Here is a 101047-nt window from a genome sequence, read left to right as displayed (position 1 = left end):
AATTCCTTCTTAACTGGAAACATTAAATGAAATATATTGAATGAGATAAACTAAAGAGTATTTCCAACTTCTTTTCCCTCAAGTACCATTTCCACCTGAATGGATTTAAATTCTGTGAGGACAAAGACTACGGAGAGGGAATATTTCATAAGCTGGCAGAAAGTGGCCTTCTGAGATACACTCCAGTCCCTCTTATCCCAGTCCCTTTTAGAGAGACAGAGAGAGGTGGCTACTGGTTTGAGAGGCATTGGGATTTTTTCAATTGATTGAACAGAACAAAAATATAATTGTGTTGCTTCAAATCCCATAAAAATGGTTAGAGATAGGGAATTATTTCATGAAAAGAAATGGACTTAGAATCAGAAATCCTAGATATCAGTTCTATCTTCGTCACTTAGACTTTAGAGCTTAGGCCAGTAACTTAGTCCCACTGAAGCACTAGTTTCCTGCTTTATGATCAGAAATGATGATACTAATAATATTGATGTCAGGGTCACCACATAAGCCAGTGCTAGTGTGTCTGTGACAGAATTCTATACACTGTGAAATGCAGTACACATACTTATTATTAGAGCTCCTTAAGGACTGACATTTCATGACCATCACCGTAACCTATCTTACGGAAGAGTCACTGTAGAACACCTGTCGAGACTCAAGTCAAGTGACTCAAAATGTATTTTGAAAGCCAATTCAACTAACTTGCCTGATAAGTATCCAGTGTATTACAGCAGTGTAATAATGATTTCCCTTTTTAGGGAACTGCTGTGCACCAGGTGCATTGTTTCCTAACAATCTTCAATGTAAGTATCATTATCTCCATTTTACAGGTAAGAAAATAATTTAGAGAGATCAGCAAATTTGTCCAAGGGCACAAGCAATGGCATTGTAGAATGAGGATTCAAACTCACAGATTTTCCCCAAAAGCCCATACCCTTTCTTCTCTACCATGCTGTAAATTATTATGCCTTTGTCCTTTGCCCAGATGTCTCTATGCCTCACGAACCATTCTCTCTGGTTTTTCTTCTCCCTCTGTCAAAATCCTACCTACCTTTCAATAACCAATTTAATTAATTACATCTTGATGAAGACGTCCCCCAGGTCCCCAAGCCCATTAACATCTTTCCACCTCCAGATTCCTGCAACACTTTTCTACCCACTATCCTTCATTGAACATATTTTTGAGTGCCTATTGTGTGCAAGGCATTGTTCTAGACACTGGGGATATATCAGACGATGAAACAGACAAATCTTAATCTTGTGGAGCTTAGATCATAGTGGCGGCAGAAAACATTATAAAATAATATAACAAAGTAATTATACTGTATATTAGAAAATAATGAGTGCTATGGGAAAAAAGTGAAGCCAGGACAGGGAGAATGAGAGTGCAGGGCAGAGATGGGTGTGTTACGATTTTAATTAGAGTGGTCAGGACAGGCCTCATTGAGAAAGTGACTTTTGGGTACAGACTTCAAATAGTCAAAAGAGTGAGTCATTTGTAATGCTGGCTGGGGGAGGAAGGTGGGAAGGGGTGGGGAGAAAGGCTGGGCCCAGGCTGGCCTATTGACTGATACTTCTTTACTGCTTGCATAGATGCCTGCTCTCTTCAACTAAATGGCGAGCTTTCTGAAATCAGGAAGATTTGCTAAGTTTTTTGTGTTCCCTTTAGTGTTTTATGTGATATTTTGCAACCAGTAGATGCTCAACAAACAATTGGTAATTATTGACTTATTGAATACAGCACATCAGAGATATAATATCTTTGTATTTAGAATAATTTTGAAGCATTAATGGCAAATCCCCCATTCATTCCTACCCCAGTATACATATTTCCTTTTTAGAGTTCCCTGCTTTTTCAGAGGTAACCATGGAGTGATATAATGAGAGAACACTGCCCCCTTCCGGGAGGATAGTGCTAGTGGCTTTTGACTCTAAATCATTCTTTGCTCTCTTACATAGTTAGATACTCGTAACAATACTATATATAACTCATTACTAGCTACTCAATTAACCACAACTGTTTAGATTAGCATTTTGATACAATTTTGTTGTTGTTACTTAAGGACCATTTAATAAAATGAAATGTTGCAGGAAAAAAGAGATAATTAGGGAATGAATTAGTTATTCCCTCAGTAAATAAACACAAAATACCTAGAGGAGTGGACTGTATGGCAATGCCTCAGAAAACCATTTGGGCTGATTTCTTTCACAATAGAAGGGGAAATTCAACCTCAATGAAACTTGGTTAAATAACTGTAACAGGACAATGCCAGAGATGAAGTCTTCCCCTACAATAGTATGAGGAAGTGGAAAGAAAGGGCCAAGGGACTCTATTCCTCACCAATTAGTGCTATGTCTGGTGTGAACAGATGCAGCATAGACTTGTGGACAGAGCCGGGGCTGACTTATTGGCTGCATGACCTTAGGTATGCTATTTAAATTCTCTGAGCTTCTGTTTCCTTTCCTGTAAAATAGGGTTAATCATACCTGTTTTGCCAGGTTATGAGATTTTAAAGCATACTTCACATAAAGTGTCTGGTGTGTAGTAGGTTTTCTTTTTTAAAACTTTTTTATTTTTAATTATTATGTGTATATAATAGTTGTGTATCTTTCTAAGGGACCTGTGATGTTTTGATACAATCATACCATGTGAATTAATCAAATCATAGTAATTGGGGTATCCATCACTTCAGGCATTTATCATTTCTTTGTGTTAGGAACATTCCTATTCCACTCTTTTAGTTATTTTAAAGTGTACCATAACTTGTTGTTACAGTCACTTAGTTGTGCTACAAATATTGTTCATTCCAACTAACTAAATTTTTGTACCCATTAACCATCACTACTTTATCCCCCACTCCCGGCTACCCTTCTCAGCCTCTGGTAACCATCATTCTACTCTTTGTCTCCATGAGATCAATTGTTTTCAATATTTAGCTCCCACATATAAGTGAGAACATGAGAGATTTGTCTTTTTGTGCTTGGCTTATTTCATGTAACACAATGTTCTCCAGTTCCATCCATGTTGTTATAAATGGTAGGATTTCATTCTTTTTGTGGCTATATAATATTCCATTGTGTATATGTACTATGGTTTCTTTATCCATTAATTCATTGATGGACACTTAGGTTGATTCCAAATCTTGGCGATTGTGAATAGTACAGCAGTAAACATAGGCATGTAGCCATCTTTTCCGTATACTGATTTCCCCTCCTTTGGATATGTACCCAGCAGTGGGATTGCTGGGTCATATGGTAGTTCTATTTTTAGTTTTTTGAGGAACTTCCATATTGTTCTCCATAGTGGTTGCACTAAATTACATTCCCACCAACAGCGTACGTACAAGGGTTCTCTTTTCTCTACATCCCCACCAGCATTCGTTATCTCCTGACTTTGTGATAAAAGTCATTTTAACTAGGATGAGATGATATCTTATTGTAGTTTTGATTTGCATTTCTCTGATGACTAGTGATGTTGAGCACTTTTTCATATACCTGTTGGCCATTTGTGTGTCTTGTTTTAAGAAATGTCTATTCAGATCCTTTGCCCATTTTTAAATCAGATTATGAGATTTTTTTCCTATTGAGTTGTTGGAACTCCTTATATAGTCTAGATATTAATCTCTTGTCAGATGGGTAGTTTGAAAATATTTTCTCCCGTTCTGTGGATTATTTATTCACTTCATTGATTGTTTCCTTTGCTGTGCAGAAGCATTTTAGCTTGATGTGATCCAATTTGTCCAATTTTGTTTTGGTTGCCTGTGCCTTGGGGGCATTACTCAAGAAGTCCTCACCCAGACCAATGTCTCCAGTGAGTCTGAGCCCCAATTGCCCAGGTGATAATCTACTGGTTAATGTACCTGAAATAGTTTCCACCCCTTTTCCATCCCCTTCTGGTGCTTCCTTGAATCATTTCTCAAATAAACTCCTTGTACTCAAATGCTTGTTTATGGGTCTGCTTCTAGGGGAATCTAACTAAAACAGTGGCCAGTTAGATACTGGGATAAACAAAGGAGTTGAGAATGGCTATAAAATTTTTATTACAGATGATAGGTTATTTTGAGGTGTCATTAATTATAAATATAAGGGAAAACATACATGTTTTATAGTAAGATGTTAGATAATTGAAACTGAAGTGCCTGTTGGACGTAAGTGAAAGACAGCAAAAATCTCTAAATTATGCTTTTTCTTTGACCTAGCAATTCCATTCTGGGAATTTACTGCAAGGAAATGATAAATAATATGTGCTATGACATAGGCCACAAGCTGTTCATAATGCTGAAAAATCAGTAAGAGTTTAAATATCTAATCATAAAGAATAATTAGGGTATGTCTAAAAATACTAAGTAGTCATTACAACTAATGTCGTAGATTAATATTAATATGGAAAGTTGCTCATGAGATAATTTTCAGTGAAAAAAATCAAGTTAGCAAAATCATTAGGGTTGCATTTTTGGCTGTCTTAGCTGGAATATAAACAAGGGTAGTGTGGGCTATCCATTGTTCACACCTCTCTCTAACCTCCACCCCACCCACACCCCAGTATGTTTGCAGTAATTGATACACATTGTGGCTTTTGTTTCTAGCTGAGGAAAGAAGAGCTATAATTGGTAGAAGAGGTGAGGAGGAGAGTGGAGGGATATAGTTAGTGTAGTAAGGAATCTGTATTGTGCCTGACTTCTCATACTAGTTTGAGCTCCTGGGCTTTGTGAATTAGAGCTGGAAAGGATGGAAGTGTTTTGTTTTGTTTTTTTCTCATAAGAATGCAATTCTGTAATTCTGGGCAAGGGAGTAGGGTCAAAAGCCCAGAACAGTTCAGAGAAGAACTATGAGATTTGGTGCATATGCAGAGATAACTCCTATCAAAGTCTGGCATAAAGCTGGAGAGGATGCAATTCTCCCCACCTGTGTAGTGGAGGCTGCTTGCTGTTTCCCAATATCTCGTCATCCCTTATTTCTTATTAATACCATTTTACCTCGGCACTGGGCAGACCAGACTGTTTCCCGGATCCCCTTGCAGCTAGGTATGGCTTTGTAACCAGATGGAAGGAGTATATGATGGCAGAAACTAGCACAGCCATCTTGAAATAACAGATGCAAGACAGGCTCCGATGATGGCAGAGTCACAAGATAAAAGGAGCCTGGGACTCCGTCACAAGGCAGAGGTGCCAGCAATACCATCTCTATAATGAACACAAATCATTTATATCTAAAACTGAGCATAGTATGGAGTAATTTCTAACTAGTGTTTAAATCCACAGAGCCCAGCACAGTGCCTGGGCAGTAAACTTCCAAGAAATGTAGAATTAAGCTTATTCACACTGTATAGAGTTATCACAAGGCAAGAATCAGACCTCAGACTTTTCGTGCTCGATCTTGAAGACGATGTTTTTCAGTGCTTTTAAACCTATCAGCTCTTCTGAAAACCTAAAATCTCACCCACCATACCACCAATTCTAATTTGTTCTACCAGGGAGGTATGCTTCCTATCTGAGGAAATAGAAGATACTGTGTTTTCTACGTATTGCCAGTTAGTTTAGTTGCGTAGAGCAAGATGTCCCATTCCTTACAGGCCTTTAATTTGAGCGGGGAGATTATAAAGCAGCAAAGTTCAAAGGCTTTGGTCTAAGGGCTGCAGTTCTCTCTCCCTTGAGAGACCTTGGGGGTAGTGTTAATTGGGCCTCATCCAAAAACTGGAAATACTACTGACACTTCACTTGGTTGTCGTAGGGATGAAGTGAGACAATGCGGAAAGTGCCGAGGAATGCCTAGAACAACCAAGAGCTTATTGAACTTGTTACGGTTTACTTTCTGTAGCATGTATTAAGCAAACGATAATTTTGTTTATTTCGTCTTCCAAGTATAAGATTACATTGTATTTCAGGGCATTTTGACCGCACCCCCTAAAATGATCCCTCCGCGCCCCCCGCCCAACCGCTGCCGCAAAGCATTACGCCCCTTACGACAGCGCACGACACCGCTCCTGACAAGAACGAAGGCACCGCGCAAGCCAATCGCGCTGCTGCCGGGCGATGACGTCAGCGGCTTTTGTGCATGCGCAGGGCGGGGAGACCTTGGAAAAGTGGAGTCGCTTAGCGGAGGTGAAAGCATCGGAGGAAGGGAAAATGCAGGGCTGGAGTCGTGTGTACTGCTCCTTGGCCAAGGTGAGGGCCGCGTGTGAGTGAGTGGGCTCGTGCTGAGCCAGAGGCACGGAGGGGCCCGCTCAGTGGGTTCGGGACGCGGCCTAACTCTGGTTGGAGTGGGAGAGGCCGGGGTGCCTGTCCGGGACGACTCCCGGCCCCGCGTCTGCGCCGTCTCAGCCCGGGCCTCGCCTCAGGGGTAACGTCTCGGCTCGTTCTCCGGCGGCAGCAGCCGGGCGGCGGGCCTGGGCCCAGGCTGTGGGGAGGCCACGCCAGTTGTGCGACGGCCGGCAGCCGCGCACACCGCACCTCCAAACCTGGGCCTCCACCTTGGTGGAGGAAATGTAAGCCCCCGGCCCGTGTCCCGTATGGTTTGGCTTTTCATACCTTCTGCCTTTTTCTTATCCTAATCCTGACCCCTAAGTGGCCTGATTTTCTGCAGTGGGCAGGTGCCACTTCTTGAATGGCACAGACCTAGTCAACCCAACAGAAAGCTCTAGGAATTCCCCTAAGGTGCTGTCAGTGTTTGCAGCTTTAAATTAGTGTCCATTGCCATCTCTCAGGTTCTCCTGGAGTTTGTATTTTTAATTGCAGCGGTTGTCAAGACAATTTTCCCTTTTTATCTACCTACCAGCTATGGCCAAACCACATGTATGTGGGACCTTGGCTGGATACTATGTTGGTGGAGACCTTAAATATAATAACATAGCGATCAAGCCCCTTTGTTTCCAAGATGAGAAGCATATGTTCCCCAAAATTAATGTCACATGCCAGAAGTCCATGCTTTTAAGGAGAGGAAGAGCTGGGACTAAAACTCAGCACTGACAATCTGCTGCTCTTTGGTCTACTGTCCTGCCCTCGGGTGCAAGAGTTGCTTTGGAATAAAGACTGTTACTACATCAGTGTAGATTTTGTCACTGCAGCCTAACTGCTTGGCTGGGATAGGAAGAGGAGACACTTGCTTTGTTTCTTTGTACCTCACTGTTTTAAGGAATTGGTAGCCGTCAGCATATAGAGATTGTGGAGATTATGGTGTAATTTCTGAAACTGTAGTAGCTCCAGAACATTTCTGTATTACTTAGTGCATTTTCCTAAGTTACCTTGTCTAATTTTCTGTTTCTAGTTGATGACTTAGGAACATCTTTCTAGGTAAATATGGACTGTATATACATGGTAGATTAGAGTCGGGAAACAGTAATTACAAGTAAAAGTATTATCATACTGTAGGTTATTCAAGTACTTAAGTTATAACTTTCAGAACTTTATGACATTAAAATGATCCCTGGCACTAAAAATCAGCCACACTTACTGAAAATTTAATAAAACTTAATACCACTGAATGAATTTTTAAATTAGGTTAAATACGAGGTGGTTTGAATATTCATAATAAAAAGATGGGTGTGGCAAGCTGAGACTGAAAAGTTGAAATGATTGTTACTGTCCTGGAGGACAAATTGACATGTGACCTCTATGGCAATGAAAGATATATTAATAATCAGTGTTTGATACATTTGCTCAAAATTGTTACCTTTTCATCAACTTTCAGTAGTTCTGTGTTTTCAATTCATATCTTACATAATAGGAACCTTTTCTTTCTTTCTAGAGGGGCCATTTCAATCGAATATCTCATGGCCTACAGGGACTTTCTGCAGTGCCTCTGAGAAGTTATGCAGATCAGTCAAGTAAGTAATTGGTAAATTCTCATCACTTCAGCTGACAGTTCCTTTCTATTTCAATGTAAAAGCAGGTGAATTTAGAATAACTTATGATAATCTTAGAATTCATTTGTTCATATATTTAATCATTTAAATGTTACCACCTAGTGTGTTCCAGGTGGTGAATAAAGCAAAGCCCTGCTCTTATGCAACTTGTGGTCTGGTGATATAAGACAAGCAATAAATATTTTGGGAAGTAATTGAAAGTTAAAGCAGGTAACAGGGAGGAAGAGAGACAATTTTAGATAGGATGTCAGGAAAGGCCTTTTTGAGGAGATGGTGTCTGAGCAGGGGCCTGGGTGAAGTGAGGGAGTAAGAAGGTTATTTCAGGCCAAGGGAAATAATGGTGAGAAAAGTCTGAGGTAGGAGTTCGCTTGTGAAGTTTAAGGAATAGCAAGAAGGCTGGTTTGGCTGGAGCAGAGACCCTTAGAATGTAAAATCAGAGAGGTAGGCAGGGGACAGATTATGAAGTGCTTTGTAAGCCAAGCATTTTACTGCAGTGTGGTGGGAAACCACTGAAGGGTTTTGAGCAAGGCAGCAATTTCATATGTTTACATTTTAAAAAGTTAATTTTGTCCACTGGGTAAGTTTGTGTTGGTTGTTGTAACACTGTTTAGAATGAATGGTGAGTTGTCTTTTTTGACATTGTGAATGAAAATCTTGATGAATTTATCAAAAAGCACATTTTAAAGAGCAGCAGGGTGTACCTACCCTAAAAGGAAGCTACATATCATGGAATTTTCCTCTTTATACTTTTTTATATTTTTGAAGTTTCTATAAAGGATACGCATTTTAATTTTTAAGTATTTAAAACGGGAAGTTAATGGGCTTATACTGAAATATTTTGATCTCTTAGTATGAAGGATATTGATTATTTGAAATTAGCTATTTTGACATTTACTGGACTCACCTAGATAGATTATAAGTAAAATCAGATGTCTTAAAACTTCATTGTAGAAATCATTAGGTGGGAGAATTGTGTCCATTAGTCTCCTTGCATTCTGTGAAATAATTGAATCCTGTATCCTTGGCTGTTAACAAATCATTATTATTTTGGATATTTTATTCTTAGAGGAAGGAAAGACAGAGGGAGGATTCCAGTCACCAGTGACCACAGTGGCTGAGTAATTTATTCTAGCTTTGAACAGGTCAAGAAAGCTAAGCTAGGGAGCTGTGAAATCTACATATGGATTAGGAATGGTCACAGAATTCTTTCCTAAGGAATTATGTTGTTATCTGAAAAGGATAAGGATCACTCGGTTTATAGATTAAATCTTTTATTGTAATTCTTTTTCTTTCTCTGTAGACTATAAGAACCAGGGCTATGTCATTTATATATATATCCCAAGAGCTTAGAGTAGTATGTTAATGTGAAATGTGTGCTGTCGGTATTTATTTCTAGGTAGATGGAACAGACTGTACATAGGTAGACCAAAATAATTCTGTGCATGTAAGCTAACACTAATTCACCGTTACTGAAGCTGAGACTGCATGGTATCGGTGCGTAAACAGAATGTAGTGGGAGTTGAGGCTGGAGAAATAGTTACTTGAACAAGAGACAGGGAAACCAGTAAAGAGCAAGAGAATAATAACTGAGTTGGGTTTTAGCTGGGGTAGCAGTGTGTAGGGTGTAATGGAGGATGAGAATGAGACTGGAGGCTACAGTACTAAAGTTGGGAGGCGGATCTGAGAAGGGAGTAACACTTACTGAGTATGCACCTGGCACCTTCTTAGGGTCTTGACATACATTCTCTCTGATTCTTATGACCATAGGCTGTAGGTATCATCCTTACTATTAACCCTATGTTACCTCAAAGCCCAGAGAGATCAAGTAATTTGCCCAAAAATTTAGGGGTGGTAGAGTTCATATTTGAACCTTGGTTTGTTTACTTCAGATCCTTTCTTATTTTACTGTATTTCTCCTTTATGGACTAGGAGGTTGTAGGGTTGTGATCAGAAAGTGGAGTATTAGAATTCAAGATTTCAGAGGCTGAGCAGTTTTGGGCAATAACAAGTGTGGGGTGTGACTGTGGGAGGAGGTTACTGAAGTGGATCTTAAATCAGCCTCCCTTACGCTCCAACAGAACGTCCACAAATAAACTTTACCAAATAGCTCTTATACTCATTTTAGTGAATTTGGTAATTAATGATTACTGCTTTATATTATCTCTTTTCCTGTTTCTTTTTTCTTTTTAAAATAGTCTTGTTTTTATCTTCATTTTGACACGTGCTTGTTTGCTATCACTATATTGTAAGGTTATTGAAGATACTGATACTTTCCATATAGGTAAGGCATTTATAAGTAAGGCATTTATAAGTAATTTGATTTCTTTCCGATAGTGAAACAGCTTCTTGTCATTTTAGTTGAAGTTCTTGATTAGCTTGGAGATTATGGGATCATCTGAGTGTTTTAGAAGGCGATAGAACGTAATAGTATAGAAGCATAAGTTTCAGAATCTAAAGGACCTGCCTGGTTTGAATCCTGGATAGCTCACTTACTAGTTGTGCAATCTTGTGCAAGGTATTTAGTTGTTTTCAGTTTTTTCTTCCTCTTGTAAATGGTAATAATAACTGTCATAGAGATGTAATGAAGCTTCAATAAGACAACATGTATTAATATAAAGCATTTAGCTAACTGACTGACACATAGCAAATTACCCAAATGGTAGGTGTTATTACAGACTGACTTCTCAAGATACATCTTGTAATTTATTGATAATTACAATTGATTTGTAACTTAGGACCTTTATTTCAGCTGTAGCCTTGATAATTGATGCCTCATTTTCCTCATAATGATATAAGTAACATTTGTAGGGTAATTTGCAAAGCACTTTTTCCTGCTTTTTCTCTTTCAGTTAAGTTTAATAACATTAATTGCCATGTTTAAGTCAATCACCTCTCATTGTACCTGAGTATTTTAGAAGTATCAACCTGATAGCTTTTGCTGATACTTACTGCCAAGATTGCTATCCAGTTGTCATTTGTCATTTTTGCTGACTTAGTCATCTTTCTCTTGTGTTATCAGTTTCTATATTCTTTCAGTTTTTCTTTTTCGCTTTTAAGGACTGATGCTAATTTTGTAAAAATTTCTGAGTACTCCTTAAATTGAGTACTAAATGTATGTCATTCAACTAGTTTTCTGTATTCTGATTTTTTAACTTTATTTATGGAACCCAGCCTGTGAAATGCTTCTTGACAAGGAGAAGGTGAATTAGAATCATGTGTTGTAAAGGTTCATTGGCATGCATCCCCTGGTACAGGTGAGAACTAGATGATTTGTTTTTCTGAGGTTTATTATGAAAAGTTGTAAACATTTAGAAAAGTTGTAAGAATTTTATAGTGAACACCCATAGATTCTTCCATTAACATTTTTCTCTACTTAACATTAACACGTATCTGTCAATCCATTTATCTATCCATCAATCCATCTTATTTTTGGATACATTGCAATACTGGCTTGTTTTTGAAAGTTTGTCATTGGCTTGCACCCTCCCGTACGTATTCTCAGCTGACAAATCTTTAGGTAAAGACTCTGCTTTTTTCTCTTCATTTTTGTGCTTCTTAGTGCTTTCTTGGTGTTGTGATGCACCGTTACATCTAGCTTCTTCAGTGAGAGGTGAACTGTTTTTGATATTTTCTATAGTTTTTAAAAAACTACCTAAGATTATGTAGTCAATTGAGAAGTAAAACCCAAGTTTTTTGGCTATTGTTTTTTATCATTTGTTTACTTCTCCTGGTTCTTTTCCAAACTAAATTTCTTTTTCATTTTTGTATTGTGGATTACTATATGTGTTGTTACATATCAGTAATTAAAAATATATACTCAAAAAATACATATACTTAACATCTAAAATATTTAATTTAGTCATTAAAAAGATTTTGAAGAATTATAGCAATAATGTATAAATTATGAATATATAATGTGCTCATATAAAGAGAAAAGAATATAAAATTTTATATGGCAAAATTTGAATTTTATGAAAACTTTCATAGAAGAAAGCTTAAGAGGACCCACAAACATAGTTTTGTCTGGCTTGTAAGGCAATGTGGATGCTTTTTGGTTTTGGGTTTTTTTTTTTTTGCTTTTCTGTGTTCAATTTTTTTTTCAGTAAACCTGTATTTTTTAATCAGAAAAGATATTAAAAATTCAGCAAAGAAACCTGTTTTGTAGCTTGTATTTACATTACTGTGAAATTAAAAATTAGAACCCATTTAAGTAATATTGTGTAATCATCATTTGGTTCCAGATTTGAAAATAGAAATACATTTTATTATGTACTTAATTCTGAACATAAATCAGTGAACTGAGCAGGTGGCCAGAAAGTGCAAGTGGGATCAAAAAAATTGAAGCAATAATTTTTTCATGTATTGGAGTGGCTATATATTTTTTCGTGTATTGAGTAATCCCAATTATCTGATATAACCAAGAAGAATCCAGTACTTTCATTTATTCAGTAGGAAAGATTCTTAGATTTTGTGGATAATTGGGTTGAATAACTTCTTAATTATCTGCCAACATAGAGGTACTGTGCTTCTGTTCAGGCTAGCAAAGGTTTTTTGAATGATAGCACTCTAATCTTCTAGAGGTGTGTTTTTGCAGGGAGGGGATGATACAGATTAAAGTTGTCATCTTTGTAGGTCAGAATATAGCTGGTATATATTGAATACTTCCTATGTATGTTATAGGTACTATGCTAAAGTATTTATGTATATTATTTCGTTGTGTGTTAGTACACTGAGGTTTTGTTTGTAGTCTTTATTTTGCAGGTGCGGAAATGAAGATGCAGCAGGTTAAATTACTCACCCACCTAAGGTCACATAGCTAGTAATTATAAAGCTTAAGCTTTCTGGGATTTTAGTTTATGATGGTTAAAATTGAGGAATGGAATAGTATCGAATGATGGAAAGACCACTAAAAGTAGAATCAAAAAGCTAACCTTTGTCTCTGCCACCCACTTGCCACCTTGGACAAGTTAATTGACCTCTCTGAAACTCTTGTTTCTTCTTTGAAATGTCTTGTTTATGTCATCCTTACTTTCCTCATAAGAAGTTCTTTGAGTCAAATATGATAATATTTGTAAATATGCATTAATGAACTGTTAAATGCTAGACCAGTTGGAGTTGTAAGGACAGTGGAAGGGGAGAAGGGAGACTGTCTCCTAACTCAAAAGTCACTATTACTGTATTTGAAATTGAATTGAAGAGACTGGGGGGTAATTGGATTTATTTGTACATTTGTATTACAGTTATTATATTCCTAAGCCTGCTGATGAAAGTTAATTTTCAATTTTTTATCTTTATCTTTGTATGATAAATATCCAGAATAATTAATTGAATGTTCTGGTTAGCCTGTTATCTTAAATCATGTAATATTTATTAATATGCAAATAAAGTTTGAAACATTTATCATGTATTATATGGAAACTAATTTTTTTCTGATATTTCAGAAGTTAAAGACCTGAAAGAGGTAATTTGTCTTAAATTTATTGGAAGTACTAAGGCATTATACAAAATTATATTACTTAATTTTAACATTTGTCATTGAAGGCAGTATTATCATTCCTGTGTTATAAAAAGATTAAGTCACTTGGCCAAGGCCACACAACAGATAAGTGGCAGTGCTGAGATATGAAGTCTGGTATATCAGATTCCAAAGCTCAGGCTCTTTCCTTCATACAGACTTGTCTTCCAGTGTCACTAAATCCCTGTCAGTTATCATTAAATAAAACTACAGAATTTAGCAAGGTCAGTGGATATAAGGTTAATATTACACAACTCAGTTGTATTTGCATATGCCATAGGCAATAATAGAAAATGAAATTTTAAAATTTGTGCCATTTTCAGTAGCATTAAAGAACATCAAGTACCTGGGAATAAAATATTACTGTATAGAAATGCTGGTTATTTGTACTTTCTTGGAAGTGTAAGTATTACGTTGTTTGCTTTTCCAAAGAGCTACTTTTAGTAAATTTTAAGCAATTTACTATTTTATATCAATTTGCTTTTATTGTAGTTGATGCTGATGTAACAGTTATAGGTTCTGGTCCTGGAGGATATGTTGCTGCTATTAAAGCTGCCCAGTTAGGCTTCAAGGTAAGGTTTAAACTTTAAGTGTTGATACATTCTCATTTGGGAAGGGTTGATCATATTCACAAAATACTTTACAGGTGAAAACATGGTAAATAATTTCTTAACTCGCTAAATTATTGGTAAGCCTGAGACCAGTGAAGATCAGGTTAATTTGGTTATAGTATTCACATGGAATGGAAAGTGAAGTCCATGGTTTTTCCCCTGCTCCCAGTACTTTTTATTATATTTTAGCTTGTAATCACACTTTGGAAGATACAGTGATAGAACTAAAAACATATATTTAGTAATGTTAAGCAAACAGAAATATCTTTTAGAATATACTTTTGGCCTGAAAGAATTTAGTGTTATTCAAATGATAAATTATAAAGGACTGTGTATTTTAGACTCTGTAAAACACAGCTTGAGTAGCTTGTTTTGTAGGAAAATTAAGACATAACATTTGAAATTTTAGTGAGCTGAAACATTGTAGGTTATATATAGTTAAATGATATTTTCTTTGGTTGTAGACAGTCTGCATTGAGAAAAATGAAACACTTGGTGGAACATGCTTGAATGTTGGTTGTATTCCATCTAAGGTGAGCATATGTTTGGTACAGTGCAGAGATTTTTTTGTTGTTGTTGTTAGCTACTAACTAGAAGGGTGGATTGAGACTAGATTAGATTAGCACAGTTATTAAAAAATAACCCAAGGATGATAAAAAACTACACTTTTCTTTCATAAAACTTTTATAAAATAGTGCTGTCACCAGTCTGCCACACGTTCTTGAAATAGCTTCTTTGTTTCAGAATGCCTAGCCTATCCATTCAAATAGACTCTGATGTTCCATTTTTCTCTTTATCTTTCCTTTACCAATGAAACAGATAGTAGTAAATTTGTCTTTTAGGTGCTTTATGTATGATATAAACATGACTGCCTTTTTCACCTGCCACCCTGAAGTGTGTGTACTTATTTCTTTGCTTTTAAAGAAAGCAAAGATGTTTTATTTTCATTCTTGTTTGTTGAGTGTTTTTTTACATCATTATTATTTGTCTTTGATTAATTACATAAGAGAAACTGAATTGCTGTAGTCCTATGTACTATTCCATGTAAGAATGAAATTTTTTTAACTTCTTTTTAAAATTTGTATTGTAAATTGACAAAATCATAGTTGTTTATGGAGTACAAAGTGATGTTATATGATTTATGAATACAGTGTGGGATAATTAAGACAAGCTAATTAACATATCCATCACTTCACTAATAGTTTTTTGTAGTGATAACATTTGAAAGAGAATGTCTTCAGAAGCACTTTTTCATTGTTTGCAGTCTGTTTATGAATATTTGATAATTTCATCTTTTTATTTCCTTTAGGCTTTATTGAATAACTCTCATTATTACCATATGGCCCATGGAAAAGATTTTGCATCTAGAGGAATTGAAAGTGAGTATACTTTTCATACTTATCGATATTACTAGACTGCTTGACTTGACTCTTCTGGCTAAAGACTTACATGTGTCTAATGTGTATAATAGATGTTTAGTGAGGGAAGAATAAGATAAAGAATCTTGAAAATGTAGAGATTTACTTAAGAAAGAAGGCTTAAATCCAGATTGCTACCATGATATATTCTTTTCCTTTGCCCACTTTTGCCTGAAATCTGGATTTGTGTTTATACGAAGAGTTAATTGTTGTTTCTCTGAAACCTGAAGATTTCTGGGGAGGCTGGATTGCTGAGTGCTATGGACAGATAAAGAAAAAGGAAGGAGGAAAGGCATACCTAAGCTGCTGATAGTGGAAAGGGGAAAGGAGAGAAAGAGTGAAGCACAGTGGAAAAGGAAGAGGACGTTTCATAATATTTGAATTTGGTTTGTCTTGTCTCCTGGCCATATTATTTTGGGCTGTTTTCATCTTTTCTCTCCAGATATTGTTGACAGATACTTCCGGAGGGTTAGGACCCATGCATACCTTGGGGTGTTACTTTTCGTTCATTTGTTTCTTTATAGTAATAGGTTTCTGAAAGGGGCTATATGTAGGCAATCCAGAGTATAGAGGTGATGTATATGCACTAAAGAAAATGAAAAGTGGAATGATATAGGGAAAGAAGAGATAGGGTAGTCAAGAGACCTGTATTGTAGGCAAGGGTTTCTGTCTAGCTCTGTGACCTTGGGTAAATTTCCTCAGAGTCTGTGTTTCCTTATCTCTGAGATATTTGTTGATTGTTGTATGAGCTGATTTCTAAGATATCCTTCTTACTTCTGAAGTTCTATTGAGTTGAGCATTTTTATTTTATATTGTTGCTTGAGAGTTCTCTTCTGAGTTAAATGAGCAATTAAAACCCAGTTGATTAAATTAAACTTTTAATATTAAGCTCCTGTATTTGGAATTTTCAGATGTGTATTTTGTAATTAGTTTTTGTTTCATGAAATTTAGCATTTTTCTTTAATTAAAATTTCAGATGACATTTTACTTTGCCATTTCTACTTGTTGCAGTGGGATATAATATTTTATTTTAGATTGCATTTTTACTCAATGGGGACATTTTACAGTGTATGATAGGTTCCATTATTATGATATGATGATGGCCTTTTGTCAGCTGTGATTATTATCAGTTATTAAATTTTAAAATTTTACTACTATCTTTTACATAGTTTTGTAAGCATTAGGCTGAAAATTTCCAGACCATGGTTAATGAAAAATACTACACATTGCTTCAAGAATTTAGCTAAGAACTAAAAATGTATTTAACAAATTACAGTGTCTGAAGTTCGCTTAAATTTAGAGAAGATGATGGAGCAGAAGAGTACTGCAGTAAAAGCTTTAACTGGTGGAATTGCCCACTTATTCAAACAGAATAAGGTCAGTGCTTAATGTTCAGATTTCTGCTTTATTTTGTATACATACTAAACATTGCATGATGCTAATAGTGTGATGATATTTGAACTTGGTTACTGGGTGAGGGGGGATATTTATTTAATTTAATACAGTTTGCTAACCTGAAATAGATTTCTCTGACAGAACAAATTTTTTGCTGTTCCATATGTAACATTACTAAGTAGGGAAGTATGTTGTTTTAGATAAATTATTTTCAGAATATTTTTATTTAATGTTTATCAAAAAATTATTTTAAACTTTGTGAATTTATAAACATTTTATAAAGGTTGTTCACGTCAATGGATATGGAAAGATAACTGGCAAAAATCAGGTCACTGCTACGAAAGCCGATGGCAGCACTCAGGTTATTGATACAAAGAACATTCTCATAGCTACAGGTTCAGAAGTTACTCCTTTTCCTGGAATCACGGTATTTATGCTTTATGATTTACAGCTGTGTTACAACCTTCCTTTAAAAGTACATTTGGTAAATTACTTTATGCTATTTATGAACTTTGAGAGATTTGTGACTGAGGTACTGTGTGTATATATATATATATATATATATATATTTTTTTTTTTTTTTTTTTCCCCCTGAGATACTATATTTTGACAGGTGTTCAACTGTCTTAAGTTACCTATCTTTATTCTGTGGTGATTTTGACCAGATACAGAACACTTTATATTATAAAGATATATTTGAATTCAGCATGAAATGAAAATTGACCACTTTGTTTTGGAATACTGAATGATAAAATTTAAAGTTAGCATTTTTAATGGGATTTGATGAAATTGGATATATGGATAGAAGTTATAGATAACCTCAAAACAAATAAGTGACTTAGTATTTTTAGTGATTTTGCTGAATGAGATCAGTTTACAGATATAGTTGTCTATCTGTATCTGTGGAGGATTGGTTCCAGTCCCCCTCAGATTCCAAAATTCGCAGATACTCAAGTCCCTTACATAAAATGACATAGTATTTGCATATGACCCACACACTTCCTCCTGTATACTTTAACATCTCTAGGTTACTTATAATACCCAATACAATGTAAATAGTTGTTAATACTGTATTGTTTAGGGCATAATGACCCCCAAAAAGGACTGTACATGTTCAGTACAGATGCAACCATCCATTTTTTTTCCCAAATATTTTTGATCCGTTTGGTTGAATCTGCAAATTTGGAGCCCATGGATTTGGAGGGTCGACTATACTAGGTTTTTCCAAATAATTTTGATTGTATCTTTTGTTTTTCTTATTATAGATTGATGAAGATACAATAGTGTCATCTACAGGTGCTTTATCTTTAAAAAAAGTTCCAGAAAAGATGGTTGTTATTGGTGCAGGTGTAATAGGTGTAGAATTGGTAAGTGATGTCTTTATGTTACCTCCATGGAGTTGAAAGGGACTTAAATGTCCCTTTCATAATATGCATAATATCAGAGGCTTCCATGTTGAGTTTTGCTTAAACACTTCTAGCAATGAAGAGTTTACTATTTTTAAAAAGACAACCTCTTTAGGTAATTGTCAGTCATTATAATGTTTTCCCTTATTTTATAGTCTGCTTCCCTGTATCTTTCATCTTTCCTGTTTCCTAGAATTGGCTGAATTGATTTTTAATCTGATAGCCATTCAGATATTTGAATATAGCTGTCATTCTGACCAAATTGCATTCCAGATAAAGACCATACTCTTTACCATGATGTACGTTATCTGGCTCTTCTCTTCTTCACCCTCATCTCAATGCTGCTTTGGTTTTAGAAATGTCAAACTATTTACAGCTTTCTGAGCACTATGCTGTTTTATACCCTCTGCCTGCCTTGTTCTCCCTTCTTGTCCACCTGGCAGCTTTCCACATATTTCCAGTGACATTTTCTCTCCATTTTAGATATCCTTTCTCAGAGTCAGTTACCTTATAATCACCAAGAATTGCTCTACTTCTGAAATCATAACATCAGACATTTTATTCTCTAACCATACCTTCTTTTCCTCTCTTACTTAGTTATTTCTAGTATACTTATGCGCTCTTTAACTTTACTGGGTCTTCTAGTCCATAGATCTCTATGCTTTTTTTGCCATCTGCCCTTTCCTGTCTTGACTGCTTTTCTGATCAGCTTAGATTCTGTAGTCCATCATTTTAACCACTTTCTTACAGGTGTCCTTGAGTTATGTGCCTTGCTGTTTTGTCATATCTGCTTGGCACAACTCTCGTCCTGTTTGAATGCAGCAGTCTGCCTTTTTTATGCTATTCTCAGGCTATTGGCCATACGTGGAGAAAAACACACCTGCAGATTGGTGCCTGTATAAATTCTTGGTCACAACCTCAACAGGAACCTTTGGCTTTCTGACAATCCATTATTTCCTTACCTGGAACACTGTCCTGGTCTCTGCAATGGCTGTTTCCTTTCCTACTCTTCTCAAACCTCTGCCTACACTGTCTTTCTCTGCCTGTAGATGACTTTGTCTCCTAAATATCAAGTAAAAAAGAAACCATCAGATGAGAACTGTCTCCTTTTGATGCCCCAGATTTGAAAATTTTTAGCTATTGTTACACTTATTCTTTGTTTTGATCTTCCCTCTGTTACTGTTGGAATGCTGTTTTCCCTAAGGCTAATCCCTTCACCTCTGCTTGGTAGCACACCATCTTTTGCCTTCTTGAAGACTTATTTTGTGATTTTTATTCTTTCTTGTATTTTTCAGTCTTTAAACTCTTTTCTACTTCTGCTTTCTTCTCATTTACAATTAAATATGCCTTTAGGTATGTACCTGTATATCATATATACATGCTCAGATGCATTTGCACTCAGTGACACAGGCTTGTGTACACATAAATAAGCCTTCTCTTGATCCTGTGTTCTTCTTCAGTTACTAATTTCCCTTTTACTTTTCCTTCACAACCCAGCTTCTTGAAAGAGTTGTCCAGGCTCTATTTCATCAGCTTCCACTCACTTCTCAGTCCATGGCTTCTTGTGTCAATAAATTTCTCCAACAAGGACATGAATGGATTTATTGCTCAATCCAGTTTTCTTCACTGCTTTATTTGGCAGCAGTCAGCATTGCTGATTTTCTTCTTTGAAACTCTTTCCCTAGCTTCTCTGATTCCATATGCTGCTGGTTTTACATTTATCCTTTGGGCTGAATTCTCTGTCATCTATGCAAGTTCTCCTTTTCTTAGCTTTCCCTTTAATTGTTAGTATTACTCTAGATTCTGTCTCAGGGTTCTATCCTGGACGCTTTTTGTCTCTCCACAGAATATTCTCTTCACTGCCACCTCAGTTACCCAAGAACTCAAAAATATCTGCAGTCTGATTCTTTCTGCTTGCCTCTGGACTGTTATATCTAAATGCCTACCAGCATCTCTACTTGTGTGTCTCACAGGCATTGTATTCAGTAAATGTATAACTTACCCTTTCTGTCCCCATTCTACCTCTCCCACACCCAAATAAACAAAACCAAACCTGTTTCTCTTCCTACATTTCCCACCTCAATGAGTGGTACTGCCATCATCGAATGAATTTGCATTTTAGAATCAACCACATTTAAATTTGAATTATAGCTCTGCCTCTTGTTGGTTTTATGTCTTTCTTAAATTAATGAGCCTCTCTGGACTACCTGATTTGTCATTAAAAATGGGGATAAGAATAACCAACTTACATGATTATTACTCAGATTTAATAAGGTAATACATTTAAAGCACTTAATGTGGTGCCTGGCATCTAATAAGCTCTAAATAAGTGGTAGATACTACTGGAGTTTTCCTATCTCTAAAGATTTTGAAATCAGTTTTCCTAAAGAATAGGTCATTTGTCTATGCTCATCATTTCCTACTTTGAATTATAGACTCCAGGGTGATGCTTCCTATCATTTCCACACTGCTGTCATTTCTTACTATTCCAATTTAGGTTCAGAGAGTGTGTTTTTTTTTTTTAAACAGCTTTATTGAGATATAATTCACATATATATTCACCCACTTAAAGTTTACAATTCAGTGGTTTTAAGTATATTCATAGAATTGTGCAGCTGCCACCACTGTCTGAATCTAGAACATGTTCATTACCCTAGAAAGAAACCCAGTGCCCATGAGCGATCATTCTTCATTTCTCCCTTCCCCAAGCCCGTGAAAACCACTAATCATTCTGTGTCTATGAATTTGCCTATTCTGGACATTTCATATAAATGGACTTATACAATATTATTTTGTGCCTGGCTTCTTTCACTTAGCATAATGTTCTTAAGATTCATTTAAGCTGTAGCATGTATCTATACTTCATTTCTTTATATGGTCAAATAATATCCCATTCTATGGATATAGCACATTTTGTTTATCCATTTGTCAGTTGATGGACATTTGACTGTTACGAATATTTGTGTACAAATTTTTGTGTGGACATCCGTTTTCATTTCTCTTGGGTATATACCTAGGAGGGTAATTGTTGGTTCATGTGGTAATTCTGTATTTAACTTTTTGAGGAACACTGTTTTCCACAGTGGCTGCAACATTTTTACAATCCGTTCAGCAGTTTAAGTGTCAGTTGTTCCACTTCCTCACTGGTACTTGGTATTACCGGTTTTTTTTTAAAATTTGAGCTATTCTAATGGGTGTGTAGTAGTTTCTCATTGTGGTTTTTTTTCTATTTTAATTTTTTTGATACATAATACATATGCATATTTTTTCACTACATATGATAGTTTGATACATTCATATAATTAAATCAAGATAATTGAGGTATCCATCACCTGAAACATTTATCCTTTCTTTATACTAGGAACATTTGGATTGTTTTCTTTTAGCTACTTTGAGATATACAATCTATCAATGTTAACTGTAGTCACCCTCTTGATCCATCAATCACCAGGCCTTATTTCTTCTATCTAACTGCATATTTGTACCCCTTAAGCAACCTCTCTTCATTTCTCCCTCTCCCCTACCCTTCTCAGTCTCTGGTGACCAACAGTCTGTTCTCTATCTTCATGAGATCCACCACTTTTTTTAGCTCTCATGTAAGATTGAGAACCTGTAGTATTTGACTTTTTGTGCTTGGCTTATTTCACATAACATAATGACCTCCGTTTACATCTATGTTGCTGCAAATGACAGGATTTCATTCTTTTTTATGGCTGAATAACATTCCATTGGGTATATATGCCACGTTTTCTTTAGCTGTTAATCCATTCATTGGTGGGCACTTAGGTTGATTCCATATTTTGGCTATTGTGAATACTGCTGCAGTAAACATGAGAGTGCAGATATCTCTTTGATGTATTGATTTTGTTTCTTTTGGATATATACCCAATAGTGGAATTGCTGGATCATATGGTAGTTCTAGTTTTAGTTTTTTTGAGGAACCTCTATACTGTTTTTCAGAGTGGCTGTACTAATTTACATTCCCACCAACAGTGTACAAGGGTTCTCCTTTCTCCACATCCTCACCAGCATCCATTATTGCCCGTCTTTTGGATAAAAGCCATTCTTACTGGGGTGAAATGAGACCTTATTGTGATTTTGATTTGCATTTCTCTGGTGATTAGTAATGTTGAATATTTTTTCAACATTGGCTATTTGTATGTTATCTTTTGTGAAATGTCTCCAGGCCTTTTGCCTATTTTTAAATTGGATTATTTCTTTTTGTTTTTGCTGTTGAGTTATTTGATCTCTTCATATATTCTGGTTATTAATCCTTTGTCAGATGGATAGTTTGCAGATATTTTCTCCCATTCTGTGGGTTATCTCTTCACTTTGTTGATTGTTTCCTTTGCTGTGCAGAAGCTTTTTAGCTTGATGTAATCCCATGTGTTTATTTTTGCTTTTGTTGCCTGTGCTTTTGAGGTCTTACACAAAAATCTTTGCCCAGACCAATGTCATGGAGCATTTCCCAACGTTTTCTTCTAGTAGTTTCATGGTTTAGATTTAAGGCTTTAATCCATTTTGATTTGATTTTTGTATATGGTGAAAGATAAGGGTCTAGTTTCATTCTTCTGTGTATGGTTATCCAGTTTTCCCAGCCACCATTTATTGAAGAGACTGCCTCTTCCTCATTGTGTATTTCTCAAAAATGAGTTGGCTGAAAATGCATCGGTTTATATCTGGGATTTCTATTCTGTTCCATTGATCTCCATGTGTCTGTTTTTATGCCAGTATCATGTTGGTTTGGTTACTATATCTTTGTAGTGTATTTTGAAGTCAGGTAATGCGATGCCTCCAGTTTTGTTCTTTTTGCTCAGTATTGCTTTGGCTAATCAAGTATTTGGGGTCTTTTGTGGCTCCATACAAATTTTAGGATTCTTTTTCTATTTCTATGAAGAATGTCATTGATATTGAAAGGTATACATTGAATCTGTAAATTGCTTTGGGTAGCATTGTCATTTTAACAATATTCTTCTAATTGATGAACATGGAATATTTGTGTCCTCTTCAATTTCTTTCATCAGTGTTTTATAGATTTCCTTGTATAGATCTTTCACATCTTTGGTTAAATTGATTCCTAGGTATTTTATATTCTTTGTAGCTACTGTCGATGGTATTGTTTTCTTGATTGGTTTTTCAGATTGTGTTCCCTGTTAAGAGTATATAAATGCTACTGATTTTTGTATGTTGATTTTTGTATCCTGCAACTTACTGAATTTGTTTATCAGTTCTAACAGTTTTTTTTGGTAGAGTCTTTAGGTTTTTCTAAATATAAGATAATGTCATCTGTGTACAAGGCTAATTTGACTTCTTCCTTTCCAATTTTGATGGCCTTGATTTCTTTCTCTTGCCTAATTGTTCTGGCCAGGACTTTCCATATTATGTTGAATAAAAATGGTGAAAGTGAGCATTCTTGTCTTATTCCAGATTTTAGAGGAAAGACTTTCAGTTGTTCCCTCTTCAGTATGATATTGGCTGTGAGTTTGTCATATATGGCCTTTATTATCTTGATATGTTCCTTCTATACACCATTTATTGAGAGTTTTTATCATAAAGGGTTGTTAAATTTTATCAAATGCTTTTCAGCATCTATTGAAATGGTCATGTAATTTTTTTTTTTTCTTGGTTCTGTTAATGTGATATATCACATTTATTGATTTGTGTGTGTTGAACCCTCCTTGAATTCCTGGAATGAATCCCACTTGATTATGGTGAATTGATCTTTTTAATGTGTTGTTGAATTGGGTTCATGTGATTTTAATTTACATTTCTCTAGTGACTTACAGTGTCGAGCATCTTTTTATGTACTTGTCATCTCTATATCTTCTTTGGTGAAATGTCTATTCAAATATTTTGTCCATTTTTTCATTTGGTTTGTTTTTTCATCGTTGAGTTAGGAGAGTTCTTTATATATTCTGAATATAAATCCTGTATCAGATAAATGTTTTATAGATTTTTTTTCCGAGTCTGTGGTTTCTGTTTTCTTGTTCTTAATATTATCTTTCTAAGACTTAATTTTGATGAAGTTCAATTTATTATTTTTTTAATGGATTATGCTTTTGGTGTTGTGTCTAAGAAATCTTTGCTTAACTTGAGGATTCTCTCCTAGGTTTTGTTCTAAAAATTTTATAGGTCCAGATCCATTCTGAGTTAACTTTCATGTGTATGTGTCTATATATATGTGTATATATGTATATATTGACAGAATTAGATTTTTAGTATCACTGTATTGCATCTAGTTAACTCAGTCCTCATCCCAAAAATTCATGAAATTTTTAAAATGAATGCATATACCGAATTTAGTTGGGAATGTAAAATTATAGTTCATTTGAATTACCAGATGATTTTAATATAAATTCTTGGAAAGGATGTGTTCATAGTTTTTTATATTTTACATAGTGCTATGAAGTTTTTAATCTTGCCTGTTACATATAGTTTCATGTATAATTGTTTAGAAGTTATGCTAATTGTTAAAATATTGTTAAACTAGTATTCAGTTTAAATTATAATTTGAATGAAAAAAATAAACATTTCTCCTTTGTTGAGAAAATACAATATGAAGTCAGTTTATTCTGCAAACATCAGTGATTAGTAGCAATAAGAGCCTATGTTCCTTCCCTTCAGGACCTTTGCACTTGCTGTTCCCCTCTGCCTAGAACACCCTTCCCCCAGCTATCTGTATATAGTTCATTCCCTCACTCTTTGAAGCCTTTTGTCACCGACAGTGAGGCCTTCCCCAACTGTGCTATTTAAAATTACGATCCCTCTCCCTTCAGTAGTAGTCGTGGTTCTACTTCCCATTTTATTTTTCTCATAGCACTTTACTGTCTCCTGACATGAATTTTACTTGTCGATCTCCTTTACCAGAATATAAGGTCCCTGATGGTGGAGATTTTTGTTTTGTTGACTAATGTATGCCTAGCAGCTAAAATGTTCCCTGACATTTAGTAGGAGCTCCATAAATGTTGAATGAACTGATAAATATATGAAGTTATAGATATTTACCAGAGTGTTAATTTTAAACCTCAGAGCTTCTAACAGAGACATATTAGCAAAAGAAATATTTTATAATTATTTTAGATGATTTACTAAACATTTGCTATAGAAACTTTTATGATTATTGGATTTTTTTGATTACTGTTATTTTCAGGGTTCAGTTTGGCAAAGACTTGGTGCAGATGTGACAGCAGTTGAATTTTTGGGTCATGTAGGTGGAGTTGGAATTGACATGGAGATAGCTAAAAGCTTTCAACGTATCCTTCAAAAACAGGGGTTTAAATTTAAATTGAATACAAAGGTTACTGGTGCTACCAAGAATTCAGATGGAAAAATTGATGTTTCGTAAGTATGCTACATTTGTTTTTGATAGGATATCATCCTTGTCTGTGTGTTTCTTTAAGAAAAACACTCAATTCAAAATCATATTAGCAAATACAGGGTTTTTTGTAACTTAAGACCATTTTATTACTTAACATAACTTAGTGTTGCTTACCAGATTATTGCATTAGTGTGTTGAAATTCTGATTAAGTTGCTAAGATGATTAATCCAATGTTCTGATTATTGTATCTTTTCAGAGTATACAATCAGAAAATTTTCAACTCCCAACATTGAGTAAAATTAATTCAATATTTTTAGACAGATATGTGGAAAATCAATGGTCATAATAATTAGATTGCTTACTATGTATCTGGCACTCTACTTATTAAATACTTACGTTATTTAATGAAATAACTTGCCTAAGATCACACAGGTAATGAATGGCAGAGTCAGTACTTGAACTTGGATTTTTGTGACTCTAAGACCTGTGTTCTTAGCTACTGCATTTATACTGTTTGTTTTTGTGAGATTTTAATGATAGACTTCTAGAGGATGTGTACATTTTTTCATTGCCTGACACTTATGTTTATATTTTTAATCAAATAATGAACTTACGTTGTTAGAAATGTCATCAACACTTGAGAAATCTCTAGTCTTAAATTTCTAAGTCCATCAGCTAGATGCTTATATAGATTTATGTTTAACAGTTATACACTGTTCATTGTCTAGTATTGAAGCTGCGTCTGGTGGTAAAGCTGAAGTTATCACTTGTGATGTACTCTTGGTTTGCATTGGCCGACGACCCTTTACTCAGAATTTGGGACTAGAAGAACTTGGAATTGAACTAGATCCCAGAGGTAGAATTCCAGTCAATACCAGATTCCAAACTAAAATTCCAAAGTAAGTTGGATGATTATCTGTATTTTTAATAATTTTAAAATTTATTTAAAAGTATTTTGAAAAATAAGACTTTTGCTTATAAAATAGATTTGGGAAAGAATAGTAAACTTACAAGATACAAAATCAAAAATAATTGTATTTTTTATTACTCAGATTAGAAGCTGAATTCACAGATTTTCAAAGAGCTGCATTTGATTTGTTTTTGGGTGACTTATTGACTAGACACTTAAACACGTTTGTTACCATGATGTAACTGAAGATAAATGTGATTTCAGAAGTTCACTGTGTTTCTTTTGATCTCTGTGGTGGTAGTATCTATGCCATTGGTGATGTAGTTGCTGGTCCAATGCTGGCTCACAAAGCAGAAGATGAAGGCATTATCTGTGTTGAAGGAATGGCTGGTGGTGCTGTGCACATTGACTACAACTGTGTGCCATCAGTGATTTACACACACCCTGAAGTTGCTTGGGTTGGCAAATCAGAAGAGCAGTTGAAAGAAGAGGTAATCCTGAATGTGGGTGGCTTTACTCCAATGTGTGAATTCAGCTAATGACACTGATGGTTGAGAAAAAGCATTTTATCATTGCATCTGTATATTTTAACAACTATAAAACATTGTAGTTTATGTATTTTTCCTTTGTTAGCATCATAAAGAGATCGTTCACTTAGATTTACCAGCAATAATGGGAGGAGAAGTTGCCTGTATTCAAAAACTGATAATTCCAGAGCTTTTATATTTGGCTTTGACATATAACCAGATGGACAGAAACTTGTATTTGCTTACGTTTATATACAAAATATGTTTCATTAACCAGCCTTTTGGTCTTTCCTTCTATATGCTGTGTGGACAATTGCCATCTTGGGATTTATTTTCTGAACAAATGGTAGATGATTTCACCAATGAGAATGAACTTTTTCAGCATTTATGTAGGTTTTCTTTTTCTCTGTTCCACAGGGTATTGAGTACAAAGTTGGGAAATTCCCATTTGCTGCTAACAGCAGAGCTAAGACAAATGCTGACACAGATGGCATGGTGAAGATTCTTGGGCAGAAATCAACAGACAGAGTACTAGGAGCACATATTCTTGGACCAGTGAGTATTGTAAAACCAGAGAAATTCCATTAAGATTTCTAGAAAACATTGCTATCTATTAATTTTAAACCACCTGCTGTTTTCATTCTGAGATTACTAATTACCAGCAAAATTTTGAATATGGCCTCTCTGCATCATTTCTAGCAGGGTACCAGCAGACTCTCACAGTCTCGTCCATCAATATCATCTACTTTCTATACTGCAGCCAAAATTATCTCTTAAACACATTGATTGCCACACTACAAAAAAATTTTTTTCCTTGGCCATGGTGTTTTATTACAAAAATAAAATAAAAACTTAGAAAACAAAACAATCCTTTCTAATTTAATGAAAAATTTGTTTTTTGTTTTCTGTGTGTGAGTTGTATGCAACTTGAAAATTAGTTCATGCGGCTCCTAAGGTAAAGAGATGTGTGACATATGCTTCATGAGGCCCCAGGCTCAAAACTAGTATGTGTTAAATACAACTCATATGGCAGTCAATGTGTTAAAACACACACCAAACCATGTCCCTTCTTCAGATCATCCAGTGCTGTTTTTCAGCTTCAGTTGGTTACATACAAGGCTTCCCTGAATCTATTCCTGCCTACCTTTCTGACCTCATCGCTTTCTGCTCTCCCCTTTTGCTTATTAATACCATGCTACATAGGCCTTCTCTCATTTTCATAAGAGGAGAGGCTTGTTCGCATTTTAAGGCTGTTGTGGTTGTAGTACCCTATGCTTAGAATGCTCTGCCTCGATGGCTTTGAATGGCAGGCTCCTTACTGTTCAGGTCTCATTTACCTCCTAAGGGAAGCCTTTTTTACCACTGAGCCTAAAGTGTATCCTCCCTCTACATCTTTTGTATCTGATGTGACAGTGAGAATAAAATATTTGAGTGCTTACTATGTCACTTTTCCTAAGTACATATATTAACTATATTTTTATAACAGCTTTGCGAGATAAGAGCTGCTATTATTTTTGAGGTGAAGAACCTGAATGAAGCACACAGCCACTGAGTGGCTGAGGTAGTAATTGGTAGATAAGAGTCCAGGCCATCTGGCTCCAGAGCCCAAGCTCATCTGTGTCACCTTTTCCTGACTGGAAGACTTTTTCTTGACTTTTCCTCCACTGCTGTAACAACAAAGATTTGAGGCAATTTTAAGATCTAAAAAGACTGCTCTTTTAACTGTTGCTATCCTATTAGTGTGGTGGTGTTTTTGCCATGGAAGCAAAATTACTTCTTGGCTTGTTATTTTAAAGGGTGCTGGAGAAATGGTAAATGAAGCTGCTCTTGCTTTGGAATATGGAGCATCCTGTGAAGATATAGCTAGAGTCTGTCATGCACATCCGGTAATTATTAACAACATACAGAATTAACAGCTGTCTAAATTTTCTTGTGACCTACAATTAATTGGCTTTTAATTCTAAATTTATTCCTTTGCAGACCTTATCAGAAGCGTTTAGAGAAGCAAACCTGGCTGCATCATTTGGCAAACCAATCAACTTTTAAATTAGAAGACTATATATATTTTTTCTGAAATTTCCTGGGAGCTATCTTGTAAAGGTCACGTTTCTGGACAGGGTATGCTCACCGCTCCAGGAATTCCTAGGACTGAAATATGAATCTTTTTTGGAAGGTATTTAATAGGTTTAGACAGAATAGATAATCTCCTATCTATATTTTACATAAACTTAATATTTTTTTCAGTGCATTAATTAATATGCAGGACAGAAAGCTACTTATAGTAGCATCCTGGAAGATCTTCATCAGCCCATATTTTCATGCTGTTTATGAAAGGCTCAGCATCACTGAATTTGTTAAGCTGCTTTTATCAATGATACAGAAAAGTTAAATTTGCTTGTACATGGATGGAGCTGGAGTATGGTATGTGAAGAGTTGTGTTTGAAACAAGGTGACCAAGATGTTTTTAATTTGGTTTTCATATTTGAAACAAGTCGGTCATTTCAGTAAGATTCAAATATGTATAAACCTCACTGATGTAAATAAAAATGGTCTCTCACTCTTTTTATGTAACCCCTAAATTCTTACAGTTTATGGATAGAATTTGTGTTTAAGAGGTTTTTAAGGTTCTGTTGAGGTCTACAGGTCTGAAGGATAGTTATGCAGTAACCCAAATGGAGAGAGTCTGTCTATAAAACTCAATATATTAAGTGGAGACTCAAACGTATTACAATAGGGAATGAAGATATTGAAATAAATGTCTTAAATATTCATTTACTGGTTGAGTACATGTTGAATGGTCATAGTTTTTTTTTATGACTACCTCTAGTGTGTATTCTTATTTTTTATTGCTTTTATAGGCCTGAATGTATCTTCTTATCACATTGTATGACAATGTTAAGGCATTTAAAAGGTCATTAACCCTTTCATCTGTGTTTGAGATACCTGCTAAATGTTTAGGCATATACTTGTGGAGAAATACTCATAAGGAAGTCTTTAATTGTTTCTTTTCCTATGTGGATTTCTTTGGCTGGGCAAATGACTAGTTCTTTAATGAGTGCCATAAAATTGTGTTTATTGATAAATGTCTCAAGAAATGGCCATTTTAAAGGTTTAAGTAACAAATTTACTAAGTACTAAATAGGCTTTTGCATATTATAACTAAATTTAAGGATCATTTCAGATTCATTACGTAGTTCTCAAATTTGGAATAGAGAGCATAGATTGTATCATGGTCATTATGAGTGATGCATAGTAAAGACTCTGGATTTTGCTACATAGTTCTGAAGAAAATTGAATTTTTGTTTTAGTAGGCGGTTAACTTGGCTGAACACCAACTCCAAACTCTCTTTGTAGGAGGCAGCAGCTGAAATGTCTTTTCAGTTGTAGCTTTACCTGTGCTGCCTGAAGTCTTTCCCATGCATGTGTAGTTCACGGGTCAACCAGAGACTGGGCAGAGTTTCTGCAGAATTTGAGGGCTCCTCCCTTTTTTGGGTATCTTCCTTTCACTTTCCAGCTGTTGTGGTTGCCCCAAACTGTCCTCTGATTCTTTAACTAGTAAGATTTGGCTATTATCATCCTTTCAAGTAAAAATCTGTTAAAAATGGGACATTCAACCAGTGCTATTCTTTTTAAGCGTTAGCTCCCCTCTATTTTCTGCCTGCCTATTTTTGCTCTCCAGTGCCTTTATGCTTTCTCTTAAAATGTAAATATTTTGTTCCGAGTTATCAGCAGGAGGGGTTGGTCTGATACGTATTTCTTTGCCATCATTGGAAGTGCTCTGCATTTTTTTACAGTCTAAAATCCCAATATCATGTGAAATTCTAGTTTATTTAAACCTCAATCATGTCCCCTGCTCTTAGAGAAAAAGTTCCTAGAGTATAGTGAAGTATAATTTGGAATCCTAGCTATAGAGACAAAATGATAAATTCAGCTTTAAGTGTTTACATTCAATATGAGAATGCAGATATATCTGGGTGGAGAGTCAAGTCCTACAAATAGAACAAGTTTTAAATGTTCACTTAGGGTCATCTATTAAGCTCTCAGTATTTTCTTGGCTTATAAAGGGTGGGGTTAATTGTCCAGTTCATTAAGCTGATTAGTTGTTTAGCTGACAAGGAATGGGGAGTAGAAAGGGTTTCTATTATTAAGTAAAATACTAAGGAAAAAATATAATTGTTCCAGTAGATGATGAGGTATGACCATTTTGCTAGCTATTTGGATTCTTAACAACCTAAATAAAAGTGACAGTTGCCTTGGAACCAGAGGTAAGGTGCCTTATTGTTTAAATTATGGCTGTTTACATAATTTTTGTCCAGGCCCAGCTTCAAATGCAGCTGTGTTGGATGTGTGGGTGGTTGTTAAGCAGTCCATGGAATAGTGTTGCTCTAAGAGGAATGTGTGAAAAAAACACTTAGGGGCTGTGCTTTTATCCAGCTAACAGTTCAGCTATAAAGTTGACACTGCCTTGGCAATTACATTCCAGCAATTTTCTTTATCCTATGGACCAATTGTTACATTGTTGTTTTGGCCTCACCTACAAATTACAGCAGAGAATCTTTAGTTATATGTAGCCATACAGGGACAGGTTACAATTTTTCCATTAACCGGGGGTGGGGGACAGAGGTAGAGCGGCTACAAATACAGATGAAGCTTCGCTGGCTTGCCACTCCATCCCTGCTGCACACCCCTCCCTCTTCTTAAGTTTCTTAGAAGACAATTTTTCCACAGATTGGGGTGGGATAAGAGCTCTGCAGGTCAGTTCCTAACATGCTATGGGCTGTGGGCCGGGGGGTGGGGACTGTAGCATTACAGGATCACTCTGTGCTTTTTAGTAGCATTGCTTAATTGGTGAGAGCAGTGGCCATAAACTCTGGCCTGATGTAATTGAAACCTTCCCTTCAGTAACCCTGTCTTATTCTAGGTGGTAATACTTACAATCCATAATTCATCCTCCTGATTTTCTAAAGCATTGCTTTTTGTTCTTGTTCCTAGACCAAGGAATACTTAAAGGAATTTTGGAGATTGGAGCAACTAAGCAGCCATTGAAATAGTAAAGGTAGCGTAGGATATATCCTTCTTCCTTAGCCTCAACCTGGGAATCCCCACTGTGAGGTGATTTGGGGGGTGGGGGATATGGATTTTTAGAGGATGTTAACTTATCAAACAGATGAGTAATTGTTTCTAGACATAACTGAAATTAGGGTCTTCAGGGAGGCAGTAAACTTGTTTAAAGGCATGTTTACAGTGAAAATAATATTCTTTGTTATATACTTTTACCGATTTAGTGTTCATATATCCTTTTAACAATGAATGTAAGGATTATAGTATATTTATATAAAAGCACTGTACTTTATTTAACTCCATACAAAATTTGGTGATTAAAACATTAAATAAGTAATGAGTTTTACTTTGAAGATCATTAAGTCAGTTTTTAAAATGTACTACTTATTTTGTCACCTCAGCCATTTTTATAGCCCTTTCTCCTTTGTTACAAGCAAGTGCTATAAACAGCAACTTTCTGGCTTATATCCTTTAGGAGTGAACGGACTTCTCCTTCCAATCTCACTAATTCTTGAGCTTTGTCTTCTAAATATTTTTGATTGTCCTCATATTTTCTTTCTAAATCTGTGGAAGATAAAAAGAAACAGTGTGAGGAATTTATACTATGATGATCTTAAGACAAAGGGAATAGATTCAAACTCAAGGAGCCTAAGTGAAAAGACCCAGGCTACCTTTCAGCAGTTGTAGCTTGGTGTTTGCTTGAGCCAAAAGTGTTTTTGCTTCACTTTGTAGCATTTCAGCTTTCCTCCTTGCGTCAGCTGACTCTTCTGTTTTTTTGGCAATTAAATCTTCTACTTTCTTGTACTTTTCATCAAGTTCACCATCCAGAGTCTGCAGTTCCACATTTAGACAGAGAGTTGATAATGTTAGTGTCAGTGATTGTGTTTAAGAGCAGTAATGTAACTGTGGCAAGCTCCGATCACGTAGATACTAACTTGCATGGCACATTGTGGATTAAGGGCCAAGGATATTTGGCTTCATCAAGCTAGTCAATCAATAACTGAAACATGATCTTGGAGTTGCAGCAAGTCTCTAGGGCTAAGCCCTCCCTTTTTTTGAGTAGCACTCTTCTATAGAAAAGTTAAAGCATAACTGTATGGAGAGTTAGAGAAGTGAAGTAGATTTTTTAAAAGCAGACTGGTATCAGGGAAAGCCCATGTTGAAGAAATGGAGGACCATCTGGCTCTTGACTAATTTTGGATTTCTGAAGAATTGATTTCCTGATGAAATCAGGGAAAAGGCATATTGAACAACAGATTTAGGAAAGAAGTTGTAGTGTATGCAAAAAGTGGGTGAGGAGAAAAGAAATGGGGTACGGGTTTGGGAATATAGTTGTAAATGATTCTTTTTAGAAACTTCAAACAGCAGCCATTATAGAATTTTGTTCTTGATTATAATAAAACATCATTATGCAGAATGCCCAATAGCAGACTACTTGGGAGATCTGTGCCCTCAGAACTGGAGGAAACTACACAAACTACAACAGAAAAGACAGCTGCCTGATATTGGGGCAGTGAACATTCCTCATTGTTTTCTTCCCCAACCCATAGATGTAGGGAAGTTACTCTACAGCATGCCTAAAAGCTATAGTAATTTCCAGGAAAACTTTGAATAGTAAAGAGTTAGAAATTAAGTCATTTAGCAGTTGAACCCCTGCCCTTGCCAAGTTTTAAAAATTCTCTTTTCTTTTGAGACAAACATTTGCCCCCACAAATTTAGAACTTGAACATGTGTTGAAATTAGTACTTGGCTTCTAGCTAAAAATTTGGGTTGTGTGAGATTTTCTCTGCAAAATATAGTACCTTCCATTGAGAAATGAGGTAGTTAATTCAAAACAAGTCTGAAAGAGGTAAGATTCTCTGTAATGAACTAAATTTTTTCCACTCCACTTTTAAAGTATTCTCAAATGGCCAAGTAATTACTATATGCCTTGAAGATCTTCCTAATTGACATATAGTATAGAAGATCTTCCTAATTGACATATAGTACAGAAATAAAGTTCAATGTGCCTGTTTTAAGACTTCTACCCCTAAGTTAATTTCATTCTTCTAAACTCTTACCCAAGTTAGATTTGAGGGTATAGGTCATACTTATTGGACACTTCTATATCCACTCCCATCCCTATCTTTAAAGGTTATTTCTAAAGAGATGATTTGGGATGTTTCTGATGAATATCCCTATTAGGTCCATGTACCTTATTATAATGATTCTAAGGAAGGCAAGGAGGAAACTGATTGCTCCTTTATCAACATAGCTCGTAAAATTTACAAAGATTTGCTTACCTGCTTAACATCTTCTGCACTTTGTTTGACAGCATATACTACTTTTTCAATATATTCTGCCTCCCCAGAGTTCTGAGCAGCCTTCCGCTTAAGTTCTTCCACATTCCTCTCTAGCTCGCTGATGCGCTGGGAGGCGTTGAACAAGGTTTCCTCAGAAGCTGCTGTTTCAGACTCAATCTAAAAGTATGTCAGTCATCCAGCAAGCCATTAGTGTAAGACATGGTAGAAATTACTATGAGTACAAGTTTGGAGGAAGATTTTAAAGTGTGCTGTGTCATTTTGCTCTAGAACAAAAGAAGTAATTACTAAAATGAAAATATTTCAAGAAGACTTACACAAAGTGCCTAACTTTAGTCTATGCTACCTCATATATTCACTTTATTCTCTTGGTACTTATGATGATCTAAGGCTGAGACTGTTGTAAAATTTTCCTCTATTGACAGTAAAAACCACCTCCAGCAGCTTGATGTTTTTAGACAACATTTTAAGGACACCTGCAAACTTTGGCTAAAGAACATTCACAAATAAGCAGCTGTGGGAAGTTACAACTTCTAGTCACCTTTTTAGTTTTTCCTAGCAATTCTATAGGTTGAACTCTAGTAGGGGAAGTTTCAGCTAATTACTTGAAGACATGGAGACTAGGAATGTTCTTTGAAAAGTTTCTACAGAATTGCGAAGGTGACAGGGTCTGGGCAAGTTACAACTGGAGACTATAAATACTCATTTAGGGAAAAAAACTCATCTGGCCAACTCATAGGGATCCACATTTGATCTCTTTTCAAAGTAGAATCAATGAACATTGACTTTTAAAAGCTAGCTAAAGTAAACAGGCCCATGACAGGAGAACTAATTTAAAATGATCAAGAATGAATCTATTCCACACAATCAACTCTGAATAATAATACTGTTATAATGCAATTAATGGGTCAGTATAGACATATGCTACAATTTGTAAATATTTCAAAACTAATGACCATAAAGTTTACTCATTAACTTAGAATAAAGTTCTTAGAGTAATTTTAATTCTTAGGTGATGTTATTTTAAGAGGAGTGAATTTTTTCCTAAGAGCTTTCAAGAGCATAGTTTAGAGGTTCTCTGTTACTTACTGTACTAACCTAAAACACTTTCTGTCCCCCAGGGTCTCTGAATAACAAAACCACTATAGTAACTGGCATCATAAAGCTAAATATTTCACCTATAACTTACTATTTTCCAATTTGCTTTTCAAAATAATTTTTTCAAAGAGATAGTGTCTTGCTGTGTTGCCAGGTTGGAATGCAGTGGCTATTCACAGGCAGGTGAATTCACAGCTATTCACCACAGCTCACTGTAGAAAAAATTAGCCGGGCATAGTAGTGCATGCCTGTAGTCCCAGCTACTCAGGAGGCTGAGGCAGAAGGATTGCTTGAGCCCAGGAGTTTGAGGTTGCTGTGAGCTAGGCTGACGCCACGGCACTCTAGCCTGGGCGACAGCGTGAGACTCTGTGTCCAAAAAAAAAAAAAAAAAAAAACTGTCCAGCTTCATTTCAATGAGAACAGTGAAATGGGGAAAGACAGGTTTTCTATCAACTAATGGTAGGAAAAGCATGTTGAAAAACCATCTCCCATGTTTTAAACATAAGGAGGGTTGGTCTGAGAAGGCTGACAGTGTTGGGTACAGAGAACACCTAATTTCGAATTATATCTGAGAATATCTATAGGAATTGGATGAGTTGATTTTCTTCATTTTAAAAAAATATTTTTTATTTTTTGTGAGAGTCTTGCTCTGTTCCCCAGGCTAGAGTGCCATGCCATCAGCTTAGCTCACAGCAACCTGAAACTCCTGGGCTCAAGCGATCCTCTTCCCTCAGCCTCCCGAGTAGCTAGGACTACAGGTGGACACCACCACATCCAGCTAATTTTTTTCCATTTATAGTTAGCTAATTTTTTTCTATCTTTAGGAGAGACGGGGGAGACGCTCTTGCTAAGGCTGATTTCAAACTCCTGACCTCAAGTATGATCCTCTCGCCTCACCCTCCTAGAGTGCTAGGATTACAGGCGTGTGCCACCGTGCCTGGTCCTTTTCATTTTTTTTTTTTTTTTAAAGCAAACTTTCCTAAAGTTGGAAGGAAAAAAATTATTTAACTGGTTTTTGAAAAATAAAAATAATTATGTTTGCATTATTTCTTTTATTTCAAACGATTAAGAGGATTTTTAGAATAAAGCACTAAATTCCTGTGAAAAATTCTTTTCTTCATGCATACCTTTAATATCTGGTAGTCTCTGAGCAGGTTATCCTAGCTATAGGCTATTAGGTTCCTCTAGAATTGGGCACTGGAAGCAGACTCACTGCTCTCCAGTGGTTTTTAAAACCACTGTACAGTAAAATTTGTGTGAATGATCACCAAAATCTTGAGACACTGTTCTTAACCATGTAAGTTGCTGTTGGGCTGCTTTATAACATCAGGACATTTTTTAAAACCTAATTCTGAAATCATTATACTTCATACTACTGAACAGGAGTTTTTGTGGGGAGAACATGAGAGGGGACTTAGTGGTCTAGTGTCTTCAGCATCCTTTTCCCCACCCCCTTTGAAAACATATCTCCAATTCATTTTTAGCATCTGTGCTAAGGGAATAGTTTAGATTTATTTAAATTAAAAGAATCCTTTAATGTTGAGCTGTAAGAATTTTTGTTCATAGATAACTATCACATGTATTTTTCTGATAAAAAAAAGTATATGTGGGTGTTTTCTCTTACATATAATACCATATAATAACAGTTATATCTTACTGAAGTTAGCAGGTTCTGGGTTCCTTGGATGTCTTCATCTGCTTGTTTAATTGCCTTCTCTGCTGCAATCTGAGCCTTTTCTGCTTCTTCCAGAGCTTCCTTTACCATATCTGCAGTGACTTTAACATCTGTTGCACTTTTGCTGAGTAAAAGAATGAGATAATATGTTATCTGTGAATATGAAAAAAATTCTGTCTCAGAAAAGAACACTTCTTTTAAAGAGTAGTCTTCTTGAAATGATCTGGAGAGACTCATACAGGTCATTCTTAGAAATTTCATCGGTTAAAGAAATACTTTTTTACTCCATACTAGATAAAGTAAGCCCCTTAGATGTCATGTCATTAGATACCTGGCTCTTTTAGCTTCTTCTAACAACATCTCGGCTCTAGCAATGTCAGCAGCACTTTGCTGTAGAATAACCTCTACTTGAGAAAGGCTTTCAACACGTTCGCGTATATCTTCTGTCAAGTTCTGCAACTGCTGTGGGGTGCTAGGCATTTCCATTTTCAGTACTTCGTTAGCAACTGCTTCAATGCTGTCCAAATCAGCACTGTCCTCTGTGAAAAGCAAAGATGTCCCCTTAAAGAGGTGAAAGGTCATAGGTGGTTCCCTGTTTCAATCACTTACTAGTCATCCTACTGCATCTACTACTAGCTGGTGAGTTTACATCAAGAGATATCGATTTCCTGTTTAAGAGTTTATAATCCATTTAGGTGAGGAGATGAAGCCTACACACAAAAAAAAACAGCTGCAGACAAGGAGTACTTACTAGCATTTGTTTTAGGCTCGAGTAGTGGGGAAGACTTCATGGAATATGAGGAACTGATCAGGTTTTGTAGGGTGGGTAGTGGGATTTGAAAGAAGAAAGCACATTTCTGGATGGAGAGACAGTAAGGGCACAACATGTTATGTCAAAGTCTAGCGGAGTGAATAGTTCAGATTGTGGAAAACCAGAGAGGCCAGGGTTTAAAGCTGGGACTCAAAGGCCATAAAATCTTTTAATTAAGGTTGGAAGAACAGCTCGGAAACTATTGTAAATGCATACAGAGAGCTGATATTCCTTATAAATTATCTAGATTTAGGAAATTATCAATGAAGACAAGGAGTTTCATATGTCTGGTATGGAAGGTGGTTAAAAAAAAATGACAGAGGTTAAACTTGAGATATGTCAGATCTTCATTCATTTTTAAGCTATGTTTGTATGTGTTTTAAACTGTCGAACATAAAAATGGACCCCAAAGGATTTATTCATAGGAAAATATGTGCTTGAATGATGGCTTCCACAGGATAGTCCCTAAGATATCCTTAGTAAATACTATTGACTCCTTATCAGCCATTCCCCCTCTTTCCTTTGCCTACAGAATACTGATTTTTTTTCCAGGTACCTCCCTCTTCTAAGGTCAGGTAAAAGAACAACTTAGCATTAAATCCTGATTAGTCTGCCAATTATTATACTCACATTCCATTTTCCAGTGATACTTATGCATGAGCATGTATTTCTGGCTAATGAGATTTACAGGGATGACTGCTTAAAGGCTTCTGGGGAAGGTTTCCTCTCTTTTAAAAAGATACAGCAGAGGAATAGGTGGTTTCTTCTTCCATTAGATATTATTTTATGTGAAGTCTGAAATTTGGCAGGCACCTTGTAACCATAAGGAGCTATCTTGAGAACAAAGCTGATATGCTTAAGATGGCAGAGTAGAAAGATGAAGAGTACGTGAGTCCCAGACCCATGAAGCTATCCTACTACTAGACTTCATGTTATGTGAGATAATAAACATCCTTTTTGAGAGTTTTCTGTAACTTACAGCCAAAAATCATCTTTACTGATAACATTTGAGAAAGTTGAGCAGCACTTGTGATCTGGACCACAAATTCTAGAGGTTTTCTTTTTCTCTACAAAACACTTAAGGTACAGAGCTGTTTACCTATGGGTATAATATCCTGTAAATAATAGAATTATGAAGCTTTGAGGGCAATGCCAAAGTAATAAACTCTACTTCTTTAAGATTCTAATGACATTACATGTAATCTCTAACAAATTACAAATTTAGTTCTCACAGTAAATGACTTCTTGATTGGCTGGTTGGGTATCCCATCAGGTATGTATGTATTTGCATAACATTAGAGGAGGTTATTTAATACACATACATAAGCTACAAGAAATAGAAACACTTCTTAACATGGACATTTTTCTTATTTGGAAATGTCACTTAATACCCTATCAGAAATTGATTTTATCTAAACTGCAGATTTGAGTTACGGCCTCTCAGACAGAATCTTGCAGGAATAACGTCTAAAAGTAAAATGAAAACATTTCTTACGGGTCAGAAAGTTTCTGATTTGCTTGATGAGATTCCTCAGATCCTCATTGCTCTTATCCACCTTTTCTTTGGTAGCATTTGTTCTCAACAGAACTTCTTGAGCATTCTGTTTTGCCTCATCTGCCCTTAGTTTTGCTTCAGAGACCTAAATAGTAAGAATAAATTACTCGTGGAACACTTTCACTCTTTCTAAAGCAAACCAAAATATTAGAAATGGCCCAAAGAAACTATGCATTTGGAAGCATGTTTCTGGGAAACAACTTTCTCGCATTCAACAACATATTGATCGTACTGTATTCCCAAACAGACTGAAAGTATTCAGTATATAGATTCCTATACTGTATAGATAGGGCTAGCAGTTAAAATTTTTTCAAGTTTTTAACTCCTCTAAAATATTTGGTGGCCTATAAAATATTCCCTACTTTTTTTGAGGTACCCACATAAATACTTAAGTGTCACTTTAGAAGAGTAAATGCTCAATTGCTTAGTATATTTGTAGTGCAGCTAGAAATGTTTATAATCCTAGACTCATAAGTAACTTGGTTATCTCAAATTATTATCAGTCTAAGATTTGAACTTTTTGCTCTAAAGCATGTGTGTATTCTCCTGTGACTGGAAAAGAAAGCAAATTCTTTTATCTATGAAGAAAATCTCATCTCTGTCTTTGACCTCACAAAAACATGAACTTTCATAGTTGATTGTTCATATTTGATCATGAAATGCCCTTTTCATTTTAGTCAGCATTTAGAATTGACTTCTCCCTCTCAGATCCTCCAGTCTATAGCTGAAAACAAACAAATGTAACAAAAACTGTGGCCGTCCACTGAATTACCATCTTGGAGAGCTGTTCCACTTCAGCCAGGGCACTCAGGACATCTTGGTCAAAGTCCATGGCTTTCTGCCAGGCACTGTGTGCAACAGTGACCAGGCCACTGCAGCCAGGCCCCCCACACTTCTTCTGTCCTTCATCAGTTCTGCAGTTTGGGCCGCCACATTCAGTCTCAGAACACGAGGCCCCTGGAGGCGTTCCACAGGTCTGCAACAAGCCAAGGATCAGGCACAATGGTTCAGATAGTGAGTCTGCTGCAGCATAACAGCTGTGCAGGCCCTGGGTGGCCCTAGAGAAGTGTAGGTGGTCCTCAGCAAGGGTGCGTGAAAACAGTGCTCAGGAGACAGAATGGAGAGAGGAACAAAGAGTTTAGGAATAAGGTAACCTGCTTATTTCCAAGGAAACCATGAAAGTTTGTAACTGCTCATCAATACCTTTTGTCTAAATGAATTAAAATACTATATGAGCTCTATCCAGGGTACAAACCTTATCTACTCTTATCAAGTTGAATTTGGCCAAAGAATGTTGCCACTTTTTCCTAATCAGTTAGATTTAAAAAATAGGCATTGCAAACCTTCTTTGGGCCCAGCACCATGTTAATTGCTCTGGTAAAGAGGATGACATAAAAGGCCTATGCTCTAGCCTTCTAGTAACTTTATATCTAGTTAGGAAGACAGGATCACTCCACCTAAAATAGCCAAGAATAGTTCAGATGCACGAAGTACGAAGGAAAGTAGAAAAAGGAGAGACGGCAGAGGAATGCAGTAGTTGTAGCTGGGAAGGATTTGTTGGCTAGTGGGATTTGAGCAGTGGAAGTGGAAAAAAATTCCACATGTTAAAGAAAACAGTATGAACAAAGGAATAAAGGTGGATGTAGCTTTTCCAAATTACCACCCCCACCAGACATGCATAGAGTTCTCCTTTCTTTTTCTTTTTTTTTTTTTTTTTTATTTCAGCTCATCATGGGGAGAGTTCTCCTTTCTTAACCTACTGGAACTTCTCAAAGATTATCTCCTCTGTCATGGCACACAAATGCAAATTGAGAAAGTACAAGTGTGCTATATGATGGAAAAGGCTGAACAGGAAGAAATTGTATTTATAGCAGTTCTTTTATGGAAGATGTTCATACTGAAAAGAGGCAAAAGATTTACTGCAATGAAAAGCAGTTAACAGAATACTCCCAAACAGGACAAGGAAAGTATTGTTTTTAAGAAGTAAAAAAAAAAAAAAAAAAAAAGGTAGTTTTACAATCAACTCTTTACCCTAATAATTTTAAGATAATTATAATCCCATTACATTTCAAATCATAATTAAAAAATCCTTTCATGTATCTGGTTTACAGTATATGTCAAGTTTATTCTGCATGTTATAGAAGAACATGAGTCTTAATCAAGAAGAGAAATGTAAAACCTCAGGGATACTTTTCTAAAAAATCTGACAGCACACTAGAAGATCTGTTTTGTTTCAGCAGACAGGGCAGACATGAACAAAACAGCATGGGTATCCCCAAAGATAGAGAACTGTAAGTACTTGAAAAAACACAAAAGAACAAAAGTCTATCTCTACACAAAGAAATGGCAGAACGGAACCTATGGAGAGAGTTCTTGTAGAATAATTAACAAAGACAAAAACACAGTAAGAGAAGTGAAGAAGCTGGCTAATCCCTAGGTAGTGTACCGCTGGTAGGGAAGCAGCCACAGAGATGGGCCCACACACATGTAAGGCCAGAGGAACCCTGCCCACCTGCCACCCACTCCTGAGATGCCTCCTGTTGCAAAGCAGAAATCCTCTAGTGTGCTCAGCTGCTTCTCATTGTAGTTCATGGAGATTTTATTTGTGATGACTGGTTTTTTATTAAAATTTGTAAGGAAGAAATCAATACTGAAAGGAAAGACTGAGAGAATTGGCATTTCATGTCCATATATAACAACTCTGTCTACTGGGAGGTGCAATTTACACATTGCTCTAGGCCTTCGCTTTCTTTTGTAATAAATGGTGACAGGAGATCTACTTACTCCCCATTGCCACTAGATGCTGTAAAGTTTCGTAAGATAATGACTATAAAACCTTGCAGGCATCAATAAAATTGGTGACAATACTATACAGTGTGTTTCTATTTCAGAGAAAGCGAGGGTGAGGGGTGGGGGAGTCTCACTAAGAAAGGCTGTAATGAAGTCTGAACTACAGTCTCTTAGCCTGGAAACAGAGGAAGAGTGGAAGAGGGAAGGTGCTAAGACAATGCAAGCCTTAGTCTATACACAATACCCTCCAAATTCTCTCAGATAGGTATCCTTCCATGAAAAACAGTAAGGCAGCAGGGGGAAGAAACAGGCTCAGTTTGGCTTTTTTTTGGCCCTCTGCCTGAGTTTCATTAAATGCACAATTTCATTTGGCTCCAGAGTTACTTTTTAAAAGCTTCTGGGAAAGGGATCTACTTTCTAGGCTGGTTCAGGGTTAATTTTCACCAGGTAAAGTTCCTAGAACAAAGGAACATTTCATCTAACACCCATGGAAAAAAAAATTCTTTTATTCCCTTTAATTTTTTTAGGAAGTCCCTTCTAGAATTATTCTGAATTCCTCCTCTGAGATAGATTTTGCACTTTAAATCAGAAAAAAAAAAAAAACCCATGTCCACAGTTGTATAAAAAAGGTCAAGTTGCAATAAGATGTCACGAGTTGATACAACTGAATGGGAAAGTAGTCACGACTCTTTGGTTGTGTAGCACAAACAGCTGGAAGGGGGAAGGCTGGAAACCCACAGGCTTTTAATCTTGGCTTGGTCATGGATACCCCATACCATGGCCCAGAGACCTGAACCTGGGAGTTTCATTCCTGCTGATTCATTTGCAAACTGAACAACATTAAAGACAAAGTAGGGTGCTTTTTTTCCAGAAAGTGAGGCCAAACCCCTAAACCTTACCATTTCAGCAGCAGCTGAAAGGTCCAGGCTTTGTAGTTTGCCTGCCAGTTCATCAAGAAGGCGCGCCTGTTCCTCTTGTTTTTCCCTGAACTGGGACTCTCGCTCCAACATCAAGTCCTCTACTCTGTCTCTAGTGAGAACTGACTGCTCCACGGTGTTGTTGGGCTCTGTGGTGGAGGCATTAACCCTCTCCTCTGCCTCAAGAGACATCTGGAAATACTTGGTAATGCTATCCAAGGCTCCTAGGGCAGGAAATGAAATTTCCCACAGTTAATCTCATTGTACCACATTTCCTCACCAAGCAAGGTCCATATTTGGTGTATTCTGGCCCTACATTTACTGTAAAATTCAAGAAAGAAAATATTTATGAAGAAGTATAGTTTTCTTTTCATGACCAATGAATATATTTTGTCCCATTAGCACCTAGTCTGGCTCTGGAGGATGCCAAACACCTGGGTGAAAAATGAAAAATTAAGTCAATCATGCAGATGCTTTTTCTATGCACAAGCAAACATCCAGTTCTTTTTAAATAGCTGATGTCAGGCAGCCTGTAGACTATATGCCCAGATGATTTTTTCCCTTTTCTCAGGTTATGCAGATCCACTCAATGACTAGTACAGTCAGCCCTCTGTATACGTGGGCTCCACATCCATGGATTCAACCAACCCTGGATGGAAAATATTAAAAAAAAAAAAAAAAAAAAAAATGGATGGCCGTGTCTGTACTGAACATATACAGACTTTTTCTTGTCATTATTCCCTAAACAATATACTATTTTACATAGCATTTACATTGTATTAGGTATTATAAGTAATCTAGAGATGATTTAAAAGTATATGCAGGATGTGCCCAGGTTATATGCAAACACTACACTATTTTTTATAAGGAACTTGAGCTTTTGTGGATTTTGGTATCCATCGTGGGTCCTGGAACCAATCCCCCCATGGAGAATGAGGGACGACTGTATTATCTAAAAACAGTGTGACATGTTTTGGCTTTAGGAACTTAGTGGGGGAAAAAAAGCAGTCATGCATAAAACAGGATGGATAGCATGATCTAACATATTTCTACTTTCTTTTGCTTTTTGGGGAGGGTCCTATGTAGCCTACAATGTTAATAAATGAAGGATTTGCAAAAGTTATTTCCAGACTAAGCAACATTCTTGAATGTAAAAGGATTTGCTGAAGTATCAACTTAATAACTACTTCTTTCCAAGAAAAGGCCAGGGAGTTAGTTAAACCACTAACTGGAAAAATCAGGAAATGGATACTGTTCTAGTACAACTATTGCCACTCACTCTGTAGGACCTTTGCTGTGTCTCTTAGTTTCTCTGGGCCCCAAGTCCCACATTTGTAAAATGGGGAACTTTAATCCTCATTTGTGCCAGAGACTCAATGAGCAAAAGCTTTACAATTATTAGAAAGCACTTAATTTTTTTCTGAAACTGCTATATTAAAATGTTAGATAGATGGTTAAGTCCATTGTCCAGGACTGAGTATTTGCACAAAAAATGCTCACCCCGAATATCTGAGTTTTTGATAAATTCCAATTGTTCAGCAAGTTCTTTCACAGTGTTGTCCAGGGTTTCTGCTTCTGTCTGTAGAGAATCCAGTTCTTTGGCTGTGCTGTTGCTTTGGGAAGCTGTGTCAGATAATTTCACTTCTACTTCAGTCATCTTTTCTATAACATCTTTGGTTAGTTTTCTGTAAAGAGAAAGGTAAGCTTACTTATGTAAAATAAACCAAAGAGGAATTTTAAAGTTTCATTTTTAGGGGCCGGGCGCAGTGGCTCACGCCTTGTAATCTTAGCACTCTGTGAGGCCAAGGCGGGAGGATCGTTTGAGCTCAGGAGTTCAAGACCAGCCTGAGCAAGAGCAAGACCTCGTCTCTACTAAAAAATAGAAAGAAATTAGCTGGACAACTAAAAAATATATAGAAAAAATTAGCCGGGCATGGTGGCACATGCCTGTAGTCCCAGCTCCTCGGGAGGCTGAGGCAGGAGGATTGCTTGAGCCCAGGAGTTTGAGGTTGCTGTGAGCTAGGCTAACGCCACAGCACTCTAGCCTGGGCAACAGAGTGAGACTCTGTCTCAAAAAAAATAAATAAATGAAGTTTCATTTTTATATCTCTACTAATATTGTATCTATTAATATTCTGTAATTTTAAACCAATTAAGTTATTTGTAATAATCCATCTCTAAGTTTTATTCTCCTTGTCATAAAAGATTATATTAAATCTAACTATTTTTCTTTTTTCAAAGATTTTGAAGTAAAAGACAAAAGTACCACCTGGCCGTGTTGTGGAAGATAGGCCATTTGAGGGATTCCAAATCTCTGCTGTAGCATGAACACAGGTCAGAGTGTGGAGTTCCAGCTCCATGCACAAGCATCTTACAATTGTGAAAACTCAAAAGACATAATTGACTCCACTGCAGAATTATGCCTTGCAGCTAACTGCCAAAAAACATTCTCCTCTGAGCCTCAGGGGTCTCCTTTGAGATAGAACATGCAGAGAGGAAGCCTATAGCCCCACTACAAAGACAATAGGAGCCACCCAAATCACCTTTTCATGCATTCCCCTCTTAAGCAAGGTTCCACCAAAGGAGCCTCCTTCTTCCACCAATAAACAACCCTTTTATTTTTTATAAGAAAGGAGGTAGTACCTACTGAGAATGATATATGATAAACATTTAGCTTTTACAATATTTCATTTGAAACTTAAACTCAACTGCATTTTGTTCCGTACCTTCAAATCTCCAAACCATAACCCAATTCAAAGAAAAAGTACTTGAAGGGATCATTTGATGTGGTAGAGTAAATCACATTTTATAAAAACAATGATTTTTTTCCTGAGAATAATATAGTTTTTTTTCAGTGCTTTGCTTTTATTAATCAGGTGATTCATAGACAGTTTTCCATTCTTCTCAGGTTTCATAAAATGTTACAATTTTTAAAACAGTCAAATCTAACATTTTTTTTTTTAAATAAGGCTACTTTGGTTCCTTAAACATGCCTCCTCACATAGTGTGTGGAAAAGATGAACAAAACTAGTTTTCCTGAGTTTATTACAATCTATTTAGTTAATTGGATAGTCAGGGTAGAAACAGAGCCATTTCAGGACTGTAATCTCTCCTCTGGCAGGCTCTCAAAGGACACCAGATTTTTTCCTTCTCCCAGAGATGCATGAGACCCAGGGCAAGAATGGTTTTCTAAAAGGGCTTGCACTTATACCATGGCCTTCCAAAACTTGTGATTGCTGCACATTAGGAGGCTTAGTCTTTTTAACGAGGTAAAATGCTTCATTACATGCATTGACATTTCCTAACATCCTGGTTAACCACATGGTCTTCGGCACAAAACCTGAGGCTTGAAATCAAGGGACCAGTTATTTTAAATTTAGAAGTTCTAGGAAAGACCTGCAAGTCACTTGAGCTAATGTCAGCTGTTCTCCTGCTTCTCATGTATTCATGAGATGAAAAGTCCTTCTGCCTTCTTAAAGATGCTGATTAAAGTCCCATCACATGCAAAAAATGTTACTGTAATTTCACAATGTAAAATCACCTTCTCAGTGTACAGGATTTAGCTGTGAAGCACTCCCCTCGCTCAGGCCTAGATGGTGAGTCAGCAATAAAAAACCAGCTGGGGAAACAAATGCTTCATACCCTTTCCAGTTTTGTCCTTCAGCTCTTAGGTCTTACTGTGCTGTTTTGGGGAGTTCTTTTTTGCAAAGGTATGTTTGGGGGCAGGAGAGATGAGGCTGGGAAAAAGGGTAGAAAAATGATCCCTGAGAAGTTCGCCATCACTCAGGTCAATTCTCTTGGCTTCCAGTCACAAAATAAACACTCTCCAATCAGAGAGATGATTACCCAGAGAATGGCCACTGACTATAACACTCACACATTCTATACTGCGGAATTCTGGTCCCCACTGATGTGCCAACATTCACTCGCCCAAATGCCCAGAGTCAAGATGCTGGAAAATAAACGGCCCAGAATCTGTTTTCACTCACAGGACTACCCCAAACCTTCTGATGGGGAGCACCATGCCAGGAAACTATTCATAAAGTTGAAAAAAATATTGTGAGTTGTTACTCCGGCTCATTAACTACTTACTCTGCTTCCTCAAAGAGATTCCCAATGTTTTTCAGTGGCTCTGCTGCTGGGCTCTGTGCCAGGATGTCTTTTATCTCGCTGACTTTCTTCTCTACCGAGTCCATAGTCTCTCGGTAAGGCCCGATCACACCACTGATCTTCAAGGCCTTGGCTTTCTCCAGGAATTTGTGGGTCCTGTTGGTCAGCTCGGCAATGATCACATCCCAGAGAGCAAAGCACTGGTGGCAGGGGGTGCAGTCAGGGAAGACCCCCGAGTACCCTCGCGTGCACTTGTCACAGCGTGGACCCTCGACACCCTCCACACAGACACACTGGCCTGTCGACTGGTCACACTGTGGCGTCTCGATGCCCCTGGGGTCACAGTCACAGGCTAGAAGGGAAACAGACATGCAAGCTGATCTACTTGATCATGAACCTCAGTGACAAGATTTGGCATTTAGAATCCTCATTTGCTATTAAAATAGGAAGGTGTCAACCATCAATGACGCTTTACCAACAGCTCCTGTAGAGACTGTAGCAGCTTCTTCCAGCATATGCATGCCCTTAACTCTTGCTAACCCCTTCTTAATCATAATCATAATCATTTAAAAATTCACAGCTAACACTTATTGAATACTTACCACGTGACAGGCATTGTAGACATGTTTTACATGCATCTCATTTAATCCTCACAATAACCCTATGGGATAGGTGAGGCATAGAGAGATTGTGTAATATGCCCCAAGTCTCACAGCAAGGAAAAGGCCGACCCAGGATTCAGATTCAGCGCTTTCCACCCCCAGAGTCTGTGCTCTTAACCTCGGTCCTGCCTCTGCCTCCCCTTTACTCTGCTTTCCCCACAGACCATGACAGCACAGACAATTCAGGTTACATCCTGATGACATCAGCCATCTGGCGTAAGATGCACCATAAACCAGCAGCTCCTAACATAACTGATCGTATCTCATCACTAATGAACAGTGTTAATACTTGGTGAAACACAATAAATGATCAAAAGAAAGCTAAATCCCAAAGAGGTTACAGGAATTCTGAGTATCCAGTTGAAAGGCTTTCAACTAAGTATAATCTCATCTGTGGGTGTCTGCCATTGTGGTAACCACTCCCAGCACTACAGGCACAGGCTCATAAAATGTCAGAAGGGATCCTGAGAGCCATTCAGTCTTGACCTCTCCTGGGCCCAGTAGGGTTGACATCTTATGCAGAGCCAAATGGCACAGGGTAAAAATCATGCATGGTACGGGGTAAAAGTCAGTGTTCTTGGCCAATAGCTGTGGCTGAGATAACTTATCACAATGTCTGTGCTGTTGACCCTGGCTTAGAGTCCCAAATCTCAGGTGACCAAATCACTATTATATCAACACCTGTCATTTCACAGTATTTGTATAGTGTTTGAGCAACAAAAGGCCTGTACACACATCTTATCGCTGGCCTTACAGCCATTCTGGGAAAAGTTGGGGAATAAATAGATTAAAATCTTACTTCCCTAACTAGATTGCGTACTCTGGGCAGGGACATGTCTTAATCCATTTTTTCTGTCTCAGCATGGGGCACGGGGTTAACTTGCAATTGGAGTTCTACAGTTTGCCAAACAAGGCCTTAACCTCATTTCAGTATAGCTATATTACATACCTTTATAAAAGAAAATAATCCTCCTAAAATGTAGTGTCAACTGTGGCAAAGCAGAACAGATTCATAATCTCAGATACCTTTATCAAATCTTCTTGGGACAATAGCTGTGATTTGCCTCTGGAAGACTTTCTAATGGAACATCTTCCAGAACTAGTTATACCGATGGTCCTGAGAGCTGCTCACAACACCTCCATCCTCAACACGCAGAGATATGTTTGTGGCCCGTCCCACTCACTTGACCCTCGCAATACCCTATCTCATATTGCCGTTTATCTTTTGATTACCTTTGGTGGCCAACTACGTTCCAAGTTCTCGAGTGGCAAGTCTGAGGTCAGCATCATGGTTAATTAAGAGCACAAGCTGTGGACTGAGGGTGTAAATCTCGCCTTCCCCACAGACCAGCAGTGTGACGCTGGGCAATCAGGAAACCAAGGCATGGCTTCCACATTTGTAACAGGGGGTAATGATTACACCTACCTCGTAAGATTGCTTTCAGGATAAAATAATAACTATAAACTGCTTAAAAGAACATCTGGTCTATAGTAAGCATTTAATAGTTTTTATTACTGCTTTCTATGTCCCTACAAGTGTCTGGTGGTCTCCTGCCCAGGGTGTTGCTTGATCAGATTTCCATTGGATAAAGGGGGGAAAAAAAGTACATGTTTATGCATGTGCCAAAATATCATGATTATTGAAAAATTTGAAGTTCAGAATATTTCATTGCTCAACCTTTAGGATTTTAAAACATAAGTTTCCTTGGTTAATCCTTAGGATTTCAAAACTAAAACTTAGGTGGGTTTCTTTTTGTTTTTGTTTTTTTTTGTAAACATTATTTCTTTCTAGGCACTTTAGGTATGTTTCATTTTTCCTGTGTTTGGGGGAACATTCCTATACTGAGTCAGGAAGCAGCTTAGGCAAATTGTGAATAACTTTAACTGTGATCCCTACATCATTAGTTCTATGACATGTTCCTTGAAAAACGGGATGGACCCGTGATTAAGGTTAATTTGGGGAATTCTATATCCCCCTCTTGAAGATTAAAAACAAGTATCAGGGCCCGGCACAGTGGGTCACGCCTGTAATCTTAGCACTCTGGAAGGCTAAGGTGGGAGGACTGCTTGAGCTCAGGAGTTCAAGACCAGCCTGAGCAAGAACGAGACCCCATATCTCTACAAATGTTAGAAAAATTAGCCTGCTGTGGCATGTGCCTGTAGTCCCAGCTACTCAAGAGGAGACTGAGGCAGGAGGATTGCTTGAACCCAGGAATTTGAGGTTGCTGTGAGCTACGATGATGCCATGCCACTCCACTCTACCCACCACTCCACTCTACCCGGGGCAACAGAGTGAGATTCTGTCTCAAAACAAACCCCCCCCCCAATGTTAGCATGTTAAAGACTCAGAGGAGTTCTGCAGGAGAAACCTTGTTTCACATTGTTTTTACCAGTTGTGTCCCAAACTCATTTCACCACGCGATCTTTTCTTAGTGGAGTACCTGGTAACACCCCAGAGAAATGATGAGAAAGGCTTGGGAAAACCATTACTTTCATCAATTTCTGAGGTCAGACCAGGAAGAACTTAGTTAATGCTGTACCTGAAAAGCTTACGTTGTTTAGATTTTGGGAATAGATTTCTGTATCACTTAGTGAAATTCAGTCATCTTCCAGAAAGCTAAATGTCACCTGTGCCCTAGACTCTCAGACTTGGGTGTGCATCACAGTCACCTGGAGGGCTCATGAAACACCACTGCTGGGTCCCCACTCTTCCACCCCCAGATTCTGATTCAGTAGGCCTGAGTGGGGCCGAGAATTTGCATTTCTAACAAGTTCCTGGGAGATGCTGATGTTCAGGGTTACCAGACCCCATTTTGAGGAATACTGAGTTATTTTCCCAGCTGTTTCTGCCTGCCTTTCGTATGTTAGAGTGTGTGTGTGAGTGAGAGAGGAGAGCGTGCGCTTGCACCTTCAAAGCGTGGTGCTGGGGCAGAATCACGACTTTGGAAGTTTACCAATGTAGGCTGATGCACAAACCTAAGGACTTACGTAATAGAGGAAGAAATGATGCCATTTGTAATAAACGAGATTACTTTGCTCCTAGCCTGCAGGCTCCAGCCAGTGGTCAGAGTGGACAGCGTATGGGGCCTCTCAGAAGGTGACACAATAAACCACCTTTGGGGGCCGACTTACCTACCCCCGCGTCTCCCTTAGGCTTAAGACAACTGAGGCAGATGCTGCCCGTGCTTTTGGTTTGCTTAGCAAACCATTTCTTTCCCATAGGTGATACAAAGATACGCTTCAGTTCAGTCCTAAATAGGTTTTCACTGGATTCATGCTTGGGGCAAGGGATGTATCCATAAACATTTTAATTTCTCTGATACTTTTTATTTCACTCTAAAGGCATGTCTTGCTCTCAATTTATGTCACAGGCATCTTTCAGGGGAAAACACCAGCCCAACACTGTAGCACTTAAAAGGCAGATAAGGCTTCCCTCCTTATCTGGCCAAGGGAGTTTAGTCTGGGCAAGAATTCCAACTCCAGCTCTCTCTAGAAGACAACAGCCAGTTCAGCTGAACTGACCAACATTCCTTTCCCCTAACTGAAAAGTGCATTGTCAAATTTCACAGATGACTGGATTGCAGTTTTGTCACTGAAAAGTCAGACTTGAGTTCTCTCTGGAAAGGCACCAAAAGACTATTTTAAAATGCATCAGGTTTTGATTTCAAACTGAAGCTGCGAACTGCTAAAGCTCCTATGGACGTGTTCTTCCTTCCTTGCCTACTGAATTTCCAGAATTGCTTCTCTTAGGGTTACCTGGGAGGCAAGTACCAGAAGGGCCCACCTTTACAACCTTATGTAATAAATAATAAAAAGACCCCCAAAGAATATTTTCCAGTGAAACTGCAACACTTGCGTGGCTGAACCAGAAAGGTCAGTTCACACTGGACAATTTAAAACTTCATGGACACTAACACTACGCAGGGGATTCTCCAATCAACTCTCACACACACCAGTATCTAAAAGACTACAAACCAACAATGCAGGCTGTAGCTGACACGGTCCAGTGGGGTTTCTCCTCTCTTACGTGAAAGGGATCAGAGTCCAAGTGACCTGGAGGCACAGTGTTGCTTGAAGAAATTGGATTATGTGGCAAAGAATCAAAAACTTTCTCTTGGAAAGGAGAGTGCATATATAGCAAAAGTTGTTGCCTGATCTTTAAGATGAACAAATCATGAAGATGAAGAATAGCACTTTAAAAATGAGACAATCATTTTAATGAGCCATAAGAATTCTATTTTCATCTATAAATATACTCTCTGTTGTGGCCAGTAAGTTTCCTCTATTTTTACTAAGTTTTATCCTTTAAAACCTGATTCCTAAGAGGTAGATAAATAAAGGATATTGCAACAATTTTAAAGCTGTTGAGGCCCAGAGGGAAATATTAGCAGATCAATGCCAGAGTGGAGAACAGTCTCTGTACCTATTTATCAGACAGACCTAACTTTCCTGCTTGGTTTATATCCCTCCCTCTCCTCCTCCACACTTCCTCTGCCCGTTGAACAAAGTCCTCCCTCAATGGCCTGCCATTTAAGGCTTTGCACAATTTGGTGAAACCAAATCTCCCCATGACTCTCCAGCTAAGACTTTTCTTGAGGGTACTTCCCATAGCCTTGCTGCTACATGCTGTCCTTACTATCCTTTAACGCGAACAATAATTTCCTCTCTCAATACCAGCTGTCAGTGAGGACCCAGCACGCCTGTGGAATGAGCAGGGACACTGGGCCACACCGGCCTGGTTTCAGAGCCCAGCTGTTCCTCACTCGAGGTATATCTGGGCAAGTCACTTAACCTCTCTGAGTCTGAGATTTGTCAACTGTGAAATGAAGATATTTACCCCCATAGGCCATTTGCTCTAAGGAGAAAATTCAGAATATGCATATGACATGCCTGAAAGTGATTTTCTGTAAATGGCCACTAGATCTAAACTTTTCCATGAAACCTTCCCTAATGACTCCAGTTCCTACTCATCTTGCCCTCTTCTGACAACCAAAAAGGTCTGCACCACTGGTTTCCTGCTCTCTGCTGTTCTGTTAAAGTACCCCATTTCCCCAAATAGCCTGCAAGTGCCTGTCATTCAGCTGTCAGTCATTCTCCATGTTTACTCCCCACTATGCACCACTGGTCACTCAGTGCTGGGTCGATTTATCCACCTTTCCCTTGGAAACCTAAGTGTGCTTTGGGTCAGAGAAAGTGGTGCATCCTAAGAATAATCAGGTAACAGGGTTCTCTTATGCCACATACCTTGCCTCAAAGCAATACAGGACTCCAGGATTTGCTGCAGTGCCAAAAGGTTAACTGATACTTTACCCAGGCATTTCCATTGTACTAAAAGCAAAGGAAATTTAAATAATTTTTCTCTCTTACGCGTGACTTCCTTTTTTCTGACATTCTCTCCTATCCCTTCCCTTTTTCAGCCTCAGTAATATAACTTCAATTTTAGAATGAAAGTTGGAGGAAGATTTCACCTGCAGAAATGAGCTGCCTGTCTAGCTCAGGGGTGGCAAACTTTTTATGTAAAGGTTCAAATAGTAAATATTTAGGCTTTGCGGGCCATCTGTCTCTATCCTGATTACTTAACTCTGGCACTGTGAGTAGCCATGGATAGTACATAAATAAGTCAATATAAAACTTTGTTTACCACCATGGGCAGGGGCTGGATTTGGACCCCTGCCTACAGTTTCCCCACGTCTGGCGTAGCCTATCACTTCTGGGGACACAGATTCTGTTACTGGGATTATATAAGACAAGACTTCTCTCTATTAACAACAGTATTTATGGTTCTCTAAAGAATCAAAGTCTGATTTCCTGAGTCACAAAGGAAATAAAGGATAAGGTGGGTGATTGTGAAAGAAATCCCAACCTGAGGAAAGAACACAGGCATTCTAAAGATTAACGTGTGGGCAAGGGAATGTGCTGGGTTTTTCTACTAAAGGCATATGAAATGAGAGGCAAGCATGATGGGGAAATGGCCACTACCCAAAGCCTCTCATCTAAGCCCACATTTCTAAACCCAGTTTGCCTGGGTTTAGAGACATTAGCCTTTCCCAAAAGAGCCAGAGGCCCCAAATGGAAATTGACCCTCCCTTTGCTATCTATGAATCAACAGAAAGATTCCTCATGTGACCTTTTGACTCCTTGGGGGCACAATGCAGAGCTCCAGGCTGTTTTCTCCAGCACGTTTGGCGGTGGGTGGATGACATTCTCTCTCCACCCGAGCACAGTGGTGGGCTTGTTCAGACTTGGCACGATCGGCCAACAGCCCCAACCCGCCTGGACAATGGGAACATTCAACAATCTGTAAGTTGGAGGCTCAACTCATTTGTCTTTTGCATAACTACATTTTTTTTCCATAAGGAGAATACTTAGCTATGACCTAAGTATTTCTATAAGCATATTGTTAGCTAGATAGCACAAGAAAAATTTGTGCCCTTCTCACAAACCATTTCAACTGAAAACATATTTGGCAATTAGTTACATAATTGGAGAAACGAATTTATGTTCTTTTCCCATAGTTCCACCTAATTTTAGGTGATACCTCTTCTTGTCCCTCCTGATCAGTGGACCCGGTCCCTTCAAGTTCTCATCCTCCTGCTTCCATTTGCAAATGTGTTCCAGAACGCACAGAACCCTGAGCCTGGTCTGCGTCTCCGTCCCTGCCCTGACAGACCACATGGGCCCTGTGGCTGATGAAGGGAATCCCACGCTGGTAACACAAATCATTCTCATTCTCTCCGGGTGCTTAGTGAGTAACAAGCTTCCCCCACAGGGTGCCAGAACAAGCATTCTCTGAGAGCCTGCCTTAAGCACTGTGAGATGTTCATCCTTGGCTCTTGCACACCAAGTGCCTATAGCAACGGCCCCACCATGGTGATGACCCAAAATTCTCCCCTCCCCCCAATTTCCAAATGTCCCTACCCCAGAGTTCAGCCACCATAGGCACAAAGGAGAGATGGTGCAGACCTTAACACCCTAAAAGACGCACCAACATTTTGTAACTCTGAGTTGCCAAAGTTAGCAACAAGGTCAGATACCTTCACCCTAGATCTTAACACTTCGGAGAAAGGGACTTTTTAGTCCCCATTAAAAAAGCCTAAAGATGAGGTTGGAGAGATGACATAATTTAGTAGGAAAGCAAGGGGAATGGAAGCCCTAGACCTAGAACCTGACAGTATCTCTCAGGGTATTTTCCCTCGAGTCCACATCCTTGGAGAAGCTTATGATATCTCCGGAGGGCTTGAAATCAACTTTTTCTTGCTGGGGGTAAGGCTGATCGGATGTGAAGACTCAGGTTATAATATTAGGGTCACAAATATGGAAAGATGAGAAAGAGATTAAAACAAATTCTGCATGTATTTCAAAATGTATAGAGAGATTGATATGGATAATGAATACCTATAAATGCACAGAAAGATGACTGGGAACAATCACACCCTACACTTGTGAATGCAGGCAGCCTGGCCCCAGGACCTGTGCTTTTTGCTATGGGTCCTCTTCCTTTGTCTGCAACCCTGCTGCCCTGGAGTTACTGGGACTGCTAGTGCAATGGGTAAACCACAAAGTCAGAGGATCTTTGCAGCTCCTCCATTAACTAAAATTCTGTGCTTATCTTTAAGAGAAAAAGGAAATGCCAAAGGGAAGAGTTGAAAGGAATATATATGTAGGGTTTCAATGCATTCTCCTTACAAAAACTACGTTTCCATGCAGAACACTTAGTTTTCGTTTTGTATTGCTTGTTTGCTTTTCCTGATTATCAGTTTCTTACGTAATGAGCTGACCTTTCTTCTGGATAAAATGAACAAAAAAGTTGGCGAACACCGATGCCATGAATCTAGCACTCTTTGCAAAGTTTCTAAAACAGGATCTAACTTTTGACCTAAACAAGTTGACATGGTTCCCATAAGCCATAGTTTTGCTAGCAGATTTAGAGGCGAAAGTTTAAATGAAAGATAAAAGGGTAAGGGGTAAAGTTCTGAGTGCTACATGAACAATTCTCTGATTGACTCTGACTCTGGGTAGCAGGCTTTTCCTGCTCACAAAGCTAAGATGGAGCAAAAGGTCAGAAAGCTTTGGCAGAGAAAGCTATTTTGCCAATGACACATGCTGATAGAATCAGGGTATACGCAATGATAGAGCCATTATCTGGAGAAAGATCAAGCCCTCGGGGCATTACAAGATTGAGAAATTTAACAGAATAGTGATTAGAGCCCTGGAAAAGCCTGATTTCAAGCAGGGGGTTGCTTTCAGGAGACATCTTGGAGCACCCTGTCCACTGGATGTCAGGACCTTCTGAAGGAAGGGAGAATGTCAGATCTTAGTAAGAGCCAACATCTGGACTGGAGAATGATGGATGAAAAAGTTCTTGTTTATTAACACAGCAAACATCATCCCCTCTGTGTAACAAACCTCAATCTAATCTAAGATGTCCGTACAAACCCCTCTGGCTAAGCTTCAATTTAAAAAACAAATTATATGCAATTTGCTCTGGTTTTGTCCATTGAAGTTTTTCTGCTGTTAAGGAACAGATGGGTTTACATTCAGAAGGAAAACATAGGTTTTAGATTTCTAACCTTCTATAGGAGATACTGAATGAGTTGCTAACTTGACGATCTGTATTATTTCTTGCTATAGTTGTATCCAAAACAGAAAGAGGTCATTTTTAAAATTTAAAGTCCAAGAAGGACCCATTTCAGATGTGCAATAAATATACCGAAAAGCATACAAGATACTATAGAAAATATCTATCCATAGTTATAAATTAAAAACAGAGAAGAAAATCAAGTGGGAAATAGGAACACAGTTGAAACAGCCTATTAAATCTCTTCTGTAAATGCTTTAAGATCTGAAAAATAATTTGCCAAGTCAAAAAAAAACAAAATGCAACAACACCAGAAATTAAGCACTCCTTATGATTCACATGATTTTAACAAATTTTTGTTCTTCAGAAAATGTCTTTTCCTTCACAGTCCTATTTTTTTAATTATCATAAGCCTAAGAAAGAATCTGGGTTTTATTCACATTTAACAGACTTGGCGCTCCTACCATACATACCCCTTTGTTGTGTGTGAAGGCTTACAACACAACATGTACGACATCGCCCTCCGGTTCTCACTGGTGAGGATGTTGTCTTACTGCACACACGCTAAGAGTTTTAACTGTCAGCAGAGTCTACCTGATCCACTGAATCAAATGATCTTACTAGAATAACCATTTATCTCTGCATGTGCCAGCAAGGAAGCTGGCCACAAAATACTGTTCAGAGGGGGTGGAAAATTACTTTGCACAAGTACTCGGTTCATATGGTCCCATTTTGGTAAAAACATTAACAAAAAGCAGCTGTGTGTGTGTTTGTGGTGTGCGTGTGTGTGTGTGTGTGTGTGTGTGTGTGTGTGCACGCACGTAGACACGAATAGCCGTAACCCTGGGGTGTGGGACCAGAAGAGTGAGCACATCCACTCTTACTACCTATGCTTATCTGCAGGGCTAGATTTGTTATATATATTTTTCAACAATCAGCCTTAATTTCTTTTGTAGTTAAACAGAGTATTTTTGAATAGACAAACTAGCTTGTAGTGTACTTTAGTGTTTACAGAAGGCCCGTGCAGACCCCCGCCCCCTCCACCCTGACCAAATGCCAGTAACAGGAATGCCCGAGCCTCACCTCGGCACTCCACGTCGGGGTCTCCCCAGAAGAGCTCCTGGCACTCGCTGCAGGTACGGCCTCCAAACCCAGGCATGCACTGGCACTGCCCCGTGAACTGCGGCCAGAACACAGACCTCAGTCAAGCAGGCTTCAGGGCACAAGCCGGTGGTCATTTTTCCCCCTAGCTGCCAATCAGAACTGGGACTGCACCGTTTGCCTGAGAAGGCCCCCACGTGCTGCCTAGGACAAGGGATTCTCACTCTGATCTTAGGTGCTGTGAGCGCCATGCCGGCATCTCCTAACGGCTCTTCTGCAGCAGGGTCTGGACAGGTTCACAGCACATTACACTTCATTTGCATGTTTTCTTCCTTTTATCCTCACAGATCAATAACAATCCTAGGCCACATCTGACTCACCTGACTTAGGGAGTACGTCATTCTTAGTGTGTGTCAGGAAACAACAGCAGTTTTTACAATGCTGGCGATGGCTATTTGGTACCTTTCAAGCTGAGTGGCTAAGAAAATGTCCGATTCAGCAGCCAGGTACTGAAAAGAAACGGCTCACCCTTGTCTGTTCTTACGTGAGTCTGCATCCACAGCTGGGGTTCTGCACCGAAATGCTGTGGGTGCGTCAGGTGGGGACTTCATAGCTATGTAGTCCCAGCCGGGGGGATAAATGAGGGCTGATATCCAGCCCCTGCTGCTTGCCAAGCTGTGTGTCTTGGTGCCTTACTCTAATTGGAGCAAGGCTGCTGAACAAGCTAGCTGTCACCTGGGCTCATAAAGACATCTCCCGGGCAACAACCCCTCACCTCATTACAAGAAGGCCCAAAGGAATGATCAGTGTTGCAGCTGCATGGGTCACACCCAGTGCCGCTGGCCAGCTGCCAGGTATTGGGTGCACAGCGGTCACAATTCTGCCCGATCACGTTAGGAAGACACAAGCACTGCCCAGTAGCTTTGTCACACTGGCAGTCAGAGCTGTTGCAGTGCTCCTGCACGGTGCCCAGGTAATTGCAGACACACTCTGAAAAAGAACGTCATTGCATTTACTGATTGTCACATTCACAAACATGTAGGCATGCAGAAGTTAGCTATGTCTAAAATGGCCAAAAAGTAAAGAGAGGTGATTAAAATACAAATCTAAATTATTATTCTTTAGAATTCCTTATGATGTCCTATACAGTTCTGACATTTCCCAGGCAGATATGCACAATGACACATTTTGCCTAAAAGTATGTTCAAAATACATAGAGTTAACAAGATGCTGGTGAATCATTCTAAAACTGAAGACTTAACAGAAAATAATAAAAAATATGCCAGTGGGAATTGAGATATCTAATAATTTCAAACTCTTGGCAGGGAGCAGCAGTAATGAACATGTGGGATAGAACAGGTAGAAGCCCTTTAAGCTAGGAAGGCTTTGAGGAATCCGGTCCCGCTGGTCCTGACATTCCATGCATGTTTGTATAAACAAAGCCAGGGGCCTGGGGGCTTCGCAGCTGCAGTAGGAGAAAATGCTGGCTGATCTCCTGATAAGAGAAATAAAGAGGTCTAAAAGAGAGATCTTAGAGATGTTACTTCTTTCTTTTCCTTAATCTGGAAGGCTCTACTCCATCAAAGCCACTGAAAAGGTGTGGACCAGAGTGGGTATTTAGGATCTCCAGGTCCTATCTGACCAGCAAGTTGGCGGGTCATAACGTAACATCAATGTATCTACTGGATGGTGTTTATCATGGTGACAGCTACATAGTTTTTCCTTTCAATTATCTCTCCCAGGCACTGAGCCACATCTTGAGACTTCAGTTCTGCCAGAAAATGAGGATGTCAAGGAAAAAAAAAAATTCAGTCTCTCATATTTCTTTTGTTGAAAGTGTAATTTTATCTCTCTGAACAAGTGTTTTCCCAAGTGAAATGCTCGAAGAATAAAATCTTCAGCTACGGTAGAGGGTGGGAATCACCCTCATCTGAGAAGGTGGGCAGGACGGACGCACATCTTACTTCGGCAGTCCTGCTGGAGGGCATCCCCGTAGTACCCAAATCGGCAGAGCTGGCAGTGTTCCCCTTCTGTGTGGTACAGGCACTTGAGGCACCTCCCGGTGTCCTTGTCACAGGCTTCCGGGTCTGTCGTGTCAATGTTGTGGTGGCACTGGCAAGGCTGACACGACCCCCCAGCGACTGAGGGGTTGCCAAAGAACCCCGAGGCGCAGTCGTCACATCTGGAGCCTGTTGTCGGACAAAACCAAGCACAAGACTTTCAGCATGTTGAATGAAAAGCTTACCAGTCCACCGACATTCCCACCTAGAGTCTTCGCTGTGCTATTTACAGAGCCTGGGATGATCCTATCTGAAGGGGAAAGAACAGGCTTTGAGTTGCAGGGGGAAAGTAGTATTCTGCAGTCTCCAACACTGCCACGGCTGCCTCGGAGGCCACGGCGGGGCACGGACAGTTTTGATAAGGGGGGGCTTTAGCTTCTGAGTACACAGGGGTGGAGCAAGTGGGCAGCTAAGTAACAGTCAAACAAGGTGAAGCATGGCTTGATGTTACAACAGTAACCCAAAGAGCATATAAACCAAAAAATTACTGCTCCTTTGTGAGCAACCTGAAAAACAGGGTCCTTAGTGATAACTTATTTCCCTAAGAAATCCTGAAATTATATGCAAAAAATATTTACTGAACTATGCATAAGTAGTATTTGTAACAGTGGCTTTAGGGGTGAAATGAAAGGGAGTTTATTTTCATAACTAGCTAAATTCACGGAGCCTTGACAGCTAATGCGAGTACAATAAACAGTGAGGAATATATTCAGGAATCTAGTGGCTCCTCAGATGACAGTCTTTTCTTTCTTCTGCCCACCACTGGGCCCCCAGACTGCTGGGAGACACTTCTGCTAGGAGTTGGAAGAAGTAAAATATACATTAATCTTTTTTCTCTGTAATAACGGAAAAGTGTTTAAGGTTTTGTTTATGGATTGAATGAGCTTGCTATCCTACTTTGTCTTATAACATTATCAGACACTCAAGAATTGACTACCCCACATGCCAAACAGGAAAAGAGCATCTTTTCTATTTCAGATTCCTTTCACTTTTAATTAAACACTGTAAAAGTGAATTTAACTGGCTCGCTCTTCATCAATTTTTCCTAACAACGAACTCATAAAGACACATCTTTTGCTTCCTCTTTGCCTCCCAAAGGCTACACATGACTCACCAACGTATCCAGGATCACACACACATGCAAGCTGTAAAGTAACAGGATCTTGATAACAGCTCCTGGCAAACTGGCGCCCGCTGTCGGGACCATCCGGGCAGGGGCAAGGGCGGCAGTGATCTCCCGACCCAATGATGGGGTCGCCATAGTAACCAGCCAAGCATCTGCATCAGCGGCAGGAGAGAAGGAGCCATGACTCAACAGTTGTCAGAAACCTGTTCCAAGAAAAGTCTCAGAAACTGTGTCCTGTTGGGGAACATTCTTCCCCATTCCTCATGATTCCATTGGAGGATTTTCCAATGGAGCAATGGTTCTCAGACTAGCTCCAATCAGAATCACGTGGAGGACTCGTGCAAACAGCTTGCTGGGCTCCTCCCCCTGAGTTTCTGATTTGGTAGGTCCCTTGCTGACCTAGGGCCCACTGTGTTGGGGTGGCACTCGTGGCCTCACCTGGCCCCTCACTCCCGGATTCCCCACAGAGCCACAGCTCCCAGGTGCACTCCACGGTTCTGTCAGCCGCCTGCCTGTGCCCCGACGTGAGGGAGTCTGTCCTTGTGGGGGTGGCTTCTACTTGTCTGCCTCTGCCTGTGCCTGGGAGGGGTGGTGTATTAGCCAGCCCACGGCGGCCACAGGCCTCAAGCCGTGTCCTATGACCCAGGTTTGCCACCACTGAAGCTGACGGGGATGCTCTCCCGCTGTGTGGCTCCCGTGTCTGTGTCTCAGGGGGCTCCACGCTTGGGCAGGGATGAGGGACGTTACTTATTACTCCCAAATCCAACAGGCCAGCCCCCTCCCTTTAAAGATAACAAACCTGTGCAGGTTAAAGGATTTGTAAAGCTCACACAACTAAATAAAAAGCCAGGCTTTGAATTCAGCCTCCTGACTTTTAGCAATAAATTCTTTTACCATGTCATGCTGCTTCTCATGTTGAATGGTAATTAGGTTACTTTTTTATTTCCTATAACATAAGATCTTGAAGGAACTTCGGAGATAATTAGACCTAGTTATTCTACTTATAGAAAGCTGGATACTCTAACTCACCCACGGTAATAAGTTAGAAGCCAAATTGGGCTAGGAACTCAAGTCTAAGGATTTCCAATTCAGTTTTTCACATCTTTTGGAGGCAAAAGTAATTGCTTTTTAAATGGGTGAAAGGGTTAAAAAAATAGAAGAGGAAAGCTGTTCATAGGAAATTAACTATTCAATTAGACACAGAAATAATGCAAGAACATCTTCTCTGATTATGGGCTGGGGAAACCTACACTGATAAAACAATTTTGTACACTGGTTTCTGGGAAGGTTTCTATAAGACTTTTCTAGGTGAAACAAATCCAAATACTTCATGATAGAAATCTGAGTGTTCATTTCTTGCCTTCCTCCCCTCAGGAATAATCTGAACACAGAGTTTCCTCTTAAATTCATGGGACTGAAACTCTGATCATCCAAAATGATGAGAAATCGGCTCAAACTGAATAGCAGAATTTTAAATACTTTAATAAAGTGTTGCTATCAAAACCTAGGGTTAAAAATCTTTCCTTTTCCCACACCCTTTCTCATTCTCCTGTAAGAAATCAAAACCCTTCACAAATAAAATCCAAAGCCAGTCACAAATATCAACCAAGCCATTCTCACAGGGTATGTCTTTCCAGTACATTCCATGGCATGTCTGATTTCAAATCAGCATTGTGGGTAACCACGTTTGTCGTCCACCTCCATTCTCCTCCCCACTCTCTTCTTGCTAACATGATCCTCATCTGTCTCTTACTTACTTTCCATCTCCCTTTGAAAGAATAATGGAAAACATGGCAGAAAACAAAAGATGACACCAATATATTAATTTCCTTTCACTCTTGTATAACTGTTTCCTTGTTATCTTTTTACAACACAATTTTATGGTTGGAAGGGACAACTTTTATACAAAGGAGTAGTCACTGGGACCTCCAAATTCTTGAATACCATTTTAGGGTCGAACCAAGAGCCATGTGTTGTTTACTTCCTTCATGCCATAAGTTAATCACATATTCAATTTTCACTAACAATTTCTCTTTCATCTGACGAGCAGTTTTGGCACTGACTGAAGCACTTGCTGAAATGTTTCACGAGTGGCTTTTTAAAACAAAAATCCCATATAGGGGGAACGGATATTAAGATAGAGAAAATTTATTGACATGTAAAGATGGAGACTATTACCCCCTCCCCCACCCCCAAAAGACAGGTTTTAATAGTATGTCTGCACTTCTTAATCAGTAATGAACAGTATAAATCAGCATGTAACTTTTTTCATATGGATTATTTTTTATCTACTGAGCTAGACTATTAATGTTACTGGAGACACATTCTATGTGCTATTACTATGTATCTGCTGCAGTGCTTTGCATACATAATTATTCAGTTGACATTTGCTAACTAGAGAACAGATCTACTTATGCACATTTTATATAGTCTCCTGGAAACTGCAGTTACATAAAATGTTTTGAAAAACAAAGCTATTAAAAGCTATGTAAAATGAACCCATTTGGATTTGGTTTCTACTTTAACCTAAATTAGGCATTAACATTTCATAACTCTCACCCTAGGCCAGAATATGCTGAGACAGATATAATTTCTAGACAGAATCTATGACAAACTCTAGGATCTAGGATCATTCTCCAAGAGGGCACATTCTAGTCAGTTTAGCCTTTGCAGTATCCCCAGCACCAGAACAGTGTCTGGCACAGAGAAGATGCAAGCTAAATACGTATTGGATAAATAAATGAGTTGCTAGAAAATACTGAGGTCATCAGAAATGAATGAGCCGTCTGGAGCCTGGTAGAAGTGAATTCTGTGGTTTGTCTAAGATGCTGTTTGCTCAGCCAAAGACCACCTCATTCTCCTTACTTTCAAGAGGCAGTGTGCACATACCTTTCGCAGTTATGACCCGTGGTGTAGTCCTGGCAGCTCAAGCACTCCCCTGTCACTGAGTCGCAGCCATCAGCATGGCCATTGCACTGGCAGGGCTGGCAACTTGGAAAGCCCCAGTGCCCGGGTAAGCACCGGTCACACTGCCGAGCGTACACTCCCTGGAAACAGTGGCACTGGCCAGTGACAGGATCGCAGAAGGCATTGACAGATCCTTGCAGATGGCATTCACAAGCTAAAGAAATAGGCACCCAAAGAACTGCATTGAGAAACTCATTTGGTGGAAACATGCCCCTTTTAAAAGCACCCTGTCCCCAGTTCAGAATGTCCATGGGCTCATGGGAGCCACTCCCAGAGTGAAGCATCGCCTTTGCAGTGACAGAACCCTGCCAGGTGGCTCAGTTAATTAGAACGAACGCATTGCAATGCTTCTGAGGAACCTACGTTTGCATCCACTGGGGCCGAAGCCAAAGGTTCCAGGTGCACATCTGTTGCAGGTTCTTCCAACCACATTTGGCCGGCACTGACACTGGCCTCCGTTAGGGTCACACACGGAACTTAACGAGCCCTGAGGGTCACATTCACAAGCTGCAGGGTAAAGAGAGACCAGAACCTATGACACAGAGCAGCACATCACACCTGTCTCTGAACTGGTCCGTTCCCTTCCTCGGGCTCTCCCTGATCCTCTGTCCGTTACTACTTTGACTTATTCAGAAGCCCAGTTTGAAACAGCGTCATCCCTATGATGAGTGGCAGGGAAGAAAGAGGAGGCAGAGCTGGCAGATCAAAGAAGTTTTTCTAGGCAGGAGGTCATTAAGGTTTTCTCCCCTTGCCTTCAAAGCTCAAATGTCACAGGACATTAGACCAAAGCCCAGTGACCTTCGGGGGTTGGTCTGACCTTTCAAAGAGAAAAACATAAATTTCAGTTATTTGATGCTTCTCTGATTCCATCCCAGCTCCCCACCCTGCCTACGGAAACACTATATCCTCATGGACTTTTTCCCTAGTTGCCTGTTATTTATATATTTCCTGATTATAGATTCCATCTTCAATGGTGCTTTATCACTAAAATATTACTTAAAAAAATAAAGACAAACTATAGCTGGGATGCTATTTCCTTCGTGCTGTCTACACAGAACTACAGGCCATGTGCTCCAATGCACCTCGTGTGCCAAGTGTACTGCGAGAGCCGGGAGCAGCAGCCGCAGCAGCTACTGAGCAAAACCTACCCAGGCCCGTCTGGTGTAATAGGGCAGAAATGCTGAAGATTATGTTTCTGCAAACATCTGTCATCGGCGTTTTCACAACGCTTCTGCTGTTCTCCAGACACCGGTATCGCTGAAAGGTTTCCCAGGCACTGTTGGTGATCACCCCATCTCCTGAGCTTCCCACGGTGAAGATGTCCAGTGATTTGCAGTGCGGCATGAGAACAAGCTGCAAAGAAACGCGAACAGCCAGACGGCCTTATGGTCGTGCCCCATCTTATCAGCTACAGCGAGTAAACACAGATGCCCAAAATGCTGCTTTGACTTTTGAACAGAAAGAGTTAAGCTCATTAAAGAAAAGTGAAAGCCTCCCTATTCTTAAATACTCTGGTCAGGAAAAGTTTAGATATATTTTACTTAGCTTGATGGTTTTTGAAATGCTAATTTTTTAAGGCATTTATATTTTTAGAAGGAAGCAGCTTGAATACATCCTTTTCACAGGGTGGAGTGTAAGTAACCTTGGAGGCAAGAAAGAAAGATTCTGCTTAACCGCTTGGCATTGCCCCTCAACAAAACACCGCAAGGAAGCAGCTGGACACTTTCTGCCCAGGCTCTCGTGCACGTGCCAGAGGTGATCTCTCACTCACAGAGTCGATAAGCGTGTAGGGGCTCTCCACGTCGCTGTCCGAGGAGCTGTACTGGGGCAGCTCCAACCTCACCGTGTAGTTCACGCCCTTCTCAAAGCACACTGGGCGAGGAAGGACGACATATCTGCCCCAAAACAAGAGAGAAAGATGACCACAAAAGTCAACCTTTCAGCATCCAAAAAATTAAAATTAAAAACAGAAGCTCTACGGTGATAATTGCAAAGGAAGAAAACCAACAGTCAATGTCTGGCTCTGAAATCGCAACTCAACAACTCACAAGACACCAGAAAAATGCCAGTTTGCATTAGTTGTGTTGAGCTGCAAACCACTGTCACACTGACCTCGAGCCTGGCGATAATGACACCACCTGGTTGTCATCATTGGGAACGGTATTGCCACATCGGCTGCTGGTTGGAATCTTCCCAGGTCGCTGCACCATGACGACAGCTTTTTCCCAGTGGTCAGGTAGCTAGAATAAGCAATCAAAGGACCATCTGCATTAGCCCACAGCTGCCTGTTTATAAAGACCTTCCCGAATCCGTCATATGCCAGGTTGAAATGGAAAACACACAGCCGCCTTTCCCTTCCCTCTTTACCCCGTCCTCTCCTGCCGCCCCGTCACAGCCCTAATCCCTTCCCTTGAAACACCTCCCGACTGTTCTCTCTGCCTCTGCCCAATGTCCCTTCCAGTCCACTTTAAATCAGCTTGGATAATGACAGTGCCCTGCTCAAAATCCTCCAATAGCTTCCTGTGCAGAGTACAAATTTCTTTACTGGTCCCAGCATTTCTACTAACAGCACCTCCGACCATATCCCTTGTCTAGCTCTGTGGAACGATTCTCAAAACACTCTCTCCTCTGCTCACACTACTCCTCACTTCCTTTTGCGCTGGTCTATCACAATCCCATCCACGCTTTAAAGCCTAGACCTGATTCTCTACGAAACACTGGTAGCCCCTGGCTCGGCCAGCGAGTGTGAACATTTTCCTCTCTGCTGTTACACTGTCACCTTCAGCCTTTCCTTACATTTAGGGCTTTGTGCCTGTCCCTGGGCAGCCAGCCCGTGCGGGGGAGAAGATCTGATACATTCTCATCAGCACACAGTCCCCGGCAAGGCCAAGTGCCTAACAAGAGACCACTTAATATTTGAGAAACTGGATTCGAGAAGAAAAAGTTACATTTTAAGTTCCACGGAGGAGGTTAGAAAGTCAGAGGCTGATCTGTTCCAATGTAGCCTTCACACTTCACAAAAATACACAGGACTTGTTAGAAGTACTCCCCTCCCTCCTCACAGCGGGCTTTTTTTTTTTTTTCTTTACCTGTGGCTCATAGCGAATTAGGATGTCATACTCCATGGAATATGGTATGTTGTCAATGAAAAACTCCAGATAAGACCCTTCCGGCACTCGGACAAAGCCGGCCCCAGTCCAGGAGGGCGTCCGGTCCTGGACATACTGCCGTTCCACTATGCTGACCCCCTGAGGGCAAGGGTGACAGGAGTCATGCTTTGTTTGAAATGGAATTCAGTCACATTCAGCAAATTCAAAGTCACCCAAAGAACTGTGGCTATCATATCTATTTTTTACAGTCAGATTTTCCCCATAGATTGTAAAAACTTTTTGATAAACAGGAAATTAGTTTCTTTTTAGTTTTGTGGTTGGAGCGTCTTAGGACATTGGAGATGGCACCAAAGGCTTGGGATATACCTTGTGTGACACAACCAGGAGAATATGCATAAAGGAAGGAAAGAGAACATCCTAAGTGCTATTACAAACAAGTCTAGGAGTAAAGAAGTACTTCCCAGAGTCTCTACAAGGCTAGTCCAATATCCAGGGGATTTATTTCTGTCTCTCTCATTGGCATTAGTTTCAGGCTCCAAGTATGAGTAAAGAAACTTGATATAATAAATGTTCACTACTGATGAGTTAATTCTGATTAATTGTTCACCGTTTTATGATACTATAACTGTGGTTGGTTATCTCCAAAGAGCAGCCATCAATTGCTTCATTCCCTGTATATATCTGTGTGCAGCTTTACCCATTAAGAGGTGCAACCTATGTTATCTCTCCATGAATGTGGGTTGGCCTTGTGATCAACTGAGTGTGAGGAAATGACATTCTGGGACTTCTGTGCCCAGGCTTTCAGAGACCAGGCAGCTTCCGTTTCCTCCTCCTTGGAAGCCAGAAGCCGGGTAGGAAGTCTCACTCTCCTGACTCCTCCACGCTGTAAGGAAGCTCAGGAGAGCTGCTTGCAGAGGTCATGTGCACAGCAGTGTCCAGCCAGCCTCCGGCTGTTTCAGCCATCCCAGCCGAAGTGCCACACATACACTGCAAGTCACCAAACTTTGGGATGATAAGTGAAACAGTATTCTTGCCTGAGTATTCACCACGTTAGATCAACAGTAACTTTGGAGCACAATAGAGTGAAGAAAATTTTTTCTTGTAAAGACAAATTTCTTTTCTTTTGTTCCTAACCATAGAGACAAATTTCTTAAACCAACTGAAAAGCCTTATTTATTAGTGGATGCTCCAAAGTCTATTTGTGAGTTATAGATTTACTGAAAATATGACCATTTTCAAGAAGGCATGACCCTGATCCTTAATTTGTGCTCACTGACAAAAGCTGTAAGAATGCTTCTGAAATGGCCTCTTTACAAAACATGCATATGCTATGACAGCCCCCAAAATGCTGCCTTACCAAACTGCCAAGCACTCCCCACCTACTTACAGGCCCCAGGTTAGCTTCTTCTGCTTCATAGAGGTAGTGATCCAAGGTGGTGAAGTAGTAACCAGACTCCACTTCGTTGCACTGCCGTCCAATCATGTGAGGCCGACACACGCACTGACCCGACTCGGCAGAGCAGCTGGAAGGAAGGGAGGCCCAGTGAGCTGCAGTCACCACACACACCAGTCAACCCACCAGAAGCAGCTCCATGTCTGCCATTAAATGTTAGATGGGGCAAAATATCTACATGGCATTTTCTTATTTCTTTCAGAAAATAAACGTGGAAAAATAGTGCCTATGAACTGTAGTCGTCCCTCAGTATATGCAAGGGGATTGGTTCTGAGAACCTCATGTGGACCAAAATCCAAGCATACTCAAGTCCTGCAGTTGATCCCGTAGAACCTACGTACAGGAAAAGTCAACCCTCTGTACAGGTGGGTTTTGAATCCTGCAAATACTGGGTTTTGAATCCTGCAAATACTGCATTTCCAATCCATGTTTGGTTGGAAAAAATGCACGTATAAGTGGGCCCAGGCAGCTCAAATCTGTGTTGTTCAAAGGTCAACTGCAACCCCAAACTCCGAAGCACGACAATGAAACCTGAGACCTGATCTTTCCAGTTTTACCCTCCTTGTCCTCTCTTCACTTACACTCCACCCATACCATGTTGAGGTTTTCTGTAGACATCACAAATTTTCTTGCTTTGCATCCTATACCTTTTGTTTTACTTCCAACTACAACCCTTTTCCTGGGTCTTAGGCTCAAATATCCAACTCCCTGAAGGACATGTCCAACTCGGCTGTCCCAGAGGCACATTCTCTAAGGGGCTGAAGGCACCACCACCCGCTGAGCCAACCAAGTCAGAAACTTAAAAGTTATTCTCTGGATTCATCCTTCACACCCCATCAGGAGCCAAATTCTGTGATTTCCCCTCTACATTTTTGTGCGTCTCTTCCCCCTTACCACTGGCTATGCTATACCTTACCTCTCTCTCGCTCACAGTAAAGGCAGTAACAGTCTTCTCATTGTATCCTTGCCGCTGGTCTTACAACTTCCCAACCCAAACTGTGACCCTCCACACAGGTTAACCAGGTGACCTTTTTAAGATGCATCAAACATTTCACTTCTTGGCACAATGGCCTTGGGGAGGTGCACCTGGCCCTTCTCCACCTTCCCAGCCTTGTCTCTCCCCTGACCTCTCCGACCATGTGAACTCCATGCAGTTTCTCAAATGCACTAGGGTGATTCTTGACTCCTTTCCTTTGGCCTGTGTTGTTCCTGCAGCCCAGAGTGTCCCTCTCCCTTACCCACGCCAGAGATCCACTTCTTCCAAGATGCAGCTCACAACCGACCCCTGCTGTGGCATTTCCTGACCACCACCCCCACTCCATAAAAAAAGCTCTCTTCTCCTTCATGCCACCAACTCCCTGAGGGAGAAACACCGTCTCCTGTATTCCCAGCATCTACAAAAAAGCTTGTTATGTAGAAGATGCTCATTAAAGTTGAGACACTGGGTCTTCCCATCCTACTTATTTTTCAAAGCCTAGCTCAACTTGCACTCCTCTCATGAAGCCCTGCTTACTTCCCTCCCTCTACCACTCTCAAGTGGCACTTTCTGAGGGCTCAGTTGTTCCTTATCTGTACTATTCTTAAGACATTTATCGCTTTCTCCCTTGTAGCATAATTACTGACAGATGTATCAAAACCCTACTAGACTGTACACTCCTCGAGTGCTGGGACTATGCCCGACTCACTTCTATAGCCGGACGGCGTCCTGCCCCACCCTGAGCCTGATACTCTGCACGCCGAGCTCAACTAATAAATGCATGAAGGATATGTGTTATGAATAAAAAATAGAAAAAAGAAAAATAAGATATTTAATGTGGAAATAAACTATTTCAAAAAATTAATCATTACTGTTTGAGGTAATAAAGGCCTCTGGATAAACTACAGTGTCTCCATTTTGTTGTCAGCTTATAGCTCTCTATGTCTTTTTCTTTAGTATTCTGATTTTGTATACAAAGTAAAACTGGAATTAATTATATGCATCCATTTTTACTTCATTAAAAGACAAGCTGAGGTTTGGAATTGTTACTTTAAACTCATTCCCAGAGTTCTTTTTTTTCTTCCTCATCCCAGTTTGTTTTAAACCAAACACCTAACTCACAGGAAGACTGAACACTCAGAGGTTTACTAAAAATGTCCCAAACAGCCCTGTCACAGTCCAGCTGAAGTCCTCTTCCCGTCCATCGTGTCATCACCCTACAGGAGTAGGAATTCTTGACATCCCATAGCCAATTCCCAGGAGCGTAAGGCTTGTTCCAGTTAGGACCCAGCCCTCTTTTGGCACAGTCCGCCAACAAAAGCCATTTTCAGAAATTCAGGCGTGAGACATCACATCATATGGACAAAAGAAAATCTTTCTTGCTCCCCCAGCAGATGTTTACTGAGGAAACAAATGTCCAGAACATGAACCACGGGAGAAGAAAACAACTAGATCCTTCACACGCATTCATTAGAGGACAAGCAAATGAAGGTGAGGATAAAAATATCGGGCAGACTCAATTCTGAAGAGGGAGCTCCACGGGAGCCTGATCACGTGCACACTCCCTTACCATCAGCCCAGCCCATCACAAGCGTGTGCGCCCACAGGCTTGAGCGGGCGTCACGGACGGGCATGGCTCCAATTCAATCCTGGCTCCTCCGTGGCTCCACTACGCAGACGGCCTGTACCCTACAACCTGCAGCACCCTACAGCTTGCAGCACCCCATTGTCAGCTGTGCTCTGGTTCTATATCACCCGCTATCAACAGGACATTTCCAAGGGCTGCCCAGCTGTTATTTCTAATCCACCTTGTCCCAAACTGCTCGTCACCCTCTCACGCTGACTTCTTATCTGCAGCTCTGCTATTTCTGTCAGCATATTTAAAATTCTTCTCATGGTGTAGGTGAGACATGACCTCCTCTTTCCTTTAACCCATCATTCAAGTCTTATTTCAAAATGTTTCTCAACCTAGTGGCTTCCTCCCATTGTTACTGCCACAGTCTCAGTCCAGGAAGTCATCACCCCATACCAGTTGCTATAGCAACCTCCCAAACTGTCCTCTCAAACTCTCCTCCCTCCCCTGCCCTGTCCACCACTGCCCAACCAACCTCCCAGCACTGCTTTCATCCTTCCACAAAAACCCACAGTTGTTTCTTCTCTCACTCTACCAAGTCACGATGCCTCTGCCTGGCTTTCTGCAGCCTCCACAACTCATCCTCCACAACTCATCCTCTGAAAACAATTGCTTCTCTTTCTGGTGCCTGCCCTTTGCTTTCCTAGGAGCCACACTCCTCAGACTCTTCGACAAATGTTTACTGAGCAAATATCGGCCCTGCCAGCATGCTTCCTGCTGCAGGTACCCCCGCCACATTTTAGTCCGTTGTCAGCTTTTTTCTGAATACGTTCTTACTTCCTCGATATTATTTCTGGCCAAGTGATACGGAGAAAGAGAAATGGGAAAAAACAGTCTCTGTCCTAAAAAACTTACAATCTAATCGGGGAGATAAACAACAATGCAATTAACCAAGACAACAAATCAAAATGCAGTAAGAACCTACACAGAGCTGTGAGCAAAGCCCTATGGGAGCAGAGGAAGACTCGATTCATCTGACTGAGGCGACTGAGGGAGGCTTCATGAAAGAGGCTTGGAGAGGACTTGACAGGCAGAGAGAGGACAGGAATGACGGAACAAACAGGGCGATGGAGGAATGTGAGCAGAGATGGCCAGGGGAGACCAGATCTTGACCATGCCACAGCCATTCCCGTCTCTGTGCCTTACCTGATTTTTCTCCTCCCAGCTAGAAGGCCCTCCCCTGTCCACCAATTACACCTTTAAGATTTCACTCAGCTTTCAGAACTCAAGCAAAATCCTACCTTCTCCACTGTGAGACCCAAGATTTATTACATGTAATTAATCTTTCCTGTGTTCAAGTAAAAATCACATCTGATAGAAATGGCACAAACTTTACAACAATTTTATATGTTCCCTCCCAAATTTCCCTGTGAACCAAGTAAGAGATTCAATTCATTGAACCAATAAGGTAGAATAATGACATAAAATAAATAAGGCCCTGTGGTAGGCAGAATCACAGCCCCCAAAGATGTCCACATCCTCATCCTGGGAATCTGTGGCTATGTTACCTCACAGGGCAAAAGGGACTTTGCAGATGTGACTAGGGGTAAGGCCCTCAAGATAGAGAGGTTATCCTGGATTATCTTAAAGCAGGCCAGAGAGCTGGGACATGAGAAGGCTCTGACCCAACACTGCCGGCTTTGAGGATGGAGGGAGAGGGCCATGAACCAAGGAATGTGGGCAGCCTCCAGGGGCTGGGAATGGCCCTCAGCTGACAGTGAGAAACAGGAACCTCAGCCTACGACCACGAGGAACAGAATTCTGCCAGCCACCCCAGTGAGCCAGACACAGGTTTCCCCTCAGAGCCTTGAGAAAGCAATGCAGCCCTCCAAACATGTTAATTTTAGTCAGAGAGACTGTCTGACATGGAAAACTGTAACCTAATAAATGTGTGTTGTTTTAAGCCACTAAATAATAATTTGTTATGGCAGCAATAGAAAACTAAAACAGGTCCTATGTTTTCTCAATGGGCAAAGGCCAACATTATTTCTTAAAAACATGTATTTCTCATAAATATAGAAATTAACAGGATTTAAAAATTCTGTTGGAAGAAAAATTCTATTTCATTTAAATAGTGATGAGCATAATCTGTCACAGAATTAAAGATAAAAAAAATTAAAAAATAAAAGTAGTGATGAGCAGGGAAAATACTTTGGAGTTTTAACTTTATTACTGAGGAATTAGGCAGAAATATATTAAAGGATAAAAGGCTTCATTCATAATAACCAACCTCTGCATTCAGTCAGCACCATTCACTTTGCCAGGGTAGCATCCCCCCAACACCCCCAACTAGGATACTTCCCAACAGGTAGGAACTGGGATCCATAATCCCATAATATTCTTCTCTCATAGCACAGTCATGTATCATTTAACAAGGATACATTCTGAGAAACGTGCCATTAGGTGATTTTGTCCTCCTGTAAACATCCTAGAGTGTCCTTACACAAACCTACATGGTATAGTCTATTCCTCTTAGACTGCAAACCTGTACAGCATGTTACTGTACTAAATACTGTAGGCAATTGTAACACAATGGGGTAAACACTTGTGTACTTAACCATATCTAAACATAGAAAAGGTGCAGTACACATATAGTATTATAATCTTATGGGATCACCATTGTAAATGTGGTCTGTCCTTGACTGAAATGTTGTTATGTGGCACATGACTATAATCAGTAAAGGGTTAGGTACATCATAATCATTCACTACAATGATTAAACTATTAACTTCTGCTCTGGTTTCAAAGTACAGTAAATTTCAGTCCCTCATTCACTAATCACCCACAAGGTCCACTGTGTTGAGTGCCAAGGGAGTTGCAAAAACATATAAGACAATCTCTGTTCAAAGAGACCTTTTTAAATACAAACAACTGTAATACAAAGCAGAATAAAATAAGTGCTAAAAGAGATGCAGAAGTACTGTGTTGTTAAAACATCAAGGGAGGGTTGGGGGCTTCAGTATAGGAAGTTCAAAAAAGTGATGTGCTTCAAGCCAGACATGGAAGCCCTCAATTTAATTGATGAAATAATTTTGAAGGACGCTGTAAATATGTTTATATTTTTTGATGTTTTTAAACATTTACAAGCAGCATTTACCTAGCCACCAGCGCCACTAATTCTTATTAAAGCAGAGAATCTATTAATACTAGGCAAAATTTTGTTGACCTGGCTTAAGTTACATTATTTAAGTTAATTAAGTCTTACTTCTTTAAATATTCCAAAATTCAGATTAGCCGTCAACATAATAGATGTGGATTATTAAACTTTTGTTGTACTAGCAAAAATCCACTCAGCTCATTATAGAAAACATCTTAAAACCTTTTCCACTTCCAGTGATTTTTATACTCAGTTTTGTCTCTGGCCAAAGTAACTAAGGAATGTCTGGGATCACATTTAGAGATTGCCTCTCCTGAGGTATGCATATTTAGTTTTCAACATCTTAAAAATCTTTTGTTTCTTAATATTCTTTTACTCAATCAACATTTATTTAATACCTACACTGTGTGTCCAAGGCCAAGCAAAAGCGTACTATCAGGAGAAAGATACTTAGGAGTAGCTGCAACAAATCAATCATCCGGCCAGTATTTCCTGAGTGCCATCTATGCACCACATTCTCCCAGCAGAATCAGTGCTTCAGGAGATCCGGCCCAGGGGACTCCTGGAGAAATTCCTCTTGGTGGGGAAACTTCAAAAAGGATCACCATAAAACACTAGAGTCGCAAGACCAGAGGAGTCTACAGGTTCTTCCCCCCACCAATGATTCCCAAAGACAGGGCATCTCATCAATCATGCTAGATCAGATGATCACCTGCTTTAAAATCTTTACCAGAAAATTTGGCTTCGCACACTCCCGATGAACACATTCTGGCTTTTTACACATTTTTGCAGGATAGATTTGAGCCCAGGCCAGGGGCTGTGTGTGGGTGGAGACAGACAGGAAGTGTGTGGAATAGAGGAAAAGACGAAGGGAGAGTAGCACAGAAATCTTTTAGGGTAAAGGAACTTAGGACATTCCTGAGTTTATGACATAATTTGGAGAATTACATGTGCTGCTTTCATCTCGTCAAGAAGGACTTTGGGAGTGATGACAGCTTCGAACTGAGGAATCAATTACTAAAGGATTCAACATGTGTTCTGGGAGTCACAAAGGAAAGTCAGAAAAGTGACTTAAGCAGACAGCTGTTTGTCTTTCTCCTCTGTTTTTATCATCCCAGCTTCCCCCTCTCTGGACGTTTTCTAAGAACAGAAATTCACTCTGGAGTTTCAGCGGCTACATGCTGTACTGAGCCCACTGCACGTTCTGGAACAGAACAGACCCAAATAAAGAGGACAAAGAGAACATGTTCTTGCTGTTGAAACTCATGCCTTCCCGGCAGACTACCACGGTGTTGGGAAATAATCTTGTAAGAGAGTCAATTTTTGAGTACATGAAGCTTGCTCAATGAAATGAGCATGTTCTCCCTGGAAGATTCAAGGCCACAGGGAAACATCTGTCTCTTCTCTCAGCAGTCACTTACACTATCTTTACCAGATGTTCTGACTCTGATCCAGTAACAGACCAAAATTCTCCTTGACTCAAAGGTAGTTAATTAAACTCCCACAAATTTCACATCTCGCCAGATGTGTGTAACAATTTCTGGCAAAACTTCATGTTTCTTCTATTCAAGGAATACTAGCACATTTAAGTAACTAAACATTGTTACATATATTAATAATTTTCATTAATGGATTTCAAAGTTACAAAGAAAAGGAAAAAAGATAGTGAAAAGATTCTCTCCACAAATCAAAATGTGAGTCCATTTTCCATTTTTTTTTTTGACTGGTGAAAAATAAAATGTTTGATGATACCAACTGCTGTGGGGGATGGGGAAAAGGTACTTAGGTAACTGGTAGGAAAATAAACTGGCTCAGTCTGTCTGGAACAATCTGACATTCTCTATTAAAAATATTCGTGTACTGTGACTTAGCAGTTCCATCATTGGGAATCTAGTCTATAGAGATATCCACAAACTTTCAACGTTTGCATATTACATATCTTCTTGAGAGATAAACGAATGTCATCCTTTTCCTAGAAGTTAAGACTTTCGTCAGTGACCGAGTCCAAGAATATAAGTGAAGCTCCACTCACCTATTGTTTAATGCTCCCCCGAGGTCACAGTCACAAGGTCGACATCCATCCAAATCGTTGCTTAAGCCCCAATACTCTGGCTGCAGAACAAAAGATGAAACATCTAAAGGTGGGTTCCTGTAATTACACAATAGACTCAGCAAGGAACAAGTTAAGGCGTGTTTTGGTTGTTGCACCAAAAGCTCATTTTCACCGTGAAAGCAGAAAGCCAACAAAAGGAAGGAGCATTTCTGAAATAAAGAAAGCTAAGCTGTGGCTCACTGGAGTCACAGGGTTACACATAATCGCGTGATAACACCAGACCACAAACTAGCTCCTTTGCCCTACAAATAACCTTCATCCAGCAATTAATATGAGCAAGCAGTAAAAATGCCAATTTTCTTCATTAGAATTACTCTGGCAGTAGGAGAGTTATGGTGAGTATTTGGCAGGACTTTAAATTTTCCTTCAGTCTGTCTCTCATAAATCTCATACAGAGAGCCCTTCGATGTGGAATGTGGAAACTTAGCATACAGCTAGGACTATTCTCACGACAGAAAGGTAAGGAAATCACCGAGTCTTGGAAGTGTCAGAGATGGAAATAAAAATGGGACAGTATCTATATAAAATGCTCTTTGCACCTCAAAAATGAGCAGATAAAAAGAGGTTCACCAATTTAAATCAGACTTCCAAAAATCTACTTTACAAACCTGTCAGGATTATATACAAACATACATATTTAGTGGTTATAAACATGATTTGGGGCCAGAGGATTCCCCCTAAATTATAAAAGCAATACAGGAATGTTACATAAGATACAGAATTTTTTAAATTACTCCCATAATTATTCTACTCCGAATCATTACAGTGAACTTTTTGGTGTATTTCCCTCCAGATTTTGTTTTTCTTTTTTTTTTTTGAGACAGAGTCTCACTCTGTTGCCCGGCCTAGAGTGCCGTGGCATCAGCCTAGCTCACAGCAACCTCAAACTCCTGGGCTTAAGCGATCCTTCTGCCTCAGCCTCCCGAGTAGCTGGGACCACAGGCATGTACCACCATGCCCGGCTAATTTTTTCTATATATATATATATATATGTTTTTAGCTGTCTGTATAACTTCTTTTTTATTTTTAGTAGAGACGGGGGTCTCGCTGTTGCTCAGGCTGGTCTCGAACTCCTGAGCTCAAACAATCCGCCCGCCTTGGCCTCCCAGAGTGCTAGGATTACAGGCGTGAGCCACCGCGCCCGGTCTGATTTTGTTTTTCTTGATGAATTTTTTCCTATGTAATCAAAATGCTATTCACATCCTGTTTTATTTTTTAATAATACCATGAACATTTCCTCATGTTACTGTCATTTTCAATGGCAACTGTTAGAAATATCACATAGTATAGAAGCCCCCAAATTTACTTAATTGTTTTCCCACTGTTGGTTCCAAGTCTTTTGCTATGATTATAAAAGATGCAATGGGGCCGGGCGCGGTGGCTCACGCCTATAATCCTAACACTCTGGGAGGCCGAGGCGGGTGGATCGCTCGAGGTCAGGAGTTCGAGACCAGCCTGAGCAAGAGTGAGACCCCGTCTCTACTAAAAAATAGAAACAAATTATCTGGCCAACTAAAAATACATATAGAAAAAATTATCCGGGCATGGTGGCGCATGCCTGTAGTCCCAGCTACTCGGGAGGCTGAGGCAGTAGGATCACTTAAGCCCAGGAGATTGAGGTTGCTGTGAGCGAGGCTGACGCCACGGCACTCACTCTAGCCCGGGCAACAGAGCTAGACTCTGTCTCAAAAAATAAATAAATAAATAAATAAATAAATAAAAAATAAAGTATGCAGTGGGTCTTGTGGTGAATACATCTTTGTCTAGTTATCTGATTATTTCATTAGGATAGATTCCCAGAAGAGGGATTACTAGGTCAAAGGGTACGCACGTTTCTACAGGCTACTGACACATCTCCAAGATGCTTTTTCACAAAGTATGAACCAATTTGCATTTCCACCAGCAGCCCAGAAGTACCAACACCTCACTTTATCCTAACAGTAAGCATTCCCATTTTTAAAAGCTTTGTTAATTTTGTCTATAAAAGTGGTATTTCAAATGTGGTTTCATTTTACAATTCTAACAGTGATGATGAACATCTTGTGAAATCATTCATTAGTAATTCCTATTTTGTGAAACGTCTACTCATGTCGTTTACCACTTACACATAAAGGTGATGGCAGAATCTACAGAAGCGAAAAACCTTCTCTATTAAGACATACCATACTCAGGCCAGGTGCCTGAGTATGCTCACGCCTGCAATTCCAGCACTTTGGGAGGCTTAGGCAGGAGGACTGCTTTGAGAGCAGCCTGGGCAACATAGTGAGACCCTATCTGTACAAAAAAATTTAAAAATTAGCCAGGCATGGTGGCACACGCCTACAGTCCCAGCTATTCGAGAGACTAAAGCAGGAGGATAACTTGAGCCCAGAAGTTCGAGGCTGCAGTGAGCTGTGATGATGCCACTGCATTCCAGCCTGGGTGACAGAATGACACTCCTTTTCTAAAAAAGAAAAAAAAAATGTCACACTCATAAACTACCCATCCCACATAATGAGGATTTACCTACCAGACACTGGTCACAGCGCTGTCCTGTCACCAGACGCTTGCAGTAGCAGTGACCTGTCTCAGAATCACAAGGATTCCCGCCAGGAATCGTTCCCAGAGGATTGCAAGCACAAGCTTTATTAAAGACAAAATGAAGTAAAGAAACACAAACCAAGTGAGTCCACAGTAGTAGTCTGGCTTTAGAATTACAAAGGAAAATGGGAATTATGCACACGGAAGAACTCCCAAGCTTTTTAGCAAACAGACTCACATTTACAACCAAATGGATCCTCAGCACTTAAGTCATAGAAGCCTTCTTTGCACACATCACAATGTTCTCCTTCCACGTATAATTTACACCGACACTGCCCGGCAATGAGACCAGCAGAAAAATCAGTATAGCTGTCACAAATTCCCTCATTCTGAGAACCGGCTGGGTCACATGTACATTCTAAGAAGGAGGAAAAGCACCAGGTTAAAAGCAGCAGGAAATACAAGGTATTTTTACATAAACATAATACATATGTTCCCTTCATCCCTCTGAATCTCACAAAAATAGACTAAGGAAGGCGTGACTACCAATAAATTCCACTCCCAGCATCCCAGACAGCAATTAAAGCACCAATGCTGGGTCTGCTGCTCACACTACGAGCTCTCGGAGAAGGATTTTAGTACAGACTATTCGATATGAAGTAGGTCCTTCATGGTGACATTTCCCAACATACGTTCACAGAGATTAGGATCTCGGATGTCCCTCTCCGGGTGCTGGTAGTAAAACTGTTTGCACTGCTCGCAGTTGCGCCCCATGGTGTTGTGCTGACAGTCATCGCACACGCCTCCGCTGACGTTCCCAGTGGCCAGGTAAACGGCCATGTCGAAGTGGCATGAGCTGGAGTGTTCGTTGCAGTTACACTCTGAGTGACGAGACCAAAGGCAAGAAAAGCCTTTTAAATCCATGGACCAGTGGAGGATGGGGGTGGTAGGAAGGAGGCTCATTGAGGAAACCAGGGACTAAATTCAGGCAAACAGTAGTCAGCAAGAAGGCATTCCTGGTGAAAAACTACAAATCCACTGAGGATATTGATTTAAGTCCAAAAGCAGGTTAGAAAGCTTAAAGATGTGAACTTTATGAAATGAACACAGTTTTCTGCCTTCCTTGGAAGAGAATGGGCTATCCGAAGTGGAAAACCCTTGGGGAAAGTCCCTTTGGAAGCTTATGACAGAGGGAAGGACTGCCATTCCATCAAGCATGCGTTTGGGTCTCACTCAGGGCGGGATTGGATAGAAGGACATTGTGCCAAAGGACCTTCCGGGTGATGCGTTCCTGGGAAAGCCAGTCTGGGCTCCCTGCCTTGAGGAGCGTGGCATGCAGAATTGATTCCCTCCCTCCCATTCCCGTCACCACACCAGGCCGGGGTCTGTAGTAAATCCAGGTCTGTTTCATAGCACCTGGCTGGCCTCCTCCTGTGCACAATTCCCCTCCACTAGCCCATCTGGCAGAGTCATCTTGGTGTGACCCAGCTTTGCTCATCTCACTCTCGGGCTCAACAATCCACACCAATTCCTCATCTTCTCACAACACAGCCTGACCCAGTCTGGCCCTCCTGGGGTTCACACTCCAGCCTTCCCACCTTGTCTGTCTCCCCATGGCAACAGCACCCTGCAGAAGGGGGCTGCGTCTGGGTCCTCGCTGCCCAACAGAGTACCACTATCAACACACTGGCTGAACTCAACCTCGGAATCACTCCCAGCCACACACTCTGTGGTGGTCTTGAGAATGTCCTTGCAGCCTTCTGCCTCACATCGTTCTCCTTATCTGGGCTCCCTCCCACTTTCCTTCCTCCCTCCTGCTTTTTTTTTCCTCCACCTAAGCAACTGTAAGTGTCCATTAAGGGGCAGCTGCGCTCTGCTTACTAACAAAGCCTTGACCACATCAGCTTGCACTGGCTTCTGAACTGCTAGGACAGTCCTCGGCGGGGGCAGAGGCAGGCATGCCCTGGAAGGGGAGGAGGTGTGCGTGTATCAGAATCAGTGTGTGTGGACCAGGGAGCGGTGGTGGTAATGTTTCACCCACAGCTCTGCCCAGACAACAGCCCTGGACGGACGGATGGAGGTATGCCAGAGGCCGCAGCTGGGCTGGCACGGAAACAAGGCCGAAGACTCTACTCCGTATCTTAGACCTTAACGAACTACCATGCCATATTTTCCTTCCATTTTCTGTCAGGGTCATCTTGTCTTAAGAACAAGTACAAGGTCAAGGACAACAAGTGCCAGATACATAGGTGCTGCTCAGTAAATATTAATTTATTAATTTAATTGACTGGATAGTGTTGGTCTCCTAGGAGTATCAGGGTGAAACGAGGAAAGAGGGAGTAACTTTTCTTCCCTTTGCAACACAGTATATCATTATAGCACCTCTAATCAGAACATGGATACTGGAGTCCTAAGTGATTCAAACGGTCCCTTCGAAAGAGACTTACTTTTACAGGCGTTGCTATTCCGACCTTCAGCGGGTCTCCAAGGTAAATCATGGTAGAAATCCATGCACAGTTCGCAGTTTAACCCCTTGGTATTATGCCTGCACATGCAGTGTCCGTGTACCTTGAAAGTTATAAAAACAAGAAAGAGCAAAGTAAGAGATATACTAATGGCCCAGTTTTCTCCACAATCAATTGAAAATATAAAACCCTTTTTCATACCAATTTCTAGCTCACTGCGTAGAAGAGTTCTTTGTTTTTATCTTCTCCCTCCCTCCAGTGAGTTCTGTCTTGTTGACTGCTATACACCCCATCTCTAGAATAATTATTATATAATGGATGTGCAATAAATATTTCATTGAGTAGCTATGAAAAGAACCCAGGGCTGGGTGAGGTGGCTCACGCCTGTAATCCCAGAACTTTGGGAGGCAGAGGAGAGAGGATAAATTGAGGCCAGGAGTTCGAGACCAACCTGAGCAACATAGTGAGACCCTGTGTCTAAAAAAAAAAAAATTTTTTTTTAATTAGCGGGGTGTGGTGGTGCACACTATAGTCCTAGCTACTTGGGAGGCTGAAGTGGGGGAGGAGTTCTGGGCTGCAGTGAGCTATAATGGCACCAATGCACTCTAGCTTGCGTGACAGAGTGAGACCCTGTCTCAAAAAAAGAAAAGAACCCAGATGAACAAAATTAGTTACTTAAGATTAAAAAAAGTTACTTAAGAGTAGAAAATCTATTATACTAGAAAACTACAGAAGTTGTTAAACATAATGCAGAACTAAAGGCACACATTTAACCTGGGAACCCACTCACAATACTGCAAGTTTTACCACTAGGCCAGAAAACCATTTCCTTTAAAATGTTTTTGTTTGTTTATACTACTTTGTTTTTTACTTCAGGCACAGCACTTAAACATTTTTTTCAATGAAAATAAAATTTTAAAAGTTAGCCATTTACCCACATTTATTTTTTTTCCTTTTAAGCAAGGAAATATAAAATCTCAGAAAAAGATACAAATCATTCCTTGATGAAGGGCCCACGATGCAGTATTTCGCATTGTGTCACTATAAGGCACGCTTAAGACTCTTGAGGCATAGAAATGATGGATAAATTACAGTATTTCAGTCCACCAAACATGCAGGCACATGGGCACCTCACCTTCACTCTAGTTTCTGTGGAATGGAATTCAGGAACAGGACAGACAGGTCCATCCTGGACCCATCTTCACATGAGTGCAGTTAGCAGGAGACTGAAATCCTCTCATTACCAGGTGGTTTTACATGAACTGAAAACCAGTTCCAAAGCACATAGCGCAAACCCCTATGGTCTCTGAATAAACTGTATGTGCTGTGAGACCCACGATAGTGCCAAGGCGTTAGCTACGCAGGTTCGTTACATGGTAAAGGAAATACAATCTACCTAGCATTCTCTGAAAGAGGTACCAGTAAGACTAAAGAGACACTTCTCTCCCTTCAGGTTCAACTTGGTTTACCATGCAGTAGAAGTTCTAACTGGAGTAAAGGGAAGGCAGAAGTTTTAGAAGAGCTGAATACACTCAGTGCTACACTTCCCTGGATAAGGACTAACAATCTCTGACAAGGCAACAGCAAGCAAGCAAGGCACACCCTTCATGGAGAAGGGAGGCCCACAGCTTACTGGAAGGAACCCAGAGCTCCGATTCCCACCTGCTGCTCATTTACTTAGCGCTCTTCAGCAAATTACTCAATCCTTGGTTTCTTCTATTAAGGATAGTTGATTTAGTAGATCTCATAAGTCCTATCTGGCTTTAAAATTCTCTGGGTTTATAAGAATTATTCTAGAAACTGGTAGAATACGTTAACCTCTTTTATCCGTTTGGCACATCACTCAAATCCCCAATTTTAAAATGTACATAACTTGCAAACATGGCATAAAAGTGGAAAAGTAATGAAATTAGAAGAAAAAGATAGAAACAAACTCCATTGGATCCCTAAAATGATACCCCATGGGTCTGGGTTAAAATTTCCAGTTTCTCCAGGCTGAGTTAGATTTATGACTTCTAGTATAAAAAGGGGAATGCTTGTGGTTTAATCTTCCCTAATGTAAAGGCAGACTCAATTGTTATTTAGACAACTTTTTAATCCTTGCTGACTAAAATATCTACTTTAGCAACAGCCTGCAGTAACAAATTTCAAACGTTAATTCATTGTCTATGGAGTGAGCAGTCTGTACACTCTCGTAGTCCAACAAACTCTTCAAATTGAAAATCATCAATCAACCGCCAGTATTGTGCAAAGGGCTAAATGTAAGTCTGGAAAACTAACACCCCTGGAAAACGTAAGGGGCTTAAGGTGAGACCGGCTTCAATTAGAATCACCTGTGTAAAAGGAGCCAGCCACATAAAGGGCTCACTTACCATTCCCTCCACCTCTTCATTGAATCCGTCCACAGGGGCACATTCGCTGGCATGGCCGTAGCAGAAGCAATTTCCTCGAACCACCATATCATAAACTGCATAATAGTACTTCTCTCTGATTTCCATTCTGGAATCCAAAAGGTTATCTCCCAAAGTATGCAGTTTCACAAACTTGATCCTCAAGTTGGTGATTTTTAATAGATCTATGAAGGTCACCGAGAAGATGAAAAGTCTGATCAAACAAGAATTTTTTTTTTTTTTGCATCCTTTCTATTTAGAGAAAGGCATGACAAATAAAAATAGCTTAAGTAAAGTCCCTCCCCACATTGTATTATCTAGATAACTCCAACAGGAAAGCCTAACATAACGTGACAGTACTGGAAGAAGGGTGACAACATTCTCATCAATTCTAATAAAAGTGTCTATTTCTGTGATGGATCTGTTTGCAGAGCAAAGTTACAGAAAGAAGTGTGAAAGTGGAGAAACTGTAAGAACATAGTTGCATGACTGCCAAACCCACTGGCACTCGGGAATCTAAAGTATTGCAATACCATCAGGTTTCCATGGCAATTAGTGTCAGTCTCATAATCAGACAATTCCATTCAGGTGGGAAAAGGTTTACTAAAGCACTTAAATTCTCACTCTAACATATCTTTGTGCCTATTTTTGGAAGAAAAAAATACTATCTGAAATTTCTCACCACTTAAATGACTCCACAGTTACCAAAATAGATTTAACACTATAGCATAACTACAGCCCAAGGAGAGACTATCTCAAGTTTTTAAGCAACATTTTGGTCTACAACTTTTTTGTTGTAGTTTTACAAAATATTTCCACATTTGTCAATATGACATAGTGACATAAGGATGAAGGGACTAGGATGTCCCTTATTTTTTCCTAAATACACGTTACTTGTAAACCAATTTTATCTTTCTTTCTTCTTCCTAGGTCTGTAGACTTATGCTTATTACAGAAGCTGGGCTATCAATTACATTCTATAGTAACTAGACAAACCAAGAGCCATTCCACCTTCTCCACCAGTGTTTTCACTAGCTACTAAGTTGTTTTGCAGAACTGGATCCCAAGAGATTGACTAGCCCATCTGCGCTCTCAAGCCCTGTAGCCTGAGACTGCTCCTAAGCTTTACTTTCATTTATGCTGATGTGTCCTTATAATTTACAACACACGACAACAGGCTAGTGACCCAGTGCATCAGATACTTTCAAAGCCCAAATACAATTAGAAATACTTATAATATACGCACAGCTTACAGTGAAACAATAGAAATGGCTGTGGGTAGAAAGGGAAAGTCCGTGTGTCAAACTTACATTCTTTGTAAAATCAAAAACTCAACAGAGAAACCGTGGTACTACTTAGCTGAATGGCAGTTATGAATGCCAACATCTCCTGCACAAATCCTCCCGCACAAAATGAGCACAAGCGCCTATTGACAGGACGCCAAACAACAAACTTGAAGAGCAGCTGGAGTATTTAGAAACCCTTGACCTGATCCGTGTGGAAGCCCTCAGTAGAGCAAATATGCTCCCCCCACTCTCTCCTGCCATATTTAACAACAGCCAGCCCTGTCTTGACTGCTGTCCTAAAAGGCAAACCACTTTTGAAGTGAGTCTCAGAGTCTCAACAATAGGAACAAATAAAGAGCTATTGCTCCTTTGATTACAAAGTAAATCAAAAGCAGGATCTGCTAACATGGGTGCTTCCATAATATAGAAGCCATTTAAGAACAAAAGACAAGAGAATTAAAATCAGAAAGGCAACACATTCCCCAAGACTCACAAATTTCACCTAACAGGGACCAGATGGTGAGTCCTTTCAGGGACTCAGGAGGTGTTTGTCCTGGAGCCCACGTACACATTTTTCACAACTGGATTTTGAGACACGGAGGGAAGGCCTCACAGCTCACTCAGAAATTGACACAGCTGGGCATGCCATTAAGTATTTGTTTTACAATAGAATGAGTAAGTTATGGCCTAGGGTACATGTAAAATTAATTTAAGTGGGGAAGCAGCACTTTTCTGGCAATATTCCCTGGACTTCTTCCACTCTATTCTTCTTTGCTTCAAGCTTGGAAGTTCTGTGTGGCCTTGGTTAAAAATAGGGCCATGCACAGCTGGGAAAGATCAGCAAGAATGAGCCCTGCGTCTACCCAACTGACTGCACCTTAGTAGCAGAGGCGGCAGTCTCACCCTTTCACGGACATTTGGGACCAGTTCTACACAAGACCCAAACCACAGCTAATGGCAACAGCAACAATGGTAGCAGTGGCATCTTCAGTTTATTGAACACCTCCTGTGTGTGAGGCATTTGGTAGGTCGTTTATATATATATCCACAACCACCTCCATAACAACCCTAAGGTCAATATTACTATCTCTGTTTACATACAGGAAAAAGAGGCTACAAAAAGTTTTAAGTAAATTACTTGCCCAGGTCACATGGCTACAATACGCTAGAACTGGGATCTAAATCCAAGCTGATCTGCCTCTAAAGCCCATTCTTTTAATTATTTAAATAATATATAGGATACAGTTATACTAAAAAGAATTCATCATTTACCCTAAACTTCAAATTTACCTGGGCATCACCCTGTATTTTATCTGGCAAGCCCAATCATGGCAACTGAGCTACGTTTCTTCTGTGGAAATCCCCCTGGGTTGATTTCATAAGAGAAAAGGAAACTTCTATGTTATTTGAGCGACTATATTTTTTGGGACACCTTATTCCAATAGCTTAATCTATACACTAATTAATATATTGAGCAAGAAAATAAATAAGGTATTATGATCAACATAATTATTTGAGTACTTATAACATAAATCCTTTACTCTTATCAAAACATGTACCCTATCAGTGAGGACTTTGATTACTGCCAGTTCCAAGACCCCCTGGGTAAGGTGGTCTGCAGAGAAAGGAGGAAAATGAAGACAGTCAAATTAGCTTTGAATGTTTATATTTGAGCAGTTAGTGCTCAACTACTCTGCATAAAACTTATTCTGTGACTGCTGTTTCCCATCAAAGCTTTTATTTGAAAACAAGCTTACTCTGTATCCTTGGGCTATACGGGTCTTCTATTTTGAAAGCAGGATCTAAAGCACGAAATATCACCTAAAAATGGATACAAGAGTAATTGGTATTTTTTGCAATGATCAAAAAGCAGATTTGCAAGTAGAACATGAAACAAAGAAGTAAACAAACCTCTCCTTCAGTTGAGGGTTCAATGTCTGAGTATCGAGAATCACAAATTATATCATCGACTCTTTTCATGGGGCCAGTTGAAATGCCTGGAAACGAGCTCTCACAGTCATAGGCAAAGTATCTGTACACGCCCCAGGTCTTCCCAAAGTCGGATGATCGTTCTATCAGCATAGCAGCTGGACGGAATGTCTGGAGGAAAACAACAAAAGTCTCACTTGATGTTTTTTATTGGTAATCTGTATTTTTAAAAATCTCAGGTGACAATGTCATTCAACTGTGTGCCACAACCCCTGACTACATGTGGTTGGCATTTCAGACTGTGGCTGTATTTCAAATACTTCAAACTGTTCCATGGAGTCTCTTCTTGCAAGGAAAGTGTTGAGTCTCTAAATTTTGCACTTTTCCCCACCCTACTAGATTAGTAAGCTGTTTCTCTTTAGAAGCTGATTATAAACAGGCCTTAATAGCAAACACACTACGGTGTATTTAGTCACCATGCCGATAGTAAGACCGATTAGGCTGAGTGCTTGTTCCTTCATTTGTTCATTTAATCATTCAATAGATGTAACTAACTCAGTACCAGCCAGGGGCCTATAAGCCATCTATATGCTGCACATAGTCCAATAAAGTACAGATACGGGTGTCAATAATTTACAATACATCAAACACCATAGTAGGGTCACATGCAGTGTACTTTGGGAAAACAAGAGGAAAGAATTAATTACTAAGGAAACTGGAGAATCCAGCAATTCCACAGCCAGGTTATACTCAAAAGAACAGAAAATAGGGACTCAAACAGATACCTGTACATGAATGTTCATAGCAGCATTATTAATAGTAGCCAAAAAAAGGAAACAACCCAAGTGCCCATCAACTAAATAAACACAATGTAGTATATACATACAACAAAATATTTAGCCATAAAAAGGAATTAAACACTAATACATACTATGACATGCATGAACCTTGAAAGCATTATGCTAAGTGAAATAAACCACAGAAAAGGATAATTTTTTTTTTTTTATTTTTAGAGACAGGGTCTTGCTCTGTTGTCCCAGCTAGAGTGCAGTGGTGTGATCATAGCTCACTGCAGCCTTGAACTCTGGGGCTCAAGTGATCCTCCCACCTCATCTTCCCAAGAAAAGGACAGGTATTGTATGATTCCACTCATATAAAATAGTAGATAGAGACAGAAAGTAGGTTAGAGGTGACCAGGGGCTGGACAGAGGGGCAAAGAGGAATTATTGCTTAAGGGCTACAGAATTTCTGTTTGGCTGATGAAAAGTTCTGGATATAGACAGTGCCATTGGCTGCCCAACATTGTGAATATACCTGACACCACTGAATTGTACACTTAAAAATGGTTAAAATTTTATGTTATGCATTTTACACCACCAAGAAAGAAAAATGTAGAGAATACTTCATAGAGAAGATGACTTCAAATTGGATTTTAAGTGAGTAACAAGGTATTTTCCAGGCAGAGGGCAGAGGTGGCTGAAGGTAGCAGAAGAGGTTAGTTGGAGCACGGTAGGAAGGAATTTACCACGCTAAGGCATTTATCTGTTTGCAATGAGAAGGGAACACTGAAAAATTTAAGTGGACACAATGAAATGAGCAGGTTGCACTTTAGAAAAATAACTCTTGTGGCAGAGTTATTGGATAGGAACAATGCAAGATACAGGGAAACCAACTGAAAGAAGAAAATGAAGGTTTTAACTCAAGCAGTTATAACATGGATAGAGAGAAAGGGATGGAATTGACTGTTCTGAAAATTCAGTGACAGTGGAATATACTGAATTACACTGGGTGAGCAATCAGATTCCAGTGGAAAGGGAGGTACAGGAAAGAAACACAGGCACCTGCACTTGGGTAGTTGGGTGGACGTGTAGCCAGTGACAAAGACATGGAGGACTGAAGGCATCTGGTTGTGGGCTAGTTACATGTGTGGTGTCTACGTGGAGACACACACTGCACAATGAGAAACAGTGCTACAGCCGTAGCTGCAAGAATAGAATGTGAAACACGAATTTGGGAGGCAATGCATACACAGAATATTTGAAACCTCAACTACATGATGACTCACAAAAAAAGCAAAGGTCAAGATAAAGAGAACCAAAGTCCATGCTCCAGGAAGATGTACCCAAAGAAGGAAAACAGAGTGGTGCCAGTAACATTAATTACATTATTTCATTTAACCTTCTATTACAGGCCGATTTGTGTTGCTGCAAAATTCCTATGTTAAAGACCTAACTCCATACTTCAGGATGTGACTGTATGTGGAAGCAGGGCCTTGAAAGAGGTCATTAAGGGCAAATGAGGTCATCAGGGTGGGTTCTCATTCAATATGACTGGTGCCCTTATTAGAAGAGGAGATTAGGACGTACACATGTATGGAGGGAAGACCAAGTAAAGACACAGGGAGAAGATGGCAGCCCACAAGCCAAAGGAGACAGGCTTCAGAAGAAACCAATCCTACCAACATCTTGACCTCAGGCTCTGGAACTGTGAGAAAATAAATTTCTGTGGTTTAAGCCACCCAGTCTGTGATACTTTGTTATAGTAGCCCTGGGAAACTAACACACCCTCACAACACATTTGTCTTACAGATGGGGAAATGGAGGTTCAGAGACATTCATTGACATGCTAGTTATAGGCAGAACTTAGATTTAAATCCATGCTGAGTAAGACCAAACCTGCCTTTCTCCCTCACTGGCTATTGGCATAGTCAAAGACTGAAAAATGGGTTTCAGAGAAGAGAGAGAAAAAAGACAGAATCCCCAAGCCCCGGCAGGATGGAGAGTGAGGAGGCTGTGAACAGGGTCAACTGGAAATGAGATGAAGCGGAATGAGCCCTGAAAATAGGCAAACAGGCAAAGGCTTCAACGATGACGAGCACAGTGAGCGCATTTAGGGAAGGGGAAGTCAGATTACAATGGAGGAAGATCAAAGGAAAGCTAAGCTGACCTAGAAAACAGAATCTAAATAAAGACCACTCACTTCTGAATTAAAACCAACGCTTGACAGAAATTTGGGTGAGAGCTAATGGTGAAAACTAGAAACATGCCAAGACCTCCTTTTGTCTTCCTTAATAATCCTGCTGGCTTTTTTCTCTGATAAAAGGAGTCAAGGGTAAGAAAAGGGAAGATTACATGTTGACAGAGTCATTGACTCTTTCACTCACTAGTTGCTTGGGTTCTTATTTTTCATCTATGTGAAAATGATACTTTACTAAACTCAAGAGAATATTAGACTAAGAATTTTAAAGTAAGGGAAAAAAAAAACCTCAAGGACTAACTGAACTATGTGTGCCAAGAAGCAGGGAAGCTCTCCACGAGACCAGGCTCCTGGCTGGCGAGACCCAGGGAGAGACTGAGCGGGCAAGTCTCGTGGACGTCTGTGTCAAAACGGAGCAGAGAGAAAAAGCATCAAAGCCAGGCCAGGCTGTGCTTCCTTCTCCCTCCTCTCTGGAAACTTCTTAGTCCCAAACGGCCCTTGACAAGTTATCCAATTTCCTGTGGTGTTAAGAAGCTGCTGGAAACCAGAACACCACATTTTACCTAAAGAATGGAAGCTTTTCCACATTCTTTGCTTTGTCATCAACATTCTCAGGACTTGTGGTGCTGCAGAGTTGTCTCTGGATTTATAATAGAAGAGCTAGGAGTTTTGAAACATCTGGCTATATACACAAACTGTGTATATGCTGAGTGAGTTTTTGCTAGCCTACATCCACTGAGCAATCGGCCATCTCCATGGCAACCTGGCAAGGAAGAAACAAGGGCTCCTCATCATCACCCCCAACCTCAGTCCTCTCCTGACTTCACCAGTTTGTGGTGTTACCATCTTCCCAGTTACTTAGCTTGAACTTCTAAGTAGTTTGGGATTCAGCCCTTTCCTTCCATTGTTCTGCTTCTAATCTTTGTCCACTTCATGATTCAACCTCTGTTTCTAAAGGATGCAAGTGGCTGCCCTTGGAAAACAGAGGCTGCTCCTCTCTGCGATGATTCTCAAAGGCAGGAGCAGCAGAGGGTGTCAGAGTCTGGCAGCAAAGGGATACATGTGATCTGAAAAAGCTTTCCAAGTAATACTTACAGGACACCTGGGTTGCAGGAAGAGGCTCCTGCTGAGAATCACAGCCAGTGACTGCACTGACACTACCCTGCAGGGACGCTGACTCGGTAAGGGCCTCCCAATCTGCCCTCTCTCCCGGCCTCCCCAGCCCTTCCTTTGCATTTCCTCCTGGGCTGCCCTCCTGAAACACGGTCTCATTTTCCTGTCAATGGCTCCCTGTTTCTGACACATTTTATACTCCTCAGCAAGGAGTGAAGGTCCTTTGAGTCTAATCTGCTTTTCCACTTTTACTTCCCTTTCCTCCCCTCACCACCCCAAGCTTGAAGCACATCTCCATAGCACTTGCGGAACAAACCCTGCCCGACTGTCCCACCACCAGAGCTTTACTCTCAGACTGTCTCCTCCACCAAAATGGCTTTTCTTCCGTCTCCTCCCATTGCCGTCCTGCTCACCCCTCTTGGCCCAGGCCTTTTCTTGTGAAGCCTTCTCCTTCATCCCAGGCTGAACTTTAACCTCCCCCCTCCTGCATGCTTGCGTGTAGTGTCTGAACTTCTGCTACAGCAGTTAGCACATTCTGTCACGTAGCACAGGTTATCTGCAAGTATATCTCTCTCCCCTAGAAGACTGGAAGCTCCAGACAGGAGTAACTATGCTGTCTTTAAAATATCCCACAGGACCTAGGGCAGTTTCTTATAAACAGGAGATGGGTGGATTCATTTTCCCACTTATTTATTCAGTAAATGTCCACAGAGCAATTACTACATGCCTATCATCATCATTTATAAAACTATCAAGTTCCCGCTATCCACCAGTGCAGCAAGTTTATCCCTATGCCCAGGACTCAGGGGTACATCACACAATCCTACGATGTAGGATTCTCTCTCCTCCCATTTTTACCTCATTTACACGAGAAAGCCAAAGCTCTGGCCGGGCACACCAGGAAGGGCAGATGGGGATTCGCACCCAGTCCACCCAAGCCCAGGGACGTTGCTTTTCTCACAGGAGCCAGAACCCGAAGGATGAGTTTCTCCCACAAACTGGTCTGATTAACTTGTACCATTCTGTGTCTCAGCTCAGTCACTGCTTCGTCTGTTTGACCTGCAGTTACGTGAGGAAGCTCATCTTTGGCCAACTGCGATCACTTGAAGGAGCGTCCAACCACGGAATACGCACCCAAAAGACTTCTGAATCTAAACGAACTCCAAACTATCCACGTGTGCGACCAGACGCTCTCTCCAAAGTAAAAGATAGGACCATGAACACTCACCAAGATGATTTTGAGTATTTTTAGGTGTCACATGACATAAAGGCAGCGTCCTCATGTATGGATATCAAATTAATCACCAGGTTGAGCGTGTGCTCTGTGGAGGGACAGGGGCTGGCGACAAGAAGTGACTGCCGAGTTATTTAGTAAAAGCCCTCCTCAGCCTGCTCAGTGTCAGGTGTCGCGGTCCCAGTGTACACCTCCCTGCCCGCGGCCTGGGAACTGCATGGCCCCGTGTCGCTCCCAGTCACATCCCGACCCCACACCCGCCATTGCCCTGTGGCCTCCCAGGCTTTGGTGGCAGACACAAGTGAGACTTTCACAGCTGCCTGTCCACATGGTAAATCTATCCCTGGCACCTTTTCCTAACCTGGGAGGGTACAGATAAGGCCCCCAACCCAACTGAAAACAATTCAAAAGTGATTTTAATCTGAGAAAATAAGTAAATTATGGGTTTTATGTGTACTTTAAGCCGTGTGAAGTCTGTCATTTCCAGGCAGCTGCTTAAAAAGAAACAAAGGGACTTTGTACAGAGACATTCCCTAGTCCTGGAGTCATTTTACATCTCTAAAAGAAAAATGATGAGAAAATCCACATTTAAGAAGGCATACACATTTCTTAAGCAACTGTAAAACCGTTCCCACAAATTTTGCAAAACTCTGAAAACCAAAGATAATACACTTCCTTTTCAGTTACCAAGCTCAGCATTAAAACATAAACACAAGGGATCGGGGATTTACTCTCCAGATGTTTTATTGTGGTTTGGGAGAGAGTCAACACTGTCTTACTCTACGGGGAAATAAAAAGATATCCAATTGAAAGTTTACAGTTGAATTACCTTACAATAGAGGCTCTCTCTACCTACTGCCATGAAGATGGAGTATTTGTTAAATGTAGTTATTCATGTGCATGTTTCAAAAGTTGCTCAACTATCCCAATTTATGGCAACAATAATACTTAAGTTCCCGTTTAGGCCAACTCACAACAGACATGTGTTTTGTAATGGGCAAATTCCACAGTGTTCTCATGCGCCATTTGTGAGAAAGTTAGGGATTTCTTACCTTGAAAGTCATTATGAGATGAGTAAAATGGAATTCTGCTTCCAAATCCAGTTGGATAGTTACATTTTCCATGCCTAAAGATTTTTTTTAAAAAATAAAAAAAGTAAACAGTAAGGTAAACAGGAACATTTGTGAATGGCTGAGACTATTTTTTAAAGTTATCTTTATGTTCCTCATAGAAATTGTCTTTGCATTCTACCTTAAGCTCAGAATAATAATGGTCCTTTGTACTTATTTAGGTGGTAAAGCACACCTAAATAAGGACAGAATGAGACCTCAGTTTTCCACAAGTCATCCTGGAGTTCAACATATTGAATCTGCTCACTGGAACAAGACATCTGGCAAAATGCCTCTAGTTGCCGTCAAGAAAGACATCTTTTGCCTAATAAGAAGTGAAACATCTTTCCAACCCCCTAAGCCCAGCAACTCTCCAAGGAGCAAGGGGAGAGGCACTTCCTGTGCACAGGAGGGGGTCAGCTTGCAGTCTGATGCACAGGGCCCGGCGCAATCCTCCTCCAGTAGAAACACAAATAGTCCTTTTTTCTCTGTGCGGCAGCAAAGAAAATAAATGAGTCTACCACATATGTTAGTTATACTCCAACTTAGAAAATCCTATCCCTGGTGGGGAAACTTCTGGATGCATTTCCACAATTGAAAAACAATGCCAAAGAGACAAACAGTCAGTCAAATAAACAAACTGGCCCAGAACAAATACTAACATCTTCCCTTTCAGGGGAAAGCCTGAACAAACAAATGAGCCTTTGCACCGTGCCCCAGGGTCAATCAGTCCCACTTTAACACGCTAAAAGGGCCACTGGAATTCCAGAGATAGAAAGCACCTCCTCCCCAATCCCTAGAGCGCTCAAGCCTGCCTGTTTGGTAAAGACTTTTCCATGTTTCTTGTGTTCGAGAGCGCTTTTGGGGTCCATCTTCCAGAGCAAAAGAAGTCTCAAATGCAGGAAGACAGGAATGTGTCAGAATGAATCATGTCACAGACTGGTGTATTTTCAGGAAATCAGTAGGACCTTTTGAAATAAACTCTCCTGCTGGAAAACTGCCCAGTCAATTGGGGGGAAAAAGTGGTCACTGGAACGGATATGAGTTAGTTGGAATGTTAAAGAAAAACATTATAATCATACTAACTAACCTTATCTAACTTATTAAAAAGAACCATATTACAAAACGACTCCGGACATTTATTTCTGCGTGAAATGTTAGCTAGGCAACTCTACGTCTCTCCTCTTCCAGGCTTTTAAAAATCTACAATATTTGTTCAAAATTAAATGATAATGAAATCATGTAAAGTACAAAGCAAGCCTAGTGCCATTACTGCAACAGAAGAACATATGCTGCAATGTGTGTACCAAAAGCACATTCCATTCACATTTATAGCCTGATAAAGCACTACGGGTTTTTTTGTTTTTCAATGGGAAGAAAAATCCATGGAGAAAATAAACAAGGTCATTCTTCTATGGTATATTCGATTTCTGTCAGACCTAGGAATAGATTATCATAAGGTGTAAATTAAAAGTAGCTGTACATTCCAAGCACCTTTCTCTGCCTGAACACTGATAATTTAACACTGTCCTGTGTCAACACAACTCACGCAAAACACACAGAGAATAGATAAAATCACATTCATAAAGAAAGTCTTTAATTGTGAACTATCAGACAAACAGATGATAGGGTTATAGTAACAATCAGTCTGACTTTCTAAAGACTAAGTTCCATCAGTCTAATCTCACCTAATCTCTTGTGACAGAGTGACAGAGGACGCAAGCCCCTCTATTTCAAAAATCTCTTCTTTCTGGCATTCAGACTCTTTTGTCCCACAGATTTAAAGTTGCAGAAACTGATTACATCTTGACATAACTGAGAAAAACCTTCCTTTAGAACTATAGCACATGAAAAACTGTTTCACTGTCAACTAAAATGGGGACAGTTGATCCTAATGTTGAGGCATCCTTCTGTCTTTCCATCCCACTGGAAGAACACTGGCAATCAGAAAATGCTCCTAGTTCCTGCTCATAATGAGCTCTATGTTGTTTCACAAGCCCTCTGAGATGCAGTGAAGATGGACAGAAACTTGTCTGAACCAATATATCCCCCTACAAGAATTAACGTGGCTCTAAGTGATACACACTTTTTTCAGGACCCACCTATCTCAATCAAGTTTGTAACCAATGGATTCCCAAGGCCAACCAATGAACAACCAATCCTCCCTAGAAACCAAGGGTCTTCTAGAAAACATTCGCAATTTATTTATTTTGGAGACAGAATCTTGCTCTGTTGCCCAGGCTAGAGTGCTGTGGCATCAGCCTAGCTCACAGCAACCTCAAACTCCTGGGCTCAAGCAATCCTCCTGCTTCAGCCTCCCGAGTAACTGGGACTACAGGCATGCGCCACCATGCCCGGCTAATTTTTTCTATATATATTTTTATTTGTCCAGGTAATTTCTTTCTATTTTTAGTAGAGACGGGGTCTCGCTCTTGCTCAGGCTGGTCTTGAACTCCTGAGTTCAAACGATCCACCTGCCTCGGCCTCCCAGAGTGCTAGGATTACAGGCATGAGCCACCATGCCGGCCAACATTTGCAATTTAATAGTCAATGACACGGAAGTCTATTAATGTAAAGCTTCTCTTTACAGAATGGTAAAAGACTGCAAGCATCCAAAGGCTCCCTAGATGTAGGGCATAGAATAAAATGATTGAGTAGTGCTCAGGCTCCTTATGGCCAGGCTGAGATTCACTTCTTTGAGGGCCCTTTCTAATAAATTTGTTTCAAAAAGATCTAATGGTACATTGTTAATTAACAGACACACGAACTACCTTTATTCCCCAAATTTCAGCATTCAAGTTTGAAACAAGTATGAAATTCATTTGGGCTTAGTTTCACAGTAATATCATATTTGATGAATGCACTAAACCAAAACCCAAATGGCACAGAAAAAGGGGCTGAATTCACACAATCACTAGGGGAACTGTATAACTTGGGGTCATGTCCATGTTGACAGAGTCTTTGAAAAATTACATCGTGGTGCTTATTCAGTACTATTATTATGATCATGATTTTCTGTGGAAAATTTTCTGTGGAAGGAAGGTGGTAGGGGCTGTGATTCTGCCCTTGCCTTAGGGGTTGATCAAAATGAAAGGTGTTATGTTCTATGGAAGAATAAGGACCTAAGATAGTACAGGTCTTCCCACACACTCCCAGACTGCCCCCAGCACACACATTCTGCCCATAGGCCCCCTTGGGATGAAGACTATGAAATATGGCTTTGGTCTAGCATGAAAGACTGTTTTCTTACAGGAAGCGCATGCTTCAGGATCAGATTTTACCAGAAGTTGGTGCTCCAGGCAGTAAATCTGTCAGAGGCCATAATTACAGGACAGAGAAGCCAATCATAATTACAAACACCCGGAGCCTGTAAACCCCATTCAGGTTACCAATCACACTCTGTGGAACTTGTCCCCATACCAACCACATACCATTTTCAGATTGCCACCAAATCTTAAGGCGGTTTGGAGCAAATGTAGTGACCACATTTTCAATGAGATGGCTGTCAGGATTGAGGGTCTCATGATAGGGATCTTGGGAATTACATATGAAGCATTTTTTGTCCTCCTGAAAACAAAGTTAGTTTCATGAGTCTAGAAAGCAATTTCATTAAAAAAAAATTTGTTTAAATTTAAAAACCCATCAAACCCACAATATAAAAATCAAACTTACTAGTGTCAAGAAAAATAAATGTGTGAAAATTACTTCAATGACTTATATCACTTCTTTCACTTTTAACTTACTGAGTCTAAAATATGCCTGAAAATAATTTCCTCCTTTCTTGCAAATGCAAGGTCAAAAGTACAAGAGGGCACTGTTTCCACAAACTATTAATTTAATCAAAATCAAATTTCTAGGCTTAAACCTTCACCTCAATAAATAGCTAGAGAAGCTTACTCTAAAGTACAATGCAGAAGAGGTATTAGAGAATTTTTGCTGACATAAACCAAACTGAAAATGAAAGAAAAAAAATTTAATTCTTTTGGCTTGAGTTACTAAAACCTAAATAAGGCAGAAACCAAGCATTAGGCAGAAGTATTTAGAGAAGCTTTGGGAACTACAGAATAAGATTTCTTGGTTTCCACTCTGCCCAAGCAGTGAATCTGTGGTGGAGGGATGTAGGCCAACCTGCAAATTGCTCAGATATTTCTGAGGAGTGGGTTACCAGGCTGCCCTGCCATGTTGGGACCGCTATAATCTGGAGCCAATTCAAAGAACCCCAATATGCATATGAACTAGAATGAAGACAGACTATAGGTTTTAGAGTAGCTATGAATTTCTCACATTTTCTTTTTTCTAAAAAGGAAGCCACAGCCACTGGGCAGCTACGTTAGGAGAGTTCTTTACATTCTGTGCACTCCATCATGGCAAATCATTGACCACACACAGCTTAACACTTCCCTTTTCCACATGGAGCTTTGCTCTACACCAACATTTTTTGAAATGCAGTTTATTCTTAAGTCTGAAAATGATGCTAAGACTGAAATATATAGAAACCCACATATATCTTCCAAACAGCACTTGATCAAGGATAGTATTCTTATAAGGACAAAATCAACTGATTATACTTTTACATCTGTATGTTAGTTATTACCTTCTTCCCAAAAGGATTTGGAGACTAGCAAGATATACTGACTAAAATATAGAGACTGAAAGTTAACGATGTACTGGGACCCTGGAGAAAATAAGCTTCCTGCCTCAATTTTTATACCCGCTAAATGTTTGAGAAAATTGTGTGTCCAGTCCCTTTCTTGGGTGCTGACATCTGTGAAAGGCACACCACAATTTCGTGCTTAATCATATAAACCAGAGAGTCTGGCTCCAGTTGCTTTAAGTAGTCCCATTCTCATTTTGGTCAAAGCGGATTTCTGAATCTGGTGATTCATTTACAGGATGTACTGGCCTCTCAAATAAATGTCAGCACAACATTTTAGGTAAAATTTAAATGCTAATATTAGAAAATATAATATAGACTGCCTTCATTAACTTGCAGTCAAGGAAACTAGGACCGGAGAACAATCACCAGAACTTAAAAAAAAATAGTTTAATTATAGTCTCGCCTCTAATCAGGAGGAAGCAGTCTAGACATCTCTGTATAAACCTGGAAACACATGAGTGGAATCCACTTTACCACATTCCTTCAGTTTAATTTATCAGGTCTCCAGAATCGACTTTCTGCTTCGGAAAAGGGACTCCATTCTAAGGCATCTGCTGTGCAAATCACACAGCACTCTGTCCTTCTGAAGGGCAGTTACACAGGTGGGTGGACCAACCAAGTGCCAAGCAATTAGCACGGAACTTGCCCCGCAGGCGAAACGGACGCTTTCTGCTTTTGCTGGAGACCAGAGATAGCGGCCTCCTTTGTAAAAAAGTCAAGGAAGAGGATTCTGATTCTGCATAGTTATATTTTGTGCCTTCTTTTAAAATTAGTTTTGGCTCTGTATAAATATGACCTCTGAAATCTAAAATCTGGGTCCACTTTTAGAAACAGGTAATACGCCGTAAGTTCATTTTGGTCTTCCGCTATCAGGGTACCATGGCAACCAGGGCATTTTGGAAAAAAAAAGCATCTGATCCTGATGTCTAATGGAAGTAGATGGGAACAGCACCAAGTGAGGAGAGAAAAACGGGCTCGTTCTGTAACTGGAATCACTTTCCTTGTCTGTCAGTGCTAGAATACTCTTTACCAAAGATGTGGGAAAAACCCAAGGTCACTGCTCAGTACATAAAGAAGAGGATAAATCAGCTTTAATACGCATTTTCAAAGAGGAAAGATTTTTATAAATTAGAACTTCTGGAGGCCCCAGGGCAAGGCAGGGACCAGGTCTGCCCGCAGCCCTGCCTTTCCCTGCTGACCGTGCCGCCGGAGGTGGCGGCAGGAAACGTTTGGCGGCGGATGCAACTGTGCAAACTGAGATGCGAAAGGGTGAGCTACCAGCCTAATCCCGGGACTCCCCGGCTGGCTGCGCTTCCTATCTGGATTGCTGGCAGGCTGCGCAGTCCCCTGGGCCTCCCCGCAGGTCTGGACTGGAGGAGGCGCTAGCAGAGCCTGAACCCCGCTCTCCACCCTCACCTGTAGGTGGCTGACGATACAGTAGGGCTCGGGCTTGTGCAGCCCGCACGTCGAGGTCACCGAAAGCCTCTGCGCTCGGCCAATGAGAAGGTCGCCGGTGGCGGGGTAGCAGCTGCCTTCGGCGCAGCCGTAGCTGAACTCCGGTTCTTGAGCGCGCACACGGGCTCCGCACAGGGCTGCGGGAAGGGCAGGTGACAGGGAGGGCACAGGCAGGGAGTGGGGCCCGAGCAAAAGGAACAAGCAGGGACAGAAGAAAGCAGAATGCACAGAAAAGACACAATGGAGAGGTACGCAAAGAAGCAGCCGGGAAAGCAGAGACCCAGAAAAGAGAAGGATGCGGAGAGTCCCAGATACGTCATCAGGTTGGTTCAGCAGCCGAGAGCATCCCTACCGGGAACCCACCAACTCTCGCGCCCACTCTGATCTGCCCGGGCTACCCCTACAAAAGGTGGATGTGCCACTTCGACGTGTCCAGAGCCGGGCGCAGGGAGGCCGGCCCCCGAACCCGCGTGCACGCGGCAGCCCGCGCATCCTCGGCGTGAGAGTGCGAGTGTGCGCGTGGAAATTCGTGTGCACGCGCGGTGGACGCCGCTTCCCCGAGCAAGGGGCTAGGGGACAGTCCCTGCGGCTCTAGAGTGGCTTCAAGGCTTCGCCATTCCAGGGAAGCGCTGGGTCCAGCTGTTTCTGGTGCCATCCGGAGACAAACAGCGGTGGTTAATTAAAGCCACATGTTCCCAATCTGTTGCCAGGACGAAGCCTGCGCTCGGCTCGGGCACTTTGCTGGGCAGGGGTTCTCGGGGAGCCCTCCACGGCAAGCGCCGCCGCCCAGGGAGCCTGCCCTCCGCGCTGGGGGAACCCGGGGTGAACGAGCCGGGGGTGCAAAGCCCCGAGCGGCGGCCGCGGGACCAGCAGGAGCCGGAGCTCCGGGCGCAGAGCCCAGGGGTTTCGGGTCCGCGGCGCTCCATGTGCGCCGTCTCCAGCCACCGCCGAGGCAAGGGCGGTGGCGTTTAATCCCAGGGGCGTCATTTCCAACCAGTCCCTCTCCGGATCCCCCCCGACTCCCTGGAAGGAGGGGCCAGCGGCTTTGGGGTTTTCATCCCCCGTGCCCCAGTCCGTCCCCCTGCCCCCACCGTTTCCTCGGAATTACCTAAGAAACTGAAGGCGAACACCTGGAGCAGCCCCATGGCCGGTCCCCGAAGCCAAGGGGACACAGCAGAGGAAGGGGAGAAGACGCCGCCGAGCCGCCTGCCCTTTCTTCCCGTCTTCCTTTCTAGAGAGGTGGAAAGAAAAAAGGCAAATGTTCAGAGGAGAGGGGCCCTTTCATTTCCTGCCGCTCCCACGGAAGCGGGGGATGGGCTGGGGAGAGGAAAAATCGCGCAGCCACTTTGTCCCCTCACCCGGCGAGGCGCGCGCTCTCCGCGCTCCTGGCAGCCCCCGAGCCCAAAGAAGGGAATCAGAAAGTTTAGCCTTGGGAGGAACCGAGGGAGGCGCCTCTGCTCATGCGCACACGGAGCGCGGGGGCCGAGGGGGCGGGCGGCGGCAAGTCGGCGGGGAGGGGGTGAGGGCCGGGTCCCACCCCCAGGGGCGCCTCTTTTGTTTTAAGGCGGCGTCTGCGGTTCCTGCCGGGTCTCGGCTTTTCCAGGCGCCGGGGGGGACCGCGGGGCCGCCACCGGGTGCGCGTCCCGAGAGCGGCGCGCGGGGGGCGGGATGCGCCGGGGCCGGTCCCCAGGTAGGCGAGCAGGTCGTCAAGCCCGGGGGGCTGGTCGGGACCTACCGTGGACTCGTGCATTTGCATTCGTA

The 101047-nt window shown here is 40.4% G+C and overlaps 2 protein-coding genes across 2 annotated transcripts; one reads left to right on the top strand and one right to left on the bottom strand.

The window, feature by feature from the left end:
• Positions 1–6003: 6003 nt before the first annotated feature.
• On the top strand, positions 6004–29730 carry DLD (dihydrolipoamide dehydrogenase). Its single transcript, XM_045565435.1, has 14 exons — positions 6004–6161; positions 7741–7819; positions 13866–13945; positions 14449–14517; positions 15294–15363; positions 16679–16779; positions 17081–17224; positions 18063–18164; positions 25354–25544; positions 26251–26421; positions 26734–26923; positions 27377–27514; positions 28756–28845; positions 28940–29730. The coding sequence occupies exons 1-14, from the start codon at positions 6030–6032 to the stop codon at positions 29003–29005; spliced, it is 1623 nt and encodes a 540-aa protein (XP_045421391.1). The 5' UTR covers positions 6004–6029; the 3' UTR covers positions 29006–29730.
• A 2558-nt stretch (positions 29731–32288) lies between these two features.
• LAMB1 (laminin subunit beta 1) lies at positions 32289–100791 on the bottom strand. Its single transcript, XM_045565434.1, has 34 exons — positions 100645–100791; positions 100395–100517; positions 99248–99423; positions 96606–96741; positions 93118–93191; positions 86725–86913; positions 86571–86634; positions 83510–83712; positions 81120–81240; positions 79365–79553; positions 78911–79090; positions 78662–78774; positions 76072–76151; positions 68268–68403; positions 66860–67018; positions 65883–66010; positions 65542–65665; positions 64919–65123; positions 64134–64277; positions 63693–63924; positions 60792–60955; positions 59582–59806; positions 58393–58607; positions 57600–57696; positions 47259–47628; positions 44667–44851; positions 43149–43390; positions 40232–40435; positions 39400–39544; positions 37425–37632; positions 37076–37217; positions 34303–34479; positions 32692–32851; positions 32289–32584 (listed from the first exon to the last, which is right to left on the bottom strand). The coding sequence occupies exons 2-34, from the start codon at positions 100429–100431 to the stop codon at positions 32448–32450; spliced, it is 5361 nt and encodes a 1786-aa protein (XP_045421390.1). The 5' UTR covers positions 100432–100517; positions 100645–100791; the 3' UTR covers positions 32289–32447.
• Positions 100792–101047: the final 256 nt, after the last annotated feature.

The sequence above is a fragment of the Lemur catta genome, chromosome 11 (assembly GCF_020740605.2).
Source record: "Lemur catta isolate mLemCat1 chromosome 11, mLemCat1.pri, whole genome shotgun sequence".
NCBI classification, from domain to species: Eukaryota; Metazoa; Chordata; class Mammalia; order Primates; family Lemuridae; genus Lemur; species Lemur catta.
The sequence above is the reverse complement of the archived record's forward strand: the minus strand, read 5'-3'. Positions and strand labels throughout refer to the sequence as shown.

Bases quoted from the DNA above. Each gene is read 5' to 3' on its own strand.
- DLD (XM_045565435.1), top strand. From the start codon at position 6,030: ATGACGTCAGCGGCTTTTGTGCATGCGCAGGGCGGGGAGACCTTGGAA. The intron at 15,364-16,678 runs GTGAGTATACTT...AACAAATTACAG, and splicing joins TGCATCTAGAGGAATTGAAA to TGTCTGAAGTTCGCTTAAAT. The intron at 16,780-17,080 runs GTCAGTGCTTAA...CATTTTATAAAG, and splicing joins ACTTATTCAAACAGAATAAG to GTTGTTCACGTCAATGGATA.
- LAMB1 (XM_045565434.1), bottom strand. From the start codon at position 100,431: ATGGGGCTGCTCCAGGTGTTCGCCTTCAGTTTCTTAG. The intron at 65,666-65,882 runs GTCAGTGTGACA...GTTTTGGGGCAG, and splicing joins TCATTATCGCCAGGCTCGAG to ATATGTCGTCCTTCCTCGCC. The intron at 44,852-47,258 runs GTAAGTAGTTAA...TTCTCTTTACAG, and splicing joins AATCTCTTTGAGGAAGCAGA to AAAACTAACCAAAGATGTTA.